The sequence below is a fragment of the Vicugna pacos genome, chromosome X (assembly GCF_048564905.1).
Source record: "Vicugna pacos chromosome X, VicPac4, whole genome shotgun sequence".
Taxonomy (NCBI): domain Eukaryota; kingdom Metazoa; phylum Chordata; class Mammalia; order Artiodactyla; family Camelidae; genus Vicugna; species Vicugna pacos.
The window spans coordinates 105,304,031-105,408,667 of NC_133023.1; the positions used below are offsets into that span (position 1 = coordinate 105,304,031).

The window sequence follows — 104,637 nt, forward strand, 5'->3', positions numbered from 1 at the left end:
TCCTGGCCCGCAATTTGAATGAAGAAACATCAGAGGTGATTGTTTAAGTTCTTGACCTCCTGCTCAAGCTGTCACCTCTTGCCAATCTCGGCTGTATCTTAATCCTGTCTCCCCTTTAGCACCTGCTACTGTGTCTAGAACATCCAAGTGCTCAATGCCTGTTTATTGAGATAGTGTTGAATTTAAGAATGTAACTCAATGGCTGAACAATTCCATAAGTCAAAAAATATATTGTATATACTTCCCTCCTGAAAGGAATACCTTATGGCTGGGTAGAATTAAAAGGATGGATGGTAACAAGGGTTGGTGAGGATTTGGAGACGTTGGAACTCTGATGAATTGCTTGTGGGGATGTAAAATGGTGCAGCCACTTTGGGAAACATTCTGGGAGTTTTTCTAAATGTTAACAGAGTTACCATATGACCCAACAATTCCAATCATAGGTGTATATCCAATAGAAATGAAAACAGGTCCATGCAAAATATTGTACCTGCATATTCATAGCAGTGAATTATTCATAAGAAACAAAAGGTGGAAACAAGCGAAATGTCCACAAATGGATGAATGGATAAACAAAATGTGGGAAGTATATACATACAATGGTATATTATTTAGCCATTAAAAGAAATGAAGTACGTACCTGAAACTAATATATTATTGTAAATCAACTATGCTTCAATTAAAAAAAAGTAATGAAGTATGGATGTATGTTACAACACGGATGAATCTTAAAAACATTATACTAGGTGAAAGAAGACGGACACAAAAGGTCACATATTGTATGATTTCATTTATATGAAATGTCTAGAACAGGCAAATTTATGGAGAAAGAAAATTGGTAGTTTTCAGGGGACAGTGGGGAGGGAGAAATGGGGGTGACTGCTTATGGGTATGGGGATTCTTTGGGGGCTGATGAAATATTCTGGAGTATATGAATGTATGGATCATGGTGGTGGTTGGACAGCTCGGTGACTATACTAAAAACCACTGGATTGTACATTTTACTTGGGTGAATTTTATTGTGTATAAAGCCTATCCTAACAAAGGGTCAAAGATAGCACACATGCGCAAAGTTCTGTGTTAGGGCAGCGCCAGGATTTGGGAGGAGGAGCTTAGCCCGAGCAGGTTCCCACGCGCAGCACTGAGGCCGGGGCTTTCCTGAGGCTCTGCTAGCAGTCTGAGAAGTTGCCAGCGCTGCCCTGCCCCAGCAGTTCGGCTCTGTTCCCACTGAGCCCCATGGTGTGAGGAAGGGCAGGCGGGTGGTCTGCAGCTGTCCCTAGAAACACTGCCACTAGAAACACCACGTATTTTACCCTCTAGGGGTCCGAGCGGGGAAGGGGTAGGGCTGAGGTGGTGGAGGCTCCATCCTGCTCAGAAATAGCTGCCCCTGGAGGCCCCCCACTTGAATAATAATAGGGTTAACAGGTTCCTTTGGGCAGTGCACATGCCCCCACATTGGTCAATGACCTCTTTAAAGTGAAGACTGGAGAAGGAGCGCCTTCCTGGGACTGTCTCTGGGGCACTTTCCAAAGAACTTCCCCCAGCTCCCCACCCCTGATGGGTGTGATCCTTAGGAGGTGGCTTCTAGGCAAGCCCATCGCATCTTGCTCCCCTACACACCCCAGCCTTCCTGGTGGTGTTTTTGATCCTGATTGGATTGGAAGGGTCTAGGAAGACACTCTGGGAAAGGATCTCCCTTCACAGCTCACATGAGTTTTTGGCAGTGATACAAAGAGGTGGCAGTGTTTATTTTGGGAAGGACCTGTGTTCTTGCTCCCCTCATCCTTCCCGTCGCCTGGGACAGGGGCGCTTGGTTAATTCTGGCTTCCTGTGGGAGGCTTTATTTCTAAAGCAGGACACAGGCCCTCCTGTCCTGGGTGGCAGCTGGCAGTGGCGGTGTACAATCACATCTGAGATGGACCACGGAGGGCCTTATCCGCCAGTCTAGGTTTTTGGTCCCCTTAGCTCAGGCTCCTGTGGAGACTTAATGAATCTTCTTTTAAAAATCATGGCATAATATACATAAGCATCAAATTTACCATTTTAACCATTGGTAAGTATACAGTTTAGTGACGTTAAGTGCATTCACATTGCTGTGCAACCAGTCTCCAGAACTCTTGTCATCCTGAGAAACTGAAACTCTGTCCCTGTTAAGCAATAACTCCCTGTCCCCTTCCTCCCAGCTCCTGGTGATCACCACTGGGCTCTGTGTTTATGAACTGGACTAGAGACCTCACATAAACGGAATCATACAATACTTCTCCTTCTGTGCCTGACCTATTTCACTTAGCATAATGTTGTAGCAAGTGTCAGAATTTCCTTCCTTTTTAAGGCTGAATAATATTCCATTGTGGATGTAGACCACATTTTGTTTGTCCATTCATTCATGGATGGGCACTTGAGTTGCTTCCACCTTCTGGCTATTGTGAATAATGTTGCTATCACATGGATGTATAAAAATCTCTTTGTAACTCTTCTTTCAATTCTTTTGGGTAGGTACCCAGAAGTGGAATTGCTGGATCATATGGCAATTCTATGTTTAATTATTTTGAGGAGCCATCATACACTTTTCCATACACCACTTTACATTCTCATGGACAGTGCACAAGGGTTCCACTTCTCTGCATCCTTGCCAGCACTAGTTATTGTCTGGGGTTTTGTTTGTTTGTTTGTTCGTTTTTGATAGTAGACAGCCTAGAGGGTGTGACGTGGTACCTCACTGAGGTTTTGACTTGCATTTCCTTCATGATTAGTGATGTTGTACATTTTTTTCCTTTGCTTATTGGCCGTTGTATGTCTTCTTGGAGAAATGTCAGTTCAAGTCCTTTGCCCATTTTTCTATTGGGTTATTTGATTTTTCTCTTGTTGAGTTGTAGGAATCCTTTATACACTCAGGATATTAATCCTTCACCAGATATGCAATTTGCAGATACTCTCTCCCATTCCACAGGTTGCCTTTCACTCTGTTAATTGTGTCCTTTGATTCACAGATGTTTTAAAGTTTGATGTAGTCTAATTTATCTATTTTCACTTTTGCCTGTGCTTTTGGTTTCCTGTCTAAGAAATCATTGCTAAACCCAATGTCAAGATTTCCCCCTGCTTTCTTCTAGGAGTTTTATAGTTTTCACTGTAACATTTGATCCAGTTTCCCCTGCACTATTTATTGAAAAGATTATCCTTTTCCCCACTGAATGGTCTTGACACCCTTGTTAATAATCATTCGATCCTATATGTGAAGATTTATTCCTGGGCTTTCTATTCCAGCCCTTGCCAGTACCACAGTGTTTTGACTACTGTGGCTTTGTAGTATATTTTGGAGCCAAGCGGTATGAGACCTCCAACTTTGTTCAACTTTTTCAAGATTGTTCAGAGGTCCCTTGAAATTACGCATGAATTTTAGGACTGATTTTTCTATTTCTGCAAACAATGCCATTGGGATTTTGATAGAGAGTGCATTAAATCTGTAGATTGCTACTGATAACTTAACCATATTAAATCTTTGAATCCATGAACACAGATGTCTTCCCATTTATGTGTGTCCTTAATTTTTTCAGCAACGTTTTATAGTTTTCAGTGTACAAGTCTCTCACTTCCTTGGTTAAGTCTATTCCTAAGTATTTTATTCTTCTCCATGAGTTCATCATAAATAACAGAATTTCATTCGGGTTCAGGAAATATTTGCTGACATTCATGTTTTCCCTCTTTCATTTCTCCCTTCCTCATATATTCTCGTTCAATTTTAATCTTGGGTCTCCAAACCCTTCAGTGTTTGGAAAGTAGCATGCTATTCACCTCAGCATGAATCAGGCCAGCCCTTTCAAATGAAAAGATAAAGTGCTTTTTAAAAATCTGTTTTGAATAAAACGCACTTGAATGTATCATAAAATAGTTCCTCATGGGGCTTACTTCCTCAAAAAATTTTTAGCGTACGACACTGAGATTTTGAAATAAAACTCATCATTGGGGGCAGAGGGAGGGTATCTTGGAAGTTGGCCTTTCCTCCAAGTGGCTTTGTTTTGATGTGGGATCTGACTGGGGCCTGGGGCAATTTTCTCACCAGGATGCCTGTGGATGAAACCTCAAAGCCATCCTGAACACCCTCTATTTGCCTAAGGATGAAGGAGACAAACAGGGCTGGCCCTTGGAAACTTTGTGATGTCATAACAATAATCCCTGCGTTTCTGGCCTTGGTGTCCAAGAGGCCCTGGGACAAAAAAACCTGGGTTTCTCTCTGTGTGTTAAGTGTTTTCATGTCCCATTCCTTGGCTCAAACTTCCACCTAGCACCTGGGAAAATAGACCCTGCTGACCCACGGGGCCTCTCCAAGGAGGCCCCCACTCAACACTGAGTTCCACAAGAAACTGGAAGGAAAACATGAGAAAGAGCACCCCCGTCTGCATGTGAGCTCAGGATACAGGTTGACCCCCACAGGATTCTGGAGTCCCTCTGTGTGTGCCACAGGTCACTGGCAATTCCCAGAAAGAAGGTGGGGGAAATTTCTTGTCCCTGGGGCCCGTGTCATGCTCTTTCTGTCCAGACTCAGCTCCCAGGTCTCCTCCATCCAGGTAAGCACTCCTGGCCCCACCCCGATGGAGCTGGGCCACCATCTTCTCCCAGGGAGGGCTCTTTCCTGGCCCCACCCAAGTTTTTGTCTTGTAGCACACCCTTGGTATGTGTAGGGCAAACTTCACCGCCCTCTCCCCTTCAGGACCCTGGGCCTCTTAAAAGCAACCAACCAACCAACCAAGCAGAGAGATGAGCAATTGTGGGCAGCCTCAGGGCCCGGAGCTGAAGCCACTCCCCCACCCCCTTTAACCTCAACTTTATTGAAGTATGATTTCTCTATAATGAAATTCACCTAGTTCATGCTTAGAGTTTAATGAGTTTGGGCAATTGTATAGTCACATAATCACCATCACAGTCAAAACAGAGAACATTTCCATCACCCCCAAAACATCCTTCTTTGCTCCCTGGCAGTCAGTCCCCTTCCCACACCTCTGGCCCCAGTCAACATAAATCTGCTTTCTGTCACTAAAGTTTTTCCTTTACCCAAATGTAATATAATCATACAGTATATAACATTCTGCATATTATTTATTCTATTTAGCATAATATTTTTGACAGCCATTCATGTTGTACCACATATCAGTGGTTCTTCCTTTTTATTTCTGAGTAGTATTCCATCATATGGACATATCACTGTTTAACCATTCACTGGTTGATGGGAATTTGAGATTTCTTATCTTTTTGACTGTTATTTTTAAAAGGCTACTATGAATATTTGAATACAAGGCTTTTATAAACATGAGTTTGTATGTGTCTTGGATAAATACCTAGGCGTGGTATTGCTTGATTGTGTGCACATTTAACTTTATAAATCGCTGCCAGACCGAAGTGGATGTACCAATCTGCTGAGGCTACGTTTTAAACAAAGGGCCCGGGTGGGGAGGAGGGAGGCAAAAGGACTTGGAGGTTCTTTTAGAAGCAGAAGTTAGTCTTGGGCACTCATGTGTTTATTTTGCACAACAAGCTTATGAAGCAGGTATTAATATCCCCATTTCATAGATGAGGAAATCCAGGTTCAAAGAGATATTCTTGCCCCAAGTCACACACCTAGCAAATGGAAGAGCTAGAATTTGAGTCCAGTGGCTTCGTGCCAATGCTCAGGGGCTTATGCCCGCCCTCTCCCACCTCTCTTCCCATCAGCCCACCTGGCAGCTCGGGAGCACTGCTCCCTTGACACACTGTACACCACACTTGCCTCTCTCTTTGCTGTATTAGGACACAGTGACCCTGGGAAGCAGCACTTGACTCCTTTTTTCACAGGAAGCAGCTAATAACCAGAGACGTGAAGTGACCTTCCCAAGGCTAACGGCTTGTCTATAGAATTGCTGGAACTGGAGTCCAGGTTTCCTGACTCCAGGCACTTTCTGCCCAGTGCCCTGCAGCTACATTGAAAAGTTTTGGGGGAAGAGTAGAGCTCAGTGGTAGAGCACATGCATAACATGCATGAGGTCCTGGGTTCAATCCCCAGTACCTCCATTAAAAAATACAAAAAAACATTTTTTTTAAGTTTTCATTTCCAACCACTTCTGTCTTCAGCTTTCTCCTTTAGAAGGATGCTCTTCCCTTTTGTCCACCTTCCTCCACTCCAGGTATAACAGAGCGAGCCTGGCGCGACCAGGTGGTGGCAGTCTCCAGCCTGCATCAAGCCGAGGCAGGGGCGGGGACCGGGGGTCAGAGCACCAGCGCCAGGGCCCTTGTAGTGAGTGCTAAGGGAGAGAAGTAGGGTCCGGGCCACTTCCTTTCTCAGGGCTGCTTCTGCCCCGGAAGGCTGGGGGTGGGGCTGAGGGGACACCTAGCCAGGCCAAGGGTATAGGCCCCTCCTGGTTCTGCCTGCTTTACTCCCTGCAACTTGGGAAAACCGGATGGAGCCCCAGAAAGTAGGCACCTTCTGTCTGCCTTAGCAAAAGCAGGCAGACTGTGATGGGGATGGGGGCAGGATGTCCCACCCAGAAAGGTTATCGGAGAAGCAGCCTTATGTCACGTCTCCTGCTGCCTCCTCCCTCTTGTGCAGGAGCCCTCATTTGTGTGTGTGTGTGTGTGTGTGTGTGTGTGTGTGTGTGTGTGTGTAAGACACAAGGAAGCCTGAAGAACCCCCAACAGACACTCACACATATACTTTGAACCATGAATGGCAGCCCCAGCCTGAGGGAGGGCTGACTTGATCAAGAACACCGCCACCTTGCTAAGGGCAGGGTGGGAAGTCTTCTGTAGGGTTCAGCCTTTACAGTGTTCAAAGTGCTTTCATTTCTCTTCCCTACTGGATCCCCATACCTACGCTGCGAGGCAGGCAGGGCAGAAGTCTCTGTCTCCATGTCACAGACCAGAGACTGGTCTTCCCTACTGGCCTTCCCTGCTTGGGTTGCCTCCTTCTGGAGCTGGGGCCGGGCCAGGGCTGGACCTAGGTTGGAGGTGGTGGAGAAACCTTCAGTAACTACCTCCTTAGGATGACGAGTGTCCCTGTTCTGTATCCTGTCACACACCCCCCCATTTACAGCCTCATCCTTGAACACAGTGCCTACTGTATGCAAGGTCTCCCATCCAGCCACTGCCCTCCCTCTGTCCAACCACAGGTCCCTCTCTTCCTCTGCTCTAAGACCCACAGATTCAGGAATCTAGTTTTTCAGTGGCCCATCAGGGAGCCTCAGTGGCACACCATGCATACAATCAAGAAGAATTTACTGAGCACTCTTTGAAATTCGGTACAAAAGTGAATATGATTCAAAGAAGTTCACAGTCTGGGGAAGGGAGTTGATAGGGCAGACGTAAGCAAATGATGACATCAGTGCTCTGAGAAGGGCTCTAGGAGAGAGGGGAAGCTTCTAATTCTGCCTAGCCTGGAGCAAGTGCTATTCTGCTGGCTTTCTAGGAGTCTGGCTAATCCAGGAGAAAGGATCAACTCGTGTAAGGGGCTTGAGGGAAGAAAGAACCTGGTGCATCCAGAGAATAGAAAGATGTTCCCTGTGACTAGACCAGAATTTGGAGTGGAGAGAAGAGGCACTTTGGGAGAAGTGGCTGAAAAGTAGGTGAGGTTGGGGTCTCAAGGGCCTTGTGACTCAAATGAGAAGTCTTGACTCTTCAGTAGGGTTAATATGTATGTGTGTATATATGATATACAATTATTTACACACATACGTATACTAGTATCATGTAAACAGCTGTTTTTAGATGCTGGAGTAATAACAAATATAAGAGGAAAAAAGTTCATGTTAACGTAATTCTGTTTACCATCATTAACTGAATTGCTCATGTATAATTTTAATGCAGCACAAGGAATATTACAGATAGTCTATGAGTATTTTTTATTACACATTGAATTCTCTTTCTGAAGTTGTCTATTTTTTCTTTTCCTCTCTTTTTACTGAGTTAATGATCGCATGCCCGAAACCTCAAAAAAAGTAGAAGGAACTTTGTCCTGAAATGCTTCCTTTCACTAAGTCTCAGGAGAGTTCTTGGAAAGGTGCTGGCACAGCATGAAGGACACCACCGTCAGTGAAATTTCTTATTCCCTTATAGTATCTCAACTTCACGCAGCCAACCCTGTGAACTCCAAAATAGCTCAATTTCGTAACAGCCGCTAAAGTTTTATCTAGAGAAGTTTTCCCTCTGGATTTCCCCTTTATTGGAGAAAAACAGTGAGACGCAGAAAATTCTGGGACTACACTTCCCAGCGGCCTCCGCTCGGCACCCACTCCAACTTCCCTTAACAGTGGTGGCCGCTAGCATCTTGGTCCTGCCCATTCCCGGCACCGTACTCAGACCTACAACTCCCAGCTGCCTCCACGCGCCGGACCCGGCAAGGAGGGCTTCCCAGAAGCCTCCCGGGCGAAAAGCCCCGCCCCTCGGAGCTGCTCCCCAGGCTCGGCCGGCGCCCCGCCCCTGGCACGTGATGCGCCCCCACCAACCGGCGCGCGGAGGAGGGCGGCGGGCGGTGGCCAGGGGCGGGGAGGCCGCAGGGGGCGGGCCCTGGAGGGGGCGGAGCGGGGCCCCGGAGCCGAGCAGCCTGGCAACGGCGGTGGCGCCCGGACCCCGAGGTGGGTTCGCGCTCGCGGCTGGCCTGGCTCCGAGCCGGGCGTTTCGGGGACCCGTGGTGGTGGGGCCGGGAGGAGGAAGTTGGGACCCCCCTGGCTGGCAGGTCCCGCGAGGCCTCGCAGCACCCGCGGGAGTGGGCCGGGGGGTTAGCCCGAGTGCCTTCGCTGTCCCCGCTGGCCAGGGCTGGGGCCGGGGAGCAGCAGGCAGGTGCCTCCGGCTCCCCCCGTTCTCCCCGCCCAAGGTCCCGGGCCGGCGGCGGGCGAAGGTCGGGACAGGAATCGGGCCGGCGGGCCGGGGAGTGAGGGAGTAGGGGCGTCGCGGCCGCTGCCCGGACTTTGCTTCCCCGTCCCGGGGCGGCGAGCGGGCCGGGCGGCCGCCCTGCCTCCCCGGCGACGCGCCGCAGCTAGTCCTCGCCCTGGCCCTCCGGGTGGGGTGAGTGCCTGCCGCATCCCTCGTGGGTCCTGCGGCGAAGACCCCATCGGCGCTCTGGGCCAGTGTTTCTTTGTCACGCAGGGAGGTTTATCAGCTTTTGCAACAGTTGAGGGAAGGTCTGAGGAGGGAACGGTTAGTTCCCTGATACGCAGTCGGAAGTCTGCACAGGCACGAGCAAGCGCCCTTTGCCGGGTTGCCTCCCTTAACTGTCTTGCTGCGCTCAGGAAGTGAAAACTAATTTTAGTTTTTGCCTAAGCAAATATGAAATGAATCTGCTGCAAAAATTATATTATGGGCCTTATAGACGCATGCAAACTGTGAAGTGAAGTGGATTGTGACTGGTTGGTACAGAGACAAACTAGACCTTCACAAGGATGGAATCATGGCATGTTAGAATTGACGGGACCTTTAAGTTTATATAGTTCACTTGTTTCCCCTATAGGGAAGCTAAGGCCCTAAGAGGTTAAAGTGACAACTTAATGGCAAAGCCGTTATCATAAGTCAGGTTTCTGGGGGCATCTCAGCATCTGTCTAGCCTGGGTAGTTTTTAAAATCACAGCTCAGTTATGTTCCTGATAAAGTAGCCACCCAAGAGTCTAGAGACTGAGCCAGCGATTTTGCTGTAGTTCAAACCATTTTGAATTACCTTCAGAACCATTTACCAGCCAAATAAGACCATCAGGCTTGTTAATTTATAGACATGTTTTCCTTTCACCGAGCATATATATTGGGCACGATCACCTATTCACCAACTTTGACTCTAAACTTTTGGCTGTTTCACAAAACCAAACTGACCCTTGAGAGATGCCACAGCATGGAGTAGATTCAAACCAGAGGTACTACCAGTGTGTAGCAGCTTCCTGGGGTAATTGAAAGCAGAGACCACTTATTCATAGGGGCTTTTAGATTCTAGAATGATTATTAAGTGATTGGTCTCCTCACCTTAAAGTTCTAACTTGTATTTATCAAGCTGTCAGTGGCTTCATTTGCTGAACTCAGAAGGCCCATAGTGTGCCAGCAGCGTCCTGAGCATGGGGAAGACAGCAGACAGCACCACTGATGAGGCCCCTGCCTTACAGAGCTTCTGTGTGGGGAAGCAGACAATAAAAAAGTAAACAATGATATGTTTGCCGGTAGAGATGAGCACTGGAAGAATAGAGCTCTGAAGCTCAGCAATGACCAGCCAACAGGCCGGCATGATTGAGAGGGAGGTGGGTATTACTTTGAGTTGCTAGTGTTAGGCGGTCAGCTGCTGCTCCGTGAAAGCAAATAACCAAATCCAAAAGGAAATCTGTCTGAATCAAGGAGATTCTATGGCATCATCACTTCTCCAGCGATCGCCTCTTGGAGGATAAGTTCGTCACAGCCTCATTTTTACTTGCATTCCCCACCCCACTACGTGCTTCCAGACACCTAGAGGGGTGGTCTCTGAATCCCTCGCTGTCTCAGTCGCTGCCTCACTCCAGCTACAGAAGGCCCTGCGGGCTGAGGTCAGGGTTGGGTGTAGATTTCATGCCAGTGTCTCCTGTCTGTGGGCTACCTGACCCAAGGAGTTCTCTTCCTGCATGCTGGGAACCTGCCATCTGAGGGGATCCTCAATACTTGTGTTGTGTGGTTTGTAAAGAAACTAGTTCAGTTTGGAATTAGCTCTAGAGTAAAGAAGCACCCAAGTTCCCAAGAGCAAGAGTACCAATAAAATGCATTAGTGATAGCTTCCTATAAAATTCATCTACTTACTAACTTTTCAGTTTCTTTCCTATTCTGGGTGTTCAATGGTTTCCAAGCAATTTTCTTTTTCATTTTTCCCGGTTCTGAAAAATCATTAAAGTTAGAAAAAATACTCCAGTGTTCTTTGTTCCAAAATGAAAGGAGGATTAACAAAATGTAGTTACTTTAAAAACCACGGAAAGAACATGTGGTTCTTGCTCTTACTGAGAGCTCCAAAAATAAGGAGAAAAGTGGAGCCTCTTCAAGGCTTAGGCGACATTTTGAACTGGTGGCCAAGGATTTCAAAAGGGCAGAGTTTCTCGTTATTTCTAAAGTTTTTTCAATTTTATAAAAGAATAAGAGGTTGTTTTCATTACTCACTAGTAATTTCCCTTCCCTGTTTCTTACCTCTTTCAAGTTCTGCTTTCTTAGTTTTCTAGTTTCTCAGTTCATTATTCCTATTTGGCAGATGAGGGGACAGGGGCTGTCTTTTGCCAATAAGGTGTTGACTCAGGGTTTGAATCCTGGCTTTAATATTACCTGTGTAACTTTGGGCAAGTTCCTTACCTCCAAGCCTCAGCTTCTTTATCTGTAAAATGAAGTTATTAATATTACCTTCATCCAAGGGTTGTCGGCAGGACTGACATAAGTGCTTACAGTAGCATCTTGCGCATAATAGGCAGTCAAGAAATGTTGACTTATTGACTTAAGCTATCTGGAACTCTTTCTTTCTTTCTTTCTTTCTTTCTTTCTTTTTTTTTTTTTGAACTCTCTTAAAGACAAAAAGTGATTCTAGCCATGTCCTAATAAACTTTTGGAAATCCAGTAAGCATGATGTTCTAGCCATTTCTCTGCATTTCATTGTTGACTCCAGCTTTTAGTTTCAGGTGACACTGGTGGCCCTGTGCACAGTTCTTGTAGAGCTAAGTTGTCTTTACTGTTTGGAGTCAGAAATTACTTATAGTCGGAGGGTGGCTTCTGGTGTTGAATGTCTACAGTGTATTTTTCCACAGGACCACCAGGACAGTCTCATCCTTTACTTTTTAAGAATGTGGCAGGCATCTCTTTAGAAAATTGGCATCGGGCACTAGTGCTTTCTATTTCTGTCCAAGGAGCAAGGAGTGGTCAAGGAGCCTCGTGTCTGTGGGAGGTGGTAGAAAGTCCCTTCTTCACTCCCTGACACTGGGCAAGTCATTGCGCCTCTGCTGATGGCTCTTCTGTTTGTAAGCTAGAGCTAAGACAACCTGCGCGACCAGGCTGCCAGAGCTCTTCAGAGATCAAATATGTATTATTATTATTATTATTATTATTATTATTGCACCTGTGTGTTATATAAGTCGTCACTATTTGGAGAGCTGGTGTGAGAGGGCAGCATCCTTCCTGTTCTTGGCTCCTCTCCTCCATAGCTGTAGGCATGGCCTCTCTGCCCCTCCCTCCCTCTTCTGTCAGCAGTGAAATATGCCAGTGTTTTATTGCCTCTCTCAAATGGACCTGAAGCCACTGGTACACCTACGAGCTTCCATTTTGTTTATTGCTGAAATGATGGTACTGGATAACCAACAAGCACAGGGTGACAGCAAGACGGTTACTGCATCAGGGAATAGTGCCTGTCTTTTCTGCAGTGTCTCAGAATGGAAGTCTTTCCTTTTTCAGGTGAACACCTTACCTTGGCTCCTCCATGCAGCTTGAGGCCCTGCTGAGTTCCTCCACCCCTGGGTTTAGGATGAGCAGAAATCCAGGGACCTGATAGCTGTCCAGGCCCATCTGGCCTTCCTTGTTCAAACAGGATGGGTGCCAAGTGCTCTTTCTACTTGAATTTGTTTCTCAATATCCTGCAACAGATTCAATAAGTAGCTCTTTGAAATTTCATGTACTCATGTTAGTTTAGTGTCACTGTTCCCTGACTCTTTGTCGTGATATGTAACACCTGGGTCTCTCAGCATTCTTTTTTTTTCATCTTCCAAGCTTGTGATAAAGAGGGCTGAGGTTGGAGATGTGTTTCCGGGCAGGTGAAACCTCACAGGGCCCTCTCCACGCAATAGACATTTAGGAAATGTTCTTTGATTTGCACTGGACAAGGGGGCATAGCTTAGAATTGTTTGGGTATGTTCATTTCAACATTCTGTTGTATGTCCGGAGACCATATTCTGAGTACAGGATGCATCAGAGTTCATGCTTGGCCTGTCTTTCCATGGTCGATTAGCAAATTAATAAGGCAGTTCTTTGAGTCCAGTGTTAGAGGTCCCACATGTTGCTTTCCCACCCCTTTCTTCCCAGCTTCTGGAATTTTAGACTGTCCTCACGTGCAGTTTTGAGTTTAGGTTCGTTGTTGCTTTGTTTGTTGGTGTGTTTGGGGGTGGGCGGGGCTAAGGGAAGTCGAAGGACAATAAATGAAAGTAAAAATAAAAGTAACTTGTTGGTAACTCATTCAGCTCTCCTACCCTGGCCTACAGACCTCAGCAACACAGTGGTGCCCTTTCGTTAGCTTGTGATAATTGTTCTGTGTCGCTATCTGGTGCTTGAGCATTTTGTGAGAAGGAAGCACTGTTTGTTTCCCAGGGTGTCTCGCTTCCTCCTTCATGGGAACTCTTGAGGCAGAGGTGGCTCATAAACGGGATTCTTAGCATCAGGTGATGTCGCTTGAAATGCCCTTGTGTGACCCTCAAGTTCCTTTATGGCCCTGAGATGACTTAGGTGGGGACTTGGGAGAATGGGGACTGGGCTGTCAGGGTTCATTCCAGCAGCCTGAAGTCGGCCCCAGCTGTTTAACTGGAATCAGAGGTGCACCTGCGCAGCAGTGACCCGGTCCAGGACGGGTCAGCTCTGTCTGTGCGTCACAGTGAGAAAAGTTTGCACTTGGTTCCAGTGAGACTCCTGGAGGGTGCTACCGTTGACCCTGATGAGATACAAGAAACCCCAGTCAAGATTCCATTTGGAGCTCCCTGGTCCTGAGATGTCTTTGCACACATCAGTGGTTCCGGAGCTGGCAGAGAAAGTGGGCGCCCCTGCCGCACTCCCAGACGGAGGGCAGTCAGAGTTGGCCCTCACCTCTCTGTAGCCCTCGATGTGAGACGTAACTGATTTTTTTTTTTAGGTTGAGGCTGAGTATCACCTTGCTGGCTGTTCTTTCTTCACTATTATCAACTCTGAAATGACGTGATCTTTTCTCCAGAGTGTCCCATCACTTCCATGCTACGAAACAGTTTTTCCTTGTTGATGAAATTGTCCTGGTGCCCCTGCCTGTGATCTTAGACAAAATGCAGAATCTTAGCTTCCGCTCCCCCCAGACCCACACAACCAGAATCTGCAGTCTCACAAGACCCCCAGGTGATCTGTATGTAAGTGAAAGTTTGAGAAGGTTAATGTAAGTAGCCTTTATGTCCTCGCTTCCCAATCCTTTGGGACCACACTGTTCATTAGAATAATAATTCAAGCCACATGTGCAACTGTTTTCCTAGTAGCGACATAAAAAAGAGGCAGAGGAAATAAATTTTTATAAAATATATTATTCAACCCAACATGGCCAAAATTTTATCATTTCAGCATGTAATCAGTGTAATAATTAGTGAGCTGTCCCCCTTCCCTGTTTTGTACTAAGTGGTTGAAATCCAGCAGGCATTTTACGTTTACAGCATGCCTCAGTTTGCGCTAGCATATTTCAAGCGTTCAGGGGCTCCATGTACCGGTGGCTCCAGTGTTGGACAGCGCAGCTTTGAGAGATGCATTTTGGCCTTGATTTGCTGATGATGTCATCGGATTTGCTGTCAATGCCCGAGGAGCAGTTAGAGCCACAGGCTGCCCGGGTAATAACTTCCGTTAACGTGCAGTGTGACCGCGCCAAGCCCTTTGCCCAGGGCTAGTCCATCCTTCTGTGAATCCTCACAACATCCCCACTTTGTTTCAGAGAGTTCTTTTCTGGATTTTATCTTGGTAAGCCATATTAAGAAGTCACCATTGGTAGACGTGTGAAATGCCAGCTTCTTTCTTAGGGGCATCTTCAAAGGACTCAGGAAAGGCCTCTCCTCTGGCTCAGCGGAAAGGGCCCGGAGGCCCGGATGGAGGTTTCCTGGCGCTGCAGACCTCGCAGACCTGCGAGTGGTTTACCACGCTGGCTGCTCATTAGAATCACCTGGGGAGCTTTAACGACCTGCTGCCTGGGCCCCACCCAGACATTCCGATTTCTTTGATCTCAGGGGGAGATCAGACATCTGCATTTTTGAAAAGTGTTCCGGATGGTTCTGGCCTGCCGCCCAGCCCCAGAGCAGCTGTCCCTGGCTTTGCTGCACCGCGAACCACCCAGTCTTAAGGTTGAAGTACAGATACTGACTCAGGGGGACCAGCCGGCCAGGGTGGAGAGCCCTCCTCTCCCAGGTGACGCGGATGCTGGTGGATGCTGGCGTGGTGGCCGCGCTCTGACTGAAGGAGCCTGTGCTCCAGAATCACCTGAGGGCGTTTCCCCAGACTCCAAGTTCGCTGGCAGCCAGCCTGGAGTTTCTGATTCAGTAGGTTTGGGGTGGGGCCCAGGATCTGCACTTGAGAAGGCGCAATGTTTTCCATATTCCACCACAAAGTATTATGTTGACTTTAGGTTCTGAGTAGGCACACCTCTGGTGCACAAATGGTTGTTGAATTTTATCAGCCCCCTTTCTGCCTTTACAAAAATATGTTTTCCCCCCTCTTTAAGCTTGTTAACACGATGGGCTGTTTTAAGGGATTTGCTAATATAGCTTGGTAGCATTAACCAGGTTTGCACTGCTGGCATCAACACATTTCTTACTGCTGGATTTGTTTGGTAATATTGTCTTCAGGATTTTTACATGGATATTTGTGAGTGAGGTTAGGCTTTAATTTTCTTTTCCTGTACTGTCTTTTCTAGTTTAGTATCGTTTGCTAGCCTTGTAAAGTGAGTGAGAGTATTCCCTTTTCCTGGAAGTTTGTATAAAATTGGAGTCATCTGTTCCTTGAATGTTTAGTAAAACTTGCCCCAGAGCCCCCCAGGGTCTGGTGCTTTTGCTGTGGGAAGAGTTTGAACTACCAGTTAATTTCTGCTGTATCTGTAGTTATGTCTGTCTTTTCATCCTTAAATCTTCATGTTGTTTATTTGTGCCTTCTCTCATTTTTTTCTTGATTTGTCCTGCCAAAGATTTGTCCATTGTGGTTATGCAGTATGAGGTTTGTCAATATGTGGAAATGAATGAGCATAATTATATTCTCAAGCTTCTTTTCGATTAATTTTAATGAAACTTTATATGATTTTAAAGTCAAATTTGTATCAAGGTGTAGTCCGAAAAGCCTTGCTTTCACCCTGTCTCCTGCCAGGCGTGCTGTTTCCGCCAGCCACTCCAATCAATATGACTAGTTTTCAGTTCATCTGTGTTTCTTCTTCCGCAAATTTGAGCTAGTGTGCGTGTGTGTGTGTGTTGCATTTCCTCCCTTTTCTTATATCAAAAAAGCGTACGTACATTATCCAGCCTCTTGCTTTTTTTCACTTAAAATATGCCCCAGAAATCACTGTTCTCTTCATTATCTCCTTCCTTCTTTCTTTGGATTTATTATGCTGTTTGGATGTTTCAAAACATGTTTTTATTATTATTTAGTTTTTTAGTTGTTTTTATTTAGTGCTAATATAGTCTCAGTTCCATTTTGATTATTTCATTCACCTGTGAGTTTCGAAGTTTATTTTTAATTCACAAATACATTTTCTAGGTATCTTTCAAGCTGATTTCTGACTTAATGGCATGATGGCTACAGAATGTTGTCTGAATACTAGCAGTTCTTTGAAATATGTTGAGGGTAGGTTTATATAAATAGCATTTTGTGGTTGGCCTCTTTCACTTAGCATAATGCTTTTTATATTCATCTATGTTTCCTCACTCATCATGTATCATCGGTTGGTGACTTTCTGTTGCTAAGTACTAATAGATAATATGGCTATACCATAATTTGTTCATTTGCTAATTGATGTTCCTTCAGGTTAATTCTATTTTTTGGCCATTATGACTGAAGCTGCTATGAACATTGCTTACAGGTCTTTGTGTAAACTCATGTTTTCATTTGTCTTGTGTAAATACTTAGGTGTGGCGTTGCTGGGCCAGCTGCTTCGTGTATGTTTAACTTTACAAGAAACTGTCAAACTATTTTCCAAACTGCCTGTGCCATTTTGTATTTCCATCCCACTGACAAAGTAAAGTATGAGAGTTCTACTTGGGCCAGGTTCTCACTAACACTTGTTATTGTCTGTCTTGTTAAATTGAAGCCTGTCTAGTGGCTGTGTAATAGTAGCTCACTGTGGTTTTCGTTTGCATATTACTAATGACTAATGATGGCCGAGTATGTCTTCATGTGCTTATTGGCCATTTGTGTATCTTCTTTGATGAAGTATCCACTCAGATCTTTTCCCTGTTTCTTATTGGATTGCCTGTCTTACTAAGTTCTAAGAGTTCTTTGTATATTTTGGATACAAGGCCTTTGTTAGGCAATTTGCAAGTCCTTTCTCCCAAACTGTGATTTACCCTTTCATTTTTCTTAACTGTGCCTTTGAAAGAGCAAAGATATTTAACTTTGGTGAAGTCTAGTGTATTGGGGATTTTTTTTTGCCTCTTGTAGTTTATGCTTGTAGTTTATTCTAAGAAATCTTTGCTTAACCTGAGTTCACAAAGATTTCCCCCTGTGTCTCATTTTAGACTTTTGCAGTTTTAACTCTATGCTTAGACCTATTTTTTAAACATTTTTTATTGATTTATAATCATATTACAATGTGTCAAATTCCAGTGTAGAGTGCAATTTTTCAGTTATACATGAACATGTATATATTCATTGTCACATTTTTTTCTCTGAGCTACCATAAGATCTTGTATATATTTCCCTGTGTTATACAGTATAATCTTGTTTATCTATTCTACAATTTTGAAATCCCAGTCTATCTCTTCCCACCCCTCCGCCCCCTTGGCAACCACAAGTTTATATTCTATGTCTGTGAGTCTATTTCTGTTTTGTATTTATGCTTTGTTTGTTGTTTTTTTTTTTTAGATTCCACATATGAGCGATCTCATATGGTATTTTTCTTTCTCCTTCTGGCTTACTTCACTTAGAATGACATTCTCCAGGAGCATCCATGTTGCTGCAAATGGCATTATGTTGTCGGTTTTTATGGCTGAGTAGTATTCCGTTGTATAAATATACCACATCTTCTTTATCCAGTCATCTGTTGATGGACATTTAGGCTGTTTCCATGTCTTGGCTATTGTAAATAGTGCTGCTATGAACACTGGGGTGCAGGTGTCATCCTGAAGGAGGATTCCTTCTGGATATAAGCCCAGGAGGGGGATTCCTGGGTCATATGGTAAGTGTTTAGACCTATTTTGGCATACAGACACTAAGGTGCCCCCCCACCCGATTTCTGCCCACCCCCCATTTTCATACCCTGTGTAATCCCCTTCCCTTGAGTTTATAGCCTTCTGAGACCTTGAGCAGAGGATCCAGCTAAGACATGCCCAGACTCCTGATCCAGGACCCACACAAACTGTGAGATAATTAATGTGTGTTGTTTACAGCTACTAAGTTTATTATGCAGCAGTATAAAAATAATACTTACATGCCTCATTTCAAGTTAATTTTGTATATTGTATGAAGTGAAGGTCAAGATTCACTTATTTCCATATGGACATCAAATTGTTCCAGCATGATTTGTGGAAAAGACTATCCTTTTTCCATTGAATCACCTTGGTACCTTTGTTGGTACCAAATCAATCGACCATTTCTAGGACCTCCCAAAGATGAGCCTAATTCTGGACTCCATTCTGTTCCATTGATCTTTATGTCTAATCTTATGCCAGAACCACACAGTCTTGATTGACTGAGGCATTACAGTAAGTTTGGAAATTGGGTAGTGGAAGTACTTCATCTTTGTTCTTTTTTATTTGTACCCCCAGATTATTTTGGCTATTCTTGGTCCTTTGCTTTTCCATATAAATTTCATAATCATCTTGTTAGTTTCTATGACAAAGCCCACCGAGATTTGATAGAAATTGCATTGAATCTATGGATCAGTATTGACATCATAACAATATTGAGACTTCCAATCCTTGAACATTAATTAACCTCATCTTCTTTAGTTTTTCTCAGCAGTGTTTTATATTTTTCAGTTCATGGATCTTGTACTCATTTTGTTAAATGTATCCCTAAATATTTCATTTTTTATATTATGCAGATATTTTTATACTTCAGTGTTCATTTGTTCATTGCTAATGATACAAATACAATTTTCATGTTGCTCTTGTATATCATGCAAACTTACAAAATTTATTTACTAGTTCTAGTAGTTTTTTTCTGTAATATTCTTAGGATATTTTACATATATGATCATGTCATCTGTAAATACAATTTTAATTCTTCCTTCCATTATGTTATGTCTTTTGTTTCTTTTTCTTATCTTATTAAAGTTGCTAGGATCTCTAAAATATATTGAAGGCAAGCAATAAGAGAAACCATCCTTGCTTTGTTCTCAGACTTCAGTGGGAAAGCACTGCATCTTTACCATTAAGTAGATGTTAGCTATAGGTTTTTCATAGGTGACCTTAACTATTCCTAGTTTGCTGATATTTTTAAAAATCATCATTAGATGTTGAATTATGTTTGTATAAACTATGTCTCAGATATAATCTTCAGGAAGATAGTATACCTCATGAATAGCCCTGTTGACTCTACATATCACCACATTCATACCTATTATCAACCACCAGTACCGAGCTTTTCCTTCTAGTGTTGATAACAGAATTTCCTTCTGGAGGTTGAGAATTCCTTTTATTTTTTTACGGAGCAGCATATACAATCATCTCTTGGTATCCACAGGGGATTGGTTCCAGGACCCATTGTGGTTACCAGAATCTGTGGGTGCTCAAGTCCCATAGTCAGTCCTCCATATCCATGGATTCTGCATCCATGGATAAGGAGGGCCGACTGTATTGCTCCTTCAAAGGCCATGGCAATTCTGTGTCAGATTCATACGTGTCATTGGTATGGTACCGGTATTTCTTCATCTTCTTTCTTTGCTATTCTTTTGACACTGGTTTTGGTTTCTCTTCATCTTCTTGCCTTTTTTATTTCTGTCTTTTCTCTTAGATTATTTCTTCCACATCTATGAAAACTACTTCCCTGCTAGTAGTGTCAAGTTCTAGAAGTGTTCGTGTGTGCACACACATGTGTAGCAGGGATAGGGGGCCACTTGTATTTGTGGCTGGGATAATAGGTGACTGCCCCAGGTAGGAAGATAGCTGTTGTCCATACACCAGGTCACTGCAAGTCTTGCTCTTTCTGAAACTCCGAGGCTTCTAATGAAGCCAGTCTTTGGAGATTACCTTTGGATACTCCATTAATTACCATGGCAAACTGCCTCCTGGGCAGGCGACTAGTCTTGCTGCTGATCTGTTAATCTTCAAGGTCACCCTGCTCTTGTAAATTAGGACTAATTAAGATGTATCAAGCCCAGCATTTTGAACAATTGGGAGGCCCTGGCAACATTCAGAAACCTCACTTGCTGCTTTTGCTTCTAGCACGTGTAGAGAAGGGACGGGCAGCACCAAATCATAATTATGCAGCCTGTTTTCCGAGCTTTTCTTTGGAATTCCCTTCAGAGAATGTGGCACCTTTTACAGAATATCCTCAACGGAGTCCACTGTCTGAGTAAGAACTTGCCATTTGGCTTTAGATCAAAATTATTTTGAGGCCCATCTATTAAAGAGAGTGGATATTCATGCTGTGGGAAGCATTGTTTTTTAAGAATTGAGATATGGTAAACTTCATGAGAGGATGTCTTATGTAGCTTTATGTTCTAAAAGCAGTTTCAAAAGAGTTGAAAGAATACTTTGAATTGTGACAGTGTTGCTGGAATAAGCACACACTATCAACACGGAAGACTTTGTAAAATAAGCCATCTAGCCACATATGCTCTGATAGGCATCTTAACCCTCATTAAAATTTGTCCTTTTTAATATAGTTTGAAAAGACTCTTCTATGACACAAAGTACTATTGCAGTCAAACAAGAAGGAGTACACTGGCTCAGTGCCTCACAGACATGGATTTGGGGGGTGGGAGGGAAGTCACTATGTTTTACTCATCCTTAAACTGAAGGCTAGTGTTATTTTTTAATGACCATCAGATTTTATTACATACAGATGAAATTCCAAAAATAAAGTTTTTTATTGACCTGTGTAAGCAGGAGGCATAATGTTTTCATTTTTAAAATTTGATCATCAATTAGAGAATTAGAGTGACAGTTATCTGTTTGTGGGTCTACTGCGTAAGAGGGCCAGGCTGCCTGGGTTTAAACTGTAACTTTGAGAGTTCTTACTAGATATGTTTAACCTTCCTGTTCCTCAGGGTTGTGTGTTTTCATTTGAAGAGAGTACTAGTAGTTGCCTTATAAAGTTAGCAGGACTGAATGAGTTCATCTGTGCTTAGAACGATGCTTGACACACAGCAGAAAATCAGTAAATGGAAGCCATGATCATTATCCATGAGCAGACATTCTCTTTTGTTTTAATTGTATAGTATCACCTGTATTATTGTCTTTATTACTACTTAACTTATACCTATTCATTGTCTTTATTGCTATTTAACTTGTCATATATTTATTCATCTCCCTAACTCAGTTGCTAGCTTCTAGAAGACCTATCTCAGGGAGTGGGCAGCCATTCTTTGCAGTACTGATTGTAGTAGTGAAACCTGGAGCCCGTTCACGAGACCACTGAGAAGAGAGTGGAAAACCGAGTGTGGAGCAGTGGGCTGCTATGCGGCAGGGGGAATGAACAGAGTACAGCTCCACACACCCACACTGATGGCTCTCACAACAGTGCTGTGTGAGAAGAGAAGAGGCCATAAGAATGTGTAATGATTCTACTTCCATATAAAAGTTCAAAACCATGCAAAATCAACATATTATTTGGGGAACTATACATACGTAGAAAATTACACGGATGTGCAAAGGAGTTATCAACACAAAGATCAGCCCTCAGGAGGCAGGGTGGAGAACCTTATATATTTTATTTATGTATGTTTTAATTTTTTTATTGAAGTCTAGTCAGTTTATAATGTGTCAATTTCTGGTGGACAGCATCATGTTTCAGTCATATACACATACATATATTCCTTTTCATATTTTTCATTATAGGTTACTACAAGATATTGAATATAGTTCCCTGTACTATATGAAAGAAACTTGTTTATCTGTTTTATAAATAGTAGTTAGTGTCTGCCAATCTTGAACTCCCAATTTATCTGGAGCACCTTTAATGCCTGAAGGCTGACGTCTTCAGAGTTGTGCAGGTTTACAAGGATGGAACTGCATTCACTTACTCATTGACTGAGTGCCCGAGCTGTTCTGTGCGGTACCGGGAACCAGCTCATGGCCTTAGGAAGCGCAGATCTAATGGAGAGACACAAAATGTCAAGGGATAGGTAAGCACAGTACAGCATGAGAAATGATACGTTAGAAATTTTTATAGCAGGGTGGGAGGGATAAATTAGGAGTTCTGGATTTGTAGATACACACTACTATATATAAAATAGATAAACAGCAAGATCCTACTGTACAGCACAGGGAACTATATTCAATATCATGTAATAGCCTATAATGGAAAAGAATATGAAAAGGAATATATATGTACGACTGAGTCACTATGCTGTACACTAGAAATTAACACAACATTTGTAAACCAACTATACTTCAATTGAAAAAAAGAGATTTGTACAAAATACAGAGAAATGAGGTGTGCGTGTACACACATGTGTGTACATGGGGGAAAGCTTCCCCTATCTTGAAACAGGTGATGAAGGACCCAGTGCCGAGAAAGCACCTGCTTCTCCTCCCAGTGAAAGTGCCTGGAGGAATTGGTCCAAATAGCAGGTTATCATCTCCAGCCTTTTCTCTTCTCTTTGTTTTTCTAGAAGCTGCACATCTGCCTTCAGTTCCTTTCTGTCCCTCTCCCTCCACCGCTGATTACAGTTGGAGGAATCGTCAGTAATGCCCAGGCAGAAGGGCGATGGAAAGGAAGATGATCTGAACCAGCACCTTTGTTACTATTATAGTTGTGCCTCTTTATGTGTGTGTACTCTTACCTTCAACAAGTACCTTTTTAACTTTTGCTTAAGAAGGTACTTTTCCCTAATACATTTAAAATGTACTTTGGGGGAATAGTTTCTCACAGGGGAAAATATTTCCACAAAATACAGTTTTGTCATAGAGCAGATCAGCTGGGTTCATGAGTTTTGAAATTGGCCAGTGGATGGGGAACTTGATCTTGCTCCTATTTTAAAACTTTATTTACTGGCAGGTACTTGATGGTTATGAAATCCATTGGTGGATTTAATGATGTGTTTAAATGTATGTCATGTCATTACTAGGTAGCCTTTTTACATTAAAAAAACTTAGCCTGATGGTAGTTGGCTTTCTGGTAGTTTATTTCGCATATCAATTTCAGTTTATGAAGTGTTGCTAAAGTTACCCTGCCCTGTGGCCACAGCACATGCCACTGAAGCCAGTCAGCTACCTTGAAGATGTGCTATTTGTCATGAGGAGACCAAGTAATAGGCTGAATGGATCAGCTCAAATCCATCACTAACCACTAGAAAATGTGATTCAAAATGCATTCTTCACTGGATCTGAATTGCATTACAGTTTTTAGCCAAAAGGTCTTTGCGCATTTGAAGAAGTGGAAGTAGGTATATTGTGATCTTTAAAATGAGTAGTAAATATCAAAATGATACAAAGAGTGAGTTTCTAAATGAATTAGTATTTAACATTTTATGATTTCCAAAGAAGCATCATTAAAACAAAGTCCCTTTAGAACTATATTCAATTTCTTATAATAACCTACAATGGAAAAGTATCTGAAAAAATATATGTATTTATATGTATAACTGAATTGCTTTGCTGTAGACCTGAAACTAACATTGTAAATCGACTGCACTGCGATAAAAAACAAAATTTAAAAAAAAAAACAACGCAAAGTCCCTTTAGCCCTGAGATGATGCAGCGGAGACAAAGTGAGGAGGTAACACACGTGTTCTGAATGTGTCTATTTGGACAGTAAAGCCACTTACGTTAACAGCAGGTACTGTTTTGGAACAACTGCTGTTAGATGTACTCTGAGACCTCTAGTGTATTTCTATGTGCTTGAGCCAGAAGGAAAGGTAAGAGGCCAGGTCTGCATGTTAGGGTCCCGCAGAAAGTTTCCCCGGGCAAGGAGTTGAGTGTTTTTTTTTTTTTTAATGGAAGTGGTCCTGCTTCAGGAATAAACTTTAAGGCTGCTCAGAGCCTTGCCAAGATTGGATGGATTATCTTAGAGAATGTGTATGCAGAATGGTTAGTCAGTGTTAGACAGTGTATATGTTAATGAAAATCCAGCCAAGTGTGCTAGCGCCACTTTGAGGGATGATTTCAAAGCATCTCTTGTAAGAGGAAGGGACCAGGAATTTGAGCGGCTCTGTTTTGCCATCTGCTGTGCCAGCATTTTACACGATCCCTATCACGGCCCCATGAAGTAGGTGGTTTCATGCCCATTTCACAGGCAGAGAACTGCGGTTTGTCTGAGGTCGCATGACTATTATTAGTAATCAAGTTACAAAATTGAGATTTGAAAGCCAAACTGGTCTGAGTACAGAATCCCTCCCATTTTCAGCTATATCACACAATTTTGCAGCTGGTTAAAGTGCATTTTTACAAGGTATAAACTATGAATGGTGGGGTTAATAGCTTATAATTTAGTTTAAAAGGACAAGATTGTTATTTGCTGCGGCTGCAGAAAATTCGTTTGAAAATACTTTCTTTTAATAGCGTAAAGTAAGGCAGAGGGTGGCAGCCAGTTTTTGTAAATAAAATCATACTGGAAGACAGCCACACCCCTTTATTTCCGTATTGCCTGTGGCTGGTTTAATGCTGGTTTAGTGCAGAGTTCAGTAGCTATGACCCAGTCTGTATGACCCACAAGGCCTAAAATAGTTACTCTCTGGCCTTTTGCAGAAAAAATTTGCAACCCTTGTTCAAAGAAGCATGGATACAAATGGACTAAACTCCTCTTGCAGATGGTTTGTGTGCTGAGCAAGTGTAGAGGTTGAATTGATTGTACCTGGTCTCAAAATGGCTGGGGTGTGAACCTTTCTCTTGGTGCAGAGGGCTCTGGTTAAGGATACCTCAACACATCTTTTTCATTTTCTTGCCTCCTAGGTGGCCTACTGGCAGAGCAACTCTAATGCGAAAGTCAGAATAAGTTAATTTTGTACATCCTGTGTTTCCGGGCATTCAGGTGCAGAACAGAATCTGGTTGCGACTGGTTCTCATTGGGGGCAAAACTCCCCCTAGAGGCCAAATTGGAAATGGGGGGTGTTTTTGTTTCCAGTGTAATTTGTATTGAAAAATACAGTATTATAAATCAGTATCCTTTTATTTCTCCTTTACCCTGAAGTTCAGCTATTATACTGATGATTTTTAAAATTTGTGGCTAGGCTGATAATATTCATGACTTATTTCAGGCTACCCAAGGGGGCTTTGCAGAAATTTTTTTTTAAAAATTGAAATATAGTCGGTTTACAACGTTTTATTAATTTCTGGTGTGCAGTATAGTGATTCAGTTATACATTATATATGTTCCTTTTCAGATTCTTTTTCATTATAAGCTATTACAAGGTATTGAATATAGTTCCCTGTGCTGGACAGTAGGACCTTGCTATTTACCCATCTTATATATAGCGGTGTGTATCTGCAAACCCCGAACTTCCAATTTATAGCAATTTGTCTTTTAACAAAGGGAGCATTGGGTCTGGGAGTGTTGAGCAGCTCTGCCCTAAATATTTGGCTTTTTTTTTTCAAAATAGACTTGCAAAGAAAGAAAGCTCCCTTAGAAAGACCTGGATTCCTGGGCTCAGAGGCTGCTTGGGCATGGCTTCTTGCTCACTGGCAGGCTTTCGAAGTCGGTTTGCAGACTGGGTAGGTTTCCACAGCTTTCAAGGGAGCTTCCAGAGAGAGATCGGCCTTAAACTTCATTTGAACATCAACACCCAGCAGGAGCACAGTGAGTAAAACCCAGAGAGAAGGCCTGTGTGCCTTTTCGTCACTGTACCCAGAAAGCACAGGAGAACCCCCTAATCAAGGGCCATTGATGGCAAATCGGTGACCGTGGCAGCTGAGCTCCCCTTACAGTTTAGATTTTGCTTGCCGAGGCCCAATGAGGTGGAGGTCAGATTTATTTTCTAATTCTACTGCTTTTAGATCTTTACAGTCAGGGTAAAAATGGTCCGCGTTGATTTGAAAGTGTTTATAATTATGTCTGCTGCAGGTGTTTTTCACGTATAGTGGAGAGGGGAGCACTTTCCTGGTCTGGGAGAAGGGAGTGGTGGAAGAAGTCTTTGTACCCTAATTGAAGTACCTGTCTCATCATAAAGTCTGTAGCATAGGATGATAGCGTGCACGTTCTTTTTGGTGCAAGTTCTTTGTGGTGCCTCAAAGCACCACATTCTGCTGCCCAGAGTCATCATACCTTGAACACCTTGATTAGCCAAGAGTTGATTCTACCATTTTTTAAAGCTTGCTTGAATTTCTGGTGTAAAGGAAATATTAGCCAAACAACAGTTACGTTTTTTGGCCAGGTCTTTATTGCCCAGTTCCTTCCCTCATTTAACAAATACCTATTAAGTACCTGCCGGGTGCTGGGCACTGTAACAGGTGTTGTGAATGCAGCAGTAAATAAAATACCAGAATCCTCATCTGGTGGGGACTTGTATTCTGGTGGGGGCTTGTATTTTGGTGGGGGGGAGGTGGACAGTAACAACAAGTTATCTAAAGGGTGGTAAGTGGTAGGGAGAGGAGACAGATGTAGAGAGGGGGCAGAGAGAGAAAGAGAGGAGGGAGATGGAGAAGGGGACAAGAGATGAAGGGACACAGGGAGGGGGACACCATGAGATCACTGAGGTTAATTGTCTTGAATTTAAAGAGAGACAGAGTTGACACCATGTTGTGACTTTAAAATTTGATGTTTTAGATAATGTGACCTTTCTGTAGCTTTATTTGAAGAGGTTTGGGGACCCCAAAGATTGCTTGCCTAGATGAGTTTTCTTAACTATGTTTCCTGGTCTAAAACTCCTCTACTGAGATTGGGACCAGTGTCATCCAGCCTGGTTTCTTTAAAAATGGAGATCACTTGGAAGCAGTTTTCTCTCGATGAAAAGGACACTGCTGTGTTAGTCGGGAGGCCTCGGCTGGAGCTGGTCCTGCCACTGACTCAGGCCAGGGCCTTATCACAACCCCTCTAGGCTTTCCTGTCATCTTCTCTGTAATAGGAGAGGATTGGGCTTAAATAACATCCTAAAAGTTTTTTTCAGGATCAAAAATGATAGAAATCTCCCTTTGGTTAAAGTCTGGAAATTAGCATATATATAGGGAATTAAGTTTCAATTTTCACTTTAAAGCCAAGATAGCCTCAATTCAATGTTTTTTAAAATAAAAAGGATTAAAGCTTGATCTGTAGGGGTTTGGGGCAAAATACGCTATAACCAAAAGGGTAGATGACTTTTGTAAACTTTACTGTAGCTCCTAATTATTATTGAACTCCATTTAAAGCAACGGAGGTGTTTCACAGGTGAAGACATGGATGAACTTTCGTGGTTGATAAGTTTAAGACAGCTTTATTAACGTTTAATTGACATACAGCACTGTATACTTTTGGGGGGTGGGGAGGTAATTAGGTTGCTTTTTTTTTTTAATGGAGATACTGGGGATTGAACCCAGGATGTTGTGCTTGCTAGGCATGCGCTCTACCACTGAGCTGTACCCTCCCCAACTTCGTGTACTTTTTAGAGAGAAGCTTTATAGCCAGGTCACCACCGGCCATCCGCTATCCCTGTAGTTGTAAACTTTCTTCCTAGTGTGTATAGGGTCAGGACTAATTTGTAGAAGAATCGATTATGGCATCAGCAAATCAGTAATTCTCCTTTCATTATTGAAAATTATACTGATAACTTGTTAGTGAATATACCAGGCACTGTTTTAAGCTCTTCATTACTTCATTTTACCCAACTACGCTGCGGTAAAATAGAGATAAAAGCAACTGAAGCCCAGAGAAGTGAAATCACCTGCCCAAGGTCAAATAGTGAGTTGCAGGGTTGGGATTTGAACAGTCAGTCCAGTGCCTATGATGTCCGGTGTCACGCTGTTCCAACTTCTGTCCATTTCAGGGATCCTTTGGAATCATTCAACAAAGAGAGGTTCACTGATGAGATTTGAAAGCAAACCTCATTATTGCAACTAACCCGTGTTACTTGGACCCTGGGATTTCTCTGATCTGTACTCGATCCAACTTTTAATAGTAGCCATTTCTAACTCTGAAAATGAGGGCTTTAGGCGTAAAGACTGCATATTATATGATTCTGTTTATATGAAATGTCCAGAATGGGCCAATCTGTAGAGATACAAAGCAAATTCGTGACGGGGGCTGGGGAAGCGGAGAGTGATAAGTGACTACTAATGGGTATGGGGTTTTTTTTGAGGGGGATGATGAAAATATTCTAAAATTGATTGTGGTGAGGGTTGCACAACTCTGTGGATGTAACAAAAACCATAAAGTTGCTCACTTGAAAATGATGTGTTGTATAGTATGTGAGTTATAGCTCGATCTCATAGTTTATAATGAGGGGGAAAGGAAGACTTTGCTTGTTATACTTCATTTTAAATGGAGGGTATTTTTAATGAGAACTGAAGAAAATAGGAAGACACATCTTTCTTTTATTGTTTATAAACAGGAAGAAAGGTAAAGACTGAGTTGATTGTATAACCCAGCATTTGAAATGTCTTCTGTTGACATGACAGTAATAATTTAACATGTGTTTGAAGATGTTGCCTTATTAAAATGTTTTAAATATTACAACATCCCATGACTACGTTTTCTCTTCCTGAAGAAAATCCCACAAGTATATAATCTTGTTTAGTCAGTAGAATAATTTTAGGGCAAAGACATCTGACTTGCTTTATCTAGTCTTTCTCATCCATTCTGCTGTCTCGGCAAATAATGGGTTATTTTGCTTAGATTTGAACTTAAGGTTAGGTTTTTCAAGGCTATTTTGTCAACTATTTTGTCTGAATGTAATTCATTTTCAAGTTATCCATTTATCTTTTAAAAAAGTTATTTATTTATTTATTTATTTATTTTAACATTTTTTATTGATTTATAATCATTTTACAATGTGTCAAATTCCAGTGTTCAGCACAATTTTTCAGTCATACATGGACATATACACACTCATTGTCACATTTTTTTCTCTGTTAATTACCATAACGTTTTGTGTAAATTTCCCTGTGCTATACAGTATAATCTTGTTTATCTATTCTACAGTTTTGTTAAGTTATTTCTTTTAATTTGAGGTTGTGCTGCCTCTTCATGGCTTCAGGTTTTTAAAGCTTAGTATCCCTTTCTAGAAAGAAGTATCTTATTTTGTCTTAATTGTTCATTTTCAAGCCTCAGAAGGAGTTTCCTTGTTCCAGTGTTCTGGGATTTGGTGAGCCATATACAAACTCACACCATCATGATGTTTTACAGCAGCGTGTATTTTGAGCATAATCAGTCGTTTGTTCACCAAGTAGGAATGTCCTCTTGTGCCAGGATACAGCCATGATCCAAGTGGACCCCCAGCCTTGCCCTTGGAGGTGTGCAGCTTGTAAGATTGTTCTCACCTGGCCATCTCGCCGCCTCTTCACCCTGGTGGTTACCCTCATCTACATCTTTGTCACTTCTCTCAGGCCTTTCTTAGGGACAGTGACCAGCAATGCACAGCTATCAAATCTCTAGGTTTTGTGCCAAGGGATGGTCACATTCTCCATGCTGGGTTTTGTTGGTGAGCGGTTGCCCTTTTAATGAGCCTGGCCAAAAGATCCAATAAACATCTCCAGTCCCCTTGCTGAATTGGATGTGGTTTAACTACCAGTGACTTTGTATGGATCTCTCTGTGTCGTTAACTTTGCTGAGTAAAACAGCTGCAGCATCACTTAGCTTCCTGTTGTTGCTGTAGTCTTCGCAGGTCTAACGAAACCCTTGCATTGGGATGCTATTGTGTGTGTTCTGAACACGATGGTTTCATTTATCTCTGAATGGTGATGGATAGGCCTTATTTAAATGAAGTATATACTTTCCCTAGAAAATATGGATTAAGTCAAACCTTGCTAATTTGATTTCCATCAAATCCATGCCACTTTAACTTGCCTTAATTTAGAGAAAACAGTGATTAAAAGGGAAAAAGGTGAGTTCAGCTGCCTACCCTTTGTATCAGTCGGCTTGGCTGCCTCTAAGTTGTCTTTAAAAATTAAGAAGTGGGGAAATTTGAAGCCTGTTGCACAATTAAGGTTTTTTCCGGTGACAGTTTGAAGGCTGTGAATAAAAATTCGGGGAACATGTGTGGTGTCTTCCTCTGAGCTCCCCGTTCTCTGTTCCTCCGTGGTTCCCTGAACCTTTATTGGAGCTCTTGCCCATGGGCTGCGCTGGGGTTAGTCCTTCATGCATCTCATTCCCACTAGAGACTACAAGGGAAATAGGGCCTGTCAAGTGTACTCCTGTTCTCAATTGCAGTGTGTCTGAAATTGCATACAAATTCAGTTGATACTAAATGTTGTCTCTCTCGGTAGAGTTTCCAGTATGGCTTCTGCACCGACTCCTAAATATAATTCACACTCCTTGGAGAATGAGTCTATTAAGAGGGTAAGTTGAGCTTTCAGATTTATCTGTACCTCTGTCTCTGCATTTGTCTTTTCATATTTGAATATTATGTGCCCATTTGGGGTTTCTTGAATTATTAATTTCCTTATTCATTCCCATAATGTAAATCCTTTGATACCTGTGGTTTTATTATCCCACCTTGTTCCATGAGAGGTGGACTACCTTATATGTGTTCAGTGAGTTTTGTTTGCAAATCCTTTCCCGTAACTTCATTTTTGAGAAACTTCTGTCTTGTGAACTACTGCCAGACATTACATTTAAGATACTGGGCAATCTCTTGCCCCTGAAAGCTTCCTGAAGGAGAGAGTGGAAGGCCATGGCCGCTTAGCAAGCTGTTATACCTTCCGAAATACTGGCATTATTTTCTAATGATGATGATAAAAGAATTTTAAGACCAAAACAAATACAACATTAACAGAAAGTGGTTCCAAGTGTCAAGGAGAAAATTGTGTAATTAGAAGGAGATATTGGAACGTATATTGAAAGGAAGGAAGGGATTTTAAATAAGCTTTATTCATGGCCCTTTAAGGCTTTTTATGCATGTTACCGATTATCCACCAGAAAGGTTCATTTACACTTCCGCCAGCAGTATGGAGGGATGCCCAGCAATCAAGGGAGCCAACTAGTGTCTTTTAGCTTGCATTTCCTTGAGTACTAACAAAAGTGACTTTTTTTTTTAAATGTGTTTTCTTGTTCGTTTGTAATTCTTTTGTCAAGTGGCTGTTTGTGTCTTTGGCCTATTTGTCTTCCAGGGTGTTTGGGGAATTCTTTTCTGTTGATTTTAAAGTGTTCTGTACATGTTATGATACTCAACTCTTTATAGTATTTATACTTCTTTATAATACATACAATATAATAATGTATGTCTTTATATATGCATTATATGTGTCATGATAAAGTATATAACAGGTCTTTTTTCTAGTTTATTGTTGACCTTTTAATTATATTTATGGTATTTAGATTTTGAAATGTAGAGGTTTAAATTTTTTATGGAACCACATCTATCAAGCTTTTTCTTTATATTTTCTGCTTTTGGTGTCATGTTTGTAAGGACCTTTTTCATCCCCAAATTATGTAAGTTTTTTTTTTATTGTATTTTAGTATTGCTATTGTACAAGGATCAGTTCCAAATAAAAGAGTAATTTCAAGAAGGCAATTGCAAGTCCTTGTGTAATGTTACTCTAATATAAAAGTAGATTTTATGTTAATCCCATGTTATCCTGTGTTAGTCAGACACATTTGTTTCCCTTATTTTGTGATTGAATTATGCTTTCTTCTCCTGACCCAGAACTGTGGTAAAGGGTGAATGAATATTGAATTTACTAGTTATAAATGCTTAGCTTGCAAGCACTGAAACATATTGAAAAATTGGCTAGGAATTTTCCATTTATACCTGAATAAAAAAGATAAAACCATTAAAAATCCAGCAAGCACCCCTCTTTGACAGCTCACATCTTACCTAAATACACAGTGTGCATTTCTCTTGTTTCATAACACTTGACATTCACATAGCTCTTGGTAATTCTCAAAAGTGTGTTTCTGCAGTTCGTTTCACTTAATATTCAGGAAACTCCTTTGAGGAAAGAAAGGATTATTGACTTCACACATGAAATGATTGCAGTGTGACTTTGGAAAACAACTAGTAAAAACAATGAATGAAAAACAGTGGTGAGAAAACCTCTTGCCCAAACAGATGTTAGTGACATGCTGGCCAGGACAGCGGACCCAGGCAGCTTGCCATTGGCTCTGATTCGCTGGGGTGGCTGAATAGATTGAAAGACTCCTTTCCCAGGCATCCAAGTCACGACTCTCAGAACTCACCTTGGCTTTTAGTGGCTAATACTTTGCCTGCCTGACGGAGCGGCTGCAATGATTGAATGAGGCTTATGCCCTGGAAAACTTTTAAAGCCAAAAGACCGTGAGCCAAAGCGAAGTCTTGAGAAGAATTTGTGTGTAGATCGTTCCCAAGACCCCTTTTGGCTCAAAAGTTCAATGACAGGCTGCCCTGTCCTCTTATCTAGTTACCTCTGTGAGGAAAGATCTTAGTAAAATAAAAGCCCGATTAACACTTAGTAACTAACTTTTTTTCTGGCTTTGTGAGAAGATGCCGTAATTACTGTTGCTCAGTTACAGTTCCCACTGAAATGAAGTTTTCATTCCTTCTCGTAATAAAAGGTGGCTGAATATTTAATATGAAAAAAAAAGCTGCCGCAGTACACGTGTATCTATAGAATACACTTAATATTTACTTTTTATCACTTTCCAGAGCACTGACAACTGTGAAGTGCTTGGAAGGGGTTTTTAATATTACTGAAAAGTGAGCTTATGTTATTTACAGGCTAAAAGTTAACTCGACTAATGAATGTTGATGCTAGGTTGTATTTTACAGTTCTTTTAATTTTCTGTGCCAGTTTCCTAGACTGGTCAATATTTCTTTATTTATTTTTTCTTTAAAAATGATATTTCTGTGGGGGAAGGTAATACCTCAGTGGTGGGGTGTGTGCCTAGCATGTACGAAGTCCTGGGTTCAATCCCCAGTACCTCCATTAAGCAACTAAGTAAGTAAACCTAATTACCTCCCCCTTCCAAAAAAAAGTTTAAAAAATTAAAAGAAAAAAACCCGGTATTATGGGTTAGTTTCTTAAAATCCAGCGCAAATGTCATGCTATGAGTGCTGATTGCACTGTGTTGTTTCCAGACTTCTAGGGATGGACTTAATCGGGACATGGGTGAGGCTGTTCCTCAGCTTCCAGGAGAAACTCGCATTACTGGTAAGGATCCTGGGAAGTTTGGATTTGCATAAATTGATGAGAGATCCAGCAGGATCAGGTGGCTCTTTAGAAGTCAAATTTAGACAAATAAGCTAGCTTTGTTTAAAAGTGTTACTATAGAGGGAACTCTATTATTAGAGTTTCTTGATCAAAGAGTTCCCTCAAGAGCTTCATGCTCTCTGGGGCAGTGAGATTTTTTGCTTTGTACCAAAGACAGAACTATTTTGGAAAGAAATGTGGATTTTCTCTTGAAAGTCTCTTATTGGAGCTATAAGCCCTTATGGTTTGAGGTTATATGAACAAAATGGAATTAAGGTTTTCCAGTCTATGATGTATGCCTTAAAATGATCAACTTAAAGGCTTAAAGTCTAAGTATTCTCTTCTTTGAAATATAAAAGACCATATTGGTTTAAAACATCTTTCTTTTGCCAGGTAGGTGAAGTTAGTAATGTTGATGTAACATTCTGATTGTTGTTGGCTTATTTTTTCATTATAAATTCATATGAAGAGGAAGATATCTACTTTGGGAAGTCTAGATCATTCCGGCTTAAGAATATAGAAGCACCCGACAGCTTCTAAGCGAAGTGCTGATGTTGTGGGCATTCACATTTTATATTAGAGTCGACATCCCCCTCTCAGATTCCCATTTGGTGACGATACAGTCACCATTGTTTCAGAGAACCTTTCGGTTTACTGACTAAGATCTGGGTTGTTCAGCTTAAATGGCTGAAAACATGGCGCTAAGTAGATTAAGGTCATCTATATGGGTGCCTGTGGGAATCAGTTAGCCATGCACCTTGAGAAACTATGTCATGGCCACTGACTTGCACACGTGATCCTAGTTTTGAAAAGGAAACCAGTGGCATGTGTCCATGCCAATTTGTGGATAAGCATAGAGAGGCTAGCTCCCGTTTGGTGGTCTTCACATATGAAGCTTTGGTGCTCTGTATTAGCACCAGAACCTTAACTGAGGCAGCGACTGATTAAATTAGCATGACTGGATATTTCTCATTTAGCACCTGGGGAGAAAGGGATTTCCCAATTACTATAAACAAGCAAACAGACAAACAAATAAATAAATGCATGCCATGAACACATTCAAGGACATCCTTGAGAGATAGGAGAAAGATGTATTTTTGTTATGATAAGTCAACTCTCCTGATTTAGTTTCTCCTTATGTTTGATTCTACCAAAGATGTGCTGATCTCTTGGCCATCTGTTCTGTATCACTTAAATGTGGGAAATGAGTCTCGCTCAGCTCTTCTCTGGACTATTAAAAGAGCAAGAAGAGACTATAGAAACATTTCTACTGCTGACACTCATTTATTAAAAACATCGTGATGTTTGTGTGACTAGACGCTGGCAAACCTCAAACCCCATTTAGGGGTTAGTCCATGAGACTGTCCTATGTGAATCGCCATCCTCTGGTTGAAGTCCGCAGTCAGTAGTTAATCTTGACAACCACCTGAGGGTCAGTACCCTCATTCACTTCCGCTTTCTAGCTGTTATCACCTTGCCCCGGGTAGGGGCAGCATGGCGGGTGCACTCAGAGAAGCACCGCTAGGGCCTGCAGGTTACATGTGGCCCCACTCAACCTAGCACGGTAGTGTGGAGACACTGCCTGTGCTTTTGACCTTTTCAGTGCTTTTTTATTATAGTTATTCTTAGACAAATAGTTGATATTAGTGCCATTTGTTGTGTATCTTGGTATATATTTCCATTATTTTAGGGTACTTTTTTTATCTTAATAGACAAAGAAGTTATTTACATATGTCCTTTCAATGGCCCCATTAAGGGAAGAGTTTACATCACAAATTATCGTCTTTATTTAAGAAGTTTGGAAACGGTAAGTAGAATCTAAGACCATAAAGATGACCCTAACTGTTAAAGATAATGCTAAGCTGTTTCTCTTCTACCTTGCAAGATTGACTGCGGATCAGATTAACATGGGGGATAGATTTGCTTCTCAGCTCTTAATTTTTGGCTTATGCAAAGCTCATTTAACACTAATACCTGTATGTGTAGGAATAGAGTGAATTAAAGTAAGCTTTGTCTTTCATAAGCTTTGAGAAGGCGTTGGTAACTGTACCCATTTGCTAGTTGGGAGAAGTCAGGGGTAGAGCGGTGGTTCTTTTCCAGAAGCACCGACGAGAGCTACTTGTGGAGCTCAACAGCCACTACAGAAGCCTGTGGTGCATTGCATCTGAGTGTCCAGGCCCTTGGTCCAGGCACAGTGGTAATTTTTTTAAAACGTCGCAGAGGAGGATGCTGATGTGAATCCGTTGTTAAGGCCAAGTATTCAATGACAAAATGCCAGCTAGCAGCTCAGAACTAGGATGACTATGGCATAGCTTAGTGCCACTCTCTGTTTTCATTCCAAGGCCATAAAATGTTTGCCACAGCATTTCAACCAGTGTTCCATTGATGGAACAATGAGATGGAGACGGGGAGCTCCAGGAGGGAAAGAATGAATGAACACCTGCAGGCGAGGCTATATTTTGATGGGATGGACTAAGGGAGGGATATACCGGTCCAGGGCACATGGAAGAGTAGCCCAGTGGCAGCCTGTGCGTAGGCGATGTCGAGAGTGTCTCGGGGTGGGGGGTCTAGCTTTCGTTTTGCTGCTTTCACCCCACAGTCTCTTCAGGACAGCTCTAATCTAGATCAGTTTGCCTCTTGATTTTTAAAAAATTATGTTCATTTCTGTGTCCAAATTCTGAAAGCTGCTGTTTATTACTCTTATTGCCTTAGCTGTGGGAGCCCACTTATGCAGTGTTCATAGGCTCACATGGTCCTGAGATTGGGCATTTTATTTCTGTGAGTCTGTTCAGGCTTCTAAGCAAGACTGGATATGAGCAAATGTTCTAGTTTTCCAGAATGGGAAAGAAGGTTCTGGAAGTTAACAGAGCAATGAGCTGGATGTCAGCCCTTGGCAACCATTGGCAACAACTGTAGAATTAGTTATTTGAACAGATGATTAAGTACCTAGGAAAAAAAGAAAACATCAGAAGTGTTACTGACACATTGTCTTGATGGAATCAAGGCATGTGACAGACCCTGACAAAGAAGCATGGGCTGAATGGCGGAGGTGCAGTTAGGTGGAGGTATAGACTGTGTAAGTGGCACTGAACCTTGATGCTAATTTAAGCAAAGGGGAAGGAGTTTGAAGCAGTCTTAATTGGCTAAGATATTAGAATGAAACTAATACTTTAAAATTCATTGTAGATAATGTTTACTTCATAAAAACCAGTTGTATCAATAAAGGATGGAAGAGGTCTGTCTTTATAGGGGCTCAATCTTATTTGATCCAGTAGTTGGATAGGATTGATTAAAAAGTTAACATACCTGTAGGCTGAGTTAACAAAAGTTAATATAATATAATATAACCAGCCAATGTGAGATTCATTCTGTACAGCTCCCAAGTATCAAATCGGGACAGATTGAGAGATTTGATGCTACTATATGCGAGAATTATCAAAAATTCGCATTAGAGCAAGTGTTACAGTGTCTTTCACCTCTGAGACTCTTGGCTGGTTGAGCAGCCACACATGCCCGGTTCCGTTTTATGCTGTCACTGATGATGAACTGGGGAAATTATTTCAACCACGGTGCCATGACAAGATTGGGTCTATTCTGTGATCTCAACTGCAGAAAACAAACAAAAACTGTCTTGTCGAGAATTGGCCAGATGGAAATACACCAAGAGTTGTAGTCCTTGGGATATTTGGATGGTGGAATTGTGCATGCTTTGTTTTCCTCCGCCTACTTGGAGTGAGCATGCATTACTTTGGTAGCTGGGCGAGCACTTAGCCAGCTTTATTTGTTTTGTTTTCAGACAGCACTCTGGAGGATAGGGATTAGCGCGGAGCGGGTGAATGAAATACCCAGTTGACACTGACTACTAATATTTGCCTTCTTCCACTAAGTTTTATGTCAATGTTTTGACCAATTGGCCACACCATTTAGTCCAAGTATTAAAAACAAGCAGCTAATGGCAGAAAACAGAGAAAGCCATTTCGGTTTCTCAAAACACAGTCATCCTAGTGTATCTTAAAGTCCTAAATAAGAACATTGATTGTGGATTCTGCTGCACAATGTGAATGTTTCTTGTGTGTTTGACGAAGAGCTCTCATCTCACTGGCATTTTGGAGTGGACCCCTGTTTGTTTCAGGTAGGTAAACACTGCCGGGGAAGCGCCGCCTGACTTGGGATCTGCTGTCCCATGTCGTGAGGTGTCAAGGGCAGGTTTCCAGCCCCCGATCTCTTGGGCAGTGGACACACTGTGATCTTTGGATTGTCACTCCTTTCCGTCCTTCCCTGGCTCCCCTTCGTGGTCTTCCCCTCAACTCTGCCCTGCACCCCGCCTCCAGACCGAGCCCCCTTAGGACTAGGCTGACCAGCTTACTTCTCAACCCGAAAACCCTCGTTGGAGTAAAATCCGCTCTCCTTTGTGTAGTGTACAAACCCTTCCGACGCCTCTCGCCCTGACTCACCCCAGTGCTCCCAGTACTGTTCTCCAGCTACGCAAAGCCCCTTCCCTCTTCCCAGCGCGTGGGGCCCTTCTCTGCTCTTCTCTACTCTTCTCTATACCCGGATGCCCTCTCAGAAGTCACTGTACGTCCTTTAGGACCCACTTCAAAAAGTCACGTCCTCTCTGGAGCCTTGTCCGGCTTCCATCAAAGGAATCACTCCCTCTCTGTGTCCCCACAGCCTTTGTTCATGTCTCTGTGTTAACACTTATTGCTGGGAAACCTTCCCTGGCCACTGGCCTAAACATTTAATACCCTCCCTCCACTGCCTCTGCCTCCCCCCTTTCCTCTGTATGTGTTTCTCCTGGGCACTTGCCACTGTCCCCTCTTTGATATATTTCACTGCTTTACCTTGTCTGTCTAAGGGTGGGTATGCGTCATATCTGCTCATCGATGTGCTCTCAGAACCTAGGACGGAACCTGGCACATTGTAGGTGCTCAGTCAGGCTGTGCAGAATGAAGGAATTTAGCCGTATTTATTTGTTCCTCTGTCTGTAGCTTCAACTAATGGGGAATCCTTGTGGCCCTCTGTGCTTAGCTACCATAGTATCCAGTTGACAATAGGGGCTCAGTAAAAGTATTCAGGGAGTGAACCCAGGAGGGAACAGGTCTCATCACCATGCTTTGACCACAGCATTGTGCCTAGTAAATCATGGCATTGTGAACACCACCATGGCTTTTGGAGTTGAGAAGTCCCATAGCCAGCTCTTGACCTTGAGGGTGCTCCAAGATTTGGCTTTGGTTTGATCTTGTGACCACATTTAGGGGCTATTTAGGCATGTAATATGCTGTCATCTGTGGACTGCCATGGGCAAGACTGCTTCCAGTTTCCCTTCCAGGAGTCCTTCTGGTTCAGGCGATATTGTGGATGAGAATAACAAATTAGCCCTTTGTTCCTTTATGCATCCATATCCTATTCCAGAACCACTCACTGAGCGCTCTGGGAACTCTGACACCATGCTGGGCGCATGACATGGAGACAAGATTGTGGTATAATATGGCAAAGCCTGCAGTGGGTGTGTGATGCTGTTAGGTTACAAGGGAGAGGGCAGGGAACCAACTGATGAGCCACAGGATGCTTGATGGAGGAGGTGATATTTGAATCATGTCTTGAAGAATGGTGATGATTTCCTGGTAGGAGGGAGAGAGGGAGGAGCGAATCAGGTAGAGAGCTTCCATCTCCATACGGTACTTTTCTGTATTGCACATAGAATGATCTGGAAAAGCCCCAGATACTATGGAAATGGCTGAGTGATCTGTTGGACCTGAACCATAAAGGGTAGAGAGAGGAGTAGGGCCTGGGAAGAGATGAAGCTGGAAGACTAGCCAGGCTCAGAAGTCTTACAAGTCACAGTGCAACAGCGCGCACAGCACGTGGAGAACGGCACATCGATGTGGGTTTCAGGAAGCGAAGTCAGATTTCTGTGCGTGTGACCAATTAGGGAAGGGAGAGACTGGAAGCAAGGAGGCCATCTAGGAAGTTGTTTTGGTTTCCCAGGTCAGCACAAAGGGCCTTATCTAGTCATCGTTGCAGTAGAAAAGAGGGGACAGCCACGCGAGGTTCAGGAGGATTTGGGTGGCATTTTAAGTTGCACGTTGAAGGAAAGACTTAAATTGAGAATGATCCCTCCATTTTTTTTCTTGACTACTTGGAGCTGCTGTCGTTTGTGGGAGTAGACACTGTAGGAGAAGGAACACATGGGAGCTCAGCCTCCTGGGGGAGTCAGTCTGAACATGGAGACTTAGAACCATGCAAGGACTAGGGGGAAATGTCTGAGGCGGTTGGAAATGTGAGCCTGAAGCTTCTGAAGTTCTGAGCATATTGGTGATGCTAACAAATGTATGCATCCACAAGAGTCCTCTAGAAGAACACGCGACCCAAAAAGAGATGCAGGCTTCAGAGAGAAGCCCAGGGGCATGAACATCTGTCCAAAGAAGCAGGAGTCAGAGTAGAAGACAACCTCCCGAGAGAAGGCTTTGGTGGAATTCAGTAGAAGAGAGAAATCTCGAGAAGGAAAGGAGCGGACCATGGAGTGAAATGTTACAAGGTTCAGTAAGATGAAGGAACAGAGGCCCTGGCTGGTGGCCATCGTGACGTCACTGGGGGCCAGGGGAGGACAGAGGTGGTGGTGACGGGCGTCTGGTCCCTGTCTTTCTCCTCCTTCGGTTCCCCAGTGGAAGGTTCTCCTGCTCCCAGGCCTCAGCACACTTCCCTCTATTCATTCTTCTCCTGAGGCTTCACCTCCTCTGGGGCCTCAGTCATTTCTCTCGGGATAACATTGTGTGTTAAGAAAACTCTTAGCTCTCACCGAGCCCTCTCCCACACCCTCATCCCATCTGATGACAACCGCCAGGCAAAGCAGATGCCACCCCAGCCCCTTCCCTGGTCCTTCCAGTCCTGGTTTTCTAGCACCAACTTTTCTTGTGGCCCCAGCTTTTCAGTTCTCACTACCTGCTGGAGATTCCTTGACTGGCCACCTGGCATCCGGGCACACGGCCGAGCCAAAAGTCTCCAGCTCTTCCTCCCTCCCACTTCCTTCTTTTAGTGTTCTTGCTCCTCTCGATGGTGTTCCTTTTCTTCCAGCCACTCTGGAGTCCCCTCCTCCTGCCTCCTCCCTTCTCCTCTGCAGTCTTCTTCACGTTGCCCCGTCCTTTTCGGTTTTGGTCCAAGGTGTGATCACCAGCACCCATCTCCCGGGCCTCTCCCCGCTCCTTTCTGGTTCCCTCAGACATTCGTACACTCTTACCACCCCTGCTCGGAAACCCTCAGGGGCTCTTTTTCTCCCTCGTTTGGATTCTGTAGTATCCATGGTCCTCTGCAGCTCCCCCCAACTCATCTCCCCACCTCTTTGCAGGGCATCCCCCAGTGTGGGCTTGGGTACCCTGCTCGCTGTGCCCTAGACCAGCCATACGCTTTCTGCCCTGGATTTCCCTCAGGCTGTTTCCTCCATGAGAACACATAGGCATCCTCACCCAGCCCTGCTGTTCTCACCCCTACTTTTAAAAATTATTTGGAAATATTTAAGAGAGAAAGTTTATGAAGAATAACATAAACATCTATGGATCTACCCTCAAGCCGAAGAAATCTTGTTCCCCATTCACACTGGGGAGTCACCATCCAAAAATTGGTCATTGCACGCACCCCTTTTTCAAAATAGGATGGAGTTCAGATGATATGGGAATCTCAAGGAATAGAGGCTTTTAAGCCTTCCATCCGAGCAGACGATAACCCTTGGGTGGTATAATTTGTTCTAGTCTTAGGACTGCTGGAAAGATGAGAAATGTGTCATGGATACACTTTGCATTTTCTGACAGTAAGTTGGAAACCGTACGTTCTTCCTGGATTCAGTTCAAGGGGAAATTTGCTGTTGGGGTTTCCTCTAAAAGATAGGAACATAGTGATTTCATTCTTCAAGCAGAGGATTACCTCAAGAGTCTTGAGTACTGTTCAAAACCCTCTTTAAAGACAGAATCCAGGTTAACTTTGTGAGGGACTAGAATGACAGGGTCTGATGACTTTGCGTTTTGATGGTTTACCAGTACAGGAACAGGACCTGGAGAATCAAGATGGATGGATGGCCCTCATGTCCATCAGACCCTGTCTCTCAAATACCTGATTCTGAAATGAACTTTGGGCAGGTGTTTGCTTCATGCCACCCAAGAACTGGGCATCTGACAAGAGTGGCAGCACTGAGCTTCCACAGTCTCTATAATTGGCTGCAACTGGAGCTGTAAACCTTGGACACCACCAGCACTTCTGTCTTACATTTGTGGTTTTTATTGGCTCCTACACCCGTGGACCTGCTCAAGCCTCTTTATTTTAAAACACCTTCTCGCATCCCTGCTGCCCTGATACTACTATCCTCCTCTCCCCCTTCTTTGCCAGACTTTAAAAAAAAATTAGTCCACACACGCTGCTTCTGCTTGCGGACTGTTAACTCCTTCACTTCTCGTGGTCTGTCTTGTGCTCCGTATTAAAGCTCCCCTTGCCCTGCTCAGTTCCAAAGGTCTCGCTGCTCTGATCAGTGTTGTTCATTACCTCTGCCTCCTTTGTCACTTTCTCCAGGTGTTCTTGGTTCTTCTCCCACTTCTGCCTTTTGCCTTTACTGCAGTTCATGTTTCCTTCCTACCTTCTCAATGTTCATTTCTGCCAGAGTTGTCCTCACTCTCTTCTTTCTCAGTCGTCAGTTGCTTTCCAGCTCTCTAGCACCAGACCCGATCTTTCATTCTTTATTCATTATTCGTTATTTCATTCTCTAGTCATCATTCCAGTGACCCTCGGGTCATAATCCGAGGGTCTAACAGGCTGTGGCACGTGTTGTGTGGGAGAGGTACGGGAGTGCAGTTGTTGGAGGAGCCTGGGAAATTGTCCTGAGAAAACGATGCTTGCGCCATGGTCTGAAGAATTAATAGGAGTTCCCTGGCTGCTTGGCAGGGACTGGATTGGAGAGAATACGCTGAGAGAACAGCACATGGGAGGACCCGAGACCAAAGGGAGCATGGAAAGATGACGGTGTGCCTGCGCTGGGGGTGGGGAGAACAAGTGATGAGCAGGGGAGGTGGGTTGTGGCCAGATGACCTAGTCTTGTAGACCCTGTTAACGATTTAGGTTTTTAGAGTTGAGCACTGAAAAGCTTCAGAAGTGGTTTAAGCAGAAAAATGGTAGCATCAGATGTGCTCTTGTAAAGGAGCTCCCTTATGATCTGCCCACCGCACAGCAGCCTTTGTCTTATTAGAGTGGCCCCTCTGCTGGTAGAGTTGGAGAGAGGTGGGCAGGTTTCTCGACTGATTTAAGGAGTAAACATGGAGATTGAATGAGGGATAATGGAGAAGGGACGGTCAAGAATGATGTCTAGGTTTCCAGCTTTGGTCACTGGGCAGATGGCGTGCCAGCCACCGAGACAGGAAGGTGCAGTTTGGAGAGAGAAGCATCACGTGCTTAGTTCTGGACATTTTGAGTTTAAGGGGCCTTTAGGATCTCTTCCAGTTCTGCATTTCCAGCTGCCTCCTGGCCATCTGTACTTGATTAGCAGTCAAACCCAGTGTGTCTAAAATTGTCAATGTTAATCTTGCCCCTAAAACCCTCTGACATTCTTCGCATCTCTTGGTAGGACCAGTATTGTCCCAGACGCTTGGGCCTGACTCTGAGTCATCTGTGATTCTTCCCCATGGCTCACCTCCTCCTTTTGCTTTCCACCCCAGTCACTCTCTACTTTCAGATCCTCATAGCCTCTCACTTGCCCTGAAAGATTAGCTTCCAGGATTGCAAGCAATGGGGAGACCCTCCCATTGCTGGTGCGGCATGCTCGGTGCTGTTAGATGAATGTGCACAGAGCAGTGTTCCATCCTGGTAGCCTTCTCCTCAAGACGCATTTTAGGGATCCCAGTCACCCTGATCCAAGCCCTGGGGTGCTCCCTGGAGAATTCCCCTGCCATCCTATCTGAAACCTGGCCCACTTGGGTTTTGTTTTTTTGTTTGCTTTTTTAAATAAAATCCCCATGCTTTCCTACATGTGTAGCCGGTGTCACTGTTACCTGCTTTTGGAAGGCCAATCTCCACCTGCTACTATTCCAGCTTTTAAGGGTAATCTTTAACGTCATCACCACAGAAACTTCACGTGACCCAATCAGTAAGAAACCGTCCTGCCTGCTCTGACTTCTCATTCCACTTTACCTGGATTTTTTTTTTTAATCACTCTGAACACTTAACAACCTAGCATTGTGGCTCTTTGGGTACATGTGTCTCATCTCCCAGCCTGAGCCCTGAGCTCTGCGAGGGCAACACATACATCTTATTTATCTCTATGGTCCCCAGCATCCAGTCCAGTTTCTGTTACTCAGTATACACTCGAGAGAGAGTGCAGATGAATGCATATTTTTAGACTATTGGGTATATTTACGTCTCAGCTATTTTAGATACTTAGAAGTATAGAGGCATAGAATGTTGAGTTAGAATGGACCTGTGAAGATAAACAACAAGGGTACTCCTGTATAACACAAGGAACTATATTCAATACTGTGTAATGGCCTATAATGAAAAAATACAAAAAGGGATATATATATCTGCATAAATGAATCCATTTGCTGCACACATTATACATCGACTATACTTTAATTAAAAAAAAGAATGGACCTTTAAGAATTCTTAAATATTTAATGATAGTTAGATAAGTGATGACTCAGGTTTCTAGAGAGTTAAGCTAGTTTTCCTATTTCTCGATCGTCCAGTTTGGCCTCCTGGGTTATCTGATCTTGAACCTGTCATTCGGGGAGAACATGGCAGGTAGCCTCAGTAGACTCTGGTGTGTTTGCTCAGGAGCTGGCTGGTTCTCTTCAGTGTCCCATTTTCTGCTTTGTGTTGGGTCAGGGTAATCCGAGCTATAGAACTTTCTATATACAGGGACAGAGAGCTGCAAGGTCTCACTCCTAATTCTCTGCTTTTTAAATTAGCATTCTTGCTTCCATCTTGATATTAGAGTATCAGACTTATTTAGTGTCTAGTCTATGTATTTTTAGGTATAAGTTTGACATTTAGGTATACAGATGAACAGACACTCATACATTTCAGTATAATCTAAGAATAGTAATGGACTGCTTGATAGTATGTTTTTAATATCTACATTATATTGAGAAGTAAATACATTGTAATAAGCAGCTACATGTGTACACGGTTACTGAGTCATGTCTTTTTTCTCTAAGCATTTGGAATTCAGTCATGGAGTGAGTGGTCTCACCCCATGGAAACAACTAAAAAATGCCTCCTTACAGGTGCCAACAGAAAGTCATGTCGCTGCTTGTGAGAACATACTGATCCACTGTATTTTTCTGTCTTACACATATGAAGATATTCTTTGCTATAATAATAGTAATAACTTCCATTGTTACCTCGCTACCATGTGACAGGCACCATGCCAGGTACTTTAAGTCCATTATCTCTAATCATCCCTACTTTACAGATAAATGTGGCTGAGATACAGTAATTTGCCAAAGTCATCCTGCTAATAAATGTCACAACTCGGATTTGTGCCAGTTTTGTCCAACTTAAGAGTTTGTGCTCTTTTTTCGATACCACAAGAATTGTACTCTTACACTTTTTTGTTTTGTTTTGTTTTGTTTGTGGAGGGGAGGTAATTAGGTTTATTTATTTTTGTTTTATTGATTTATTTTCACTGGAGGTACTGGAGATTGAATCCAGGACCTCGTGCATGCTAAGCATGTGCTCTACCACTGAGCTATCCTTCCCCCCCCCATTCTTACACTTTTTAAACTTTATTTTTAAATAATTATGAACTCTCAAGAACTTAGAAAATTACTACAGAGAGGTCATATGTATGCATCACCCAGCTTCTCCAATAACTATACTGCTTTATCAAAACCAGGAAATTGATTGGCAAAATACAGTTAACTAAGACTGACTGTACTTGAGTTTTGCCAGTTTTGGCATGGGCTCAGTTTTTGGCATGTTTTTGCATACAGTTCGATGACATTTGATGCCATGTGCAAATTCATGTGACCGCCACCACCAATCAAGATATGCAACTCTCCCGTCACTGCAGGAAAACTCCCTTTCTAGGCTTTATGCTCCCTTTATACCGCGCCTTTATGGCCATGCCCTCCTTCCCCTTGGCCCCTGGCCACTGCTTCTCGGTTCTCTAGCTCTGGGATTTTTGTCATTTCAAGAATGATATAAATGGAATCATACAGCGCACAAACTTTATCCACTCAGCATGATGCCCTTAAGATTCTTCCAGGTTGTTGCGTGCATCCATAGTTCATTCATTTTTGTAGCTGAGCAGTATTTCATGGCATGGATACACCACAGTCTTATACTTGTTGAATCTCTAGAACACCCATGAGCTGTATTTATATTTTATGAAGAAATGCTTAGTTTGTTGTATTGTCTTTTAAGGAGAAGGCTTTAAAGTAAAAGAAAAAAATTAACTTTATTTGTATCCCCCCAAATGACATCTTTTAAAGAACAAAAATTCAGTAAGCAGCTTTTAAAGTTTTTATTATCAAAGTCGTCTAACACAGAATTAAAGAAAATATTGGATTAAAAAATTTGTATAGTCCTTTCTATCTGTCCATATGAATATATATTTTACATTATTGTATATTTCATAGTGTATTTTGTATGCTGCTTCTTTCCACTTAAACTAATTTTTCCATGTACCATAATTATTTTAGTAGCTGCGTGTTTAGCCCATCAAGTTGACTGACTGTAATTTACTTCACCCTGATGTCCACCTCTGGCTCCACTGAGCACCTTCAGGCATGTAGCATCTACTCCCATTGCACCACAGCCATAAGATAAGGTCTTAGGGGTGCAATTATGGGAGTTAAAGGGTAGGACCATTTTTATGGCTCTTTGGATGTCTGTTCCCAGACCTTAGCTTGAATCTCAACCATTCCCCACAGTTACTAAGCAACTTACTGAGGCTTTTTAAAGCTTTGGTTGTGACATCAGGACATGGGAATACTTCACCTATGTCCAGAATGGTTGTGAGGATAAAGTGGGATGATGTGTGCAAAGCCCCCGTTGCAGTGCCTGGCACAAATGAGGTATTCCGTATGTGGCAGCTGCTGTTATCTTGGTGTGATGATTGCGGTACAACTTCATGAACGTCCCTCCATCATGCCAGCGGTCTTCTGGACCCCTTGCATTCAGCCATGAATAAGGAACGACAGAGAAGCATCGCTCTGCATCCAGGCCCTTCTCCTGTGGGAAATGCACACATGCCTAAGATGGGCACTGCTTCCAGGTGCTTGCTGTCTAGTGGGGGAATACAGACACAGAAGTTCACGGCCACAGGACCTTGAAGCAAGCGGTGCCATGGCAGTCCGAATCTCGTGTTGTAGAACTTCAGAGGAGGGAGGGATCAATTCTGTCTGATTGAACGGGAAGTGGGACTTCATTCCACGTGATACTTGCCAAGCCAGGGCTGCAGCCTTGGGGAGGATGTTGGCAGTTGGTAAAGACAGATCATCCTCGGCCAAGGGGACACCATGGACAAAGCACCTAGGTCTGATTGGAGACAAAAGGTTTGAAGAACGGTGAAAGCATTTACTGAGTCGGACTGAAGAATGTCGTAGGAGAGAAGCCCGCAGAGTCAGGCTGGTAGCGACATCATGGGGCCCTTGAATTGTGCATCTAGGAGTTTAGTCTTTATTCTGTAGGCAGTGCAGAAGGGCAGGTGTCTGGGGACGCATTTTGGTGGCATAACTGACTATATTAAAGCTTGCTTTTTCATGTGCGATCTATATCATATTTTTGTTCATAAAAGGTGGTAAGAGGGCCAAGATCAAAATGCCCTGCAAGCGTATTTTTGTAAAATTTTTGATGTTTTAATTATACTGACAGAAATACTGACTTTTGCATTTTTGTCCATTACAGGATTCTGCACTACTACTTGATGTCCCTCTGGGTGTGATCTCAAGAATCGAAAAAATGGGAGGCGCGACAAGTAGAGGAGAAAATTCCTATGGGCTAGATATTACCTGTAAAGTAAGAGATTCAGTGCTTTCTTCCGTGAAAAATGGCACATTAGCATTGAACAATAAGTAAATGATGAATGTGGGTTTAAAGAAAAAAGTCAAAGACCTTTGTTTATTGAAGGCCCTGGAATGGTCCTTCATGATCAAGCTTCCCAAAACCTCCTGGGGAAAGAGTTCCTATGAAAGGGACCTGCTGTTGTCACCAACTGTGAGGACCCAAACCAGTCATTTTGATAGCTTGACTGAGTAGGAGGAAAACTTGATTAAAATTCCACACTTTGTAGTGTTTGCCCAATCTCTTGGTGTCCCTTCATGTGATGTGTTACCAGCTAGACATCTTCACGCCTTGAAAGGAAGGAGAAATATAAGAGATTTTGCCCTCGGCGAGCCAGATGTGTTCTTACCTCAAACAGCCTCTCTCACTTCTGCTTAGATTGCTTTCAGAGGTAGTGGGCTCCTGTTTTGTTTCAGCATGGTGAACAGCAGGGAGTTAGTGATACTAAAATTTAATCAGTTATAATATAACCATTTATTGAGCATCTCTGTTGGTCCAAACACATGCTAGGTGCTTTCCATTACATCCTCAGGGAAACCCTCTGAGATGGACAATGCTGTCCCCATTTTATAGACAAGAAACCTGAGGATAAGAAGAGTTTGGTCACTTAGCTAAGATTACCCAACAGCTGGAAAATTTTAGGTCCAGATACAGTGAGATCATCATTTTGCAAACGATGGAATAAACCTTCTTGCAAGAAAACTTACTTTACAGGTATTGCATTTCAGAAGACTGCAATGCCCAGTCCTAGAAGGAGCTAGAAGGGTTTTGGAGGTCACCTGTCACCGTGGTTCCTACAGCTAGATGTGCATGAAGGTACCCTGAGAAACCCTTTTTGGGTTTATGGATGTAAAGCTTTGGGTTCTTCCCCAAATCCTACTGTAAAGTCATCTCTGAAGGCTGGGTCCTGGAAGGTTTGGACTCTTTCAAGTATCTCTGGTGACTCTGACCATCAATCAAGTACAGGGGTCAGCAGACTTTTTCTGTAAAAGGCCAGATAGCAAATATTTTAGGCTTGTGGGCCAGTAGGATCTCTGTGTGTACATTCTACTCTGTGTTTTGTTTTTTCAACCCTTTTAAAATATTTTTAAAAAATTCTTAGCTTGAAGATCTCACCAAGAGTGACCTGGGCTCAAGTGCACTGACCCCTGGCCAGTCCAAGTCCATCATGCCATGGGTGGAAATGAGGCATCTGCTCAGTGGGCTTACTTACTTACAGTTGCCGGAGAAGGGAGGTGATGGAAGAGCCAGAATTCCAACCCACGTCTCCTTTGCCTAGTCTCCACTGTGGTTTCTTAAAGCCAGTCTCCTGTACTTTTATTTGGATTATGAATGCCATACTTTTTTGTCTCAAGTTTGTAAACAATCAAGACAAGTACACTGTATTAGAAACCAAAGGATTATGTCACTATGAGAACTGAAATTCTCCCTCTCTCACTTTGGCTTCTTTTTGTTGTTTTTGTTTGAATCCAAGCTCCCTTAAAGCCTCGTCTATAATCCCAGCTACTGTTGACCCTTTTGGGCCTAGAAATATGGGGATTTACTTTTAAGGCAGTTTTTTTTAATTTTGCAGAAAAGAATCCATGGAAAGATAAGGTTGCTATTTTGATGATTTCAAAGTGACTTGCATTTTAACAGAGTTGGAAAAAATCCTATATGTTGCCTTACCAATAGGAAAAACTTGTTTTTAAATATTAATTCCCCAAGTTAATAGGACAAAGCACCTTCTTACCCTTTGACTGTTTATTGTAAGAACAAAGGGCTTCAGGACAACTCGGCAGGCATAATTCTCAAATGTTACATATATATATTTCTTGGAATTAGTGTTGAGCCCAAAGACAATGTCCTTGAACAATGTTGTAGCACAATTTTTTAACTCAGTTATCTCCCTGGAAACACAGATGTCCTGAGAGCTGAATTCCATTTTCTTAGTAGCAGACCTGAAATTGATAGACAGGGAATCAGCTGCGTGGGACAAAGACTCCACCTCTGGTCTCTCAAAGGTCCTCTTTCATCTGCAGTCAGTAACTGTAACACACCTGCATTTCATTACCGAAACAAGTACTTAGAACCCCTGAAATTTGGTTCCACCAGGTCCGCACAAGGGGATTTCCACTTGCCAGTAGCAACTTCCACATGATGGATAAGTCCCAGTGGGTGTTGTCTAGCCACAGAGGAGAAGGTAGCTCTGAATATGTGAATTCTTACCCACCAAGGCCTCATACCAGCCCCTGCTGACAACTTGGAGCTTTAAACAAATGAAAAAGCAGAGCCAAACCATACTACCGCAAAGCCTGCTCTCTCCTTCCATGCCTCGCCCCCGATTGCTTGGTCTAAAGACAGCGTGCTGTTTTGAAGTGAGCAGTGATAGGTGTTCTTCGGAAATGTATTACAGAAATGATGCCTCGATAAATCAGCCCTTCAGTGCTGTTGCAGCGGGAGTGTGTTTACTTCTTTGTTATCATGGGACTTGGCACAGTGCTGTGTGCCCAGTTGCTAAGTGGGCTGAGGGTCTGACCATGAGACTCTTGCCACAAGGCTCTTTCCCAGGTGTCCTTCCCTGATGGATCAGGCTCTAAGGAGACCAGGTGGAACTTACCACTCAGTGTATGCTCATATTTCTGTTACAGATTTGGTGTTCTGTCACCTGTGAGTCATTTGCTTTTTCCACTTCAGTGTTCTTGTTGGCAAGATGAGGTAGAAATTCTTTCTGTCCTTTAATTACATCTGAATCAGATGGTCTGATGAAGTTGCTTGAATCATTTATACTGACACACTGAAATTAGTTTGGATCACTGATAGATCAGAATAAATATTTATCTCAAAATGGGCTAGTTTCTGGTTGCGTGGTTAAGGGAATGATCGTACAGAGTTGTCACCTGAACCAAGGCTGTTAGGAAGAAAATTCTCCATAGGCTTTGAGCCCCAAGGGACCTCTATCCAGTACTGTACTTGTGGCTTGTGGCAAACCCTTTAAAAGCATATCATCTTATTGAGATGCTTTCTTTCCTTCTGCTTGACCAGTGCTTTGCATCATGAGACAACAACTGACACCCCCATTTCCTTGGAATATGTTCTGTCAGTTTTTGGATTTTATTAAGTGATGTGCTTTTAAAACTGAAAGCACAGGATCCTGGAGCTGGCAAGGCCCAGCAGATGCCATCCGTGTACAGAGTGACGAGTCCCAGGCCACTGATTAGGGGCCTGAGAGCCTGGGCCCTTGCACACCCTTCGCTACCGATTGCATCTTCAGGTGCCTTGTGTACAGCAAGGTCTCCGCTGACATTACACATCAAAGTCTTAGGAAGCTTCAGGAGTGCTCTTGAGATAATAGATGAGAAAGGACTTTGAGAAATAGGAAGATTGTGACATCCAAGTGACTAGATCTGTCTCACTCCTGAAGTACTGAAAGTGCAATGCAGAAGATACCAGCCATCACTCAGTCCCAGCACCATGATCGATTTGAGAGCCAAACTAAAGAAAACTCCAGCTTCAAAAATAAAAATAATATAGAAGGTTGTATCTTTTGATATATAATATAAATTGATATTTAAGGGAGCTTATTTTGTTTGGATTCTGTTTCAGAGGTTTTCTTGCTTATTAAAGGGGAATGTGTTGGAAACTATCTTTAAAATCCAGTTTTGATTTGGAGGGGCAGGAAATAGGTCAGTGGTAGAGTTCATGCTTAGTATGCACGGGGTCCTGGGTTCAATTCCCTGTACCCTCCATTTAAAAAAATAATAAAATCTGGTTTTGAACATTAATTCTTGGTTGCGAAAAGCAATTACTCCTAATATGGAGCACTTTAACATAGTCTGCGTAGAACTCTGTGAGAGTAAAATTGTATAATAAAAATATATTCCATTACTTATCAGAGAGCTTAAAATGCCAATCATTTTCTCATTTTTATACGTGAGATTTAAAGTTAAAAGCATGAGGGGAGAGGGAGAGAGCATCTGGATTTTAATGACATGTTTGACAATTTGGAAATTATATTTTATGGCAGATACACATTTGAAAAGTTCTATGAATAAAATACTCTTTTATAATTAAAATACCTCAGAAACCAGTTAGAGTAGGTAGGCCCAGAAGTGATGAGCAAGGCACCGTTTGGTTTTTCTTTTTATAAAGGGAATTTTAGCTCTGCCTTCTCTTTAACATGAGTTGTCTTGTCTTTGCAATCTTGACCACGATGGGACTATCTTCAGGGGTTCTTAAACCAGGTATTTCAAAAGAGCATGCAAAACAAAGTAATTTTCTTAGTAATCTAGATTTAGTGCCCATTCAGGTAAGTCCATCTTCTACTCCCTTAGTTGTATAGAAGGGTTTTTGCTAACAAATGTGACTTTATTTGCAGACTCAACTGGCATGTTTCTCCTCTGCCCCCTAGGACATGAGAAACCTGAGGTTCGCGCTGAAGCAGGAAGGCCACAGCCGAAGAGGCATGTTTGAGATCCTCACGAAATACGCCTTTCCCCTGGCCCACAGTCTGGTAAATTCCAGGGTTCTCCTCAGTGTCCACGGAGGGTTCCTGGGTGTCTCCTCGCATTTACAAGCTGCGCTGCGCTTCCCAGCGTGCTACGTGTGCAAGGGTGTTTATTTCCGAAGGTCCAGCCGTTCCCAGCGGGCGTCGGCCTCTTCCCTGCTAATCTGTATGGGGTGGGTGAGCCCAGGTGGCCTCCCTCTGAGCGTGCCTTCCGCCCTGGCCAGCCCTCTCCCAAAGGCATGAGGTGGCCAGGTGAGCACAGGTGTGGCAGTGCAGCACGATGACATCACAGTCCTGATCTGTGGTCTGTGTACTGCAGGCTGTCACTGAATAGGGCAGGTTGATGTCTTTATTTTTTAAGGGATAACATTTTAAATGTCATTTGATAGCGTTTTCCTAGATATCTGGCAGGACAAGCTTATTACGCATTTAAGTACTTGTGATCTATGACTTCGTCCACAGCAAGATTCAGGATGTGTATACCTAGAACTTTTCCTTCCTGTTCATCAGACTGAGTAGTCATACTCTGTTTACCACGAGGGTGGAATAAAGCTCTCCACGCCTACTGCTCTTAAAACCATCATTCTTTATATTCTGTATTGGTCTTGCCTTCTTTTTTCTGTAGTGCCTGGCTTGCATCCTTGTATCCCCCTCCTTCCCCTCTGCTTGACTCTAAACACACTTGGATGCAAACATCTGCTAAGGGGAGAGCAGGGGAATTATTCCTGTGTGTGTGTGTGTGTGTGTGTGTGTGTGTGTGCGTGCGTGCGCGCGCACATATATGTATATATATGCCTTTATTTTAAGCATAGGATCGAAGTGCTGCCAGCTAGACTGAAGGTGATGAAAGATCATGAAATAGAAGAGCTGCTTTGTAATGTAGTACTTCCTCCTAGGCCTGTGTTTTTATTTTTTATTTTTATTTTTGTGTTTTGGCCATAAAGGCCTGAGTTTTTTTCTAGTGAGACAAGGCTTCTCTCGACCCAGATTTCCTCGGCAGTTGTTTCTGGCAGAGAAGATTCACGGTTGATGGAAAGGACAATTATGCAAACACAGCGAGTGGCGGTCTAGAGGGATATGGGATTCTCATCATGAGTCATGTGTTGATTATAGAGTCAAATGGGATGCTTAAAGCAAATGTAATGATATCATAGCATTGAATACACTTTTAGCCATTTCTCAGTTCTTGGTTAAAGATGACTTAAAATGTATTTCAGTGTTAACATTTTGTTAACGATTAGGATAAAAAGAGTTTTATGGGAACACATCTTTGAAATTACTATGAAAGTGAGAATGTATGTCTAATCCACGAAAATTCAGTTAGGGAATGGGTCGTGTCTTGGGTTTTGCATGTCTGGCCTTAAATGATGAGAGATTAAAGAGTGGCTCACATAGCAGGTTTGAAGGCACCGAGGCCCCAGTCCATCTCCTCCACGGTCTTGCTCCATCAGTCACCCCATCCCCTTTCTCTGGTATCTCCTGTCTCTTTTAGGGTTTACTCCTTTAAAAAGATGTCACGTTTTGGACCAGCTTTCCTCTAAACTACTGTCCCATCTCTCACTTGAATCCAGACTTCTGGAAAGAGTTGTCTGTCTGCATCTCTGCTTCATTCACTCCTCCAGCCCATTCTAGTATCCAGTTTTCTTGCAGTACCTTCTTGGAACTCAGACCTCTTACTGGCCAAATGTAGTGACTCACTTCAGTTGTCATTCTGTTGCATCTCCCCCCAGCATTCAACACTTTGGACCACCCTCTTCTTAGAAGTCTTGCTTTCTGTGTTAGTCTGTCCTTCCCAGTCTCCACTGCCTCTGTCTTTTCCTTAAATGTCAACATCTTGTCAGTGGTTCTCTCTCAGCCGTTTTCTCATGTTACTCACTTTGCCTTGATGGTTTCATTTTATCCATAGCTTAAGCTGTCATGGCCTTGTGGGTGATTTCTACATCTAGCCCTGACACTGGCCCTGAGTGAATCTAATGAGCCTCTCAAACACCTTCCTCTGGAAGTCTGTGAGAATCACAAGCTCACCATCTCCCTCACCTCCTTGCTGTTAACTAGGCTTATTGTTCAGTCTACATATCGCGCAATTTGGATGATCCTCACTTGCTCAGGTTTGAGAACTTGAAGTCACTCCTCTGCACCAGGCATAAAGTTTACTTACGTTTGTGCTTGCTTCGGCAGCACTGCACTAAAATTGGGTCCCTGCGCAAGGATGACACGCAGATTTGTGACATGGTCCATATTTTTTGTAACCTGACTATACTTCAATTTTTAAAAATGGGGGGAAAAAAACAAAGGGATGGGAAAAAATTTATTTATTTTATTGAAGTATGGTTGATTTAGTGTTACATTAGTTTCAGGTGTGCAACATCGTGATTCAGTATTTTTATAGATTGTACTCCAGGTGCGAGGTTACAGCTCAGTGGTAGAGCGTGTGCTTAGCATGCATGAGGTCCTGGGTTCAATCCTCAGAACCTCCATTAAAAATGAAATAAACAAATAATCTAATTACCACCCCCAACAACAACAACATCAAAAAACCTTGAGATGATACTCCATTGAAAATTATTATTATAAAATACTGGTTGTATTCCCTGTGCTGTACATCACATCCTTGTGTCTTATTTAGGAAGTCAGCTTTGTTCCGTTGCCAGATGTTCCAAGTCCCGTAGGTTCTGCTTGTTAGTAACTCTCAACTACTTCTTCCATTTCTCCCTGTGCTTCCCAACTTGCTTCCCTTCCTCCAGTTTCCTTCCCCTCCAACTTCTCTACAATGCCACTGATTTTCATCTTTTCTTAAAAGTATGATTATGTCACTCTATGTCCCACTCTCCACATACAAAAAATTCCATGGCTTATACCCTAGACACCAGCCACACAGGACCGCCCCATGCCCCTCTAGTGTACATAGAACTTTCTCAACTCAGAGTCTTAGGTTTCCCTGTCCCCTTTACGTGCAGTCCCCTCATCTCTTTAAAGCCCATCCTCCACCATCTTGCTCAGCTCTCAGTCCTTTCCCTGCCATGATGGGAGTTCATCTTCCCTCTCACTTGTTAGACTTTGTGGTCCTTCTATTAGAGCATTTATCTCACTCAGTCTGCCTTATGTGATAATTCTGTAGTAAGTGCCTGTCCCACTCCTATACTGTGAGCTTATCAAGGTGAGGATCAGCCTTTCTCTCTCTGACATCAGCATAATGACTTCTGCATGGGAGTTGTACGGCGCAGCTTTTTTGTTGAACACAGGTTTAGTAGAAAGTGAAGGAAAAATCCACTGTATGGAAACAGATGGATTTGTGGATATTGTGGATCTAGTACCAGAGCATAGGGTTCTGGATTGCTGTCACTGGAGTGGTCCACACGAAGGGGTTTATGTCTCGAGTCTGTGGTACTTTGCCTTATTTTTCATACCTGTGCTGGAAACCCCTGCTTCTTTCTGGAGGAAGTCATTAAAGTGAAAAGCTGGAGGAAAACGGTGAACTGAGTTACCTCACACAGTGTTTGGGGAAATTACATTCTCTAAGTCTGAACCACTAAAAATCATCTTAAAAAAAACCCAAAAAGCTAAGCTACTCACCAAAACATAGAAGGTACCGATCAGCTATTGACATGGCTTTTGGAATATTAGCCCCACTTTTCCACTCAACTTGTGCAACTATTTCATAAATCAAGTTCATTTCCGAGTAGTGGGTTGTGCCTTGTTGGGCAGCAGTGAAGGCAGATGAGAAGTAGTTGTAGGCTGAATGACACCTAGTCCCATTTGGGGATGTGGCAGGAGTGATACGGCAAATGTGTGGCTGCGGTGCAGGATGCTCGACATTCAGTGCGGTAGGAGAAATGCTGAGGAAGCCTGCTGGGGGGATCCACAGGAAGAAGGAACATATGCAGCCCAGGTTGGAAGAGCTTGAATGGAATTGGGTTGGGCTTTGAAGGATAGTTATCATTCCCAGCAGGCAAGGATGGTGGAGAAAGTGGAATTTTAGGCAGAGGCCAGACCCTGACCCTCAGCACAGCAGATGGAAAGCTGGAAGCACGGCAGGGCGCTTATGAGGGCAGGGATGTTCAGCTGGAGCGTGGACAGGGTGTTGGTAGGGGGAGCTGGCTCATGGGAGGAGTGCTCTGCCAGGGTAAGGAGCTTGCAGTTTGGGAAGAAACAGACACCTGCTGAAGGTTTTGAAAAAAGTGATGGGACTGAATACAACATCACAAAGAACAGATAGGAGAGGAGAGAACTCCTGGAGCCGGAAGGGGAGTCGGAGGGTCGGGTGGGATGCTGCCCACGGTGCCTGAGTCAGGACACTGGTAGTGCTTGTGGAGACCACGTACTTGGGTGATAGTTTGATCCGAGAGAGCAGGGAGGAAGGCTGCATCATCCTTCCTTCTAATGTCTGCAGCCTGAGTGATGACAGGAGCAGGCAAGTCCAAAAAGGCTTCCGTCTGGGGAAGCAGGTGGAAGAGAGGGCGAGGCGGGAGGAGCGGTGAGCTCCATTGTGCTTGCGCGATAGTCGGCGTCCTTTGGCAGAATTTGCAGGAGTGTTTGCAGGCCGGCTCCTCAGAAAAGAGCCCAGAGGTTTAGGTCTGGAATCGTGGTTCTTCATCTGTTGGGAGTCTTGGATTCCTTTGATAATATGGTGTAGATTAGAGTTCCTCGTCTCCAGAAAGAGGCACGAATGGACAAAACTTGACGTACAATCTTAGGGGAATCCCAACCCCTCGGAAGCTCACCTGTAGGTCCCAGGCTGAGGAACCTGGGTGTGTAACAGAGAGGTCCCAAACCAGTTTGCGCAGAGTGAAGGTGGGACAGGAGCCAGCAAGGTGGATAAAAAGGGTTAGAGGTGAGTGCAGAGCCTGCAGGGTGAGGTCTGTGGGGGGCCGATGGCACAGGGAGGTTTCAGAAGGTGGTCGTGGGTGTGTGGTGCTGTGGAGGGTTGAGGAGGGGAGAGGATCAGGAAAAGCCCTTTAGACATGATGACGAGCTCCTTGGGGACTGGACCCTCTAACTGTGGACTGCTTGAGGCTGGAACCTTCCTTCCTTAGCGTGTACCCTGAGTGCCTGATACAGTGCCCGGCATACATTCGTTGAACTCTTTTGAATCACAGAAAATGGTCCGAGTGGAGGAGACAGACCCCAGCTGGTCAGGGTGTAAAGAGACAGTAGATGGCTCTTAAAAACAAAATGTCATGGTAGCAGCCAGGTTGAGGGAAGAAGTGTTTCCCTTAGAATCCGGAAAAGATGAAGGAATATGCTTACGGGCAGGAGAAGGAGTCTCGCCTGTCTTCAGGGCAAGAGACGGAAGGACTCCTTTATTGAATGGGATCCTGGGGCTGGCAGAGGGGGTTGGGGCTCAGCCCAGTTTGGAGGGCAGTTTTGGAAAGGAGAAGGGACCATTATTCTCCTGAGACAGGAGGGGAAGAAAAGTTTCCAAACTGCCACAGTGGGGAATGCGAGAGTGCAGAAAGGGATTTCCTGGAAGCGTAATCTAAGCCTGATTGCACTGAACAAGACAAAGGGCCCCTGCTTGAAAAATATCACTTTGTTATTATTAGTGAAACTGTTAAAGCAGCTGCGGATTATCTCAGTGATTTTTCTTGGCACTGGAAGTCAGAAGTAAACTTGCTGTTGTGTCCGCAAAATGGGGTCCACAGGCCAAGGGCGCTGGGTTCCAAATTCAGCCAGGGGAGAGCAGTGTATGGATGCATTTTTTTTCTTTCACACCAACCCTGGCTCTCTTGCCTCCTTCCCCATTAGTATTTTCACCACTCCATGTGTTCTCTTAGGACTTAAACTTCGAATTGAACTTGAGTGGTTTAGCCACACACCGTCGACTCCCAAACCATTGTTTGTTTCTATATCATGTCAACCCACTAAGCCTCGCAAACTGTTTCGATGCCATTTTCTATTTCATCCGAAGCATTTATTTTCTTGTTTTGTTTTAGCTTGGCTTTTCAGACACTAGAAATTGTACCATTTTCTCAAACTGCATCGGAACTCAGTACTAGTTCTAGGTAAATGATACACGTCTATGATAAGGAATGTGGCAGTGCCTCTGATCCGATTGTAACCTTTTTTTAAGGCAGGAACAAAAATTATATACATATAAACAGAGCCTGATAGCGCTACAGCAAAATGAAGAGTTGAATTGTTGGACTGGTATGTTCGATGCCAAAGTTGCGCTTTCATTGATTTCCTTTATTGTGTGCTCATTTGTTACTCAGATGGGATAATCAGAGATAATATAAATTTTAGGTGGGAGGTTTTTTTTTTTAAACTCTGAGTCTCAACCTATTATTGAGTCATGAAATCAATTTACTAGGGTGCAACCAGCATTTTTTAATGAAATAGAAGAGAAAATATTAAGAGCCTAACGTGTAATATAAGTATGGTGTCGTGAAATATTTCTTTCAGTTATCCGTGTGTGTGTGTGTGTGTGTGTGTGTGTGTGTGTGATGGTGTAAAGTGTATGGCTTTCTGTTAATCATAGTCCAGAAAGTCTGGAAGACAGTCTTTTGGATAATGTTCGAATATGTAGACTAAAATGCGTTTGAAGTTAATTTAGGCGCTAAGAGAATCACTGAAATCTATCTTTACAGCTGTAGGCCTGGCATGGGTTTTCTTAAGTTTTGTTTAAGTGAAAGGCTTTTGTTTATGACTCAGCTCGTGGGCTGTACACTCACAGAAGGAATGGAGCCTGAGGCCTGGCAGCCCCGGGTCGGGGAGGCTGGGTGGGAAGACGCATTTGTGGGGCCCTTTTGTGCGCTTGCCAGCACGGGCCAAGGGGACCAGCGGCCCGCGTCTGAATCCAGCTCAATCACTTACTTACCTGCTTGGTGACTTTGAAAATCATGTAGTATTTATGCGCTTCAGTGTTCTCATCTGTGGTGGAGATAATAACAGCTCTACTCCACAGGGGTTTGGGGAGGATTAAATGTAAAGTGCTTACAACAGTGCCTGGCACGCAGTAAGTGCCCAGTAAATGTCAGCTCTTCTGTCCTAGTGCCCCGTTTTCCCAGCAGGTGCAGAGAATATGGATGATTACCCTGACATACTCTTCCCAAGAGTATTAATAAACTAATTGTGATAATAGGTGGGACATTCGAAGCCCTTTAAAAGAAAGATGTTCTACAGATAACAGTTAGTTTTCTTATTAAGAAACCAGGGGTTGTACCTTGCTAAGGGATTAGCTGGAAGTCTCCAGTTTCAGAGCATTAAATCCAGATGCTTTTTAACTAGAAATGGGGAATATGAGCAACAGGGCTATGTAATAAACAGACTTCTTCAGAAATTGTTTTCCCTTTCTTTTCTTTCCATCTGTGACCTGGCTTTCAGGGTACCATGGCTTATTGAGGCTTGTGTTCCTACATTTTCCACTTTGCCGTTTGGGATTCAGCTCTTCAGCATCGTGGTGTTTCCTACTTTTTCTTATTCTGTGCGCTGATTGGCAGAGAATTGCAACGTTTTCTGGGATTTGTTTGGGTAAATTTGACCATTTATGGGCAGTGGAAATAGGCACAGGAGAGAAGACTCACTGGCTCTCATTTCGGGAGAGAAGCAATGGGCTTGCAAGGCCTTTTCTGTGGCGACCAGTGGCCTCCGAGGATGGATGGCCAGTACTTGGTCGTGTGCACTGAGGACAGAGGCGAGGTCTTAGCGAGAGCAGCATGGTGCGAGCCGGGCCGGGCCCTTCCCTTTGCAGGGCGCTTCCCAGGTCTCTTTGCCTGGCTTTGCTGAACCCCATCACGGCCTGTCGTGTGCTCTGAGCACTGCTGTTTCTACCTCGTGTCCCCTCTGGTTCTACTCCCACGTGACTGGCTTGCAAAAACAATTCTTTAAAGATAATTAAAATGAGCTATGGGTGTGTCTGTCTTTTTTGATCTTTTGCATGAGGGTATAAATGATTTGATGAATAGAGAATTAACAACAGAGGGCACTTTTTTCCCCTGTGCCTCCATTTTTCCGTTCAGAGATGGGGAAATATTTATAAATGGCTTTGAGATTTTTCAATCAGACTGAAGTGGAGTAGACTCTTACTTTCTACAGATTTGATGACAGAATTAATAGGTAAAAGCGAAAAGCTCCTTTGCAGCTGGTCAATGAAAGAGAAGCCACACTGAGTGCAGCTCACACACCCTCATGCACTCGCTTCTCCGCTTGGACGAGACCTGACACTGAAGTGTGGCTTGGTTCTCCATTTCCTTTTCTGGCCAGGACTTTTTTTTTCCTTGAATAAACAGCCAGCTTGCCTAATTGAAGGTCTAATCAGGCTTTTAAATCTCCTCCCTTCCTGCCTCCTCTAAGACTTGGCCCTCAGTTCTCTTTCAGTCTCTCTCCACTGCCCTCTCCCTCAGCGGCCGCGCCCCCATCACTTGCTGGCCCACGCTTTGCCCTCCTTCTCAGGGGAGCTCTTCTTTCAAAAGTGGCTCCAGACCCTCCAGATTCTCAGCCTCTTCCACCGCACTGTCGTTTGACTCTAACCACCCCTCCTTTCAAATGTTTTTTAAAATACTGAGTAGCTGCTGGAGAATGTTGATAAAGTCTCCATCAAATGTGCGGAGCATCCCTTTGTCTCGGGGCTGCTGTGTCTTCTGCTTCGTTCGCCCCCTCTCTCTCCAGCTGGGCCTTGTCGGCTAGGGGATCTGCTGGCTTGTGGGGCCTCGTTTCCTGGGCTGCTTTGTGATGAATGCCTGTGTACTTATATTCCTCGGGCCTTTGTCTGTGGGAAGACTCCGAGGCTGGGAGTGAAGGAGGTTTTATGTTCCCTTCTGCCAGGCATTTGGGGGCACTCCCAGCCTGGGACAGTCACAGATTAAATTCTCTGCTTGATATTTTTGGACCATGTGAGGTTTATGAGTTTTGGCCACCAGCTACTTACAGGCTGCCTTGTGCTGCGAATTCCTTTGCTCAGCACCAGTCGTCTAGACAGGTGAATTTCCTCTTTGTCCTTACCTGGAGGCTGCAGTGTGATTGAAGGCGGTTTCCAGTTTGACGCCCATCTTGGCATCTTGGGGGCAGGCCTGGGGTGTTAGGCCCTATCTCCTATGACTGGAGAGGCTATGAATTTCGTTCCTATTCCCGGTTTGCCTTGGGCTTCCGAGTATTTATTCTTCCCTAGGCAGCTCATTAGTGCATTTTAAAAAGGGTTTCTGTACTTACCTGGCAGGGGAGATACTATGATCACAAAGGTGGTTTTCACAAAGCAAGACATCCGTCGCATTTTGGATGTGCTGACTCCTGTGATTTCCCCAAATGTGGGAAACTCAACTGCATAATTTGTGGTAGTGGGGGAATGTGTTCACGCTTCCCCCCACCAAAAAAGGGAGGTTCTGATTTATCCAGCAGTGTTAGATGTTTTCAGCAGAAGTCTGTTAGGGCATCTAGACCATTGCACTTTCAGACACCTCTTCCTGTGGCTTCTGAAAGCTTGATCTCCTGGCCGCCTTTTCTTTTCTAGTTCCTTGGCTCCCTTCTGCTGTCTAAATGTGGGTTTTCTAGAAAAAGTCCATCCTTCACATCCTTCTTACTCTATGCCATCCCCACGGTAATCTTTCCCAGTCTCACATCTGCCAGCACTGCCTTTCCGAGTGTGGCTTCCAAATCCATAGCTTCCTGTTTCCCTCTATCTGCTATGTAACTTCAGCAGACCCCTGAACTATTTGTTTAAGGTTAATCTCTCCTCTCTCCCTCCAGCTTCCCCTGTGCTCCTGATTTCTCTGTTGGTATCTCTTCCTTCTCTGCCTCTTCCTCCTCCTCCAAAATCAAGGTCATTGTGAGAGTTCCCTTTCCCATAACATTAGCTGAATCCAGGGGGTTCTTCCTCCCCAGCCTGACTTAGTTGAGGTTTTTATCTCTTCCAAACCGCAGGGACAGCACGTTGGCTGGTTCTCCCACTTCATTCCTGACCTGGCCGCTCCTGCGCGTGCCTTCTGTCAGCTTGCTCTCCGAGGGGTACAGCTCTGATGCCCTCGTTCCTTTGCCTCTGAAGCCTCAGCCATCCCCCCTCCGTCAGTGTCAGCGCAGACCTACCTCCTCCACGGTGTGGCCGCGGCTCTCCACAGTCTCCTGTTTTTCTACCTGCCTCAGTTCTGGCTGTGAGACTGTGGTGTTTGCTGATGGCCTCGTATCTTCCGAGTTTGCCTACCATTTGTGACTTTTTGTCATCATCCTTGTTACCATGTCCAAAGTCATCTTATCCTTCTGGGGCAGCTCAGAGGACATCATGATCCCTCCAGGCCCAGCTGCCCAGAAGCAGCCCTGGCATCCTCACGAGTGCTGGAGTATTTTATCTGTACCTCCCCCGGCGCCTACCCTTCTCTGTACATGAGCAGTAGTTGCATCCTCCTCATCTTTCTCCTTTGAAGGATTTCTAACCCCTTAAAGACAATGTCTGTGTTTTAGCCATCTTTGTCTCTACTTAATACCTTGTTCATAAGTGGGCCCTCAGTAAATGTTTGTTGAGTGAATATACTAATGTCAGCAGAGTGAATGAATAGGAGCTAGTAGCAACCAAGTAATCAATTAGAAAATTCTGCTGTTTATAAAGGGCATTTGTTCAACAAGCATTTACTTTAAATTTCTTTCAATGTCTTATGGATGCCCATGATTGAAAATTCAGGAAGTATAAAAAGACTGAATGTTTGTGCCCCCCCAAATCATATGTTGAGGCTCTAACCCTCAGTGTGATGGTATTTGGAGCTGGGGCCTTTGGGAGGATAGCTTTAGCTTTGAATGAGGTCATGATGGTGGGGCCCCATGATGGGATTAGCGCCCTTTTATGAAGAAGAAGCAACCAGATCTCGCACTCTCCACCATGTGAGGTACAGCAAGAAGGCTGTCCTGTATAAACCAGGAAGTGGATCTCAGCAGAACCAGACCACACTGGCCCCCTGATATCAGACTTCTCAGCCTCCAGAACTGTGAGAACTAGTTTTTTTTCTAATTGAAGTATGATCACTTTACAATGTTGTGTCAATGTCTGGTGTATAGCATAATGTTTCAGTCATACATGTACATACATATGTTCATTTTCATATTTTTTCATTATAAGTTGCTGTAAGATACTTAATGTAGTTCCCTGTGCTGTACAGAAGAAACTTGTTGTTTATCTAGTATATATATATATACTAGTTAATATTCACAAATCTCCAACTCCCAATTTATCTCTTCCCACCCCCTTTCCCCCTGGCAACCATAAGATTGTTGACTATGTTTATAAATATACCAATACACATTGCCTACCAAATGGGCTTCTTCACTCTGTATATGAATGCATAGTATTCTGTTCAGTGTCCCATACTTTCTGTATTTGATCCTCTGTTGATGAATATTAACATCTCTTCCAGTCATTTGCTATTATATAAACTACTGTACCGGATAACCTAGGATAAACATCATTTTGTATGTGTCCATGTACATTGTAGGATAAATTCTTAGAAGTGGAATTACTGACATTGCCAAATTCCCCTTGTGGAAGAGGAAGTGGCTTTCACTCCCACACACAGCAAGGCAGAGCACCTGTTTCCAGACATCCTCTCCAACTGTACTAGTTTCCTGTAGCTGCTGTAAGAAATTACCACAGACTCAGGGCTTAAAAAAACAAGTCTGTCCTCTGACAGTCCTGGAGGTCGGACATCCAAAATGGGTCTCAGCGGGCTAAAATCAAGGTGTCAGCTGTGTTCCTCCTGAAGGCCCTAGAGTGGGGAAAATCCATTCCTTGTGTTTTTAGCTTGCAGAGGCCACCACATTCCTTGGCTTGTGGCCTCTTCATTTTCAGAGCCAGCCGCAGTGGGTCAAGTCCTTTGAATCACTCTGACTTGGCTTCCATCATCACATCTCCTCATCTGTTTCTGACTTTCCCTCCTTGTACTTCTTGGGACTCTTACGATTACATTAGGCACACCTGGGAAATCTGGGGTCTTCTTCCTGTCTTCAAGTCAGCCGATTAGAAATCTTGATTCTGTCTGTAACCTAATTCCTCTTTGCCCTGTGTGGTGATATAACACAGGCCCCAGGGACCAGGATGTGGACATCTCTCAGGGACCGTTATTCTGCCTACCACAGCAGTCCAGTGCACTTTCTGATTGTTTGATCTTTGCTAATATAGTAAGTGAACATGTAGATTCATAGTTCTATTTTGTATTTATGCTATTCGAGTGAAATGGAGTATCTTTTGGTTTGAGCTATTTGTATTTGTATTTCTATTTCTTCATTCCCTGTGGCTTCTGCCTATTTTCTTTTGGGATTTTGGTCTTTTCTATTGTTGTTAGTTGTAGGAACTCTTTATGAGTTGCAAATATTTTGCCCATTTATCTTCTGATTTTCCTTATGGTGGCTTTTACTATGGAGAATTTTTTAAATACTTGTTAGAATTTATCAATTGTGTGTGTGTGTGAGAGACAGGGGTCCCTGAGACCACTCCCAAGTTCAGTGATTCACTTGGAAAATTCACAGAACTCAACATATAGTCATAGTCACAAGTATGATTTAATACGGCCAAGGGATATAGAGCAAAACCAGCAAAAGGGAAAGGTGCATGGAGTTGATGTCAAGGGGAAACCAAGTGCAAGGGTCCACAGTTCTCAAGCAGTGGAGTCACTCAGGACACACCTAACTCCTACAGCAACAGCTTGTGATAACCCATGGGAAACGTTACTGACCAGGGAGGCTCATTGGAGACTTAGCACCCAGGGTTTTTATCAGGGGCTGGTCACGTAGGCACCCTCTAGCTAGCATGTACCAAACTTCTAGACTCCCAGAAGGAAAGCAAGGGTTCAGCTTAAAGCACATTATTCATATAAACATTTTCGGCACTGTAAACTCTTATCAGTTAGGGAATGGCGGGAACCCTCCCAAAATCCAGGTTCCCAGATGCCAGCCAAGGGTGAACCACACAGCAGGCCTTTCTAAGGAGAACCATCTCAGACCTGCTAGGGTAACTCTTGTCTGCACACTTTTCTTTTATAGATTCTGGGTTTTTATCCCAGGTGGAAGGTCTTCCCCACACAGCATTATTCAAAGAGTTATCCCATATTCCTCTAATATGTTAATTTCTTTTTTAAAAGTTAAATAGTTAAATTTGGAATTTTTTCAAGGGTGTCATGAAGATAGGGATCCAACTCTTTCTTCCCCTTTTGTCACAACACCATTTGATGGCTGGTCCACTGGTTTGAAATGTCACCTTTATTGCACACCAAATCCCTCTCTGTACCAGGTTTTACTTCTGAATGTTTTGCTTCTGACATCAATTCCTCTTCATGCACCAGTAACAGTCATTTAGCTGTTGAAGCTGTGGTAAGATGTAAGGTCTGGTAGAACAAGCCTCTCTTGTTCCGCCTTTTCATTCCTTTCCTCCCTAGTTTTGTCCAACAGGCATTTACAGAATGCCTGTGTTACGACTGGGTGCTGGGCGCTGGAGCTGATAGCCACTCCCTGTCCTTAAGGAGCACAGGTTTGCCAGGTGATGTGGACAAGTGACCACATACAGTACAGATGCGGATGCATAGGATAGATACCAGGAGAGGGGAAAGTCAGGGGGTTGGTGTTGAGGAAGGCTTGCTAAGAGGGAGCAGCCCTGACAGATGAGTAGCGGTGTTAGCCAGGCAGAGACGGGCATGGCCGGCTCCAGGAAAGTATGTGCAGACACAGGTTGGACCCACACGTCGGTTGGAGTCCAGGAGTTGGTGTATGTGTGGGGGTAGCGGCGAGAGATGGCACTGGAGGGGGAGGCTGGGCCAAAGCTTGCAGAGCCTAACGTTCCCCACCAAGAAGTTTCATTTTTGGTTTGAAGACGAGGGGAGCCGTTGAAGGGGTTTAGGCAGGGAAAGTGACAAGATTAGATTTCTATTTCAAAAAGATGGCCTGGGCTGTGGCATGCAGAGTGGACGAAGAGGGGCAGGTGCCCATTTCTGGGGATGTTTGTTAGTCACCGATGTGAGTGTTAATGAGTAGTCCCTGAAATGGGGCAGTGGAGGGGGTAGGGGACAATGGCTTTGAGAAAGATCTGGAAGATCAGTAGAATTTGTTTATTCACCAACTATACTTATGGGGGGGATGGGATGATCGAGCAGGAAGACTCCAGCCTGTATAAACAGGTTGATGGTGGGGACAGGGGTTGAGATAGGGAATACAGGAGGGGAGTGAGGAAGAGATGGCAAGTTCCATTTTGAATATGCTGAGTCGCAAGTGTCTGGGGGATGACCGTGTAGGCTGGTGGCTGCCGAGACCTGGATGGCTACCCTGGGGAGAGGTTTATTTGGTAGACCTGGATGTGATCATTGGCATTTTCATAGATGTGACCAAAATTGCCAGGAGAGAGAACAGAGAAGAGGTGCAGCAGATAAACCCTGAGAAATGTCAGCCGTAAATGATTATGATTGTGGACAAGTAGTAAAGAATGCTTTTTCCAAAATGATTTCAAATGACATTTTAGATGTACTTTTGTAGTCCTTTCCTGAATAAATGAATATGTAACTTTATATATGAAGGTAACAGTGAATATTAAAGCCATTATCTCCAGGGAGAGTGGTAGAAATAGGACTAGGAGAATTATTTATGCAAACAAAAGTGGGGATGGTAATTCATGAACTAGTTGCTTTTTGACCTCTGAGACTTTTGTCAGATTTTGGGATGAAATTGCTTTTGATGCAGGTATATGAATTAACTTACTATGTCAAGTCGTGTGAAAAGAGGCTGAAATCACTATCTAGCGTGAAGATGTTAACTTAGAATTATAATCTTTGCCAAGTTTCAATACCTCCTACGGCTCTTCCTTAACATTTTAGACTTTTTTCCCCTAACTTAAATGAAAGCATTTTTTTTCTTATATGAAGTTGGTCTTGTTTCTTAAGTGTAATCTAAAAGATGAAAATGAGATAATTTTACATTGCTGCACCCTTAACTTGTAGGTGAAAGCTTTCAAAACCACGAACATCTTCAATTTCAGAAATCAAATTAGAAAAAATGCTCACTTAAATTCCTGTTCAAACACTGCAAAATTTTTAAGGCTGAGTCGTCAAAGATGGAGTTTGTTTGTGTCATTAAAATATCTGCTCTTCTAAAAATCATGTCCACTGATGACTGTGCCTTTGTATGGTGACAGCATCATTTGAAAGCACTATTTATCTTTTTAACTTTTTAAATTGAAGTATAGTCAATTATAGTGTGTCAGTTTCTGGTGTACAGCATAATGTCCCAGTCATGCATATACAGACAAATGTTTGTTTTCACATTCTTTTCCATTATAGGTTATTATAAGATACTGAATATAGTTCCCTGTGCTATACAGAAGAAATTTATTTTTAATCTATTTTATATATATAATGGTTAGCATTTGTAAATCTCAAGCACTATTTATTTATTTATTTATTTAAATGGAGGTACTGGGGATTGAACCCAGCGTGGGCTCTACCACTGAGCTATACCCTCCCTCCGAAAACACTACTACATCTGCATAGCTTATCAATTTATTTCCCTGAATACTACAAAAATTGTTTTCTTCTGTGACCACCTCCCCTTTGAATAATATTTAATTTTTATGAATCTGACTCTTAAACATCTAGTTCTGAAACACAACCAGCTTTGGAGGAAGAGGCTATCTGTGAGGTGGCTTCCTGAGATCTAGGAATCCTGATTCAGTGGCAGACAGTTCTCCCTCCTCAAAGAAGAAAACTCATGAATCACTCAGTATTTATAGGTCCTACTAAATGAGAATAAATGCAATCTAGATGTTTAAAACGAGTCAGCACATCTCTCTATATATATAGGTGCCATTTAAAAATAATGGCTAATTAAGTGAAAGCTAAAATCTGTTGTCATTTCAGATGTTTGCTCCCACAAGACACAATGGTGATAAATGTAGCTAAATTAAAATGACAAGCTACATTCTCTTTGTCAGAGCTGTTTTTATCCCTAGTGTGAAATTGGAGATTTTCATCTCAACTTTGTCCTTTAACATTTTTCAAATGTTACATTGTGCTATTTTTAATCCTGGAAAAAATGCACATGATTGCTTTTTTTTAAAGTCTCCATGCCTGGTTATCTCTTGACTAGCAGGAATCTGAGTTGGTGAAATGCCCAAATATTAATATAGAGCCAAATAAAGATCTGCTCACTTGAAGCCACGGGTAAGCCCCTGAGTGTTTATGTTTTCTGCTGTCAGTTTCCCGTTTGGAAACTGTACTCTGCGTATACAAGATGCTCACATGAGGGAGGCTGAGTGAAGGGTGCACATTTCTTTGCAACTTATTGTAAATCTATAACTATTTCAAAATAACTTTTAAAAAGAAAAAACTAAAGCAGCTCCCCAGGGAGCTTCAGCACCCAGAACCCTTAGGCAAGTGTGTTCCCCATGGTCCTTCAAGGTCAGGGTGATCACCCCCTAGAGGGTCTGGTTCAGCAGGCTGAGCAGGGGCATAGACAGTGCCCAGCATGTTGAGAAAGCACCCTCTACCCCTGGATCCTAAGGCAGAGCCCAGGGGAAGGACCAGGCCCAGAAGAAAGCAGTGGAGGGCTTCCAGAAGCGTCAGTGAAAGCTGACCTTCAGCCAGCCCCTCCCCTGCCTGAGGCTCTGCTGAGCTGGGACTGAATCCTCGGGTTTTGCACTGTTCCTGACGCGAAGTCAGTGCGGATATGGGTTCAACGAGGGACTTCATCACCCACTTGGCAAACCTGACTCCCTACTGATGCTCAGGACCGAGAGTCTCTAGAACCAGTCCTCCCTGTGGAACTGCGTGTCCCAAACCCAGGGTCCCAGCTGGCCCGAGGGTATAGTCAGGAATGATTATGGAAGGTGTCAGCCTGCAGAGTAAGTTCTACAGGACTCAAAGCCTTCAAAACTGTGTATCTATAAGAGAAGATAAATGACAGCTATAAACCTGAAGGCACATAACCTGCTAGCTTTAGGTTTTAGCAGTTTTCAGATGGGAGCTGTAATTAGCCCTGTAACACCCACCTGTAGGGAATTTTGTACTTTTTGCTAATGAGGTACAGATGAATGGGTTTTATTGGCCTTGCTTCAATGCTTAGTAGTTTTTATTTGTAATAATCCACTTTTATGTTACTCTATTGAGAACTTGTGTTTTAAATTTCTTGCTTTGTTCTCTTTGCTGAATCTTTAAGGGGAAAAAATTAAAGCAAAATATCTGGGATGTAAGATCTGTACATTCAACCTTAGAAAATGTCAGTGTTGGTTCTTGTAGGGCACTTGCTTCAGTAGAGCCAAGGTAGTTAATGACAACTTAGTGTTCACATTGTGTTTTCCTGTAAAAACTAACAAGTAGTGCTTCTATAAAAGAAAATGTTTTCCTGTAATTGTATGCTACTTTATTTGGATGGTTAAAATAATTGGTTTGAGTGCCTGGTCTTTTCCACCTGAAGGTCCACTTCAGTGTTTGATTTGTTGCTGTGTATTTCACGACAAGAAATTTCTGGCTGTTTTGTAATTCACAAATTTTCCTGAAATATTTGAGGTCCAAGTCTGGCTCTTAGCATCAACAGTAACTTGGGTCAGGGGGTGGGTAGAACTCGGTGGTAGAGCACATGCCTAGCATGCATGAAGTCCTATGTTCAATAGCCAGGACCTCCATATAAATAAAATAATCAAAAAAAGTTTTTTAATTAAAAAATAGATTAAAAAATAAAAAAAATTTTTAAAGAGTAACCTGGGAGCTTCTTCTGTCACAGAGTTCTCATAGACGTGCTTCAGGGCTAAAGGATGTCAGTCATTGACTCATTCTGTGTATCTGGGTGTCACTCAGAATGCAAAGTACCATTCCAGAAGAATTTCATGAGAAAGGCCACCTGATAGGTCGCTACCTTGAGAACATTGTATCATTCCCATATTAATAACAATCTTTTATATTACTTGTATTCAGACGTTAAAGAAATTATGGATACTGACTACCATATATGAAATAGATAAATAGCAAGGTCCTACTGTATAGCACAGTGAGCTATATTCAATACCTTGTAATAGCCTATAATGGAAAAGAACATGAAAAGGAATTTATATGTATAACCAAATCATTCTGCTGTACACCAGAAATTAACACAGTATTGTAAACCAACTATATTTTAATTAAAAGAAAGGAAGAAAGAAAGAAAGAAAGAAAGAAAGAAAGAAAGAAAGAAAGAATACAAGACAGCAGTGAAAAAAAAGGGGAGAAATTATGGAGATAATTTTGGTTTGGGCTGTAGAACTTCATCTTCTAATAATAGCAATTTTGTGTACTTACATTACACCTACCAGTAATTTTAATATAAAACACAAGAGACTATTTAAAGCAAAGAAGGGCTGCTTTATTATTAGTGATGGAGAAATAATGTTACATTGAAAATGCTGCTGGCCAATTAGAGGATACTGATGGCATTAATACACATGATTTTTCTGGAGAGAAAGCTTTATCTGGCTTTTGAGTGAGCAATTTTATTCTTTCTTTCAAAGGGCTGCCATGTTTGCTTGAGCTTCATAGGAAAGATGCAAATAACTAAAAACCAAAAACTGCACAAAAACCATGTTGAGATCAGGAACTTAGTTCAAGAAAGCAGATTCTAGGTTTTCTTCTGCAGTGAGTGACAGTACAGCCTGATGTCGTCTACAAGTATGTCACCAGCACAGTGTTCAGCAATACTGAGTATTTTCCTGGGCCAGGTGCTGACCAGTGCAGTATCCCATGCTCAGATGTCACCAAGAGGCTGCTTGGACATGTTCTGTAGATGCTGTGTATGGGTGAAAAAACGCACTATAAATTTCAGTGCTATTTTCACCAAAAGTCCCTCTGTTTTTGAGTTAAACTTCAGTTAACAGAAATCACTTGCTTTCCCTGGTGGTACTGAATAATGAAGTATTGCTGTGGCTTCAGTGTCAGCTGAAAGCCTCAACGAATGGCTTTGCTAGATCAGCATCATTGTTAATGTGTGGTCACCGAACACTCTGCACTTGAGCCTACTGCTCCCAGAGATGAGGCCTCCTGCGGGTGCCACATGCTTTGGAAAGTTCAAGAAGACAGTCTGGAGAGCACGATCACGATCAGTTTTCACCTTAAACCTGTTGCCACTTGAATACAGAAAACCGTTGCTGCAAAATTATGCTTTTCCAGAAATTGCAATGTAGGGACATTCGAGGTCCTAGGCTGATAATAGGCAAATGGGTGGAGGGAAGATACCTAGAGGAAAAGTGCCTAGACATGGTCCCTACAGCGAAGGCGATGTGCAGGGGCTGTGTAAGATTTCCTGTCTTCATTTGGTCAGCAAATATATATCTTACCTGTGCTATTCCAGTTACTGGGGCTCCAGGATGGGAAAAGAGCAACAGCCTTCATGGAGCCCGTGGTCTAGGGAGGGGACAGTACGGGTCCAACAATAACAAGTAAATCTGTAGTATGTCAAATGGTCATAAGTGATGGAAATAAAATAGGAAGGAGAAGGGGGGTGCTGTTGTGGGGGTAGCATGTTGTTTTTATGCAGATGTCAGAGAAAGCCTCACTGATTAAGGTTACATTTGAGTAGAGATGTGAAAGAAGTAAGGGAGGAAACCTTGAGGGAAAAGGACTCCAGACAGTTAGAGCAGCAGGTTCAAAGGCCCTGAGATCAGCGTGTGCTTGGTGCTGTCAGGGAACAGCACTGAAGGCCAGCGGGGCTGAAGTGGGTTGAGCAAGAGGAGAGCAGAGACGTGGCAGGGGATGTGGTCAGATGGTGGGGGCCACAGTGGCCACTGGAAGGACTTCCACTTTTACCCAAAAGGAGATGGAAAGCCACAGGAGGATTTGGGGCGGGGGAAGGATTTGATGTGACTTAGGTTGTGACACTATTACTCTGACTTTAGAGGTAAAGATGAAAGCAGGGGATTAATTAGGAGGTCTTATACTAATCCAAGTGGAGCTGGTAGATCCTTAGACCAGGGTAGTAGCAGTGGGGTGATGAGGGTGATGCCAAGGTTTTTGGTTCAATCAATGAGAAGGATGGGGCTGTCAGCTACTGAGATGGGGAGGCTGTGGGATGAGCAAGAATGGGTAGGAGTTGTGGATGTCACCATCCTCCAGCTGCCTCTGAGGCCACCTGCAGTTGTGGAGTGGTCGCTTGTGTTGCCATATCTGGAGGTCACAGTAGGGGCTGGAGAGTGATGGGTATTTATGAGTCTCCAGGGTGTGGATGGTATTTGAAACCATGAAATTCATCAATATCGCCGTGAGAATGAGCGTAGAGAAGAGATGGGAGGTCTGAGGCCTGTCGTCCCAGAGACCAGGGCATTGATTCAGAATTCACAGAGAACAATGAAGAATTTTCCTAATGTTCGATCTCTTTCTTAATAGGCTAACGTGTCATTGTTTCCTTTTGAGACAGTTGTACTCTATAATAATCACTGCTGGATTTTCATTTTTAGTATCTTCTTACCCAATCAATTGCTAATACTGCTTGAAATGGATAGGCTTTTTGGGGTCTGGAAATCATCTGATTTTTGTGCAAAAGCATTAAAAAAAACACCTAAAGAGATGTTTGTAGCCATAGAAAATTGAGGTCTCAAAAGTAATATTAATCAAGATAGAATATAGCGTAAGTCTAACCTGAATATTCCACTGTTACTTCTTGGTTGAAAGTCTCGGTTTGGGTTGTGATTTCATAGTAGGAAAATCTGGTGAAAAATCAAAGGGTGAGGTATTAGTAGACTGTTAGTTCCTTTACACTGAACTTGAAGTCCTTTTTTTTTTCTTTTTGCCTTCTGTAGCCAATATTTGCATTTTTAAATGAAGAAAAGTTTAACGTGGATGGATGGACAGTTTATAATCCAGTTGAAGAATACAGAAGGCAGGTGAGTCAGTAGATTACTGTACCATGTGGTGAATCTCAAACATGCGTGGTGACGATATGCTGTCGGTCAGGAGCTTTGAGAATCAGTAACACTCTTGCTAAATATATTTTTCATGACAGTGGTATAATAGGGCTTATTCCGTCTGTCTAGTACTGTGGAACCTATGAGCTCACTCCATGGCCATGTTCAAGTTTCACTGAAGGCTAAGTTCTGTTGCCTTCCCCTCCATGAAGAACATCAGTTATATGTTGTTCATGAAATGAATCAAATACTCAGAGTCTAGAAAAGCCAAATTTCTACACCTTACTTCTCAGGAGTTGACGTCACTGTGTATTTATGTATTGGGGAGCTTAACTATTACTGGCAGTAGTTAGGTTTCAATTATATTCATTTTGTTTTACAGATTCAGGTGAATTAGGACTGTTTTCCTGTAATGATGGCTTTTCCAGGAAGGCTTTGAGGAGCCTATATTAGAATTGCCTTTACCGCTCTCTACTGTAAACCTCACCTACATGCATGTTTAGTTGCTCTAATAAAGCAGGAGTCTTCATACATTGTTGCTGTTCAGGGGGAAAGGTCTCTTGCGGCATTTTAACAAGGTCCTGTTCATGTTACGGAATAAGAGCCACAATTGGACCTCTGGTGTAACCAGATCATAGGACAGCTGGGGGGTTTGTGATGAGATTTTTTCATAATTCTCATTCTACAAAGCTCTTAAAATAATTGGGAAGTTTTGTTGAGTGAGGTTTGAGAGTCAAATCAAGCCCATGATTGTAAAGTAAAATCTCAGAACCCTAACTCGAGAAGAGTCTTCTGGCCACCACCTCCACTACCAAGCAGCTGGCTTGATTTCCCTGTTTAGCTTTGTCCAGTGGTTTGCGTGCACATAAGAAGATTCGATGCTCAGGAATGTGGGTGTGGGAGCTTCTCTCCCAAGCACATGTCTGAGGTGGTAAGTCCTGTTCTTTCCAGGAATCAGCTTTAGACTGTTGAGTTTTCAAAGGCCGTGTATCCCTCTCATTTTAGTGAACTCTGTTCTGGGTCAATAATGGTGGCCAAAAAAGGGCCATGAAAACATTTGGTATGTTTTGAAGACCTCTGTAGCATTATGCATTAGAATATTTGTACCTCATTTTTGAAGTATTATTGACAATATTAAGACTCATTTTTTAGGTCAAAGCTTCTAGCTTGAAACAAAACAGTTGCTGTTTTTAAGATTCCATGCATATGTGAACTCTTGAAAGTATTTTGTTCTAGACTGCCATTATATTCAATCTTTTTTTCCTTACGCCTTTCTGGTGGGACTTAATAACTCTCTAATCAGAGTCAGTAACAGACTCGTCTGTTTAGTCCGTGCTCTCTAGGGCCAGACCTAGAGAATAGGTACAAAGTCTGTCCCCAGAGCAAGCACTCCCATAGCTCGCTTTCGTGTGTGTATTTGTGAGTATGGGGAGAGAGTATTGCACCGCCTCTGGGCCTTGTCAACACTGGATACAATTTTGTGGGTAGACAGTAGGGTGGGAGGTGTCTTCCTTGTCTCCCTGCCTAGAATATATGTGACTGCATTTGCGCACAACCTCCTGGGCAGTAACTGACTCCAGAGCACTTGGCTGAAAACCCTTAGGAGGCGGTGAAGTGAGCCTCCCCAGAGGGGTTTTCCTTACACCCTCCCAGGACTTTCTTCACAAGCGCAGACTCTACCTTGCAGCTGGCTGAAGCATTCACTGTGTACTGAGTAGGGAGTGGAAGTTGCCTGATCTCTTTTCTACCCTCAATTAGACGGAGGTGAAGATTACACAGTGTACTTTTCTGTAGGGTGTGGGGGTGCGCCAGTGAGGGATGAACTTGGGTTTATCACTGTTGTATAAATAGTAAGGAAAAGTTTGACATGAAATAAAGGAAGCTCTCACATTCAGGAGGATCTGTATTGAACCACAATAGTTTAGAATTATGGAAACCACCAGTGCTTGGTCTTATGTTCTTAAGTTGTCTGGATTATTGATTTGGCTCCCTTACCATAAATCAGTAGACCATCACTGGCGTATTGTCAAAGAGGCATGTGCACATTCTGGTAGGAAGAAGGTGGGAGACCCAACCAAGGCCAGTTCCCGAGAGGAAGTCATTTGGTGCTGATGTGGACGGCCTCTTTTCCCGCAGGGCTTGCCCAATCATCACTGGAGGATAACTTTTATTAATAAGTGCTATGAACTCTGTGACACCTACCCGTCTCTCCTCGTGGTTCCGTATCATGCCTCTGATGACGATCTCAGGAGAGTCGCAACTTTCAGATCCCGAAATCGGATTCCGGTGAGTACCGTAGTGAGTGCTTTTCTTACAGGGTGCCTTTGATTCCATAAGAACTGTAGTCAAGTGATTCAGAGAAACACTCTTTTGGAATTTCATTCCAACAAATAATTATCAAGTGCCTTCTGAGTGCAAGGCAGCACGCCGAATGGAAACAGAAGCAAGACATCACCTGCCTTCCAGGAGCTCGCAATCGAGGACAGAGAATGAACTCAAGTACTTCTTATACAGGAGAGGGTGCAAGTAATGTTGGGTGGAAAGAAAGAAGGAAGGACAGAGTCTTTGTGGCTTTTGTCTTGGTAACACAATAAGTGACATATGTTAGGCTCTCAGTAAATGTCAGTTGACTTGTGCTGAAAACAACATGCTATCCTATATTGCGGAGCATATAAGTACAGGCTTTTCCTTATCACCTTTATTAGGATTTGTTTATACTCAAGTTTGTAAGCTGGAGTCAAGTGCAGACTTTTCCAAGTGTATTTATGGTATCACTGAACCTGGTTCGTAAAGTTGTCTTTGGTTCTTAAATAGTTATGTACGAGTCAGACTGTCTCCTCTGTGTCCATAAATTTTACTGACTAAAAATTTGGAGAATTTTCCCGTCTGTTAATTTTCAGGGCATGTCATAATAAGTACATTGTTTGGTTTTGTTTTGGTATTGGTTTTGAAAAACAAGGGTTGAAGAAATTAAGATTTAATGTCACCTTGCCTTTAACTTCCAAGTCTAGACATTTTTGTCCTTAAAAGGATATGTGTGGGGAACCTTTGTGTACCGTAAACACACGACAAATTGTAACTTTAAAAATTCACTTACTTCTCTAAGCACGAGTGCCCGTTCATATCTTCATGATATACATTATACTTGAAAGTATGTTCTTTAGATTGTTTTGCTGGAACACCACGCTAACGAAGCTGGAGTTACCAGTTCACTCGTCTTGTGCTCTGTCTGGACGTACTTTTCGGTGCAGACTCCACCCCTGCACTGGCCGGCTGTCTTGCTAATACATGCATTGCCCACAGGAGAACTGAGCTAGGGTACTGTGGATTGATTTTGTTCCCTCCTTCATTCAATTAATATTTATTGAACATCTACTGTGTCAAAGATGTGTGGGCGTGTGTATGTGAATTCCATGGGGATGGGGGCAGTAGAGGAAATGAAACAACTGTGCCGGGTCCGCTGTGCTCAGGCTGCCGTCTTGCTCTAGTCGTTTCCACCATTCTGAGTGAACGAGAGCCCACTTGTAGAACAAATAGAATGCTTAGCTTTCTACTTAGCCATTTTATTGATCCTTCTTACTTTGTGATGGCTACCAATTTGCATTTATTTTTCCTAAAAGAACTTAAGGCTAAGCTGTCCATTACCTCTGTATCTTTATCAATTACTGCTTGGGGAGAGGGAAATAGCTCAGTGGTAGAGCCTATGCTTAGCATGCACGAGATCCTGGGTTCAATCCCCAGTCCCTCCATTTAAAAGAAAAGAACAGGAAATGGTATCGATTACCATGCTTACTCATATCTAATAGTAGATAATGTATGCTATCTGCTATAATACTGTCTGACCACCTGAGTCTTGACTATAACCCAGTATTTCCTTTTAATATGAAATCATTAATATTTGATACTCAGTTCTCTTTTTAAAAACCCATATAAAAATGCAAAAAAACTGATAAGAAAAAAAAGAATTGATTAGAAGGCAATCTTATTATGTTGTGCATAAAATAAAATACACACTGTTGTAAAAGATCACTGAGTATGAGAATAATCCACATGCATTCATGTTCCCATTAACGGATACGTATTTCTTTGTTCTCAAACCAGTCAGTCTTAATGTTATAGAATCCTGTAACATATAAATAATACATATTTATTTTAGATGTTTTCAAAAATACTGGAAAGCAAAAAGGAGCCTGCCACCTAGTGAGGACTGCAGTTCATGTTTTGGGAGATGGCCTACCAGACTTCCTGCTATGCATACATATTTTTGTTGGAAAAAGTGGAATTTTTCTGTGATTTGTGTCTCAATCTGCTTTTCCTACCTAGCATTATCATAGGAAGAGCTTTCCACACTGATGATTCTCTGCTCACGTGCCAGACTGTAGCTGTGCCCTGATGAATTCAATCAGTTTTCTATTGTGAGACATCTCAGTTCTTTGTCATCTTTTGCTATTAGAGACAATGCTGTGATAAACATCTTTTGGTGGCTAAATCTTTGTGTACATCCTTAAGTATTTATGGCTTCTACATCCTAACTTCAATAAGAATAACCTGACATAAGTACCATATGCTTTGAAAGCACTTACAGTAGGTGATGTGAAATTAGCATTATTTGTACCTGGTCAGTTCTACAGCAAGCATCCTTTTTATAAAGGTAGTTGAGATCCCAAAACAAAAAAGGAGGTAGGAGGCAAAACAGCTAATAAGAATAGCATTTCTTAACATGGTCTGGTGATTCCAGTCTAAAATCTCCCAAGCAGAGGGAAGAGGGGCAGAAGAAAGGGGGGCACTGGTGGAACAGGGCAGTTTCTTACATATGACCTGATTTAAATTGAAAACTTGATGAGGGTCGGTATCAAATAATAAGCATCTTGTCTGTGTAGTGATTTGATTTCTTTAAGGGATCTGATATCAAATCAACATGTTGCATACCTTAAATGTACACAGTGTTAGAGGTCAATTATATCTCAGTAAACCTAAAAAAAATGTACATTCATACATGAAAGTGATCTCGTCTCCCCTCTCTTGAGGCAAAGCCATGGGAGGTCAGTGGGACAGGTCTCCTCTCTATGTTGTAGATTTGAAAATGGAGGTTGAGGAAGGCCACCCCTTGTCCCTGGGCTCTGCGATCCTGAGCCTTTGGACTGTTGGGGCCACAGTGGTGTTTTGACTGGTCTCTGGAAGGCGCAGAAACTCAATTGAATGAGTATTCATTCGTATTATATAATCTTTTTTTCACGAACCTGTTGTCATTATTGTACACATAACCTGTCATTATTAAACCCAGCGATTTTTATGAACACCAGTGCTTATCCTTTGCCATAGTGAGGAGGTAACTTTAAAGACGCCAGCGTACTTGGCCTTGTATTAAGTGAGCTCGAACACTCATGCTTCTGTGGTCTTGTCTCTGCCTGCCTTTCATGGTTTTTCCCATCTGACTTTGCTGGCCACCCAGCCTGCCTCTGGATGCCAACTCAAGCCGGGGTCCTGCCCTGTGCTGGGTACTTACACGCTTCGGCCATTCGTCCGCCCAGCAGCGCACTGCTATCCTGTGGCTCCCTATCTGATGAAAGACGGAAAGGAAGTGACAGAGCCTGTGAGCCCAGTGCCCAGGTTGGAGCCACCACAGAGGGGCACCTGCCCTGGAGCCCACACTGCCACCCACCACGCTCACCTCCCGGATCCTATTTTTCCCCCTTTTAACAGCTTTATTGAGATATAATTCCCCTGCCAAACAAGTCACTCATTTAAAGTGGACAGTTCTGGGAGGAGCATATTCCTCCGTGGTAGAGCTCAGCATGCATGAGGTCGTGGGTTCAATCCCCAGTACCTCCAATAAATAAAATTTAAAAATGTTTAATTAAAATTAAAAAATTTTTAAAAAGATTGCCTTCTCCCTCTTCACCCAAACCTATAAGCTCTTTCTAGGCTACTGGTTCACAGCCCCAAACCCTTGCCCTTTACATTTAGGACAGACTTCAAAGTGGACAATTCTCAAGCTTTTGCTGTATTACATTATTAGCTTCTTTTTGCAGGTCTTGTTTCTCATGTACTATGGGCCCAGAAACCAAGTAGCAAGCGTTAGGCTTGCGTGTAAAATTAGAGAAGACTGACTCTGGGTAAGGCTCCGAGAGCTCTCCTAGGAGGCGACTGTGCGAGCTTCACAGTAGAGACTCCGGCAGCTCGCTCAGCTGCCCTGAGACCTCTTTTGCCTGCTTTGGGTGTTAGAGTCTAGAATTGAGCCTGTCGGGGAAGTGACCCATCTATGTGAGTTGGTATTGTAGAAACACAGCACCAGAGGTGATTGCCTTTACCTCTCACCTTTTGCTAAAGCTGTTTCTGGGTGATAACAAATCCCGTGCAAGCTGCAGGACTGAAATCAAATACCTGGAACTTTCTGCTTTCTTTAAGTGATGTAACTGTGTTTAGGTAAGCGTTTAACTTTCCTAGGTGTGTTACGAATTTAGAAAAGATGAGTAAAGCAATTGGTTATCCTCATTGTCTCTGAATAGTCATCGCTGTGCGTTTCTGGGTGCTCGGTGAGATCGCAGGTGAACAGGCATCTCGTTTCAGCAAAATCAGCGTCACTTCATCTTGATTGTTGGTGCTCTATATTTTTTTATGGTTTGAATTGTTTTGAGATTTGGTTTCTGAACCAACTGTAGGTGCTGTCATGGATTCACCCGGAAAACAAGACGGTGATTGTGCGTTGCAGTCAGCCCCTTGTTGGTATGAGTGGGAAACGAAATAAAGATGATGAGAAATATCTCGACGTTATCAGGGAGACAAACAGACAAATTAATAAACTGACCATCTATGACGCGAGACCCAATGTAAATGCGGTGGCTAACAAGGTAAGTCTATTTAATGACATGATAGCAGCTTACCTTTCCTACAGCGTGCAGCGTTTTACATGAACATTGTCACCATAGCATGTCAACATGTGGGTTTAAATTCGTAATTAAACTTTGCTTAAATAAGAAAACGAGGTCACTGAGGTAGAAAGTAGTTGTAATCACAAAACGTTTCTTAAAAGTTGAATACACCAAAATGGAATGAAAATAAGCGTTAGGTAAATTAGGCAAGTCTAGAGCTGTAATGAACTTGGGTTTTGGCTAGAATCTCAGGCAAAAGTTAGGCACTCTTTGGAGCTCTTGAGGCTGCTGACAGTCATTCTCAGTGTGTACACTGGGGAGGCATCTGTGAAGAGTTGTGGGAGGCTGCAATTGTCCAAATCCTAAATTTGTAGCTTTATCAAAGCAGTCTCTTCACAATACTCAGATACGTGTATTCTCATTGATATCAGGTAATCCAAGAAATGAGTAGATCTATGTATGTAAATTTTACAATCACACAGTGGTAATATTTTCATAGAAATCTGTCTCAAGACACTTCTTGGCCTTCTCGAGCAAAGAGTGCTGTGTCCCTAAGGCTGAATGACAAGGTAGTGTCGCCTTCATGGCCCCAGGTTCCTAAATGCTTTTTACATTTGATTTCACCTTTTCGTTTTTTTGTTTTTTGTTTTTCCTTCTCCCATTGCCGGCTGCCACTTACAAGTGCTCACAGTGAGCCTGCCCCACTCCACCTTTCAGCTTTATTGTTTCTCACCTGTGTAGGCTTGAATTTCATCATCTTGACTATTTTGCTTATCCCGAGGTCATTAATCTGGCATCTTCAATTATTCAGAGCACAAGACAAGAACCTAAAAGCAAAACAAGTCCTCGAGCAGCTCACATAGATGCAGTAGCTTCCTAAATGGACCCATGACGTGTCTCGGGCGTGCATGTGGGGCCCCTCTAATAATTATTTGCACACAGATCATGCATCTTACACATTTACTCCTGGGGAGCTCCCTCTGCTCCTCACACGCTCTTGGATCAGCTCTTTTTTACAACAGCTGGTTTTGGTTTAGGTAATAAAAATGATTTTGAAATTATCTATAAAGCAATCAGGAAGTGAAATTGAGAAATAAATTAGGGATTATAAGTAAAACACTTAGGAAATTAAATGTGACTGTGAATATCTTGTTGGACTATCCTTACCTTTACACAGTTCTGCTCCTGCTGTCCTTCATGTATAATCCAGAGTTGAATACATGTAATGCAGTGCTCCCATGTATACATTTAGCCTGAAATAGATACGATGTAACATTAAAATGAGGTATTGAGAAAGAATATTTTAAAATATTAAAATGTATGGAAGGGGGTAGGGTCCAACTCAGTGGTAGAGCACATGCCTAGCATGCACAAGGTCCTGGGCTCAGTCCCCAGTACCTCCATTAAATAAACAAATAAATAAATAAACCTAATTACCTACCCCCCCCAAAATAAAACAAGAAGAAGAAGTGTTTAAATAAATGAAACATATGGAATGAATAACTTTATTGTAGTAACCCTAAAGCTCGTTGTTATAGCGGTAGAATTCTTGAGTGCCTTTTTAACACTCAGGAGATATGCCTGTGTTTCTAGTCCACTTAAGGATGAAGGAAAGGAAAAAATTAAGGGAAAAAAACCTAGGCCTGACAGATCTGTACATCATGCTTTCAAAACCACACTTAGGTTCCCCTCCTCCCTCAGCTGTCTCCCCCTCATCATCTGTATCCATAGCAACAGGCTGTGTACATCATTGTACTAGGTAACCTGAATTGTTCCTTTTTATTGAAGAGGAGAAAACTGGAAAGAAAACTTCAAAACTAACCAGAGATAGAGAATTCAAACTTCGGGGAACTCAATCTAGGATTGACTAATTGATTTTTACCCTTCTGACTTCTCTTCAGACGAAGTTGTTCTGCCCTTGCGGGTATTTAGAAATTTACAATCCCAGTTGTAACAAGCCACATTGCACTGTTTCAAAGTAAACACACACACGAAACCCAGGGGTAGAGGAGATCCAGCACCCTGTGATGAGTTAAAGTCAGACTGCATTCAGGTCTGGTTTTGCCAGAAACTTTGGCAATGACAATTAATTTTTTTTGCATATCATCTTTAGTTATTTATGAAAGCAACTCCAGCGTTGAGAATTCCTTTGAAAATCACTAACTGTTGACAGAGCACATGTGCAGATAAGCATGGCATCTGCCTGTGGGGCGGCGCCGTGCGTCGCTGCGTTAGAGGCTTGCAGATCAAGCACGGCCTGGGCTCAGTGTGGACTGCCAGGCCTGGTGCCTGTGGTTCACAGAAGTGATGGCAGCTGCCACGTGTTATTCCCTGAGGCCTGGATAACCAAGGAGAGGGTACTGGGGCCCACTGTGTATGCATTCATTAGCCGATAACTTGTTGAAAACAACATAGTGAATATTTATTGTCTACTTACTACCTATGCTCTTTGTAGCAAGCTTTAAAAAGACATTTCTATCTAAACAAAATTTCTCACCTTGAGTCTATGGAGACCAAGGGCCTCTGCTTGTACATAGCCAGGTTTGACATTCAAGTGGTAGCCTTACTTCTACTGCAGGAAACTTCCTCTGTGACTAACCCTGGCAAAAACCATAGTATGTGTTGGCGCTTCTGTCCTGAGCTACAAGTTTATATTCCTTCTATTATAAAACATTAAGCAGAATGCAGCCAGGTTCCTAAACAAAGTCATAGCATCTCTTTTTGTCTTCATGGAAAACGGGCATGTATACGATGCTGTGAAGAGGAGGCGATGCCCGCCCTGGCAGGTTAATACTTGTAGATGCCAAGGCAGAGGGTGGCCAACTTGCCTCCTCTTTCAACCTTTTGTTCTTTGAGGGCCCCACCACGTGCAGCACTGTCCCTGTTCTTTGCATAGCACACAGACAGACACAGGGCACTAGAAAAGATGTCTTAAATTCTACTGCTTACTTCTGTGACTTTGGGGATAGTTAAATAGCATCTTTTTTCATTTGCGAAATGGGATTAGTAACACCTGCCTTGTAGTGTTGCTGTAAGTTAGATAAAATTACATAAAACAAGAATCACAGGATCTGGGATGTCAGAGGGGCTCATTGAATGGTGGCTGGTGTTTGCTATTGGAGAGCCTGGCTCTTAGTCCTGTGAGTCCTAGGTGGTCTTATCCCCTGTTCTACAGGAGACAACATTGAGGCTTAAGAGAGGTTGAGTGCCTTGCCCCAGATCACACAGCAAAGAGGGGCTGAAGCGGAGCTATCAACCTGGGCCTGTCTCCAAAGCCTGTCATTTTCCTCCAGCCCATCGTGTCCCATGTGAGCCTCCCCCAAAAAGTACTATTAAAATCTGTTGGAAGACGAGGACCATTCAGAACCTACTCTTGCCTTGCCAGATCCGAAAGAAGAGCTAGTAATTATAGAGCATTCTGAAAATGATTTTTTTCTCACAAATAACAGATCCCCAGGAAATTACCAGCCTTCCATCGTTTTTCTAGTTCAAAATGTGACTAATGTTGTTGAGGCTTAGTGTCAGATAAGACGTCAAGTCACATCAGTTGTTGCATCTAAGTTGCAAGGATTTGGAGGACCAATAACTTTTGAGCTATTTGTGTAGGTTACTGGAGAAATAGAAAACCCAACTTACTGTTTTGTGTATCTTGTTTCTTAGGCAACAGGAGGAGGATATGAAAGTGATGATGCATATCATAACACCGAACTTTTCTTCTTAGACATTCATAACATTCATGTTATGCGGGAATCTTTGAAAAAAGTCAAAGACATTGTTTATCCTAATGTGGAAGAATCTCACTGGTTGTCCAGTTTGGAATCCACTCATTGGTTGGAACATATCAAGGCAAGTATATTCTTGGAAAAAAGATTTATGTGTATATAAAAAAGAATAATCATTTAGTGGAAAAGGAAGTTTTCTTTTTTTGAAATTCCTTAAGTTAAAAAAAATGAACAATGAGAGATGAAATATTTGTTGTATAGGGTTGTACATTTGACAGTTTTATGTTTCTTTATAATTTGCTTACCTGAATTAAAGATTTCACAATATCACCTCCAGAATATTTTTTAGAGTTTGTCGAGATAGCACTTTCCATGTCATCACTGGTAAGTAGTTGAGTCTTCCACCCAGGTTTATTCAGGAATAGACAGTTTATTATTTAACTATTACTGGGTTTGAACCTCAAGGACCTAGAGAAGTTGCTTATTGAAACTAATCTCAAATTGACTTATTTTAAAGATTGAGTTTTGTGTTTTTATTACATTCAACCCTTCATCTTGATGGAGGCATCAAAAACCTTCATTCTTTTAAAAGTAAAAATAGTTGAAGCTATGTGAGATAATTAATAATTTTAGAAGACGCCATTTAGTTTTATACAAACAAAAAGCGTACTTAAATAAGTTAATTATTAAGATAGATTGTTTTCTAGTCCAGTTTATTTTCCAGTCTGATAGGAGTTGTATTTTTCTTTAATATCTCTAACTTTAATTTTTTTCTTCATTTCTCAGCCTCAAAAATGAATTGCAAAAAAAATTAATTGTGACCGATAAATGTGATGTGGTATCCCAGATGGGATCCTGGATTAGAATAAAAGGACATTAGGTAAAAATTAAGGAAATCTGACTAAAGTAGGGACTTCATTAAAATGAGTTTATTAATAATTTAATAGTGTATCTATATTGGTTGATGGTTGTGACAAACATACCATACTACTATGGTAAGGATAAAAGAAATCGGGTCGAGTCTATGGGACTCTTTGGTTCTTTGCAACTTTTCTACAGATCTAAAACTATTCTAAAATAAAAAAGTTGATTTCATAAAAGAATTGTACTCTTACTATCTACAAAGCATTGTGCTAGTGTGAATGGGATAAAGGGATAAGACAGACTTCCTGCCTTTAAGGAAGTTCTCGTGGTTGAAGAGATGATATGTGTGTATAAAAAGAAACTTAATTTTCCACAGTGTGAGTGTTAATACCAGTGAGCCTTCATAGCAAAGGCAGTGGAAGAAACAGGCCCTTTGGGGGAATCCAGTGGGACTTGATCTGGTCCTTGAAGAAAGCAGGGTGAGGCCTGGCTAGGAAGTGTGGGGATTTCTGTAGTTGCGGGTTAATCTAGAGAAATCTGGGAGGAGCCAGGTGGCCAGTGGCCTTGGCCATCAAGTCAGGTAGGGAGTTGCAGAGGTGTTAGCATAGGGAAGTGTTTGAGGAAAATGTTCTGGCAGCTGCATATGATAGATCATAGAGGGAAGAAAGGGAAGTCAGGGAAAGGAGAACCATTTAAAGAGTCCAGAGACAGGGAAGTAACGGCCTAGGTCAGAATGCCACTGGGCTGTGGGGGTGGGGAGGGAGGCACCACGAAAGGGACCCACACTAGATATTTTCCAAGGAAGGGCCTGTGGTAGTTGCCAATTAGCTAGCTGCAGGATCTAAAGGAATGTAGAACTGTGCCAAAATGGTGAGCCTGGCTAGCCGAGGAAATGATGCCACCATTTGCAGATGAAGGGTTGTCCGGACCTGGACCTTGGTCAAGAGAAATGTCATGCCTTCAGGGTAATGGCAAGGCATCTGCCCGTTGGTGTCTAACAGGTGGGTTTTTTCCATGCAAAGAGGTAGGCCTAGGTATCAGCTATAGGGCAATGAACTCAGGCTGAGCCCTTTTTTTGTTTTTAATTGAAGTATAGTCAGTTGCAGTGTGTCAGTTTCTGGTGTACAGCATCATGTCCCATACAGATGCTGCGAGAGAGGTTGTACAGGGAGGATGGGGGATAAGAGGTGGAGCTCATCGGGGAGAAATCAAGAGCTCGGAGGAGGAGATTGGAATTCTAAGAAAGGGTCTAAGAAGAAAGGGTCAGTGGTATTTCAGAGACATTAATTTATTACGGACATCCTTGATTACCTTGCAGGGCAGACTTCCATGGGTGTCTAGTGATGGGGTGGAGGAGAGTGGAGAAAATAGAGGTAGTGAGTACAAACTAGACTACTCTTGAAAAGCTAGTTAAAGGAAGGGAAGGGTTAAGGGTCACAGCATTTTGAGAAGGGGTTTTTATAGACAAAGGAAAAAGATACACTTTAGGTGAGTTTTTATTTAATAAGAAAGTTATATTGTTTTATCCCTTTTTAATTTTTTTTTAATTTCGGAGGAGTAATTAGGTTTATTTATTTTTACTTATTTGTATTTTTATTTTTTTTAACAGAGGTACTGGGGATTGAACCCAGAACCTCGTGCCTGCTAAGCACACACTCTACCACTGAGCTATACCTTCCCACGTAGGTGGGGTTCTTTCTAAAGGAAATAACCACACAAGTTTGAAAAGATGAATATACTTGTGGGGGTACCATTTACCCCTCATTTTAGAGAGAAAGGACCCACAGTTATGTGATTGGCTCAAGGTGAGACATGTTAAAAGCAGTGGAATGAGGTTTCAAACCCAGGCTTTTGGCCTTTGAGCCGGTGCTCTTAACCACCACTCCGCGTACTGCATCATTTCTCCCCATCAGTCACAAGTCCATCTGATCATTTAGGAGTTTTCAGGGATGTGTTTTTGAATGTCTCATTTAGTTTCATTAGATAATCGCATCTGTTCTTGTCAGAAGTGATGGTGGGAATTCACGCTTTATTGAAACACATCTAATATTTTTTAAAGATAATTGGCCAAGATTGCATCCTCCTTTTATTACAAGGGAAGTATCTGGAGTGAGAGCGGCCGTCTGTAAAGATGTTAGAACAGCAACTTCATTAAATTGGACTCAAATGATCTAGTCTATTACCATTGCTTCTCAATAGTGCTTTCTTCAGAAGTGCCTCAAATTAAAACTGTAAACAGGATTTCGGAGATACATAAAATGCTGAAAGAAGTAAACCTGCGCTAGTCATCTTAAAAGCAATTATTTTTGTACAAATAATGGATGGGCCATCAGGTCCCCTAACCTGGTCTTGGCACTCTTTTGCCCATTTATCTTTAGTTATCAAAGTAATAAAATTATGTTTCTTTTAAAATTTTCTATCCATCACATCTTTCACCTAGGCATTTTTCTAGAATTAGTTAAAATAATTCAGTATTTCAATTTTCTTGAATTCATTCAAATGACCATAATATATACCTCTTGCACAGCTGTTAGAATTTTGGGAGCACCAAAAGGACATACTGTATGCAAATGGCTGATACACACATGAAAAGATGGAACCCACGTCCACGGAGAGTGGAAATGTGAAATGGTCCAACCACTTTTGAAAACAGTTTGACAGTTTCTTATAAAGTTAAATGAATATAAGTTTACCATACGATCCAACTGTTTCACTCCTAGGCATTAACCCAAGAGAGATGGAAACTTATGTCTCTTCAAAAATGTGTATATGAAAGTTCACAGCAGCATTATTCATAGTCATCAAATGCTAGAAACAACCCAATGTCTATCAGCTAATGAATGGATAAATACAATGTGGTCTATCCAGACAATGAAATCTTTTTGGCCGTAGAAGGGAACAAAGTACTGATACACGCTACAACACGGATGAACCTCGAAAACATTATGCTGAGTGAAAGAAGCCAGACATAAAAGACCACCTAGTGTATAATTCCATTTCTGTGACATTTCTAGTAAAGGCAAAACTGTAGAGACAGAAAGCAAATCAGTGGTTGCCCGGGGTTGAGGGTGGAAACAGGGATTGACCTCAGAGAACACACGGGACTATTGGGGGTAATAGAACTGGGTTGTGGTGACAGTAGCACACCTGTATAAACTTATTAAATCTTACTGAAGTGTACATTTATGATGGGTAAATGCTACTCTTTGTAGAGAATGCCTCTGTAAGTACCTAAATCATCAAAAAATGGCATCATAGCAACAACTTTTTATATACATTAAGTTAGTTATTTTTTTTTTCTTTTTGTTTTTTAAGTTAGTTATTTCTAAGTCTCCAATTTTTACTGGAGGTCTATCACTTTATCTTTAGGTAAGTACTCTGCTATTGCCAAGCCACGTGAGAGCTCGTGTTTTGTCACTTTAGAGGTGAAAAGCTGGTTTTGGTTGTATCGGGCCTGTGAGGTCTAGACTAGATCTCTGAGGCCAGGAGTTTTCCAATGAGATCACTGTTGTGGGTTTAATTGTGTCGTCCCCCCCCCCCGCCCAGGTTTATACATTGAGGACTCAACCCCCAGCACCTCAGAGTGTGAACTTATTTGGAAACAGGGTCATTGCAGATATGATTATTTAAGATGACGTCACACTGGAATTGGGTAGGCCCCCAATCCAGTAAGACTGGTGTCATGAAAACAGGGAATTTGGACACAGACACATGCTTAGGGAAAATCCCATCAGAAGATTGGAGTGATGCTGCCACAAGCCCAGGAACTACCAGAAGCCTGGACAGGCCTGGGCCACATCCTTCCCTAGAGCCTCCAGAGGGAACATAACACAGCCGACATCTTGATCTCAGACTTCCAGCCTCCAGAACTGGGAGACAATACATTTCTGACATTTCAGCCACCCAGCCTCACAGCAGCCCTAGCAAGCTCACACCATCACGTATGCAAAAGTCAGCTTGAAATGCAGTGTGGCCTTCCGTCTGTTTGGTTTTCTGATACCTAGTTGCATTCAAAGGCAGTTTCTGTGGAGGAAGAAGAACAGATTCTACAGCTCCTAGCCTTCCAATTTGAGAAATCTTTCTGTCCTAGATATTAATAGTATTTTAAAATAGGACTTTTTCTAGGGGAAAAGACAGTATGTTCAGATTTAAGCAGTACCTGACAGCTGCCTGCTGACTCGCATGTTCCCCTTTGCCAGCTTGTTTTGACAGGAGCCATCCAAGTAGCCGACAGAGTTTCTTCAGGGAAGAGCTCGGTGGTGGTGCACTGCAGCGATGGATGGGACAGGACCGCCCAGCTGACGTCCCTGGCCATGCTGATGTTGGACAGCTTCTACCGGAGCATCGAAGGCTTTGAAATTTTGGTACAGAAAGAATGGATAAGTTTTGGACATAAATTTGCATCTGTAAGTAAACAATGAAGCTCATTTTTAAAATGTCAGATCAGCACCATAGGGGATCAGAAAGCTAGTTGTTAAACCAGGTATTTCCTTTTTAAAAAAAAAAATCTGAGGGGCGTGATAAAATCACTCTGCAGGGTTGGACATACGTGCCCCCTGGGCTGAGCTGGAGTGTTTTGAGGAGACGTGTTAATCCATCTGCACTATTTGCAGTTTCACTTGAAAGTAATACAAAGGGTCTGCACAAATTTTTTAAAATTGAAATTGTGCAAAAGAAGGAAGATATTCCTTTGTTTCTCAACTAATATTATAGCTATTTGAGCCTAATATTTTAGAGAAATACTAGACTTTTCATTGAGGCTTTAATTATTCTCTGATACACATTTTGAAAATCACGAGAACTTATTAAAATTCATATTTTCAGGTCTTGTTTCTAGGCACCCTTTGTTTTGTTTTTTTTTAATTTTTTATTTTATTTTTTATTGAAATGTAGTTGATTTACAGTGTTAGTTTCAGGTGTACAGCAAAGCGATTCAGTTATACACATACATACATATGTATTTTCTTTTCAGATTCTTTTCCATTATATGTTATTACAAAAAATTGACTATATAGTTCCTTGTGCTATACAGTAGGTCCTTGTTGTTTATCTATTTTATATATAGTCAACTTTTTTGTTATTTTTTAATTGAAGTATAGTTGATTTACAATGTTGTGTTAATTTCTGGTATACAGCATAGTGATTCATTTATACATATATATAATCCTTTTTATATTATTTTTCACTATAGGGTAGTACAAGGTACTGAATATAGTTCCCTGTGCTGTACAGTAGGACCTTGTTGTTTATCTATTTTATCAGACACCCTTTGAATAAGCATTTTAACAAGTTCCCCTGATTGGTTCTCATAGACAGTTTCAGAATCACTGCTGTGCAGCCTCATAGCCTTCATCAAAATTTCATAAATAGCCTGAATAACACTGTCAAGTAGAAAGAATCATTGTTTAGTAAGTGAGTAAATTGTGAAGTTTTTTCCTCTTGTTTTTGAGAAAGAACTTTTTTTTAAAAGAACTTTTTGTTATAATAATCACACCCTTTTGAGCATGGTTTTAAGACTTGAAACTTTACAATTGGTCCCTTAACAATGGAAACATCCTCTGCAGGTCATCTGGCCCCGTCTACCTGCAGCTGCCCAGAACTTGTAAGAAATTCCAACTGAATAAAATAGTGGTAATGCTCACATGGTATGATGGTGCTGTCTCCATCTATATTGGTATTTTATACCTTATACACTTAACTTCCATTATTTTAAAACCTTAAATTATTTTCTCTATTGCCATGGGAAAAAAATACCCCTTACTCTCTGAGAAACTTGGCATTTGGAATGCAGATTGCTGAGCTGTATTGCCACATTGCATGGGTTATACACTTTTTCACTTTTTGGGTTTTTTTTTGTTAAAGTATAGTTATAGTCAGTTTATAATGTTGTGTCAATTTCTGGTGTACAGCATAATGTTTCAGACATACATACACATACATATATTCCTTTTCATATTTTTCATTATAGGTTACTACAAGCTATTGAATATAGCTCCCTGTGCTGTACAGTGTGAACTTGTTATCTATTTTATATATAGTAGTTAGTATCTGCAAATCTCAAACTCCCAATTTATGGCTCCCCAGTAAGCATAAGTTGGTTTTCTATGACCGTGAGTCTGTTTCTACTTTATAAATAAATTCATTGTGTCTTTTTTTTCCACTTTCTCATTTTTATACCCATAAATTAAAACAAATCATCTTCATCAATTCATTTCAGAGAATAGGTCATGGTGACAAAAACCACGCTGACGCTGACCGATCTCCTATTTTTCTCCAGTTTATCGACTGTGTGTGGCAGATGTCAAAACAGGTAAGGGATATATAAGATGAAAATACATTTGACTTAATGTTTTAATATTTTAATATAATATCTGGAAATTGCCTCAAAATACCACAAGGCAGAGATAGGGATGCAACAAGTTTGGCCACATGTGAATAATTATTGAAGCCAGGCGATGGGTCCAGGGGGTTCACTTTTTATTCTCACTACTATTTATATTGGCTGAGATTTTCCATAACAAAGTGTTAAGAATTCAGTATTTAACTGTACTGTCTCTGCTAACGGAGGGGCAGTGGAATTGACGTCTTTTCCATTCATCCTTCGCTGGCGTTTGTACATGGGCACATCTGCTGCCTTAGAATACCGTAAATAATTCAACCGTCCTGTATAGTCAGGAGAGCCCAGACAATGGGCTTGTTTTCCTCCTTTTCCTCTTTGTTGCATCACTTGACACTTACTTGAGCTCTTCAGCCCTGTACAAAGCACCAACAAATGCATTCTGTGCTTGTTTATTTCCATCCAGTTCCCTACAGCTTTTGAATTCAATGAACGGTTTTTGATTACAATTTTGGATCATCTGTATAGTTGCCGGTTTGGTACTTTCTTATACAACTGTGAATCCGTGCGAGAGAGACAGGTGAGTGAAAGTGTTCATAGTTTTAGTTAAAGGTTCACCAAAAGGTGTCTAGTCTGTCTTGAAATAGAAAGAACTTGATAGCTGGGTCTGTGGTAAATGCAAAGTTTCTCACTTTGTCCCCCAAGCTTGGGCGTTTTCACTTCAACCAGGGGTTCTTGAGGGTGCAGTGTTTACTTCGGGGGTAATACATTGCCTTTTCCCTCATGGAGTAGGAATGACTTTTTTTTAATTGAGGTATAGCTGATTTACAATATTATATTATTTTCAGATGTACAATACAGTGATTGAATAGTTTTATAGATTATACTTCATTTAAAGGTATTACAAAATAATGGCCATAGTTCCTTGTGCTGTGCAATATATCCTTGTTGCTTATCTATTTTATACATAGTAGTTTGTATCTCTTACCTACCCCTATCACTCCCCTCCTCCTTTCCTCTCCCCTCTGGTAATCACTAGTTGGATCTTTATATCTGTGAGTCTGTTTCTGTTTTGTGAATAAGTTCATTTGTCTCAATTTTTAGATCCCACATATAAGTAACATCACATGAAACTTGTCTTTGACTTCTTTCACTTAGTATGGTAATCTCTAGGTCCATCCACATTGCTGCAAATGGCATTATTTCATTCTTTTTTATGGCTGAATAGTATTCCTGTGTGTGTGTGTGTGTGTGTGTGTGTGTGTGTGTGTGTGTGTGTGTGTATCTCACATCTTCTTTACCCAGTCATCTGTCAGTGGACACTCAGGTTGTCTCCAAGTCTTGGCTATGGGGTAGGAATGACTTTGAAGGTATACGAGATCATCCTCCCAAAACGCCATAAAAATGTCAATAAGGGGAATTTTTTAAAAAGGCATAAACCCACGAGAACAGAGGGAAATAAGAAAGGAGACAGAAGCAAACTTTTGGAAGCTGGAAAGCTAGTGGATAAGTGCGAAATAACTTCCCTTGAGAAAACTGAATCTCAAAAGCCAGCAGCGGGGACACCAAGAACCAGCCCACTTTGCATCACAGGAACCCACATGACTCAGGTGTTCTGGGGCCAAGGTGTTTCAGTGTCTGGGGTGAAGGGAGAAGTGTAAGATAACCTGAAGTCTGTTTAGAAGAAACAGTTAGCTTCCCCAGGTCACCTCCACCCATCTCTGGAGTTGAGGACAGAGGTTTCTTCTGGAGAGAGGGTGAGAGGATCTCTCCCGGCTGGGGACCTGAGTGTCACCATGGGGTGGAGGGAATGTGAAGAGCTGGCATTCTGGAGGCAGGCCTTTATCTTTCAGGCGAGAACGTGAATGAACCTTCTCTGTTGGCGAGAATGGGGAGAAAATGGAACCCTTGTACGTTGCTGGTGGTGGGGTGGGTAAAATAGTCTGGTGGTTCCTCAAAAAGCTAAATATAGAATTATTATATGACCCAGCAGTTCCTCTCCCAGGTAGGTACCCAAGAGGAATGAAAACAGGGGCTGAAACAAAAACTGATGCAGAGATGTTCACTGCTCACAGTAGCTAAAGGGTGGCAGCAACCTCAGTGTCCATCCGCTGATGAACAGAAAAACTCAATGTGGTCTAGCCATTCAATGGAATATTATTTAGCAATGAAAAGAAATGCAGTTCTGAGATACACTACAACATGGATGAACCTTGAAAAAAATCATGCTAAGTAGGAGGCAGACTCAAAAAGTCACATATTGTATGAGTCCAGTCCTATGCAGTGTCCAGAAAAGCAAGTCCGTAGAGACAGAAAGCAGATTAGTGGTTGACAGGGTCCAGAGGGAGGGGTGAATGGGAAGTGAGTGGTTAAGGGGTACAAGATTTCCTTTTGGGGTGATGAAAAGGTCTTGGAAATTGATAGAGGTGTTGGTTGCACAACATTGTGAAAGTACTAAACGCCACTGAATTTGTAGACTTTAAAATGGTGAAGTTTATGGTATGTGAGCTCCACCTCAATTAAAAAAAAAAAGAATGATATCTGGGGAAGCTGACTGGCCCAAGAGGAAGGACCTAAAGATACCAACACCTAGGGTTCCCCATGGGGAAGCTCAAGTGGTCAAGCCTCATGGCCTCAGAGCTCACGTAACAGCAACAAGCAAGAAGGAAATAAAACTGCTTAGAGAAAATAGTTACCATGTAGGGAGGGAGACACCTAAGCAAGCAGCGGTCATTTAACATCCCAAGAAAGATAGGAGAATATTGGTACCATGAAATAATAACAGGATATTATTTAGAAAGAACATTTAGAGATCAGAAAACTTGGAATTAAAAACATGCTATCAACAGAAATGTAAAATTCAGAAGAGTACTAAGATAAGGTTGAAATCCCCCAGCAAGTAGAGCGTATAGACAGGAAGAAAATGGAGACAAGGTAAGTACCAAATAACTAAGTCAATTTAAAAAATCAAACACAATTGCTTCTCGGGGGAGAGGTGAAACGCTGCTATTTTCGTAACAAACCTTGTTGAGCTATTTGACTTTTTAAACTATGTGCATGTATAAAAATAAAAGCAGGCATGCAAATAAACACACTGCAGCGTAGCTGTGGCATCAGAAAGGTACAAATGAAGTTTTAGGTAGATTCCAAAGAAGGCAAAAATATGCTGCTGTTATTACTGTTCACAATAATGAAATGTCTTCAGTCCCTAATTTCAAGCTGTTCTTTTCAGCTTCTAGTTTGAGCTTATTGGTCCTTATTGATGTCATTACTAGGGAGAGTTTCAAATTCTGCCTTCAGTAATTTTAATACTTGTATTTTTATTTCCCGAGTTTTGATTTTCCTCTAGCTTATGGTCAAAATTGGTAAAAATCTATAATTAAAAAATAAATATATTTAAAGATAGATAAATATTTAAAGTTAGATATATTTAAAGTTATTACAAAATAATGGCTATAATTAAGAAACAATGAAAACATGAATATCTGTATGAAGTGATGGATACCTGTGAAGATTCTGTATGAATATCTGTATGAAGTGAAGATTCAGTGATTCATTTATCCAGGTGTTTCAAATATGTGGATATTGGCCTGATGTATTAAACATCTGGATCTGTGATTAAAATAACTTTTTATCTAGACAACTACTGTCAAGTAGACACAGGTTCAGATTCTGGAGTCCTAACAAACACAAAAGTGGAAAAAGTCAGCAAGATCATCTCATAATTTTTCTTTCTGCTGAATTAAAAAGAGCATACTGTCCATCTGTTCAAAAATGTTTTACCTCACCAGGAACAGTCTTCTTAGGTCAGTGGATTGCATTTAATGTTACAGCATCCTGCCCCTCTCTATCTTCCGTCAGAAATCGTGGCTCTGAGCGAGGCCATTATCTATGCAAATATCAGGAAGCGGTGCCCAGCAGTCCCAGGCACACGAGGCTTTTTGAGCCATTATGGGGTCATGTAAATGTGTGATTCACGTTGATGCTGGCTGTATTGCCACAGACTGCAAAATGGTTTGTGTTTTGGTGTGTGTTTTTACTTAAGCTTTCCACTTTGTCTTTCCTCTAGAAAGTCACAGAAAGAACAGTTTCTTTATGGTCGCTGATAAACAGTGATAAAGACAAATTCAAAAATCCCTTCTATACTAAAGAAATCAATCGAGTCTTGTATCCTGTTGCCAGTATGCGTCACCTGGAACTTTGGGTGAATTACTACATTAGATGGAACCCCAGAATCAAGCAACAAGTAAGTGACGTCGACTGAGTATCACTCCTAGACTTCGATGATATCATTAATAGGCTTTTAAAAAATACTACAAAAGGAGAACTATCAGACTAAAAATGTACACTTGCTTTTAAACACAACCTTACTTAAAAATTGTTTTTAATTACTACACCTTTTATTTTGAGGGGTGTTAAACTTATATTTTTCTGCCAACATGAATGGTAACATTTTTTTTTAACTGAAATGTAAACTAATTCAAAGCTCTGCATTTTGGTAGTCAGGGATTTCCTTGAATCACTAGAAGTCGTTATGCATCGTAAAAAAATTCTTTCCAGTGACAAGACTTAGATGATCCTTCAAGGAAGAGAGAGACATTTTCTACTGTCTGGTTCAGGTGCATGTACTGGGTCAGCTAACATCAGAGTGCTTTTTCCTGAAGGTCTTTACTTCTAAAATAAAGATAATTGATCTGTCAAAGGATGGTGCAGTCAATTGGCCATTTATCAGTCAAAAATGGAAACAGTGGTTTTTGAAGTGAAAGACTCCACATTTGATGAAAAGCACACTCAGGCGTTCCATTTTCCCACCCCCGCTCCATCCAAGATCAGAAGAAAAGGACAGTCTGTTCGTCAGGGCTCAGAAGTACCTCCATTGAGTGATTTGTGCTCAGCGCCATATTCAGTATTTGTGATTGCTCTTTGTGAAGATGGGCGACTACCTGTTCTCCCTGGCCAGTCTTGCGTAAGCAGCAGCTTTAATCCCGCTGCAAATAGTCAGCGGCAGCAGGGCCCCGCGGCTGCGGTCTGCCCCTCGGGTTGTTGATTCCACTCCGGCAGCTGGCCGCCCCCCCATGGGCTCTGTCTTCCCGCTGGGGAAATGCCCGGCTCATGCTGGCACTCTGGTTCGTTTCAAGGTCTCTGCTGCTTGCAGGAAATCCTTTCACAATTTAGTAATGGTTGAAATGTGTAATCTTCTGGAAAGTGACAGATTACAGGGTTTGAGAACTGTCACTTGCTTCCTTTGGGATTTGAGAATTTCCCACATGGAGGAAATTTATTTAGCGGTAGCTCCAGCCTTTTGGAATATCAAGTAAAGAGGAAATGGGAATTTTTGTATGGTTCTAACTACTGTCGCAGAGGACGCATACCTTTTCTAAGTAAAAAATGCTGTATAGGTGAATACTGTTTGTCCTATAAATTTTGCCTTTTCAGTATTTATTATGACTTTTTTTGCTTTCTTTTTTCAACGTTTATTTCATTCTTTTTTTTCTTTAAGCTTTTTTCTTTGCAGGGTAATTAGGTTTATTTATTTATTTTTTATTTACTTCAAAGGAGATACTGGGGATTGACCCCAAGACCTCATGCATGTTAAGCACAAGCTCTACCACATAGTTATACCCACCCACCTTTATCATGGCTTTAAAAAAAACATTGATTAGAAAGTGTTGATAGTTTCTGTACAGGTTCTGTAATCTCCTCTAACCCATTTGTACTTGGAGAAATTCTTGAAATTCAAGGCATTTAGAAGAGCAATTCATTTCTGATATGCAAAGAGAATGATAATTGTGTGACAAGTCAAGTTTTCAGGGACATCACCAGCAGAACGAACCATGATGTGTCTCTCCCCCTGCTTCTCCCAGACCTTAGCAGAATGGAACTGGGCTGGCGGGGAATGCAGTCTTTGGTTGAGGTTTTTATTTTAAGATAGCAATTGGTTGGTATTATGATCTGTGAAATTTACTCAAAGGAAATAACTTACCCTTTCTATACAGTTGCTTCTGAACGTCAAGAGTCCCACACATGTCTTTATGTCCCTTAGTGCTTTTATATTCGTCTGCCGAATACTGAACGTTCCCGCGTGTCAGTCACTGGGGGAGGAGGGGACACAGGGATGAAGAAGAGGTGGTCTCTGCCCACTAGGGGAACCCAGGAACTGAAGCCAATGATTACAGTGCTTGGGGAGAAACGTGGTAATGGAAGTGTGAATTAAGTGCAGTAAGTTTCCTGAAAGACCTTATGCAGAACATTATTTCATATAGAGATAGATCACAATCCAGTCACATAAGACTTTTCCAGTTACATCATGTGAACCTAAAAGAATCTACTTAATCACTGAAACTGTTATTCAGTTGTGTGGCCCAGTTGGTATACAGGCAATTACCAGGTGCGTCTCTCTAGCATTCACAACACTATGGTAAGCTGTGAGTGTTGAGAGATCCAGAAGCATGATGAGCTGCTCACCTAGAAGAAGGCAGGGCTAGTGTGCTTTTTCAGAGCAGAAGCCACCAGCCCTTGCTATGACATAAAAGCTCAGAGTTGACAGAAAGACCAGTGCTTACATTTGGCAAGCTACGAATCAGCATATTGAGTACTTTGATGTCATATAAGGAAATTGCTCAAGCTGAAAGCAAAAGTATAATTAAGGCACGGAAACCTGAATGGGACCTTCGGCTGCTGGTGAATCTCACACTTTGAGATGCACTGCGCTCCACGGAGCTGTTAACCAGGGTTGCCCCGGGCAGCTCGCGTGTTGCTTGGTGGTCACTCCAGGATGAGAATGGGAGCAGCCAGAAAGTCCCCGGGTGACCCGTGTCGGATTTAAGTCTTTTCTGGTAGAAAAGTTAGAAAGCAATATGAATATGAGAATTGTTGGAAGCCTTAAGTACTCGCACGGCTAGCCGACCACCCATCTCCTGTTCTGTGCTGAGCGGGTGCGCTCCTTACTTCATACCTCATTTCCCAAGTCAGGTGTCGAGGTGTAGTATTTCTAGTCACTTGACTACGAATTTCATCTCTTGTTCTTCTGTCCTTTGATTAGCTAAAATGGACTCTTTCCTTCTATCTTGCCATCTACATTGGCTTTGTCTGTCTTAATTACTTCTACATATTTTATACCCGTTACTAGACTGAATTCTCTTTTTATGCCTGATAGTTTTCTAACTCTCTAGCCTTGTCATCTGCAAAAATGATTGTTTTACCTTTGATATCTTTTTCTTGTCTAAAGGGCATCCGCTAGTACAATGACAAACTGATTCTAATTGTCATATGGAAAAGGGGGGGTTAAAAATAGCCAAGACAATTTTGGAAGAGAGCATCAAAGAAGCAGTTGTACTGCTCTATGTCAGGACTTATTTGCAGCAGAATAGAGCCCAGAAACATATGTGTCGCTGTGGAGTTTGTGGGGTGAGAAGGTGACGTGGGGGAGAGGAGTGGACTGTTGATGGTAAATGGATAATGGCAAGTGGTCCTGGCGCAGCAACTTACATGCTCCCCAGACCCGCTTCACCCGCCATTTTCCTCATCTCGGTGCTCAGCACCTCCATCCTAGACACCCTAGCCAGAAGCCTTAGACTCATCCTTTTTCTCCTCACTTTAAAAAAAAGCTTTTTTGAAGTATAATTGACACATAATCATCTGCACGTGTTCCAAGTGTGCGGTGTGATAGGTTTTGACACATGTCTATACCCATGAAACTAGTCCCGCAGTCTTGTGAACATATCCATCCCCAGCAAACATCTGCCTGTGTGCCTCAGTTATCCCTCCAGAGAACCACAGACCCACTCTGGTCGCTATAGATGAGCTGCCACTTTCTAGACAGAGTCATCCTTGCCTCCCTTCTCTGTCACACCCCTCATCCAAGGCTGGCAGGGAGCGCCTGCGGGGCTTGGCCTTCAGAAAGCCGTACAGCCTCTGAGCACTTCCCCCTAGTCCCCCGCCGCCACCCTGGTGCTGCTGCAGGACCTGCTAGCTGGACTCCCTGATTCTAATCTTGCTTCCTTCCAGTCTGTTCTCAACCTGGCAGCTGAAGTGGTCCTTGGAAAATGTACCCCCCAGATCCCATCACTTCTCTACTCAGCACTGTCCAGGGAGCTGCTCACCTCACCAGGGTCAAAGCCCAAGTCTGGACAGTGGCCTCTGATGCCTGGGGCCCCTGTCCCATGCCTGACCTCTCTGACCTCCTGGCCTCCTCACCCTGCTTCGGCCATACTGAGCTCCTTGCTCAGCCTCAAGACACTCAAATGTCTGCTTGGTTCCCTCCCCCCACCCTCAAGCCTTCCCCCAAGAGGCATCTCTTGAGCATGCACGGTCACCCCAACACCCTGTTTGAAGTGTCACTGGTGCCCCAGCAGGCCCTGCCCCTCTCACTCCACTGTTTCCTAGTCTCCATCACCTTCCACATCCTTTGGAACTCACAGGATTTTTGTTTTCATTGTCTGTCTCCCCCTGCTGGAAGATCAGCGCCATAAAGATGGGAGTCTGAGTCACCTTTGTTCATGGATGGGTCCTGAGCTCCCAGAACAGTGAGTGGCCCTCAGTTGAGTACATGCAGAGAATAATGGACAAAGGATATTCACAGGCAGTGCCTGGCTCTTACTGAGTGTCAGGCACTCTACCAAACATTCCTGTGAATGCCAAGATGCATTTTGGGAAAAAAAAACAACCTAATATTCTGCAAAGTCATATAGTAAAATAACAGGGACTTACAAGAAGGATGGGGTTAAGAGGCAGGAAGAGACCTCTCCAGACCCGCATGCCTTTGTGACAGTCACATCTCTGCAGCATTTGCTGCATCTGGCCTCCAAATTGAATGGTGGTCCCCAAAAGACATGTCCACTTGGAACATTTGAATGTGACCTTGTTTGGAAAAAGGGTCTTTACAGATGTAATTAAGGATCTCAAGATGAGAGCCTCCTGGATTTAGAGCAGGCCCTAAATCCAATGACAGGTGTCCTTATAAGAGAAAAGAGGGGAAGATTTGAGAGACAGACCCGTAGGTAGGAGAAGACCATGTAAAAGCAGAGGCTGGTTGAAACTGATACAGCCACAAGCCAGGGAAGCCTAGAGCTACCAGAAGCTGGAAGAAGCAAGGAAGGCTCTTCCCCCAGAGCCTGCAGAGGGACCGTGGCCCTGCTGGCTGCCTGATTTCGGGCATCTGCCCTGCAAACTGGGAGAAAATAATTTCTGTTGTTTTAAGCCATCAAGTTGAGGTCAGTTTCTTATGGCCGCCACAGGAAACTAATACACAGGCTTCCAGCCTGGAGCTCGTGCTCCCTCCTCTGAGATGCAGGCCTCAGAGGGCTTCTGCTTCTGATACAGACCCTTCTCCTGAGCATTAAAAATCAGATCCTGGCGGTAGCCTTCTTCATCAGTGTAGTGTCTTCCCAGCTTCCTTGTTGGTACTTGCAGCTTCCACAGATAGCTGAATGCAGTGGAAAGCAGGTCAGCTCTAGAAGCCACTAGCAGTAAAGGAAGGCACTTTTGTAGACTTTCGGCCTTTTTCTTAATGTCTTCATATGTTGCTCAAGCTTTCTAGAAGCTTGCCCTTGATCACTTCAGAACTTTAACGTGCTGACGAGGGAGTCTAGGGTCTGTTCTGTTGTGTATCTTGACCTGGGTGGTAATTACCTTAGTGTGCATGTATGCAAGGATTCATTGAGCTGAACATGTTTCAAAGATCTTTCACATTTTTGTATGTAATTTATATCTCAGTGCAAAAGTTTAAACAGTTTTTAAATTTTTTAAATTGAAGTATAGTGGGTTTACAATGTGTTAATTTCTGGTGTACAGCACAGTGATTCAGTTGTACATATATATATATTCCTTTTCATATGCTTTTTCGTTATAGGCTGTTATAAGATACTGAGTAAGTTCCCTGTGCTGTACAGTAGGACCTTGCTGTTTATCTATTTTATATATAGTAGTGTGTATCTGCTAATCCCAAACTCCCAATATATCCCTCCTTCTCTTCACCTTTCTTACCTGGTAACAATAAGTTTATTTTCTATGTCTGAGTCTGTTTCTGTTTTGTAAATAGGTTCGTTTGTATCATTTTTTAAGATTTCCATGAGTGATATCATAATGGTATTTTTCTTTCTCTTTCTGGCTTACTTTACTTAGTATGACAATCTCCAGGTCAACTAGCATCCCGGGGAGAATCGCATTCTGTTCCAGTGTCCCCTCCCCCCACCCCCATTTATCAATCAAAGAAATGAGTATTGTACCAAAACAGACTATATGGAGTAACTTCACTCTCACAACAACCCTGTGGTCTGGGCTGCTTTTATTCCCATTTGACAGATAGGGAAATGGAGGCACCCAGAGAGTTGTCACACAGCTGTTAAGCGGCAGACTGGAGATTCACACCGAGGCAGGCAGGTGTCAGAGCCACTGCTTTCAGCTATGCATTAATATGGACAACAAAAAACAGATTTCTTCTGTATAGCACAGGGAATTGTATTCAGTATCTTGTAGTAAGCTATAGTGAAAAAGAATATGAAAATGAATATATGTATGTATATGTATGACTGAAACATTATGCTGCACACCAGAAATTGATAAATTGTAACTGACTATACTTCAATTAAAAAAACATGGACAATAGCACATGAAAAGATGTGCAAAGGCAGAGCAATGCAAACTAAAACCACCATGAGATACTATGTTATACTCATCAAATTGGCAAAAAAAAATTTTAATAATTCCTCTTATGTTGCCAAGTTGTGGGAAGGATGTGGAGGAAGAGGAACTTCCAGACACACTAGTTGGAGCATAAGGTCACATCACCATCTCAGAGAATAATCGGGCAGCATCGAGTAAAGTTGAGAAGCCCATACTGTCCTCTCCAGCAATTCTTCCCCCCACCCCAAGGAAAATTCCTCCAAGAAACATTCACATACATGCATGAAGAGAAGTGTCCAAAGATGGTACAGCTTCGTGTATAACAGTGGGGAAGAGTGGACATCACGAGTTATCCGTCGGTGTGGGAATGGATAGATCAGTTGTGCTTTATTCATTCAACAGTGCTCAACTGCAACCAAATTCAGAAACACAGTGTCAGATCAAAATGTCAATTGATAAATACAAAATACAACGATTGATGGAAATTTTCACAAAGTAGAGAATAAGCATTTATTTTGTTTCTGGATATTCACTTAGAGGCAAAGTGTCACAAAGCTGCATGGGAAGGAAGGATGCACACTAACCTGAGAAGAGCTGTTGGCTCTGGGAGCAAAAGAGAGCAGTGGGGGGATGGGTGGGGATGGGTGACACAGGGGACTGGCGCTCTGCTTGGGTTGATGCATTTTAAAAAGCTGGTGACGCATGTGTGAGGAAGTGTGTGCGTGAGTCGTTTTTTGGTGGCAGATAGCTGGGTATTTGATTAATCTTTGTGCTTTTCTGGATTGTAAATTTTGCAGCGTTGGAGGAAATGATGTACGTTACTCACCACAAGAGAATTTGTTCAGAAAGCAGCCGCCGCCGCAGAAGTGTGGCGCAGGCGCATCTCGGTGGCGGAAAGCGGTAACTGACATTTATGCTTCTTTCCAGCAGCCAAATCCTGTGGAGCAGCGTTACATGGAACTCTTGGCCCTGCGTGACGAATACATAAAGCGACTTGAGGAACTGCAGCTCGCCAACTCTGCCAAGCTGTGCGATCCCTCAGCCTCCCCCTCTGGTCCTTCACAAATGATGCCCCACGTACAAACTCACTTCTGAGAGGCCACCTGGCCCCAAGTTAGAGTTCTGAATAAAGGAAATAGTTGACTTTCATTTGGGGCCTCTGTACAAAGTAGGTGAAACTATCTGCTTCCATGTAGAACTTGAACTAACCTAATCTTAAACTCTTGAATATGTGCCTTCTAGAATACAGATTGCAAGAAAATGACAGTGTCTGCATGGCAGTCGGAAGAAAGGAGCTGAGATGGGGTTTTGGAAAATCCCGACACCTTCCAAAAGCAGTTTTTGAAAGATAAATATTTAAATCTGATTTACCTCTTCAGAGATACTACGTATACAATATGTATTTTCTGGGCTTAATTGGAACAATGACACTGTTAACCTTTTAAAGGGGAGAATGTATATGTTTATGAAATGGATTTTCCTCAAACTGCTTATAATGTTTGCTCTGGATTATCTAAAACAAAGCGAAACGTGAAAGATGTGTGTTACTGCCAAAACCAATCTGAGCTCACCTTCCGAGATATTATCCAAAAGCAAGGTGTTTAAATAATTGCCAAATTTTATACCATCATGAGTGGTGACTTAAGGAGAAATAGCTGTGCAGAAGAGTTTTCCCTTATTTTGAAATTTGGAATATGAAGTATTTTCCCTTAATTTCCAAGAGAAGCATATTTTTATATTAAAAAAAACCTGATAGGGCCCAGTTAAATATGATTTGATTTTTTTTTAAACATTGCCAGTTCTGTTTTCTAAACTCTTTCATGAGCTTGCCGAAAATTCTGGCCTATTTTTAAGGTGGTGGAAACCCCTTAGACAGCACTGTTTAAAGATGTCAGTTGCATTTTGCTGCTTAAGTGAATGTTTTCGCAAACGCTGCTCTAGTCAAACCAGCTTATCTGCCAAAGTGTAGGGTTGACCATCTTGGATGCATGAACTGTTGCTAGAGCATCATCCTTTGAAATAAAAGCCGCAGATGTACATTTGTTGAGCGTACTCTTGAAACTTGTGTTTATGAATTTCAAAATGGCGTGGGATACCCTCCCCCGAGGCGTGCATAAAAACTGGTTTTACAAATTTTTACTTGAAGTACCCAGCGGTTTGCTTTTTCAGGTTTTTTTTTTTTTGAAATTTCAGATGCAGTTCTATTTGATATCAGAACTAATTCATTTAGTAAGTATATTTGTAAAAGTTGAGGCTAGAGTTAAAACAATTAATGTGTTTTACAGTGATTTGTAAAGGACTATTTATAGCTAATATGGTTTTGTTTTCAATGAATTAAGAGAGATTAAATATATCTTTGTAAATTATTTTATGTCATAGCTTAAAGGTCTACCAAATAAGACATCTCAAATGCAGTAGCATAATGTATAAATTTTGTATGTATAAGAAATTTTATTAGACACTCTCTTGCTTTTTGTAAACGCTGTAAATATTTCATAAATTAACAAAGTGTCACTCCATAAAAAGAAAAAAAAAGCTCATACTAATAGCTTAAAGGGTGTTGTGAAATTTCATGAAAAAATTTTCATGGCAATGATGACTAAAGACCTGCTGTAATAAATACATTAACTAAACATAGCGCTCTGGTTCCAGGGCTGTAACTGTGTGTGCGTCCTAAACGTGCAGTTTGCCTATCTTATTTTCTTTTCCTGGATCTACTTCATATGCTCTTTATCTTACTAGCAATCTTGTACATGGCTCTCCCCAAATCCCAACAATGTTGGACGCTTAAGTACATGAACAATGTGTGTTTTAAGCCACAGCTGTCTCTATGAAAGTAAGAGTCGCTTTCACGAAATCACTGGGGTGCACACATGCGAGACTCTGGGTGGAGGACACAGCAGTTGACATTAAGGGAGAGTGAAAGCCTAGTTGAAATAAGCCACACTCGATGTCTCTTTAGGGAAGAATTATTAAAATTCTTCAAATACTGCCAATTGGAAATTATGTCATTTACCTACATGCAGCCCAAGAATGCTAAGTAGTTACAGTAGTAAGCTAAAATGAACCATTTAGAAATCTAAATAGGACTCTTAAAAGATCAAGTATATCTTGACTATAAGTATTTGAGATGCCTCGCAAGGTTCTTCCTCAGACATGCCTGCGTTTAACCTTCTCTGCGACCTCGTGGCCACATGGTGTTCTATTATCCCAAAGTCCCAGAGCATCACAACAAACTGAATTCTACCTCTATTGCATTCCCATTGAATAGCTCAGCACTGCCTTCTGGCATGAAGTAGAATAATCTCTTCCTGGGACAGCCCTTCAAATAATTTGCAATCATGCACATTTTTGACAATGGAACAGTTTTTTCTAAATCTTGTCAGAGTACTTTCTTTTTATTTATTTATTTTTATTGAAGTATAGTCAGTTACAATGGGTCAATTTCTGCTGTACAGCATAATGTCCCAGTCATGCATATATATACATATATTCATTTTCATATTCTTTTTCATTAAAGGTTATTACAAGATATGGGATATAGTTCCCTGTGCTATACATTAGGACATTGTTGTTTATCTG

At 42.4% G+C, this 104,637-nt stretch overlaps 1 protein-coding gene and 1 non-coding gene across 3 annotated transcripts; both read left to right on the forward strand.

Moving 5' to 3' along the window:
• The first annotated feature begins 8,527 nt into the window (after nucleotides 1-8,527).
• MTM1 (myotubularin 1) lies at nucleotides 8,528-103,692 on the forward strand. Of its 2 annotated transcripts, none has more exons than XM_072956120.1 (15): nucleotides 8,528-8,597; nucleotides 30,396-30,468; nucleotides 33,185-33,257; nucleotides 35,009-35,103; nucleotides 47,181-47,291; nucleotides 51,727-51,828; nucleotides 72,533-72,616; nucleotides 74,774-74,923; nucleotides 79,300-79,488; nucleotides 83,170-83,355; nucleotides 88,295-88,501; nucleotides 90,313-90,405; nucleotides 90,899-91,012; nucleotides 94,502-94,678; nucleotides 101,983-103,692. In XM_072956120.1, exons 2-15 carry the CDS (start codon nucleotides 30,406-30,408, stop codon nucleotides 102,148-102,150), a joined length of 1,812 nt encoding a protein of 603 aa, XP_072812221.1. In that variant the 5' UTR covers nucleotides 8,528-8,597; nucleotides 30,396-30,405; the 3' UTR covers nucleotides 102,151-103,692. The 2 variants fall into 2 exon arrangements, with proteins under 2 accessions (XP_072812221.1, XP_072812222.1); XM_072956121.1 differs by having other exon boundaries at nucleotides 101,986-103,692.
• LOC116279164 (U1 spliceosomal RNA) lies at nucleotides 60,962-61,123 on the forward strand. Its single transcript, XR_004188519.1, has one exon. It is a non-coding gene; the product is annotated as a U1 spliceosomal RNA (small nuclear RNA).
• Nucleotides 103,693-104,637: the final 945 nt, after the last annotated feature.

What these genes read in the sequence shown, in the direction of transcription:
- MTM1 (XM_072956120.1), top strand. Translation starts at nt 30,406, where the DNA reads ATGGCTTCTGCACCGACTCCTAAATATAATTCACACTCCTTGGAGAAT. An exon ending in TTCCCCTGGCCCACAGTCTG is followed by an intron (nt 51,829 to 72,532) that starts GTAAATTCCAGG and finishes TGCCTTCTGTAG; the next exon opens with CCAATATTTGCATTTTTAAA. An exon ending in AATCCGTGCGAGAGAGACAG is followed by an intron (nt 91,013 to 94,501) that starts GTGAGTGAAAGT and finishes TCTTTCCTCTAG; the next exon opens with AAAGTCACAGAAAGAACAGT.